Source organism: Arvicola amphibius, chromosome 5 (genome assembly GCF_903992535.2).
Source record: "Arvicola amphibius chromosome 5, mArvAmp1.2, whole genome shotgun sequence".
Taxonomy (NCBI): Eukaryota; Metazoa; Chordata; class Mammalia; order Rodentia; family Cricetidae; genus Arvicola; species Arvicola amphibius.
Window position 1 is genome coordinate 135,254,225 of NC_052051.1, and position 141,721 is coordinate 135,395,945.

At 48.5% G+C, this 141,721-nt stretch overlaps 3 protein-coding genes across 7 annotated transcripts; 2 read left to right on the forward strand and 1 right to left on the reverse strand.

Annotated features, from left to right (window-relative positions):
- Positions 1–27,896: 27,896 nt before the first annotated feature.
- Rps14 (ribosomal protein S14) lies at positions 27,897–32,868 on the forward strand. Of its 2 annotated transcripts, none has more exons than XM_038331855.2 (5): positions 27,897–28,049; positions 29,990–30,140; positions 30,406–30,567; positions 32,118–32,194; positions 32,753–32,868. In XM_038331855.2, exons 2-5 carry the CDS (start codon positions 29,992–29,994, stop codon positions 32,818–32,820), a joined length of 456 nt encoding a protein of 151 aa, XP_038187783.1. In that variant the 5' UTR covers positions 27,897–28,049; positions 29,990–29,991; the 3' UTR covers positions 32,821–32,868. The 2 variants fall into 2 exon arrangements, with proteins under 2 accessions (XP_038187783.1, XP_038187784.1); XM_038331856.2 differs by having other exon boundaries at positions 28,021–28,143.
- A 19,900-nt stretch (positions 32,869–52,768) lies between these two features.
- Positions 52,769–62,928, forward strand: Cd74 (CD74 molecule). 2 transcript variants are annotated; one of them, XM_038331789.1, is made up of 9 exons: positions 52,769–52,927; positions 58,232–58,401; positions 58,543–58,622; positions 59,323–59,385; positions 60,153–60,245; positions 60,522–60,609; positions 61,571–61,768; positions 62,147–62,209; positions 62,423–62,928. In XM_038331789.1, the coding sequence occupies exons 1-9, from the start codon at positions 52,851–52,853 to the stop codon at positions 62,428–62,430; spliced, it is 840 nt and encodes a 279-aa protein (XP_038187717.1). In that variant the 5' UTR covers positions 52,769–52,850; the 3' UTR covers positions 62,431–62,928. The 2 variants fall into 2 exon arrangements, with proteins under 2 accessions (XP_038187717.1, XP_038187718.1); XM_038331790.2 differs by lacking the exon at positions 61,571–61,768 and having other exon boundaries at positions 52,771–52,927.
- A 1,171-nt stretch (positions 62,929–64,099) lies between these two features.
- Tcof1 (treacle ribosome biogenesis factor 1) lies at positions 64,100–95,496 on the reverse strand. Of its 3 annotated transcripts, none has more exons than XM_038331586.1 (26): positions 95,296–95,496; positions 92,680–92,735; positions 90,398–90,540; positions 87,110–87,183; positions 86,309–86,483; positions 85,682–85,755; positions 83,134–83,370; positions 81,175–81,387; positions 80,847–81,068; positions 80,555–80,749; positions 80,283–80,444; positions 79,978–80,124; positions 79,716–79,889; positions 77,688–77,819; positions 77,355–77,546; positions 77,036–77,242; positions 75,911–76,018; positions 71,745–71,931; positions 70,746–70,867; positions 69,569–69,791; positions 69,053–69,135; positions 68,211–68,391; positions 66,192–66,704; positions 65,159–65,250; positions 64,702–64,747; positions 64,100–64,494 (listed from the first exon to the last, which is right to left on the reverse strand). In XM_038331586.1, the coding sequence occupies exons 1-25, from the start codon at positions 95,401–95,403 to the stop codon at positions 64,721–64,723; spliced, it is 4,047 nt and encodes a 1,348-aa protein (XP_038187514.1). In that variant the 5' UTR covers positions 95,404–95,496; the 3' UTR covers positions 64,100–64,494; positions 64,702–64,720. The 3 variants fall into 3 exon arrangements, with proteins under 3 accessions (XP_038187514.1, XP_038187513.1, XP_038187515.1); XM_038331585.1 differs by having other exon boundaries at positions 80,847–81,071; XM_038331587.2 differs by lacking the exons at positions 64,100–64,494; positions 64,702–64,747 and having other exon boundaries at positions 65,169–65,272; positions 80,847–81,071.
- Between the last annotated feature and the right edge of the window lie 46,225 nt (positions 95,497–141,721).

A 141,721-nucleotide genomic window follows, 5' to 3' on the forward strand; every position in this document is an offset into this window, starting at 1 on the left:
AGGCGCCGGGGCGGGACCGGGCGCCGCGAGCCGGGCTGGATTTCTCGCTTCCACCCGGATTCTCCCTCGGCTCTCCCGGCCGATTCGGTGCTGCTCGGAGACCACGTGACGCGGGCTGCCTTTGACCCCGGTCTCGGAGCGAGTAGGGGGCGGGGGCCCGGGCCCGAGGGGTGTCAGACGCGGGATCCGCGAGGGCGGTGCGCCCCGGCCAGTGTCCCGGAGGCGATGACCCCGGGCAAACAAAGCCATGGGGAAACCAACAAGTTATTTGGGGTCAAAGAGGGACTGGCGCTGGGGGTCGGAGAGGCGGCTGAGGGAAGGAGGGGGGCACAAAGACATGCTCTCGCCGCGACTTACAGGCCTGGAATCGCTGGCTGGGCCCCGGGGCTGCGAGTTCTGCCCTGCTGGCCTGTGACAACCCTCCAGGGTTCCTCAGACAACAGGTACCTGTCAATGTGACCCCTCCAGGGCAGGACTTCACACCCACACCCACACTCCCTGCGCTCTGCTCTTGAAACGTACTTGTATTCCCTTTACCATGGAGGATCTGATTCACGTACTGATTTCATTGTTTACTAGGATGTCATCTCCCTCAACAAGTTGTTCCCAGCTTAATCAGTGCTCTCTGTGGCACATAGAGTTTCTCCCACCTGGCCTGTTCTCCACCCTCAGCAATCCCCACCTGTCTCAAAGACCCTGCAAGTTGGACGAGGTTCCTCCCATTAAACAGACGGAAACACTGAGTCTCCTGTGGAGTGCTGAGAGTCCTTAACAGTCGGTGCTAGAATTTATTCTCAGCCCAGGGAGATCTGCCATCCCTCAGCCAGCCACTAAACCTGCAAGGGAGAGGAAGGTGGGGTCCGGTGGAAGAATAGGTATTTATTGACAGCCTTTGAAAGGTCCATGCAGGGAGCCGGGTGGTGGATGTCTGTGAGTTTGAGACCAGCCTGGTGTACAGAACGAGTCTGAGGACAGGCTCCAAAGCTACAGAGAGAAACCCAGTCTCGAAAAACAAAAGGAACAAAACTAAAAAACAGTCCTTACAGATTGCAGATTACCAGGCAGACAGACTGAGGCCACTGCAAACACAGGAAACATCCTGGTCTCTCAAGCACCATCAGAGGTAGGAACAGAATTGGGGGAAAAAAAAGCATGCAAGCAATCAGAGCAGAGAGGAGAGTTCAAAGAAGGCAGCTGGCGCTGGGAGGCAGAACAGGCCCACAAGATCTCCCCAGTGAGATCAGGTGTCCTTGTTGGTCAGCCTGCTGTGTCTCCCAGGAGAGCAGGGATATTGAGGCCTAAATACAGATGCTGGTGTGGGAACTGAGAAGCTACCAGGCGTCTGCTTCCTATATGTGCCCATGCTACACCTCTGGAAGGAGCGTAGCCAAAGGCCACAACTGCAGGCCACATGTGGACAGGATGTGACTTCCAAGCACATACAGCAACCACCGCCAGTTTGGCCGGGGAAAACAGCATAGACCAGCAAATTCTTGACAATCTGAGTTTCCACACCGGGCAGTGTAAAGTCCTTGAAAAATGGGCTGAGGCTTGAGCAGGTCAAGCCCATGGAAGGCAGTTCTCAGAAGGTCCATTCTGTCAGGATACAGCCCAGTGAACCTGATCTGTGTATTCTAGACACCGCGTGGGAGGGGCAGAGCTGGGAGTTCATGCTCAAGCTATGAGCTGAGAATGTAGCTCAATTGGTAGAGTGCTTGCCTGGCATGCAGGATGCCCTGGGTTCAATTCCAGCACTGCATACATGGTACATGCCTATAATTCCATGCAGGAGGTTGAGGCAGTAGGAGCAAGGTGTTCAAAGAGTTCAAATGGGCATGAGCCTCCCACCACCCCCTGCCCCTTTGTTCTGGCCAAAGTAAGCCTGGAGGGAGGTAAGGTCCAAGTGCTTTGGCTCTCAAGATGGAAGGAGCAAGGGAGAGAGGAGCTCCAGGGAGTCAGCCTCTCAGAGAGCTGGATCAGAGGAACAGCTAGGGTGGGTTTGAGAAAGGAAGATAGCCTTTCCTGGTACAAGGAACAATCCACCAGGACCACGTGGAAGTGGTTCTGGAAAAGCTGCGTGGAGCATGGCAGAGGAAGCAGGAAGGGAAGGCTGAGTCAGAAGAGACTGAAGGGTGTCAGGCGCTGAGTGCAGCCTTGGGAGCAGCTGGCTCCAGCCTGGACTGAACCTAAAATCCTGAGGGGCCTGCTGGAGAGAGAAAGGTCTTCTCATGGGAGAAGAGATGACGGGGAGCCAGCCAGGTTAATGGCATGTTGAAAGCAGGCTTGGAGGGCTAGCCAGTGAGTTAGGTAACCCCATGTCTCTGACGGCATTTCCTACCTCTGAGTCTTCAAAACCGCTTCATAAGCTGGGCCTTCCAGCTTGCTGGATGTCCTGTGAGGATGTGTGTGGTGGGGAGGCCCAGCCAGGATGTAGATGGGCTGGAAGACCTACATTCTTCTACTTCTCCCTCCCCTCCTGACCCAGGCCCCTCCCTGAGGCCCAGTGACCCTCATCTCGGGCTTGAGCCTTCCTTGCTGTCCTGTCACCTCATCTGCTCCATCTTAGCAAGGTAGAGACAGAACTCATCACTCCTCATTAGGCCCACATCCACTCTCCCCGCCCGCCCCACATGTCATCCCATTGCTCCTGCTTCCAAGCTAGGTTTTTTTTTTCCTCTCTCTCTCCCAATTCCTTTTCTCCTTCATGGGTGCTACCTGATGCATAGCCTTCTTACCTTGTTTTACCCTTCCCTCAGCTTGCTTTTTTGGGGGAGCAGGGGAGAGGCTGGTTTCGAGACAGGGTTTCGCTGTGTAACAGCACTGGCTGCCCTGGAACTCACCAGGCTGGCTTCGAACTCACAGAGATCCACATGCATCTGCTTCCCAGGTGCGGGGATTACCGCCGTCACCACCACCCAGCCCCTCTCATCTTTGTTTGTTTGTTTTCAGAGACAAGGTTTCTCTATATAACAGCCCTGGCTATCCTGGAGCTTGCTCTGTAGATTAGGCTGGCCTCAAACTCACTGAGATCCGCCTGCCTCTGCCTCCTGAGTGCTGGGATCAAAGGTGTGCGCCACCACCACCCAGCCCCTCTCAGCTTTTAATGAAACTTCATCAAGCCCATTTCCTATTGAAAGCCACCAGCAGCTTGGTTTCCCACCCTCCTAGGATCTTTCCTGATGTCTGTCTGTTACCTGGTTGTCCTCAGCTGGCAGAACTTCACCTTCCACTTTGCCTGTCCATTTATTTATTTTGAGACTCAGTCTCACTGCTGTAGCCCTGGCTGGCCTGGAACGCGCTCTGTAGATCAGGCTGCTCTGTGCCTCTGGAATGCTCGGATCAAAGGCACAAGCCGGGAACCTAGCCCCAGGCTGCTGATTTTTGCTAAAAGAATGTACCAAAGTCATTCTTTCTGGGCTCTGCCACATCTAAACTATGTGACCATGGTCGTCACTTTCTCAACCTGTCTGTGCTATTATCTCTGCAGTGTGGGCAATAATTGTGTGTGCTGCTGAGAGCTCTGTGGGAATTAAACATGTGCAGCCCTTCATGCAGTATCTGCCATATGATAAGCACTATATACGTGTTAACTAAATGATAGCGATCCTTGTTTTTTGTTTTTTCTCTGTAGCCCCGTCTGTCCTGGAACTTGCTCTGTAGACCAGGCTGACCTTGAGCTCAGAGATCCTCCTGCCTCTGCCTCCAGAGTGTTGGGATTAAAGGCATACACCACCACTGCCCAGCTATGACAGCATCTTTTAGGCCTCAAGGTTAAAGTTTATTTTCTCTTGGATTTTTCCTGACCTCCTGACATAGCCCGAACCTTCTGGTATGTACTTCCCATTCCCTTCCTCGCTACCTCCTGGTGCCTGCCAGCTGCCCAGCTCTCTTCTCTAGTCCAAGGTCATTGGAGGTCTTTGCCTGGAACCCTGCTGAGCTCCAGTGCCCTGCATATTACTGGGCACATAGCTGGTACCTTGTCTACCGACAAAGTGCCCACCGACTGGCACTTCATTCCTTCATTTATCTATGGGTGCTGCCTCTAGAGTTTTCCTCACACAGTCCTGGCAGGGGAGGAAGGATGAGCAAGAGAGGTAAGACCTCTGGGCAGTATACAGTGTTAACTTCTGCAGAGAGAGGCATGGAACCACACAGGAAGATACAATACGCTGTCTGTGTGTTTTAGTAGTCTGTGGCGAGGGTGGGTCCTTGACATGATGTAAATGAAACAAACTTGCATAAACAAGCAAAGACCTTGGCCTTCTCAGCCAGCTTCACAGCTCCTAAGCTGGATTTCTTTAAAGCAGAAGAGTGGGTCCTCTCCAGAGTAGACTGATCACACTTCTTGCTGTCTGCAAACCTCCTATTCAGCCGTCAAAGCCTACTGTCCACAGCACCCCATCCAGGAAACCTCGCTCCGCCTAGAGGTCTGTGCAGGCCCTGATCACAGTTTTAATGATTCCTATGAAGATAGTGGGATTTGCCAAGGATAATCCAAATTTCACGTCATTTGCCTTTTAAAAAGAAATTTAAGGGGATTTGATGAATGTATAACTACATGCGATTTCATGTCTGTACAGCAGTGGAGGCAGAAAATAGCCTGCGTTGCACCACGTGACCTGATCTGTGGTTTGGAGAACATGGTCACCATAATTACGGCATTGCCCACATGGTGTAACAGTTTCCCCCACCCCCACCCAAGGGGTGGTGGGGAAGGGAGGCCGGCTGTGCAGTGACAAGGACTAGGAAACCTGGTACCTGCTAAGCAAATGGAAAACAGACGTAAAACAAACGCTTTGGGAACTGAAGTTTGTTTTGAGACCGGAAGATGAGTGGGAGGGAGGGGACGAAAACAGGAGCAGCATCCTGCAAGCAAGAAAACATGGCTTCTGTAAATCCGATAATTCCCCCTTTAACAGTGCCATTGTTATGCTGCAATTACAATCTGACAAAGAAAAACATTCTCAGGGGCCAGAGGTTTCTAAGTGAACGTTATCAGCAAGTGGTTTAAGGTTCCCTGAGGACTGTGCCAGGTGGAGGAGCCCAGCCAATAGGCTGTGGACCCTGGGGCAACCAGAGCTGATGACTTTTTTTTTATTTTTTATTTTTTTAAAAGGCAGGGCCTCGTGTAGTTATGGCTGGCTTCGAACTAGCTGTGCGGTCTAGAGTAAATTTGAACTTTTGATTCTCCTTCTTCTACCTCTTAAGTGGTAACGTATAGGCCTATGCCACCACATCCGTTTTCATGTAGTGCTGGGGAACAAAACGCCTTGGAACCCAGGACTTCACAGACACTAGGCAAGCACGCTACCGGCTGAGTTAGCCTTCCACTCTCAGAGCTCGTTTCACGTGTCCTACAGTAGATGTGAGCCATGGAACGCCCGGCCCCACACATCCGACCAGCTCGCTGTCCCTGAGCCACACCCCCAGGCCCCACACATCCGACCAGCTCGCTGTCCCTAAGCCACACCCCCATTCCAGCACTTGTAATTTATTTGCATTATTGCCCTTGACTCTATTGGCATCTGAGTTTCTGACTTCTGAACCACTCCAATTCTCCTTAAAGAAATGGAGAGGCCTGGAGAGATGGCTCTGCTGTTAAGAGCACTTGCTGCTCTTCACAGAAGTGTAGAGTTCAGTGCCCGGCACCCGTGGATCGTACACCCACCCTCTTGTGGTTTCCATGGGCACTAGGCATGCACACTGTGCACACGGATGCATGCAGGAAAAGCATTCATAATACTCATAATGCAAAATAAACATCTCTTTGTGACAGGTGTCACTGTGCAGCCCTGGTTGTCCTGAACTTGCTCTGTATATCAGGCTGACCTTGAACTCAGAGATCCACCAGCCTCTGCCTCCTGAGTGCTAGGATTAAAGGTGTATGCCACCACTGCTTGACAACAATGTTTTTAAGCCAAAGAAACAGATAAACTAAGACCCAGGGAGGATAGGAATCTATCAGAGCACCAATGGCATAATGTAGACCAGAGGAGGGCCTTGGTTGCCAGGTTTTCTGATTACCTGTTCTATGTGAATGGGATGCTGGCACACAGGGGTGCAGGGGTTTGAGACCTACTGAACATAGATTCCCCCAGGATTAAGATATGGAAAGGTACCATATGGGAAGAGGAGCACTGTAGACCCTGATGGGAAGTTGGTTCTGGAACCAGCAATGTGGTTAGCCCTTTGTTTTAGCCTACTGCTTCAAGGTGAGCATTTTTCTCATTCCAAGAGCCTATATGCCCCCCTGTCTGGGTTGGATGTGACCTGGAGTAAGAGCTGGGGACCAGGGAGGGGAAAGTGAAGGACATGACAGGAACGTCCACACAAAGCATTCAAGCACATGCCGTCACACTCGAGCAAACGGCTCTCCAGCTAATGCTCAGCTTTGAAGACCAAATGATTCTCTTTTGGAATCCAGGATGACCTACAGTCCTTTGCCTTGGTTCCAGTTGTTTGTTGAAAGGACAGCATTGGTGGTTTCCTTCTTAGACTCGCTGTGGAGATTGAGATATTAGGAAGCTTCTCAGCATCCTGTCCAGCAGAGCTATCCGTATTGCTGTTATTTTTTACATATCACCTGTCTTCCTGGAGCCAGCAGCCAGTAGGCTCTGGAGATTCCAAAGGACCAGCTGGTTACCCAGGTGAAAAACTGAGGCAATTGATGAGGAGGCCTGTAGGATCCCAACCCCTTCCTGGCATCCCAGGACCGACTCCACTGAGAAAGAAAAGCAGAGAGGGTCATCAGAAGCAGAAGGTTCCAGTGGGAGGGCTGAATCCCACCATTGGGGGCATGTGTTGAGGGGATGCCCTGCAACTTGGAGACCAGTGGCTTCCGTGGGAGAAACAGGCCCGACTCTGTCTTTCCTGGAGAGGAGGCCAGCTGGGCCTATGAGTGACAGGAAAGAAGTGTTTGAGCCTCAGTCTGACGTAAAGATTTGGAAAACTACCTCTAAAATTCTGTCATCTTAAGTTCTAAAGTACCTTGCTTCTTGGCCCTTTGGTTGTGGTCACACGAAGAGTTCTGAAATGCCATGACCTTATGAGTCTTGGGTTCTAACATGGCAGTCTCAGGTTGTAAAACTGCCCTGTCATTAGAAACATAAAGCAACCTGGAATACAGCTCTGTTCTAAGAGTGCTAACCTAGCACTTGTGAGGCCCTAGATTCAATTCTCGGTCATGGGTGATTGGGGGAGAGGCAGGGGAGGAAGGGAATGGAGAAGAAAAGGAGCTGGGTGGGGTGGCTCAGTGGGTAAAGTCCTCGCTCTGCAGGCTTGAGAACCTGTGTTCAGATCCCAGCACCCACCTCAAAAAAGGCCTGGGCCTGGGCCTATAATACCAGTGCAGGTTGGGGTGGGGCTGAGAGGACAGACACAGGACGCTCCTAGAACCAGCCACTCTTAACCAACAGAAAAGTCATGGGTTTAATAAAAGACTTTAGGGTGCTGGAGAGATGGCTCAGTGGTTAAGAGCATTGCCTGCTCTTCCAAAGGTCCTGAGTTCAATTCCCAGCAACCACATGGTGGCTCACAACCATCTGTAATGAGGTCCAGTGCCCTCTTCTGGCCTTCAGGCATACAAACAGACAGAATATTGTATACACAATAAAAATAAATAAATAAATAATAAAAAAAATAAAAGACTTTGTCAAAAAAAGTTTGATATATGTCACACACACACACACATACTCTTAAAAGAATAAATACAGGGCTGGAGAGATGGTTCAGTGGTTAAGAGCATTAACTGATCTTCCAAAGGTCCTGAGTTCAATTCCCAGCAACCACATAATGGTTCACAAGTATCAATAATGAGATCTGATGTCCCCTTCTGTCATATAGGCATCCATGCAGACAGAGAACTCATACCTAAAAAAATACATACATACATAATTTTGAAAAAAGAATATAATGCAGGCAGACCACATATAAACTTTTTTTAATTTATTATGTATACAATAGTCTGTCTGCATGTATGCCTGCAGGTCAGAAGAGGGCACCAGACCTCATTACAGATGGTTGTGAGCTACCATGTGGTTGCTGGGGATTGAACTCAGGACCTTTGGAAAAGCAGGCAATGCTCTTAACCACTGAGCCATCTCTCCAGCCCCAATATATAAACTTTTTTTAATGTTTTTAATGTCATGTGATTTGGTGTTTTGCCTGCATTGTCTGTGTAAGGGTATTGGATTCCTGGAGGTGGAGTTACAGGCACTTGTGAGTTGCCATGTGAGTGCTGGGAATTGAACTCAAGCCCTCTGGAAGACCAGCCAGTGCTCTTAACTGCTGAGCCATCTCTCCAGCCCCCACATATAACCAGTTTGTTTGTTTTTGAGACAAGGTCTCTAGATTTGGGCTGTCCTCGAACTTGCTATGTGGACCAGGCTGTCCTTGAACTCAGAGAGATCTGCCTGTCTCGACCTCCTGTGCCTTGGGATTGAAGACGTGCACCACCACCACCCAGTAACCACAGTTTTAAGCATAAAGAGAAATGGGCAAAATTGATGTTATAAACATGTTGTATTTTACTCAACAGACCAAAATAGCATCATCTTGAAATGTAGTTAATATAAAGAAATTATAAACTGACTGTGATGGCACAGTCCTGTGATCCTGTATGCCAGAGGTGGGAATCTCAGGAGCATCATAAGTTCAAAATCATCACTGGCTAATAGTTTAAGGCCTACATGAGATACTTCTTTTGTTGTATGTTTGTTTTCAAGACAGGGTTTCTCTGTGTAGCCCTGGCTGTCCTGAAACTCTGTAGACCAGGTTGGCCTCAGACTCAGAAATCTGCCTGCCTCTGCATCCCTAGTGTTGAGATGAAAGGCATGTGTCACCACTACCACCAGACAAGATACTTTTTCAAAAACAGAGAAGAGGAAGGGAGGAAGGGGGCAGGGACGGAGAGAGAGAGAACCAAAGAGCTGTTTCAAAGTCTTTCCTTTATATAAAGTCTTGAGAATCCTATGTGTTCAACACTTTCTAAGACATGAGCTAGCCACATTCCAGACGCTCTGAAGCCACATGTGCCTGGTGGCTACAATGCTGGAGAGCATGATATCAAAACCGAAAATCCTGTGACTCACTTCTCTAACATTCCAAGATGCTGGGCCTCTGAGATTCTAGACTCTTGCAGCCTGCTCAAGGCTCGCTAATGCTATGGCTGTGGTTCTATTGGATTAAAACATTTCCTGAGCCCCAGGACTGCTTGTGAGAAAGACTTTCCTCCACACATTTCTCCTGTGGAAATAAATCCCCATTCCCTACAGAGCCAATTGGGAAGGTGGAAGCAAAGAGCCTCCCCTCAGCTGCCAGTACCATCTGGCCCAGCCTGTGGGAGATGGGGGGAGCGTGCCTCTCCACGTGGGGGACCTTGTTCCTCTGCCAATCCTGGAGTTCTTCATCTCCATCCTTGTGCATCAGTCTGCAAGGGAGAGCCTGGCCTTGAGTCTTTGTGGAAGCAGGCCTTCTCCAGCTCCCTCCTTTGGTTTCAGGAGTCAGGACAGCATCTGGGGTCTGTTAAGCCCAGATGGAGTTCCCCAACAGTGAGATAGACTTCCATTTGCTCAAGGCTGGAGTCTGGGGAGGACAGAAGTCAGAGGTCCATGCCTTGGTGCTTGGAGAGTCAGAAGTCACAGGGTCACCGGATCTGTGTCTTTCACTGTGCAGATGGAGAAACATACCCAAGAGCTGAAGGCACAAGGTGAGTGTTGCACTGTGCCCAAAGGAACATCTGCTTAGCAGCAAGTCTCTTCTGCTCCCAGCTCCAGTCCCAATCACCACCTTCCTGTGGGGGAGGACAAGGAGCAAGATGGGCAAGGTTGAATATCAAGGACACTAGGGGAGACTACACACATTGCTGTCTGGTAGTGCCTTCCTGGCTTTGGGGTGTTTCTTAATCTGAACTGCCAGAACAAATCTCATGGATGGACGGGTTTGTAAACTACAGAAATCTGTCTCCCAATTTTAGAGGCTGGGAAACCTAAGAGCAAGGCTCTGGCGGATTCTGAGTCTCAGCAAGGCACTTCCAGCTCATGGATGACTCTCTGCCATGCCCTTGAATAGCAGAAGAAACAAATGAGTTCTTGGGCCTGTCTTACGAGGGCATTAACTCCCATCATGAGGATTCAGTCTTCAAGATATACCCATCTCCTACAAGTATTAGGAGTCACCCAGACATTCAGTCACAGCAGGACGCTCAGGCCAGGTCCAGAAATGTCCTGATGAGAACTGGGTCTACAGGAAGAGAGGAAGTTCAAGGCCTACCTGAACCACATCAAGGCCAAATTGAACAAGTTAGGAAAGTTCTGCCTCAAAAATAAAGTTGTTGGGTTTTTTTTTTTCTTCTTAAGATTGTTTTAAGTCAGGCAATGGTGAGCACTCCTTTAATCCCAGAAGTTGGCAGGCAGAGGCAGATGGATCTTTGAGTTTGAGGCCAGCCTGGTCTACTGAGTAAGTTCCAGGCTAGTCAGGACTACACAGAGAAACCCTATCACAAAACAAAACCAAAAAACAACAACAAAAGGGTTGTTTTACTTTTCTGTGTATGATTGTTTCGTTTTATGTGTATGTCTGTGTGTGACTTGTGTGCCTGGTGCCCATGGAAGCCTCGAATCAGAGTTACAGGTGGTTGTAAGCAGCGATGTGGGTGCTGGGAGTCAAACCTGCTCCCTCTGGAAGAGCAACCAGTGCTCTTAACCACTGAGCCATCTTTCCAACCCCTCCAAGTTTATAAAGGGTTGAGAATGTAGCTCGGTTGGCAGAGTGTTGGCCAAGTATGTGTGATGACCTGGGCTCAATTCCCAACATGGCAAACATTGGATATGGTGGCATGTAACTGTAAACATGGCTCTGGGGAAGTAGAGACAGGAAGATCATGAATTCAAGCTCATCTGTGAGTACACACCAAGTTTAAGGCCAGCCTGGGATACACGAGACTGTTAAAAAGAAGGAGGAGGAGGAAATAAAGTCCTTACCTAATGTTTTGAGGCCCTACACCAAAAAAAGAAGGGATGAGGTATGGTAATTTAGTACATAAAGGTACATAAACTCCAAGCCCAAAGACCTGAGTTCTATTCCCAACACCCTCGTAGTAAGAGATAGCTGACTCCAAGAGTTATCTGTCCTTGGACCTACACACACGTACATGCATACACATACACTAAATAAATACATGTTTGTTTCTAAAGTCTCCCCCCTCCTTTGTTTTGTTTTTCGAGACAGGGTTTCTCTGTGTAACAGCTTTGGCTGTCCTCGAACTAGCTCTGTAGACCAATCTGGCCTCAAACTCACAGAGATCTGCCTGCCCCTGTCTCCTGAGTTCTGACCAAAAAAAAAAAAAAAAAAAAAAAAAAAAAAAAGGCCACCACTGCCCTGTTTTTAAAGTCTTAATCCAGATTCCTGTTGAGTTCAGAGCCCAGTTTCAACATGGCTTGGGCACCAGCCTGGAGGAGGCACAAAACTAGAGCTGACTGCTAAAACAGGAGTGGCCAGCTCCTTCATCTGCCCCCTTACCCAGCTCTGTGGCCCAGGTCCTTTCCTAGCTACTGTCCCATTATATCCATCGATGAGCCCAAGAGGAGAGGCAGGCAGGCCAACTTGTCATCTACAGATAACCTCTCAACCTGAGGACCTGCTCTAGAGTTTTTGTTACTGCCCCGTTCCAGCAGGCAGGGAATCTGAGCCCCACAAAGGGCTTGTCTCAGCCCACAGAACCAGAGGGAAACAGTCTAGGCATCTAGAAGACTTGGCTTGGCACCCATCACAAGCTATGGCCCCTTTACCCCCAGGTACCCTGTGCTCTACTGCTAAAGAGACAAATGCTCTGGGTGGCCCATAGCTGCATTCGCCATGGGTTACCTCCAGGCTGGGCTTCTCCATGCAAGGAAAACCCCAGGATGGTTCTTTGTGCTCAGGAGAATCCGGGAGGAAATGACACAGATCCTGTGGAGGGCAACAGAAAACAGCGCAGCTTAGGGCTTCAGAGGATCTACTTCTGACCAAGTGGAGGTGAGAGAGAGCTGGGGTCCAGCAGGAAAGAATTCTCTAAATCTAGATTTGGAGCACAAACCTGCAGGAAGGGAGACTGCTATCAACGACTCAGACTTGTGTGGTCTGGGGTACATACTCGCCTGGCTCCCTCCCCTAACTGCAGTGTTTGTGTCCTGGTAGCAAGATTCAGAGCACTCAGAACTAGGCCTACAGATATTAAGTAAATGTGACTGACTTGTTCATGATTATATACACAATTAGGGGCAGACGCTAATGCTGGCCAATGGCTCCAGAAACTGGAGGCTAACAAAAGCTATTGTTTTTGTTTGTTTTGTTTTGTTTTGAGATGAGGTCTTGTATAGCCCAAGCTGGCTTTAAACTCAGGCTGCAGTGAAGAACAACCCATAGCTTCTGATGCCCTTCCAGGAACCTTTCAGGGACCATCTGCCACGCTATGCTACCATATACTGCCTACGTGCATGTTAAATAAACAAATGCATACATGGATGCATGAGTGCTGCAAGACAGGACTGTAGGATGGGGGGAGGGGGAGAAAAGGTCTTGACCTGTTACTTAAGATGTGACAGACTCCATCCCAACTTGCTAGACAGCATTGGGTTTTTTTAAACAATTTTTTATGATCTATTTAACTTTATTTTATGTACATTGGTGTGAAGGTCTCAGATCCCCTGGAATTAGAATTACAGACAGTTGTGAGCTGCCATGTGGGTACTGGGAATTGAACCCAGGTCCTCTGGAAGCGTAGTCAGTGCTCTTAACCACCAAGCCATCTCTCCAGCCCCGACAACATCAGTTTTGCAAGAACATGATACAAAGTCACCTTCCCACAGCACTCATTCTGCATCAGGCTTTGCTGAGCCCCGAGGACACCCAGTTCTTCCTCCAGTACTGTGAGAAGGCGTGACTATTATTCCCCATGCTGCAGATGGGAAAACAGAGGCACAGAGAGTAACCTTGAGGTCTTGGACAAGCCTGACCCCAAATGTTTCCCACATTGGGCTGACTCTGAAGAGCCTGTGAGCCCTGCCCAATGAAGTTCATGGTGGGCACTCCTCAGAATTCAAGAGTTTTCGAGGCTGCTGCAGATCCACCTCTGGGGAGCAGATGTGGGAGACTAAGTAGGTCCTTTGTCAGACTAATTCTCTGCAGCTTTCCACTGCTTCCTGCCCCAAAGCAAAGCAGGAAGAAAGCCATGGGGATTTTTGGCTTCAGCTCCTTTGTCCTCTTCTCTTTCATCCTCCCACTGCCCCAACTTCAAGACCTTCCCCTGTCTTGCCCAGCTATGAACTTGGAGCTTGAGGCTCACTCCCAGGCACATTCTTCAGAGGGAGGGACTGAGCTTTAGATGCTGACAGGAAATGCAAGACACTTTTCCTGGAGGTTGGGTCATATGGGAAACTCATATATGTTAACCATCTGTAGACGTTTCATAGTGAGAATGTTGGATCATCCAGCCACCCAGATTAACATGGGTTAGATTGCAATAACTCTGATTTAAAAGAAGAGGAAAGCAAGGACTGAGGATTAAGGAACTTGTTCAGAATTATGCAGATGGTTAACAGTAAATGTTAATGTTTGCCCAGGTCCCCAGAAACTGGAGGCTAACAATAACTGGGTTGTTGTTGTTTCTTTGTTTGTTTGAGGCTTTTGTTTTATTTGTGTTGTTTTATTTTGACCCTGAACTCCTGATCCTCCTGCTGCCTCCTTCCAAGTGCTCAAACCTGTGCCACCACATGCGGGTATGGTTTTTTTTTTTTTTTTGGGTGGGTGTCCTCTAGTCCAGGGCTATTGCATGCTAGAGAAGCTCTCTGTCAACTGAGCCACATTCTGGCAGAATCTTGTACTATCAAATCTTTGCCAGGCTCTCACTGCAAGCCCCTTCTCTTCATTACTTCCCCATTTCACAGATGAGAAACCAAGGCTTAGAGAAGCGACTCACCTATATATAGTGTCTACCTAAGCATCTCTTCATCCACTCAGTGTCAAAGTCAGATTTAAACTCCAGATTGTTTAAGCTCCAAAGTCTCAGACCATCATGGTGAGGGGTTATCCTGTTTCTCAGACAAGAACTAGGGCAAACCTGACCCCTAACTAGTTACCCACTGCACTGCTTCAGGCCGGGTCCACATAGTCCTGGGAGCCCACAGCAGGCCCTGAGAAATGTAACAAGCAGTGCAGACTTTGGGAGCCACTGAGCAGGGGTACTGTCTGTGGGTGAAGGGTCTTGATGGAGTAGCATCCTCTGGTCCACATGGCCTCTGACAGCCTCCATAGATAAGCTTCCCATGTATACTCCTAGATTCATACACCCACTTATTCACTCACTCATTCATCAAACACCAGCCAACTGGCCCACACACTTCTATGCATGGACACCCACTTCTTTTGCCAGCTTTTCTTACTATGGCCAACTACATAATTTGCAGAGCCCAGTTCAAGCCAGGAACTATGATCAGGTCTATAATACCAAGCATGACAAGGCAGGAGGATCACCTCAAGTTCAAGGCTAACCTGGGCTACCTTGAGAGACCCTGACTCAAAATCATCGGTCCTGAAAAACAAATTATAAAGGCCTTTTCTTAGTTAAAAAAAAAATTAAGATGTTTAAAACCAACACAACTGCCTATAACACCAGCTCCAGGGTGATCCAATTGTGTGTAACTTCCACAAATACATAATCTTTATTTAAAAAATCTTAAAAACATAAAAAGATTTTATTTGTGTGGGAGTGTGTGTGTGAGTGTTTGTAGATATGTTCAGGTACCTAATGAGCCAGACGAGGGCATTACATCCTTGGAGTCAAAGTACAGGTGGTCGTGAAATGCCCAGTGTGGGTTCTTGGGAACCAAACTCTGGTCCTCTGCTAGAACAGTGTTGTTCTTCCACACCAGGAGTTCCCAATCTATTCCCAACCCCTTTGTGCTTGAATGACCCTTTTACAGAGGTCACCTGAAACCATCAGAAAACTCAGATATCTACATTACGATTCATAACAGTAGCAAAATTACAGTTACGAAGTGGCAACGAAAATGATTTCATGGTTGGGGTTGACACAACATGAAGAACTGCGTTAAACGATCACAGTGCTGGGGAGGTTGAGAGCCACTGTTTTACAACTCCTGCTGAGCCCTTGCCAACCTCAGGACTTTTGCAAGGGCTCTTCTTCCTGCCTGGAATGTTCTTCCCAATTTTTCCCCATAACTGATCTTTCTTATCATTCAAGGCTTTGTCTAAATGTCACCGACATGGCTCCCTAATTTAAAGTAGCCGCCCACATAGCTAGCTCTCCTCAGAATTTCTATTTAGAGCCTGGAGTTTGGCTCAGTATTAGAGCACTTACCTTACATTCCCTTAAGACCTTGAGTTCAAGTCCCAGCACTGGAAACACACACACACACACACACACACACACACACACACACACACCCTAAATCAAACCAAACCACAAAAGCCCATTCTTTGTTCCTTTCACAAAGTGCATCATGATCTATGACATCATTTGTGTCTGCCAGTTACTGTCTATTGTCCCTCCTCCCCATTGCAATGTAGACTTGCGACAACAGAGCCTATGTCTGTCTCGTTCAGACTGAGTCCCCAGGTGTCCGTCCTAGGACTTGGCACACCACGTGTTTAATGACTTTGTTGCTGAGTCTGTTGGCACACACATGTAATCCCGACACTGAGGAGGCAGAGGCAGGAGGATTGAGCTCGGTTGCACAGTGAGTTGCAGCCAGGCTCACACAGCAAGGCTCTGTCTCTCATGCACTCTGTGTAACAGTGAGAGAAAGAATGCAGCTACTCAGAAACATGCTCCCTTCTGCCCCACGTCTCCTTCCACCTCTTTGTTCTCTCTACCACCCAGACTAGCATAGGGATGCTCTCCATATGTCCTAGCACACCCCAATACTGATGAGACGGAGAGCCGGAGCCCCAGACCTTGAAACAGAAACCGAACAGAGTGACAAATGTCGAGAAAAACAAAAGAGGGAGGGAGGAAGGGAGGGAGTGAGGGAGGGAGGGTAGGGAGGGGCAACAGGAAGGAGAGAAAAGGCAAAGAGAGAAGAAATTGAGTTTGGTGATAATCCCACTTCTTCGCTTTATTAGTGAAACTAATAATTATTATTAATGCCTGGCCTCTGCTTGGCCCTTTCATCCGGCTTGGTGGGGAGGTTTTGAAGATGAAAGACACTGTGTGGGGACTTTCAGATGCAGGTTCCAACACCTCACAACCACTAATTAAACTTGGCAGCCCCCTTCATTACCCCCTGGTCCCTAGGGATGCTGTACCACCTGACTTGATGCCTTTCCAGGTGGGAGTCAGCAGGTGGCACCCGCTGGGCCTGGCCCTCCTTGGAGAGAGGATGAGAAGCTTCTGGGGGTGGGGTGGGGAGTCTCATAGCCCAGATAGTCACATGAGAGATGCTGTGGAGAACACGAAGCAGAAGGCTGAAATGCAGGAGCCTTGCCTCCAGCTGAAATTACAGCCCCATCCCGGAGGCTGCCCCGTCTCCATCTCTCCCCAGAAACTGTGAGCAGCTGGGCCCTGCCATATGGCAATGGGGGAAGGGTACCACTGAGAAAGGAGAATCTAACTAGACAAAGAGATGGAGTTAAGTATGGCCAACCCCTCCACATTGTTCAAGAGTCATGGGGTTACTGACGTCCTTCAGGTGACTTCCTTCTACTTCCAGTCCAGGAAGCCTCTTCTCTCCAGCAGCCTTGACCAACATCAGCCAGCCCCTCCTACTTACTTACAGTAATGGCCCTCAGTGCCTCCTACCCCTTGGCTATCTAGATTATAGGGTGTTTGAAGAGGTCTCCTACACATTCACACACACACAGACACACACACACACGCGCACACACACACACACACACACAAGTGTAAAGTGGAGGCTGCCGATAGGATTTTGACTTTCCGATACCTTCCAACAGCTTGGCCATTGTCTTTCTACTAGAGTGTCACATAGATGACTCCAGGCATGGGCCATCCTAGCTTAATGCACGCCTTCACCCAAGAAGTACCTCCCCCAGGCCTCCTTGCCTTGGCACATGGTCTCAGCTTCACCCGTCACTTAAGCCTGAATCATTCTCAGTCCTGGGCCCAACTAATCTTAAAAGGTCTGCTTCAAAAATGAATCTCAAATTTGGATATTGCCCTGGGGGTGTAGCTTGATGATAGAACACTTGCTTGTGAGGCTCTGGGTTTGCTCCAAGCACTGCATCGCTTCTAACTCCCCCAAAAATCTGTGTGATGTTTCTCTCTCTTCATAGCTGTCATCATGGTCTGAGCCACTATGATCTCTCATCACACAACTGTCTTCTCTTCTTGTTCCCATTCCTGTCCCCTTCAACTGACACTGATTCTCCAAACAAAACCAGGGCTAACTTTATTTTTATCTTTCTTTCTTCCTTCCTTCCTTCCTTTCTTTCTTTCTATCTGTTTTTGAGACAGGGCTTCATGTAGCCCATGCTACCCTCAAATTTACTATGGATATAAGTAGCTAAGGATGTCGCTAAGGATGACCTTGAACTCTAGACCCTTCTTCCCAATGCTGAGATACAGCTCTGCACCAACATGGCTGGATTATGTGCCACTTCAGACTGATCTCAGGGTTTGTATATTCTAGATAGGCACTCTACCGACTGAACTACATATCCAAGCTCCAGAGCCAACTTAAAAGACACCAATTGGAGCTGGAGAGATGCTCAGTGGTTAAGAGCACTTGTTTTTCTCACAGAGGACTTGGGTCTGGTTCCCAGAATTCTCACTACCATCCGTCACACATTTCTGCTCCCCTGATTTACTCTTCCTTCTTGTAGGTTTTGACAAGGCTTTCCTGGCCGTGACAGTCCTTCCCCACTTCTAGCAGAGTGGCCTGCTCCTGTAAGTCATCTTTCTTCCCGGCACTTACCACAATCTGTACGGACACGATAATGGCCAGACTTCTTACACAATGCCCTGTTACCACTCACATTAGATAGCTCTTTCCATGGGGAGAGAGACTTAGGACTTCCTTATCTACTGCTTTGTTACTCATCCCATATAGAGGCTTCCCTGAATGCACGGATTAAATATGTGGCCTAGGTAGGCTATATACTCTAGTACAGACAACCCAATGGGTGTGGTTCTTCCCGTTGAGAGTGCACAGAAGGGTGGGTCCTTGCAAGTTAGCCTGCGACTTGGCAGAGTACACAAAGGCATGGGTGCAGAATTTCTCCACTCGCTCAGCTCTGAAGCAGGCAAACAGCATTGGGTACTGCCCTCATGTTCTCCTGCTTCAGCTTCACTGTAGCCCTGGTCACACCGAAGCGATGTCAGGAGACATCCTGGCTGAAGTGTGTACCATTCTCTGATGGATAAACAAACGCCAGAGCTCATACCAGCACTGGGTCCTTCAGGCAGCATCATGGAGCTAGGCGCCATCTAGCGGGTGCTTGGGCAAGGACAGGCATTTCCTACCTCAATGTCCAAACCGACACAAGCTACTGCCCTCAGTTTCCATGCTCGGAACTCAGAGTTGCAGCTAAGCGCCCTGTAAGAAGCCCTGCTCCTGTGTCTTCCAGGCCCAGCCTCCAGTCTTTGGTCTCACATTCTCAGACACTGAAAGATCTGATCCTGGTGCCCAAGTTACAGTTATTTGTATTTTATTTTGCTTTGTTTTATTATTTATTTATTTATTTATTTTGGTTTTTCGAGACAGGGTTTCCCTGTAGTTTCTAGAGCCTGTCCTGGAACTAGCTCTTGTAGACCAGGCTGGCCTCGAACTCACAGAGATCCACCTGCCTCTACCTCCCAAGTGCTGAGATTAAAAGCGTGCACCGCCACCCGGCTTGCTTTGTTTTTAATGGTGGGGTTATTTTTAATCATCAACTTGACATGACCTAAAGTCACCTGGATGAAGGGCCTCTGAGAGTCTCTGTGGAGGAATATCTTAATTATACTAAATAATATAGGAAGACTCATCTACTATGGGCAGCACCACTCCTTGGACTTGGGGATTCCGGATTGTGTAGGCACTGAGAAGGGGCTGAACATGAGCATGCGCAGATTCATCGTTCTCTGCTTCCTGCTGTAGATTGGATCAACTACTTCAAGCTCCTGCTTCCCTGATGGCCTCGCAACAAGGGACTATGCCTTGAAATGTGGGAAGAAACTAAACCCTCCCTCCCTTAAGGTGCTTTTGCCAGGGTAATAATGACAGCAACAAGAAAATAAACTAAGACAGAAATTGGTACTAGGAGTTTTGGGAAAGAATGAGGAGCAGTGTGGAACACTGGACTAGAAAAGCAATTAATGAGCTGGGCGGTGGTGGCGCACGCCTTTAATCCCAGGACTCGGGAGGCAGAGGCAGGCGGATCTCTGTGAGTTCAAGGCCAGCCTGGTCTACATAGTTCCAAAAACAGTCAGAACTGTTACACAGAGATACCCCATCTGGAAACAAAAATGAAAACAAATAAAAAGAACACTGACAGAGAGCTGGAGAGATGACTCAATGGTTAAAAGTACTGGCTGCTCTTCTGGAGGACCTGAGTTCAAACCCCATCATTCGCATGGCCGCTCACAACTCTCTGTAATGCCAGTTCCAGGGAATCCAACACCCTCATACAGATATCCATGCAGGCAAAACACCAAAGCACATTTAAAAAAAAAAAGAATGCTGACATAAATTTGAATGGTGGGTCCTAGTTCAGTTTCAGAGAACAGGGATGGTATCAGGAACCAAGTGAGAGGCAATTTGTATGATTTAGGAAAGAATCTGATTAATTTTGCCTATGTCCTGAGAAATTGAGTAAAGTTGAGTATAAAGATAATGAATTACCAGGCGGTGGTGGCGCACCCCTTAAATCCCAGCAGGTAGGCAGATCTCGGAGTTCCAGGCCAGCCTGGTCTAGAGCACCAGCTCCAGGACAGCCAGGGCTACACAGAGAAACCCTGTCTCAAAAAAACAAGTAGATATAATGAACTAATCTGTTCAACAAGAGGAGGGTGTAAGCAAATTCAAAGTTTCAGACAAGGAAAATGTAGGCAACAAAACAGCTGTACTGGTAAGCAAGAAATTAGCCCGGCATGGCAATGCACGCCTTTAATCCCAGCACTCAAGAAACAAACAGGTGGATCTCTGTGAGCTAGAGACTGTCCTGATCTACACAGCAAGTTCCAGGACAGCCAGGGAGGCATACGTAGTGAAACAGAGAGGGGTGAGGAGAGGGAGAGGGAGATTAGAACCATTAAAGAGAAACTAGAGCTGGTAGGACAGCTCAGTGGGGTAAAGCCAAAGCCAGATGATCTTAATTAAGATCTTAATTCAGAATGGCAGAGGGTGGCTGAGCAGTAACATGCAAGCCACTGGTTGTGATGAGGGTTCGACAGCCCCCACTGAACACACTCACTAGTCTCATGGTACCTTTACCTTCCCACATACTCGTCTGGCGGGTCGCTGGAGGCCCCTCTGCAGTCTAAACCCCACCCCCACCTCTCTTCAATGGCACAGATGTTAGTCGCTGTGATTTTTCTCCAGAGGCAACAAGGGAACAAAGGTGAGGGTGAAGGAATGGTGACAGTGACTGAGCATGTCCCCGAAGCGGGAAAGCTGGAGGAACATCCAGGGCATGCAGGACAGCATGGAGATGGTGGGCGCAATGGATTAAGTGTTCAAATGGAACACTTTAACCAAGGGATGGTTAAAGTCCACACACTGCCTGTTGGTTTTGATCTGGGCTTAAGGGCTGAAACAGAGATGGTAGCGGGGGAGACTTATAAGTAGTGGTAACAACATGTAAGCAAGAGACCTCAGTAGGGAAGACGGCAAGACAGTCAGGTAAGAAGAGGTTAAGGCCAGGTGGTGGCAGCACATGCCTTTAATCCCAGCACTCAGGAGGCAGAGACAGGTGGATCTCAGTGAGTTCAAGTCCAGCCTGGTCTACAAAGCGAGTTCCAGGATAGCCAGGACTATTACACAGAGAAACCCTGTCTTGAAAAACAAAACAAAACAAAAACACAAGACAACAATAACAACAAAATAGGATAAGGGGGCTGGAGAGATGGCTCAGAGGTTAAGAGCACTGACTGTTCTTCCAGAGGTCCTGAGTTCAATTCCCAGCAACCACATGGTGGGTCACAGCCATTTGTAATGAGATCTGGTGCCCTCTTCTGGCCTGCAGGCAGACATGCAGACAGAACATTACATACATAATAAATAAATAAATCTTTTTTTTTTTTTTTAAAAAAAAAAGAGGTTAAGGAGCAAGGGTAGTGGTGCATGCATGTAATCTCAGCGGTCAGGAAGCTGAGGCATCTTGTTGGAGAGGAAGAGATCAGCTTGGGTGGTAGCATAGCTGCCTTCAGCCCTGCTCCCTCCATGGAGAATTCTGTCCCTGAGGCTTACAGCCTTGTTTCATACAGTTTAGACTCAAAGCAGGAACTCACTTCACAGCTTCATCTCTGCTAATAACTCCCTCTATTGAGCAACACACTACCTGAGATCAAGAACCGTAATCTTTAAAGAATATAAACAGTTCACAGAAGAGATGCAAACAGACACACCAACCCTCAGCTACACAAGGTGGCACATACCTGTAATTACAACTTGGAGCCAGATGAAGGATGAGGAGTTCAGGGCCAGCTTCCCCTACTTATGACCTTGTCTTTTTTTTTTTTTTTTTTTTTTTTTGGTTTTTCGAGACAGGGTTTCTCTGTGGCTTTGGAGCCTGTCCTGGAACTAGCTCTTGTAGACCAGGCTGGTCTCGAACTCACAGAGATCCGCCTGCCTCTGCCTCCCGAGTGCTGGGATTAAAGGCGTGCGCCACCACCGCCCGGCTGACCTTGTCTTAAACAAACAAATGAACAAGCAAAACAAAAGGCTGACTCCGGAGAAGCCCCACCCATCCTTGCTGTGTTCTATTTTCCTGAGCCCTTGTTTTCTATTAACTTCATTTATGTCGATGTTAAAATCCTCAGGCCTGGGGACTGGAGAGATGCTCAGGGGTGAAGAGCACTCACTGCAGTTGCTCTTGCTCCAGCTCTAGCAGAGGAGGCGGATCCTTTCTCGATATCAGATGTTGACCTACAGCCATTCATAACTCCAGTTCCACGGGCTCTGCCACCCTCGCCTGACTTTCACAGGCACACCACTAAGCCTTTAGTCCTTCTTATACGTACATAGACACACACATTTTGAAATTCTTCTTTAGATTTTACTTATTTTTATTTTATGGGTATTTGTCTACAAGTGTACCTGTGCACCAATGCATGCAGTACTCATGGAGGCCTAAAGAGGGCGTCAGATCTCCTGAGAATGCTGTTACAGATAGTTGTGAGCTGCCATGTGGGTGCTGGGAATCAAACCTACATCCTCTGGAAGAAAAGTCGGTACCCTTAACCACTGAGCCCTCTCTCCAGCCCCCTTTTTAATTTTTTATTTTATTTTTTTCCAGTCTGAAGATTTCTTTTTGTTATTTTATTGATATTTATTGAGCTCTACATTTTCTCTGCTCCCCTCACTGCCTCTCCCCTTCCTCCTTCAATCCTCCCCCAAGGTCCCCATGCTCCCAATTTACTCAGGAGATCTTGTCTTTTTCTACTTTCTACTTCCCATGTAGATTATATCTGTGTAAGTCTCTCTTAGTGTCCACATTGTTGTCTAAATTCTACTTTTTTAAAGGCAGGATCTCATTACGTATCTCTATCTGGCCTGGAACTCAGGAATTTGCTGTGTGAACCAGGTTGATCTTGAATTCACAAACCTTCACCTGCCTTAGTCGCCAAACGTTGGGATAAAAGGTGTGCATTACAACTCCCAGCTTCTCTACCTAATTTTTGTTTAGTGTGAATTGTCTACAATAAACAAGGCTTTTTAAAAGTACCCTGCTGGGTGTGGCAACATACACTTATAATGCCTGAATCTGAAATTACAGGCAGGAAGATCAGGAATCTAAGCTACACACCAAGTTCCACACCAGTCTAGACTGTGTGAGATCCTGTCTCAAAAACAAATGAACAACAAAACAAAGGCATAAGCCTTTGGTCCCAGCACTCGGGAGGCAGAGGCAGGTGGACATCTGTGAGTTTAAGACCAGCCTGGTCTACAAGGGCTAGTTCCAGGACAGGCTCCAAAGCTACAGAGAAAGCCTCTCTCGAAAAACAAAACAAAACAAAAACAAAAAACAAAAAACAAAAAAAAAAAAAAAAAAAAGAAAGGAGAAAAAAAGCCTTGCATGATGGTGTGTATCTACAATCCCAGCACTCAGAAAGCAGAGGCGAGAGTCAGGAGTTCAAGGTAATCCTCAGCTATTTACCAGTTCAAGGTTAGCCTGGGCTACAGGAGACCTTGTCTCCTTCCCCCAAAGTTCTTTCCTATATGTAATTCCCTAAGTAATACTGGGAAAGACAACACACTAAACATAAGTTAACAGTAGTGGGTAAGCCCATTTCAAGGTCAGCCTTGAATTCATAGAGATCTGCCTGCCTCTGCCTCTCAAATGCTAGAATTAAAGGCATCATACCTGGCTTCTTCTCATTTTCCTTTCTTGTTCCCTTATCTTAGTCTGTTTTATAGGTTTTCTGCAGCTGTTTTTTATAAAGCAGGAAGAAAATTGTAGTGAGGTGCTGCGGGCAGGCCTGCTTTTCATCTTGCCCGGCTCCCGCATGATTAGTTTTACACCCGAAATAATTACATGGAAACTGTATTCTTTTAAATACTGCCTGGCCCATTATTTTCTGCCTCTTACTCACATCTTGATTAACCCATATCTAATAATAATCTGTGTAGCACCACAAAGTGGTGCCTTACCGGGAAGTTTCTAGCGTACATCCATCTTGGGCTGGAGCTTCATTGCGTCTGGCTCCCTTAGGAGAGGTATGGCAGTCTGTCTAACTTAGGAGAGGCGTAGCATCTGACTGAGCCATCTACCTCACTTCCTTCTTCCTGTTCTGTCTATTCCACCCACCTAAGGGGCGGTTTATCAAATGGGGCAGGCAGTTTCTTTATTAGCCAATGAAATCAACTCAAACAGAAGACTCTCCCACATCATTTCCCCTTTTTCTGTTTAAACAATAAAAGAAAGGCTTTAACTTTAACATAGTAAAATTACATATAACAAAATAGTTATCAAGTAAGAATTAGTTACAATACTTATATCCATTTTATCTTTTATCATAACAAAGGAAAACTTTAACTATCTATCCATTCTTCAACTCCATCAAAGACTCCAGAAGGATATAATATTACCTAAGTAAATAAGAAGTAAGCAACTTACAAAACTCTAGAAATGACAGAGACATCTCGCTGCCTGGACAGTCACCCAAAGTTCCTCTGTACCGTTGGGGCATCCATTTTCAGCCTTCAGGCCCATAGTTTCCAGCAGACATTTCCATAAAGCAAGAAATTTCAAAGACAATTCAATCACTTTCTGCTGTGTCCTGCAGAATGTCTTGCAGACTCTTTCATGAATCAGGAATCCCGAAAGATCATCTCACTTTTAGGCAAGTTCAGCAGTCCTCTCTCTGAGGGTTCTCTATGTCCAGTTTATGCAATAGTCCAGGCAAGAGCAGTTTCTTGCCCAAATGGCTATCAAACTCAATAAGGATCCTCTTTGATGCCCATCTTCCTTTTGAAGTAGATTGGTGCTGCCAGGAGCAGACATGTCTCATTGTCATGAAAAGTCCTAAGTTATTAAAACATTAAATGCCATATTTTGCAGTCTTTGAAAGATATGAAGTATGCCTATCTAACTGAAATATATCTCTATATATCTAGAAAATCTAACTAACATGACTACAAGTTTTACTATTATCAATGATTATTCATTAACAACCTATATTTCCTAATTATACATTACATTTTTAAATGAATTACACAATCACAATACCTTAATCAAGAGCAGAAATAATATACATATAACAAAATTGACCTTAAAATCTATACCAATACAAATTATTCATATCTATATCATATCCCCCTTTAAATGTAAAAGAACATTTATAAACAATATTTGGGAAAATGGGCGCAGTTATTTCTCTCCAAACTGCTTCCTGCTGAATGGGGACGCTGTTCATCAGATCTTTCATGGTGTAACCTGTGTGCTAGGTACAGCTCAGTCGGCAGTTGAGTGAAGTAATTTTTGAGGGTGTTCACAACAACCTTTCAGGAGGGCGTGGTCTATCATACCATATTGGTATAGAAGCAATCCACAGGGTTTCATTTTCTGTAAAAACAAAAGAAGAATCTCTTTTCCAAAGTATCATATCCTTAGATCCAAATTCTGAAGTCAAGGTATTTTCAAAATATCTTTCTTGGATTAGTTCAGCAGCATTTGTAAACAAATATCTTTTAGCAGCTGTTGTTTCTTCCTCGGCATTCAAACAATTCAAAGAGAGCACAATAGCATATAGTATCAAGATTCTCTGTGTATTTTCCATCTTTGTGCAGCTTTATTTTAACCTCTATTTCGTTTATTTTTACTTTTTTTTTTTTTTTGGTTTTTCGAGACAGGGTTTCTCTGTGGCTTTGGAGCCTGTCCTGGAACTAGCTCTTGTAGACCAGGCTGGTCTGGAACTCACAGAGATCCACCTGCCTCTGCCTCCCGAGTGCTGGGATTAAAGGCGCGCGCCACCACCGCCCGGCTATTATTTTTTGAGACAGGTTCTCTTTATATCTTTGTCCTGGAATAACTCTTTGGACCAGGCTGTCCTTGAACTCACAGAGATCCACTGTCTCTGCTTCCCAAGTGCTGGGATTAAAGGTGTGTGCTACAACACCTTGAACTCACAGAGATCTGTCTGTCTCTGCCTCCCAGGCATTCGGATTAAAGGCGTGTGCTACCACACCTTGAAGTCACAGAGGTCAATCCACCTCTGCCCCTTGAAGTCACAGAGGTCAATATACCTTGCCTCCTAAGTGTTGGGATTAAAGGTGTGTACCACCACAACAAACTACTTCCTTTTTTTCTTTTTCTTTTTTACTTTTAAGAACTTTAACCTTTAGCTTGAATGTATTTTTAACACATAGTAAACCATTTAGACATTTTCTTCGACTTTGAATCTTTCTTTTACTGTATATCTCTCTTTTTGTGACCACATGAGACTTTAATTTACGAAACAATATCCGTAGGACTAAAGCCGTGACTTTGGTGGCTGGATCCAGCCTATTCCTTAGCTTTCATGCGATTCCAGCCTTGTGGCTGAGGTACTGACCAGAGCCATGTTTATCACCACAACTCTGTGGTGGTTCAAGGTCCCTGCCAGCAAGCAAGCTGCAACAGTGTTAAACAACGATCAAAAGCTCCATAGTCAGGACCTCCTGCTTGAAAGAGTAAGAGTTTGCCCTGGCAGGACGGCCCAGAAAGCTGGCATTTTAAAACAGCACAGCTTTTTTCCTGCTACGGCTGAAATCCGAAAAACGAATGTTCAGACGCAAGAAATTGCTGCTGCCAAGAAGCCATGCTTTACTCTATTCTTTCCCAAGCTTTCTCAAGCTTTCTGTGGATTCAGTTATCCACGTGGGCGCCATTCTGTAGTGAGGGTCTGCGGGCCGGCTTCCCGCCGCCAGGCTCCCAGCCACCAGCTAGCTTATGCCCCGAAATCACAACTCACAAATTGTATTCTTTTAAACACTGCCTGGCCCATTATTTTCTGCCTCTTACTCACATCTTGATTAACCCATATCTAATAATCTGTGTAGCACCACAAAGTGGTGCCTTACCGGGAAGTTTCTAGCGTACATCCATCTTGGGCTGGAGCTTCATTGCGTCTGGCTCCCTTAGGAGAGGTATGGCAGTCTGTCTAACTTAGGAGAGGCGTAGCATCTGACTGAGCCATCTACCTCACTTCCTTCTTCCTGTTCTGTCTATTCCACCCACCTAAGGGGCGGTTTATCAAATGGGGCAGGCAGTTTCTTTATTAGCCAATGAAATCAACTCAAACAGAAGACTCTCCCACATCAGAAAATAAAGGTTTTTTTTTTTTTTGTTTGTTTAAAGAAAAATTTCCTCCAAGCATGGTGACACACACACCTTTGATCCTAGTGGTGGGGCAGAGGCAGGTGGGATCTCTGTGAGTTCCAGGTCAGCCTGATCTACGTAGAAAGTTCTGGGCCAATCATGGTGACACAGTGAGACCCTGTTCCAAAAGAATAAAAATTTCCCTAAGTGTAAGCTGAAGTCTTTCAGAGTGGTATCAATTCTAGTACACAATAAACTATATGCAATATATACATTTTATTATATAGTTATATGTATATGTGTCTGTGTATATTTGTTCTATTGTTTGCCACGCTCTGTAATATGAATCTATGGATGCATGTACATGCCAGTGTATGTGTGTGTGTTGTACCCGTATTTTTCAGGTTCTACAAAGTACACTTCTCTGTCTTTCTCCTCATTTCTATCTACAACCCTCTCATTTCGTCAAGGTCCTGCAATATGGTTAATATAGGGATACATGAAAATGACTATTAAATATAGGGCTTTTATGTCATAACCCCAAATCAGCCACACAGGTGGTCTCAGTTCATACACCTATCTGTACAATGAAAATCAAAACTAATCTTGTTTATGTCGACAGAATTAGTTAAATATAAAATGCTTAGTGCAAAGTAGCATGTAAGTGTTGAGTAGCTAGCGAGCGTATTATCGTACTGTGCAAAATGGGCAAAAGTTGTTGCTGTTATTCCCCTCCGTACCACAAGATGCGCTGTCGCTTCCAGGCTGCCTGGCCTGAGGTCCTGATGGCGGAAGTTCGTCTAGCTGCGGCCACCGCGCCCAGGGTCATAGCCCACTTCGCCTCCCGAGCGCGTCCGCTCCGTGCGGTCTCGTAGGTAGGTCTTGTCACAGCGACACGCAGCACCCGGCGTCCTTAATAAGCCATCTTCCTCGCCGGCAGTTTTAGTTTCCCTGACAACAGTGATAGAGGCTTCTTCCGGGAGCCGCATCCCTCCGTGACCTCAGAGGTACACTTCCGGGACGCGGAAGTGACCCGTCTGCCCTCCCCTTCCGTCTCTCTCTTTCCGGTGGAGGAGTCTGGAGACGACTTTCAGGTAGGAGGCCCGGTCGCCGAGAATCGTGTGACATCCACTGCTCAGGGACATCGGCGGGGTCGGGGCCGGGGTCTGTGCGCGATATCCGAGGCAGGTGCGTGGTATAGGCGACCGGCCATGCGCTCGGCCGCCCGCCCCACCGGGGCCCAGGGCTGCGCCGTGTCCCGGAGGCGGCCTTCTGGCCTGAGATCGGGAGGTCGGGAGTGGGTTCCTGTCGCAGGTCTGCACCTAACCTCGTTTCTCCTGTGGAAAACGCGAGTAGGCTTCGTGGTGTAAATCGAAGAGTAAAAGGGAGTGTCAGAGAACCCGGTCCCTGTGCCTCCGGAGTGCTTCTAATCCGTGGTGGTTCCCTCCCCCGAGTCGGACACATAGCACATTGTCCGGGTGCTCCCTAGTAGAGTCGGATTGATGGCCATGTGTTTACATTTCTCGGCATAATCGTTCCCTCATCCCCACTGAGGACAAAGCTATATCGAGTAGACGTCATGCCCCAACGGTGTGTACCCCACCGAATCGTGTTGGTTAGCCTAATGTGCGGGGAAGAGCGGGTGACTCTGTACATCCCCGACCTGCCCTTGTGCTGTTGGCAAATAGGCCCCAAATAATGTCTGGGGAAGACGTTGGAGAGATCCCAGATCTGGTTGAAACCTACTTTTAAGGTCTGGGATGGTTTTTGTGGCGTAGGGGCATCCTATTTGCTTGGAGACAGCCTGATTTTTGTGAATGTAGCTCAGCACTAGTTTCTTGCGAAGCTATTGGTAGGTTGTTCTGTAACTTATTCTCAGGTTGGTCAAAGGCCTGCCTGTGTTTTGGCAAAAACAAACAAACAAACAAAAAAAACCTTCCTTTTTTTGTGTCTTTCCCCAGGTCTTACATATATATTACATTATAGGCTAGGGCAGTGCTTATAAATCAGTGGCATGACCCTTTCACGGGTCTTGCTCAGGAGATACATTTACAGTTCCTAACAGTAGCAAGATGAGAGTCACAAAGTAACAACAAAGTGATTATATGGTTGGGGGAGTCATCAGAACTCGAGGAGAGCTGTATTAAAGGGTCACAGCTGTGGGCTGAGAACCACAGGGCTAGAGTTACTTGATCTCCTGAGCACTGGATTTTACATGTGGAGATCTTTCCCATTAGACTTCCCAGAAGGCATACCCTGACTGTCCTGGAACTTGTTCTGTTGACTAGGCTGGCCTGCATAGCAGCTGGAGAGATCCTCCTGCCTCTGACTCCCCAGTGCTGGGGTTAAAGTTATACACCAGCACGCTTTGGTATTGCTGGCTCTTTTACTGTTTGCGGCTAGTAAAAGTTGGAAGGTTGGTTCTAAAGGGTGAGAGGCTGTTGTGGAGTGAAGGGGGCATCTGGTGGGATACTGAAGACTGTTGGCAAGGATGAACTGGAAGGAATCTTCCTGCCATTCACCTGTGATCTTGGCCTTGACTTTTTTTTTTTTTTTTTTTTTTTTTTTTTGTCTTTTAGGCTTCTTGGGCTCTAAACTGTGGTCTCTGGGGTCCTGGAAACTTAGATTTAAGTATTGTGTGTGGGCAGAGAATCCCTAACCTGGTTGTGGTCTCTGCTATTCACTGCCTTGTAGTTGACTTCATTTGTATCACACTGGACAAATAAACATCCAAGCTCAAGGAAAGGGAGTTATAAGTGGAACTTGGGCCCAAGACCTGAGCTCTGTTTATTTTGGATAGCTGCTTATGAACGAGGAGCGTGTGGTAGTTGCTGGAATGATGGGCTCATCCAAAAAATGCTTTGAGCTTTAGTTGAGAAATTGTCTCTTCTCTTGGCACCTCCCTTTTAGTTACGGCTCAGTAACTTCCCCGAGTACAAAGAGGTAGGGTATTAGGGAGCCAGAGGAGCAAAAGCAGAGAAAAAATGCTCTGGACCCTTTTGTCTGTTAACATTCAAGTTCTCCTTCCACTTAGAGATGGCACCTCGCAAGGGGAAGGAAAAGAAGGAAGAACAAGTCATCAGCCTTGGGCCTCAAGTGGCTGAAGGAGAGAATGTATTTGGTGTCTGCCACATTTTTGCGTCCTTCAATGACACCTTTGTCCATGTTACCGATCTTTCTGGCAAGTGAGTACTTTGGCAAAAAGGCATAAAACTAAGCCTCAAAAGGACTGAGGTGGGAGGAATTGTATTAATAAGGAGTTTGTGTATAAAGGGTCTTTGGACACCTGTAAATACAAACAACTCCTGTCTTGTTCAGAACTGGGATGTATGCTCAAATTAAGAAGCCTATCATACCTAAGCTGTTAACACTGTGTGCCCATTGGGGTTCAGTAAGTGTTCCATGCTTCCTTGTTGGAAAATGAAGGCACAGTTCTGCTTTTGTCTCTAGGGAAACCATCTGCCGGGTGACGGGTGGAATGAAGGTCAAGGCTGACAGAGACGAGTCCTCTCCCTATGCAGCCATGTTGGCTGCCCAAGATGTGGCCCAGAGGTGCAAGGAGCTGGGCATCACTGCCTTGCACATCAAACTCCGCGCCACAGGAGGAAACAGGTACAGAAGATGGGTTGGGAAATCCACTGGTGGGGGGGGGGCGTTGAGATTTGATCTCTGTTGTGTCCGAGATCAAACTGTTATAGACATGGTAGCAGATACCTATAACCGCAGCACTCAGGAACCCATGTGAGATCTAGAGTTTGGAATTAGCTTCGGTTACACAGTAAGCTTCTGCCTTAAAAAAAAGATAATTTGTTCCTTTGTGTTTATCCTTACTGTAGAGTGCTTTTGTAGCATATATGAGCCCAGCCCTTTGTTCCACAGCACCGTGTAGACTGGGTATGGTAGTACACACTTGTCTCACAGTGGAAGGGGGGTTAAGGGTTTCAGGTTGGTTATTGGTTGCATAGTGACTTTGAGGCCACCTTGAGCTAAACACTGCTGCTTAGATGATCTGGGGTGCATAGTCCAGATCGGGACAGCTGCAGAGGAGCTGCTTCAGGGGAGAGAGAAGCTGGGCATTAAAGGAATGAATGATTGGTGTGAAGTGTGAGTCAAGAAGCAAGGGATGGAGCCTTGTGTCTTTTTTGTTTGTTTTTCGAGACTGGTTTTTCAAGACAGGGTTTCTCTGTATGGCTTTGGAGCCTGACCTGGAACTAGCTCTTGTAGACCATGCTGGCCTCAAACTCACGAGATCCTCCTTCCTCTGCCTCCCAAGTGTTGGGATTAAAGATGTGTGCCACCACCACCTAGCAGAGTTTTTATTTTTTATGTCTTACGGAGCAGAGCAAAGATGGGCATAGAAACTACACTACGTGGCTACTGAGTGGAAAGATGCTAGACAGGAAGCTGTTGGGTTGGTCCCTGCAGAAGATGCAGGAGTTGGAAAGTAGGGATCAACAGCAAGGGGGAGGACAGCAGAACAGGACAGGTGACTGTGTTGCATGAGGGCATTTTGCATGCCCCTTTTTTCCTTAAGGATTTGCAGTCATGGTGGTACATATCTTTAATCCCAGAATATCTCTGGCCTGCCACCCACAGGCCAGAGACACAGACACGAAAAAGGGTAGGAAATGCCTGGTGGTAGTGGCACACGCCTTTAATCCCAGCACTCGGGAGGAAGGGTGGGTCTCTGATTTGGAGGCCAGCCTGGTCTACAGAACAAGTTCCAGGATAGCTAGGACTGTTAAACCGAAGCCCTGTCTTGGAAAAAAAGACAAAAAGAAAAAAAAAGTGGAAGAAATTACACAAGTGTGTTGTCTGTGTGTATGTGTGCCCTGTGGAGGCCAGAAGAGAACTGTGAATCTTTTGGAACTGGTATTGCAGGTGGTTGTAAGCTGCCTTGTAGGTAGTGGGAACAGAACCAAGAACCAGGCCCTCTGCCATCTCTAGCCCTCATTTAGCAAATTTTAAAGGTTTTTTTTGGGGGGGGGGTCATGTAATATGAAAATAGTGACCACAAAGTCTAACATTTTATGTGGCCCCCTCACAGAGTGTGCATATCTTTAACTATAGGCTCTTCCCCACCCCCCTTCAGAAATGAATTAAAACCATATGGGTTTTAGGAACATTCCCACTGATTTGGCCAACAATCCTTCATTTTCTAGGACCAAGACCCCTGGACCTGGAGCCCAGTCAGCCCTCAGAGCTCTTGCTCGCTCAGGGATGAAGATTGGGCGGATTGGTAAGTGCCCCGTCTAGCTAAGGTTTGGGTTTGTTCTGAAGCATTGACCCCCTTCCAAACCGTGTGATGTGCATAAATGGTTCGGACTTGTCTGGTGCTGGTTACTTTTGTTAGAGGAATCTGTAGAGACATTGTAGAGTTGATCTCCATAAATGCTGCTCTGTTACATCATGTTTTCCCCATCTGTGGTGGGAAAGCATAAACCCCTTCTGAATCTGATTTCAGCAGCCTTTGTCTCTGATTACTAATTAGAGCATGCTCCTTGGGCCAGCCCAAATAAAAGAGCTGCACACACCTTGTCTAAAGAGCAGCCACAGTTGTTCAGTGTAGGTAGGGGCACTTTCTGTTAGTCAGTAGGCTCTGAGTTAGGAACCTGAAGGTGTCCTTCTTACAGCCTGTGTCCCCTTCTAATGTGAGTTGGGATGAGGAAATGGGCAGGTGAGGGGGCCTTGTTTGCTGACCACTGGGGATACATTTGGGGAAGAATAAATTCTGCTAGTTAGTGGCTGGGGAAGCCTGTGTCTTCAGGCAATGACTTTTTTTTCTTCCTTCTCACAGAGGATGTCACCCCCATTCCCTCTGACAGCACCCGAAGGAAGGGGGGTCGTCGTGGTCGCCGTCTGTGAACAGGACTTCTCAAGTTATTTTCTGTTAATAAATTGCTTTGTATCAGCTATTTTGGTCCTTTAGTTTTTCTTAATTTGTTTTGTTTTGAGGCAGGGTCTCCATAGCCCTGGCTTACTGGTATTTGCTATGTAGATGAATCTGGACCCAAACTCAAGAGATCCACCTGTCTCTGCCTCCCAAATGCTGGAATTAAAGGTGTAGACTGCCAGTCCTGGTATTTGTTGTTACTCTAAATTTGAAACCTGCCTCAAAAACCAAGGCAGTGCATTTCGGGAGATGTGAAGGCAGTGTTCAGAGCGAAAGCAGGCCTTTTCACCTTCTCGTGTCTATTGGGCAGGTCTGGGTTTGCAGACTGGTTTTCTGTCTGTCTGTATGCCTGCAGGCCAGAAGAGGGCACCAGACCCCATTACAGATGGTTGTGAGCCACCATGTGGTTGCTGGGAATTGAACTCAGGACCTTTGGAAGAGCAGGCAGCGCTCTTAACCACTGAGCCATCTCTCCAGCCCCATGTTGGATTATCTAAACATGGACAGGTTTTGCTGTACCTCAGGCTGGCCTCAAACTTGTGTCAATTCTCTTGCCTTGGCTTCCTTTAGTTCTGGATTGCAAGTGTGAAATAGCAGTTTGGTTCTTTGTGTTTGTTTGATTTTCAAGACAGGGTTTCACTATCCTGGAGCTAGCTCTAAACCAGGCTGACCTCCAACTCACAACTGCCTGCCTCTGCTCCCTAGTGCTGGGATTAAAGGCCCAATTTAGACCACCTGGCTTCCAGTTTGGGTCTTAAAGGGCCAGAGCAGTGGGCAACTGTTGATCCAAGTGTAGCCTGAGCAGAAGAGCAGCCTTCCAGGCCTGAGCCATATATAGACCTGTGTGGGTGTGTTTCTCCCCTACCCCCCTCACACCGGCTGTGCAAGATGGGTAACTCGCACTTCTGTTCCTTGCTTTGCTTTCCTTAGCACTTCTTGGAGGTTGTTCCACATTGGTACATAAAGTACCTAAGAATCAGTCACCCCACAAATATACACCAAATCCTATTTTCATCAGCAACAAAAAAGATAACGGGTTTTGCTTTCCGGAAGTTTGCATCTAGCTCCAAGAACAGTGGCGTTCAGATGGTACTGAGTGTTCTGGAAGGATTTTTTTATTCCTTTGAGACAGGGTCTCTGCCTGGCTGGACTGGTATTCAGCAGAGATTCCCAATTGCCTCTGCCTTCTAAATTCTGGGATTAAGATTCACACCCTGAATCTTAAAGATTGGTGTTATGCCTTTTAGGTGCTGCTGTTCCTGTAACAGCTAAGAAAGTCAGATTGGAGAGTAATTAGAAGGAGCTGCCTTTGGCAGCTCACTTGTAATCCTAGCGAAGTTAGGGTTACTATGCAATTGGGCTATCCTGGGTTACAATTTGAAACCTGCCTCAAAAAAAAAAAAAAGTATGGGAGCATGTTTTTAACGCGAACACTCGGAGACAGGCAGAGCTATATTATTCAGGCACACATAGACCTTATTTCAAATAAGCTCTTAGAACATTGGCAAAAATGTTTTGTTTACTTGTTCTTAGTTTTAAATTCATGTGTATATGGGTCAATGAACATCTGCCGTGTGTTGGGATGGGGAGGTTGCTAGACTCATGGAGCTAGAGCTATAGGTGGTTATGAGCTAGCTGACCTGGATGCTGGGGACTGAATTCTGGTCCTCTGGAAGACAATAAGCACTTAACTGCTGAGTTCTCAAGCCCATTGCCTGAGTTGTACTGTTTTGATTTGGGGGGACAGGACTCCCTATGTAGCCCAAGCTAGCCTTGATTTTCCTGCTTGGCCCCCTGAGTGCTAGATGCATAAACTCCTACCTAAATAGAGGCTGAAGAGATGACCCGACTGCTCTTCCAGAGGTCCCAGATTCAAACACAACATCCCTATGGTGGCTCAACTGTAGTTGCCAGTTCAAGGGGATCTAATGCCTCTTCTGGCCTCAAAGGGCACTGCACACATGGTGCACAAACAAATTTAGGCAAAACAACTGAGTTTTTACCTACACATAGCTTCTAAAAATAAAGATTGGGGTGCGTGATGTGAGATTCCCAAAAAAACTAAAGAATTACGTTTAAAAAATAGGTAAGGCCAAGAAAAACAATCAAATGGTGTAGAGAAATGGTTCAGGTTAAGAATGTGCTGTTCCTGCAGAGGACCGGCATGCATAGTGCCCATAGGGCATTGGGGACTCAGCTGCCTTTCTGCCTCTAACTCCAGCGCTCGAGTCATGCTTTCCTACACATGTGCATGCGGACACACACAAAATAAAGGCTTTGAAGGTGGGATGTTGGGGTGTTGGGCACTTACTCTTGCAAAGGGCCCAGGTTCCATTCCCAGCACCCACATGACAGTTTGCCATGTCTGTAGCTCCAGTTTCGGGAACTCTTGACACCATCTTCTAGTCTCCATGGACCGTGTACTCATGTGGTACACATACCTAGATAGGCAGGCACATACATGAAAATAAATGAAAGTTTAAAAACGTTAAATTAAGTGTGTGTTGGCAAGATGGCTCAGCAAGTAAAGGCGCTTGATTCCAAGCCTGAGGACTTGAATTCAGTCCCTGGAACTCACAAGGTGGAAAGGGTTATCCTCCGACCTCCAGAAAAGTACTATGTTACACATACACCCCCACTATACATAAATAATGAAATAGCACAGTTAAAAATAACTAATGTGTGGCTAAACCCAGGTCATAAATCCATGCTGAACTTAGTTTTCAAAAGTGGGGGTGGGTGGCCACAAATCTTCCTTAATTAAATAATTATAAGTCATTTAAGATCGGCTTATTGAGTCGACCTCCCTCCCCCTAATAGTAGGTTGTGCTGGGTGACTCATTTCCCAGTGAATAGAATATGGCAGAGGGAAAATAAAAGTAACCAAGAAAGAGCTGGGTGATGGTGGCACATGCCTTTAATCCCAGCAATTGGGAGACAGAGGCAGGAGGATCTCTGTGAGTTCGAGGCCAGCATGATTTACAAAAGCTAGTTCCAGGACAGCTAGGGCTGTTACACAGAGGAAGCCTGTCTCAAAAAATCAAAAAGAAAAGAAAAGTAGCTAAGAAAGCCGATAGCACGTGTGAAATCCATGTCATACATGTGTCATACATGGGCACCTCACCACAGAATTCCTCCAGAAGACTCATAGTCTCAACCTGGACAAGAGAAACCTGTAGCTGAATTAAATCTACAAAAGCACTCCTTACACTGTCATATTCATGCACGTCAAAGACAGACCGGAGGAGACTGAGGATATGCACCAGTGCCATCCCTTCTGACAAATATATCACAGCAGTGGCAGATGGCAAGGGACGCTGGGTATGTAGTATATGAGAACACGTACGTTATCCTTAACTTACTCTCAAAAGAAATTGCTGAAGGGGTGCGAGCTCATCCCGGGGAGCTGGTTTCTAGGTGTACGTGGCACACAGTCAAGAGGTAGCCGTTCCACAGCTTCCGTCTGCAGTGTTGGGACTAAGGACTTCGGCTCAGCCTTTTCATGAAAACCGCTGTGGTGCTGTGCTTCAGAGGGGATCGCAGGATGAAGTGTTTAGCCAGGCAAGCTGCTTGCTATTCTTAAGCCCGTTCAGTTCTTGTGCCAAGCACATAAAAGACAGCTGGCTGGAGTCCTGGTGGAAACATGCTGGCTGTTGCTGGAGCATTCTCCTCATTTCCTGTGATGGAACCATTGCAACTTGTCCTGTTCCCTGGTAACTGGGGATGCAGTCAGCTGGGTCACTCAGAGCCCTTTCAGGGTTGATTGGTTTTGGATTGGTATTGGTGGTTTTTGTTGCTGCAGCTGTTGGTTTTTGGTTTTGTTTTGTTTTTTGACAGCTAAGTTGTGGTCAGCTTGGACTCCAGCAGTCTATGGACCTCTGAGGCAGAGATATAAGCTGTTACCTACCTGACCCCTACAGAGCTTGGGAACCCAACCTCAGCACGTGACACAGCTGGAGTAGGTGAGCCTGAAGCTGGCAGCCCTATCATCTCTCCGGCGATGGCCGCCACCCAGCATGGTGGCTACCTGCTCACTGGACTTCATGGGATGATTTTTCTCCTAATTAGTAGCCACATTCTCCCTATAGCCTGTGGAAACAAAATTGAGGGACCAGGGATGCTCAGAGGAGGTTTTGATATCATAGGCCCAGCCCTTCACAATAAACTGTTTTGTCCCGTTTAGCTATACTCTTTCTCCTTTTCTCCAGGGCAGCATCTAGTCTCTTCAGGGAATTTCCTCAGCCTTTGGGCTAGCACGGTCACACCCTGTGCCCTCTCCTTCTGCCCAAGCCAAGCCTCACACCTTTAGTTTCTAATTTTCCACTCCAGCCTTTTACCCATGCTCCCCACTTGTCCCCTCTGGGCCTCAACTACCATCTGTTAAAGTGTGGTTTTCCTCGTGAAGCTAGCCTCTAGAGAGTTGGTTCTCAACCTGTGGCTCACAGCCCCTTTCACTGTGGTCTCAAATCAGGTATCCTGCATATCAGATGTCTGCATGATGATCCATAATAGTAGCAAAATAACAGTTATGAAGTAGAAACAAAAATAATTTTATGGTTAGGGGTCAGCACAACATGAGGAACTGTATTAAAGGGCCGTGGTGTTAGGAAGGCTGAGAACCATTGTCCTAGAGGTTCCCCATGGTATTTCTCCCCCGAATTCCCATAGCCACCTTTTTGTTCCTGAGTGGTACCGCCGGCCACCTATTTATTGCAATAGCCCACTTCTCTGCCACTGTGTTGTCTCTGACAGGAAATAGGCCCTGCTGGGCAGCTACCACCCATGCTTCCAGCGCAGCCACCCCTGCTTCCAGCCCAGTCTGTAAAAGCGGGGGCTCAACAGAGATTGATATCCAGGGAAACAATAAATGAAGGGACTCCTGCCTCTGTGCTCATCCAAGATCCCGAGTAAAGTGAAAAACAAACCAAAACACAACCAAACGAAAAACAGGCATTCCACAACTCCAGAGAAGTAAAGGAAGTCTTCAAACACTTTGAAGAAATCTAAGAAAAACGGTATCCAAATAAACTGGTTGTAGTGGCGCACACTTTTAATCCCAGCACTCAGGAGGCAGAGGCAGATGAATCACTGAGTTTGAGGCCAGCCTGGTCTACAGAGTGAGTTCCTGAACAGCTAGGGCTACACGGTGAGACCCTGTCTTGAAAAACAAGAGAGAGAGAGAGAGAGAGAGAGAGAGAGAGAGAGAGAGAGAGAGAGAGAGAGAGAGAGAGAGAGAGAGAGAGAGAGAGAGACCAAATGGATTAAGGAAGAGAAAGTGCCAGTCAATAACAGTCTGACAGCAGATTCTAGAGCTAATGGTCAGGGGAGTAAGGCAGGCCATGTCTTCATGTCTTTCCCCAACTCCAAGGTGAGAGAGGTAAACCTGACATTTACATCAAGTCAGAAATAGATTTCTTAGCTAATGTGGCCCAGTTCCCAGCAGAAGAAAAAGCAAACTTTCACCGCTGAAGGCTTACCGCAACTGGGGCCCTCAGTTTGCCACAGACAACATAAAGCCAAATATAGGTTTATACAAAATCAGTGTACCTGGAAGTAAGTCACCAGAAGAGCTAACACAAAGAGGAAACAGATGTAGATACCCCTAAAGACTTCAGATATACTAGAATTGGAAATGACTATACATGAAGTGCTTAAGGAAATACACCATGAAGTGGGGCATGGTGGTGCATGCCTTTAAACCTAATGCTTGTGATGCAGAGGCTTGTGAATCTCTGTGAGTCCCAGGACAGCCAGAGCTACACAGTCAGACCCTGTCTCAAAGAAAAATAAAAAGAAAGGAAGGAAAGAAAGAAGAAAAGAAAAAATGCATAATGGAATAATTAATAATAATAATAACAATAATAATAATAATAATAATGGGACAGGCAAAAGGCATGAATAACATTGGGGTATATTTGAAAAACACCAAAGGAAATTCTCAGAAAAATATACGATTGAAATGAAATACCCGGTGGATGGGTTAAATGGTAGATTAGAGCTGGCTGAAAGAGGAATGGCTTAGCTGAAGATAATTAACAGACGTTTGCAGCAGAATTAGAATAGGTTGCCTTTCTTCATGGCTTGCTGGCTGCGCCTGGCTTCCAGGCAGCTTTCCTTCCAAGGTGCCCAAAGTGGAGGCTCCCTGTAATCCAGAAAGTACCATCAGAGCTGCCTGTCTTCCTACATAAGGATGTATGTGGGATTTAAATAAGTAATGCCTTGAAGAAGGAGGTGGCAGCCTTGCAGGATGTGGCCCTAAAGTGGTAGCAGTCTGCCAGTAGATAGGAGCTTATAGAGAAACAGACTTGAACACCAAATGCTCTTGGAATCAAATCTCTTCATGAGATAGTGGCGTCATTGGAGCAATACAAGGAAAGACCAGGCTACCAAAGGCTAGTGACACCAGAAGCAGTTTGGCAGAGACAATCTCTTTAATCTTCTGTTGTAAATAGGACTATCCATTTCTCTTTCCCTTCCTCTTCCCTCCCTCTCTCCACTCCTCTCTTCCTTCTTTCCCCCTTTAGTTTTTTGAGACAGTGTCTCATTATGTAGTCCTATCTGGCCTAGAACTCACTATGTAGACCAGACTGACTTCAACTCATAGAGATCTACCTACCTCTGTCTCTGTCTCTTGCACCAAGGGAACAAGCACCATGCCTTGTTGTAATGAGGCCTCTTGTTTAGGTTTCCCAGCTGCTTGACAGCTTAGACCCGAAATAGTCACACAGAAACTATGTTATTTAAAATACAGCCTGGCCCATTAGCTCTAGCTTCTTATTTGCTAACTCTTACATCTTAATTTAACCCATTTCTTTTCTTTTTCTTTTTCTTTTTTTTTTTTTTTTTTTTTTTTTTTTTTGGTTTTTCAAGACAGGGTTTCTCTGCAGCTTTTTTTTAGAGCCTGTCCTGGGTCTAAAAAATTAGAGAAATGTTTTCTTGAAAAAAAAAAACAAAATTAAGCCGGGCGGTGGTGGCGCACGCCTTTAATCCCAGCACTCGGGAGGCAGAGGCAGGCGGATCACTGTGAGTTCGAGGCCAGCCTGGTCTACAAGAGCTAGTTCCAGGCCAGGCTCTAAAAAAGCTGCAGAGAAACCCTGTCTCGAAAAACAAAACAAAACAAAACAAACAAAAAACCAAAATTAACAAATATTTAAAAAGGAAAGAAGGAAGGAAGGGAGGGAGGAAGGAAGGAAGGAAGGAAGGAAGGAAGGAAGGAAGGAAGGAAGGAAGGAAGGAAGCAGGGGCAGAACCAGAGCTCAAACCTCTATGTCCATAGACATATACCCTTCATCACATCACACCAGATCATCTCTAGCAGGCTGGAGTTCAGTGAAGGCAGCCTTTCATGGAATTCATGGGAGAGGAAGACTTTTAGTGACTGGGCATGTGCAGGGAGTTTGAGAAGTCGATGGTAGTGAACGGGTTTGAAGGCGCCTCAGTTGCTATGAGCGTGTAGCCGTCTTCTATGGATGACCACCAGGTGGCAGCATTGTCATGACAGGAAGCAGTCATGCCGGCCCCGGAGTTGATTCTGTGACTCACGGCCATTTCTCTGGACGTGAATTTTTCCTCTTTTCAGAGAGGAGGTTGGAGCTGTGTAATATCCAAAGAGCTTCAGTTCAGCTCTAAAAGCAGTAAGGTTTGGAGAGATGCTTCCGTGGTTTGACGCACTTGCTGCTCTTACACAGGACTGAAGTTCCTCTCCTAACACCCACATGGCAATTCACAGCTGTCCCCAACTCTAGTTCCAGGGAATCCAATGTCCTCTTCTGACTTCCACAGTCACCAGGGACGCATGTGGCACACCGACAGACAAGCAGGCAAAACACTCATACACATAATATAAAAATAAAATATTGCCTGGCAGTGGTGGCACATGCCTTTAATGCCAGCACTTGGGAAGCAGATACAAGCAGATCTCTGTGAATTTGAGGCCAGCCTGGTCTACGGAGGGAGTTCTGGGGCAGGCTCCAAAGCTACAGAGAAACTCTGTCTCGAAAAACAAAACAAAACAAAAACAAAAACAAAAGAGAAAGAGAAGGAAAAAAGAAAAACAAAAATAATATTGCATATATTGTAAATATATGTGATACATATTTTATTTATTCTAAGGGGTGCTGGAGAGATGGCACAGTGATCAAGAGCACTTGTTCTTGCAGTGCTTAGTTTGGCTCCCAGCACCCATATGGTGTCTCACAGTCATTTGGGATCCAATCCCATCTCCTGACCTCTGAGGGCACTAGGCACACGTGTGTACAGACATATATGCAGGCAAGACATTTATACACATAAAATAAAATAAGTAAGTCTTAAAATTTTTAAGAGGAAGCTGCAAGGAACAGATGAAGCCAGTGGAATTCAAATCTTACTTCTCTTGGACTGAAAAACAGCAAACCCCAGTAGAATTAGCACGAAAAGGAACATAGTGCAGGGGTAATAAGATGGCTTAGTGGATAAAAACTCTCGCCTCACACCTGACAACCTGGGTTTGGTTTCCAGAACTCACAGGAAAGAACTGACTCCCCAGCACTTACCGTCTGACCCCTTTCTACACATGCGCACAGCACATGTGTACCCCTTTCTACACATGCACACAGCACATGTGTACCACTTTCTACATATGCACACAACACATGTGTGCCCCTTTCTACACAAGCACACAGCACATGTATACCCCTTTCTACACAAGCACACAGCACATGTGTACCCCTTTCTACACATGCACACAGCACATGTGTACCACTTTCTACATATGCACACAACACGTGTGTGCCCCTTTCTACACAAGCACACAGCACATGTATACCCCTTTCTACACAAGCACACAGCACATGTGTATCCCTTTCTATACATGCACATAGCACATGTGTACCGCTTTCTACACAAACACACAGCACATGTGTACCCCTTTCTACACAAGCACACAGCATGTGTACCCCTTTCTACACATGCACACACAGTACTCGTACCTTGCACATATACCTTGCACTCGTACACATGTAATAAAATAAAAATTTAAAAACCACTCAAAACTGCAAATACAAAAGCAAAAAAAGCGTGTGCCTGCAATCCCAGTTCAGTAAGCAGAGGCAGGAGGACAGAAGTCCAGGCTAATCCCAGCTACACAGAATACCCAAGGACAGACCCTGTCTTACAAAGGCCTAAGTAAGGGCTGCAGGGACAGCTCAGTGGGTGAGGGTGTGTCCCACAAGGTCCACAACCCACAGCCTGAGTTCAATTTCAGGGAAACACATGCTGGAGAGAAAGAACCAATTCCCGCAAGCTGTCCTCTGACTTCCACAAGTGCACTGTAGCATCCACACACCCACACACCCACACATGCGTGCGCATACACACACGCGCACACACACACACAATAAATAAATAAGTAAATCAACAAATGTCATAAAACAATTTTAAATCCTAAACAAAGTACAAAAGTGCCATTAATTTTAAAGATACATTTTGTCACTATATAATCAATATAATTTATTATTGTGAATTTAAATGGTGTGTTTTTGAGATGGGGGCTCTCTATTATAGTCCTAGCTGCCCTGGAACTCTCTATGTAGAACTGGCTGGCCTAAAACTCACAGCTATCTTCCTGCCTCCGCCTTCCAAGTGCTGGGATTCAGTGCGTGCGCTACCATGTGAGGCTGAGTTTTGGATTTTTACTTTATTGTCATTCTAGTGACAGTAGGTGCTCAGGATATGCAGTGGAGGGGGGCCCTGCTGGCAGGAATTCCAAGCAGGGATTGCAGGGGCTGGGGACAGGCAGGCTTGTGGGGGCAGGAAGGAGGCCTTGATGCTGCCCTTCTCCCCCTCACATATCTGACAAAGTTGAGCTTGCCTGGCAGAGAACCAGAGACTCGGTAAGGAAGAAATCATGATCTTAGGGAAATCATGTTTGGGCAATAATGAACAGCTTGAGGGCTGGAGGGGAGGGAGAAGAGCTCTCGGTGTGTAAAGTGTTTGCCTTGCAAGCTTGAAGCCGGGTTTTCATCAGAATAGAGATAAGCTGTGCCTCTCACCCGGGCAGCCTCTGTCTCCACTGTGTTCCTCAGGAGCTGGGTGTCCTCTGCTGTGGGGAGTCTGTCTCCACAGAGTGTGCAGCGATGGAGGAGCTGGGAACATAGAGACTGAGAAGAGAGATGACCTGATGATGAGAGTCATTTCAAAGACGCCTGGAACTACTTACTTCATTCTCTTCCCCAAGTCTCGCCCTGACCCTAAATGGGCCTCAGAGAGGGCTGGCTGGAGAGATGGCTCAGTGGGCTAGTTGCTGACTGATCTCCCAGAGGTTCAGTTCTCAGAAACCACATGGCGACTCACAACCATCTGTGACTCCAAATTCCAGGGAATCCGAAGCCCTTTTCTGTCCTCCCTGGACGCTGGGCGCACAGGCGTATACGCAAGCAAAGCATCCATACACACAAAACAAATCAGCTGATCAAAAAATGTCTAAGAAAGACTGAACAGAGAGAATAAGGGGCCTAAGCAAGGCAGTGTGCACGGTTGGTGGCACAGTGAGCTCTACAGACAGACCTGGCCTCCCGTGCTGCTTCTTGCGCTTAGGACCACTGAGAGCCACGGGGTTGTGTTGACAGGAAACAGGAAGTAATTCGCACTCCACCAAAGAGGTGGCATGAGCTCCCCAGGAGAGAACGACAGCCACAGCTGTCCTGTACGAGTCCACAGTTCTGCTTGTCCCTCCAACTCTCTGGGCAGTGTGCGGAATGAGGCACGGAGAGATTCTGACTCCTGGAGCCAGAATGAGGAGGGCAGGCGGCAGACAGCTTGATTGGTTGCTGGGCCTGGGGCCCAACTAGGGCTGTTCCTGTGTCCTCCCAGCTGGGTCTGTGCTCCGTCTGTGAGACCCCCTTTCAGCCCCCATTTCCTCCATCAGGCAAGCATGTGACACATCTGAGTTCCTTATTATGCCGCCGCGCCTCTCATCCCTCACCCCTGTCAATGTCACCCATTCTCTGTGCTTGCTGGCTTGTTCTCTGGGTCGTTTGACATGGGTGACCATTCTCTCTTTGGGCCTCTATGAGGATTCCTGAGTGTGCCCTGTCCCATCCCTCCTCCTTCTGCTCAGGGCTACTCTTCCATCCAGACTCAAAACAGGGGCTCCTTTCTCATGGTTTCAAAGGCTATCTGCCCGGTGACAGCTCCTGGATGACCGGCTCACTCTTTTCAAGTTTCATGGTGTTAACTTTCCTACATTGTCTACTCCATGTTCCAAGCATGCACACAGCTGTCACAGCGGAACCTAGCTGGAAGAAAATTCTGGGTCCCACCTATTCCCATTGTGCCAGTCCTCCCCATCTCAGGAAATGCCATCACTGTGGACCCCCATCCTTGCCTCCCTCACCTTTCCTCTCTTCCATGACACCCCTCCCGCAGATCTCTCCCTCTCCACCTGAACCCAGCACTATCTCCAAACCCTGAGTCCCTCTCTAGCCCTCCTGGGACCTATAGTTCCCGACACATCTACTCCCAACATGAAGCAGATCCAGCACTTCCCTGCCCATACCTCCTCTAGCTAGTATTGTTTTGGAAATCATCTGGCAGGGACTCAAGGCTCATGATTCGGATCTGTAATGTCCAAAACCTCCCTCTACTCCCCCCACCCACGGGGGGGCTCACTGCCCTCAGACACACGGCACTTCTTTCTGTTCCTCAAATATGGCAAGGACATTCTGCTTTTATAAACAACATCACCCTTCTCCATCACTCAAGCGAGAAAACTCAGTGGAGTGTAGATCCCACTTTCTGCCTGTGACTAGATACGAACAATGGCACCCACTTGACCTGGTACTCTCTCTCCCTTCCTTATTCCATCGGAGCCTCTCACCACCAAGGCCCCCCCAGCAGCTTCCTAGCTTCGACGAGCCACAGACTTCTGATCTCCACTTCTGGACCCTGGAACCTGGGCCACAGTCAGTACCCGATTCTTGCAGACTCAACTGCTACCCCACAAGGAATCCTGTGATTCCAAGGGCCTCAGGGGCCTCCTGGTCCATTTCAGTGCTAGTATAGAATTGCTACTTCGCTAGTATTGTTGGATGAATAGATACCAGAGGAGAGATTCGGGAATTGTCCAGAGGATCATGCCTTCTTCCTACCTGCCAGATGGCACCTCCTGCTGAGAAAAGTGGGGAGCCCCAGGTTGTAAACTGCTTGTGGAGTATATAGCTCTGGGAAAATCCTGACTGGGGCCTGAACTCAGGAACCCATTCAGCTGCAGAGGAATGAACAGCTTCTCTCTCCCAGAAACAGTGTGGCTACCGAGAGACTTTTTGCTATACAGGGCCTCACTAGTCAGTCTCCCCTTTGACCATAGCTGTCCCATGAGGCCCTGTGGCTATCTCAGACTCTCAATGGGGCAGCCTCCTACAATACAAGTTTGATGAAGGTCCTCCTCTGCTCAAGACCTCCCCCAGCTGCCTGTAGAGGACAACCAAACACATGTGGATGCCTGGGATAGCCATGCTGGCCTCGTGGCTCTCCTCCAGCCACATCAGACCCTGTATCACCAGGTAGCCTTTGTTCTGACTGCAACATCTACCTAGAGCTTGCTTTCTGCACACAGGTATGTTACCTGTCTTACCTTCTTCAAGCCTGACCTTGATTCGGACCTTGTCAGCCAGGCCCATTCACTTCCCATGAACACAGCAACCTGGCCCAATCCTGCTTCTCCAGCATCCTTCCTTTTTGCTGTAACATGTACCTCTCTGTAGCACACAATATAATTTGCTTGTTTTCCTGTCTCTAAGATATACTTCTGCATGGATGGGGACATTATGTCCCTATGCATCCCAAGCACCTGGATCAGTGCCAGGCCCAAAGTAGACACTTCTGTATGTGAGCAAAGGAAGAGAAGTTCCATTGCCTGGGGCAGACATATCAGATACAGGGCTAGAGCCCAGGCCTGTTCCCTCCCTCAAAAGAACACCTTTCCAGCTGGGCAGTGGTGGAGCATGCCTTTAATCCTAGCAGGTGGGAGGCAGGCAGATTTCTGTAAGTTTGAGGCCATCCTGGTCTACAGAGCTAGTTCCAGACAGTTGGGGCTGTTACACAAAGAAACCCTGTCTCGAGAAACCAAAAAAGAAAAAAGAAAAAACAAAAAAAAAAATCACCTTTCTGGGGCTGGAGAGGTTGCTCCATTAAGAGAACGTGCTGTTCCCAGAGGATCTGAGTTTGGTGTCAGCTAACAGGAAGGGCTCACAAACACCTGTAACTCCAGATTCAGGGATTGACACTCTCTTCTGGCCTCCTTGGCCTACATATGTGTGGTACACACAAACAAAAATAAAAGCAGATCTTTTTCTTTTAGATTTCACCTTTTCAGATCCCTTATCAGGGCCAGACATGTACTGGGCTCTGCTGGGGTCTATATACAGTCACCAGCTTGGGAGGTGGTGTATAAGATCTGAGGATGGGGGAGATGTGGATCATCAGAGACTGAGGGCAAGGAGGCGAGGCTCTGGGACTCTCCACCTGCTTAACCTAGCCAAGGTAAACTTGAAGAAGTCACACTTTGGGGAGTCTAAGTGCCAAGACTAGGGAAAGGCAGGCATCTCAGTAAGTCACTCAAACTATCTCATGGGTGACAGACAGCACAGGACCAGACAGACTCCAATGAAGGTCCAGAGAAGAAAAGGGCAGTCCTCCCTTTCTCTGTTGAACAGTGTCCCACAGTCAGACTGAACACATTTGCTGGAAAAAATTGCAGATTTTTTTTTTTTGGATTTTTCAAGACAGGGTTTCTCTACAGCTTTAGAGCCTGTCCTGGAGCTAGCTCTTGTAGACCAGGCTGGTCTCAGACTCACAGAGATCCGCCTGCCTCTGCCTCCCGAGTGCTGGGATTGAAGGCGTGCGCCACCACCGCCCGGCATGCTGGAAAAAATTGTATCACTGAGCAGCAATTCAGTGAGATAGGTCTTACCATGCCCATCTTATAGGTGGGGAAACCAAGGCTTGGAAGGGTTGACTCATCTATTCCAAATCCCACATCTATAAGTGGTGGGACCGAGGCTGTTTCGCCAAAAGAAAAACTGACAGTTATTGGGAATTTCTTGAGGGATTAAAACATGTGTGTCATGCTGCGGAAGAGTCCCCATCTCACATATCAACATAACAAGGATGTGGGCGTGGTAACACACCTTAAATTTCAGCACTGAGGGGAGAGAGGCCGGCAGATTTCCACGAGTCTAAGGCCAGTCTGGTCAACAGAGAGCTCCAGGCCAGCCACGGCTATGTAGGAAGACCTTGCTAATCAAATAAAATCAAATTGCTATTTAGCTGAGGATGGTTTTGAACGTCTGATCCTCTTGCCTCTCCCCACTGAATGCTGGAATTCCAGGCATGTGCCAGCATTTTGGTTTTATGGGGTGCTGGGGTCAAATATTTCAGAGCTTCGTGTATGCTGGGCAAGGACTTTTCCAGCTGAGCTCCATGCCCAGGCCCCCACATTCTACCTTTCCCTCTGCTTTCTTGTATTAGAAAGAGCTTTCCCTGGTCAACTGAAATGGAGTCATACCTGTCTATGGAGGCAGGCAAATTATTCTGTTGCGGTATGTCTTTGTTCTGAACGTGTCTGGCAGATATCCCTTCGGGCTGGTCCTGGGTCCTTTTGATAAGCCCCAGGAGCTTGAGTATTTGGGGGTTTGTGAGGAAAATAGGTGCCACAGTCACCCACATTTTCTGTTTCCCTGCCAATTCTTACTGACTCAGGCAATCTGCCGGAGCCCCTGTGTTCTTCCCACCAACACACTGTGGGGACCAGTTCCTGCTCTATGGGTCTTGCTGTGTGGAAGGACTCAGTTCCCCTTCCCTTTTTGAGTCAGACTCTTTCCTACAACACTGGAGAACTGGATTCTATCCTCCCCACCTCACCCCCATGAGGGTACAACATCCAAGTCTTCCTGCTTCTGGGAACTGCTTCCCTCCCAGGCAGGCAGGAGCCCTTGAAGCAGGGGACTCTCACTGGGCAGTGGGTCTGCACGACACGTAGTGGGGCTGTGACCTCTGGTTCTTCTAGGTGTCTTACAGGGGACTGTTGTCCAGGCCACCCTGGGTGTTGGGACTGGAATCAAAGAAAGCATGAGCTCGGGGAGAAGAGTCTGGGTTTCATTTTATCACAATCAGCTCAGCATCTATGGACTTTGAAATATTTTTTCTTTATTTTAAAATTTAGTTTTACTTTGTATCAAAGTTACCAATTCAGCTCGTTTAAAGAATCAAACATTTCAGCTGGGCACCTGGGTGGTGCACGCCTTTAATCCCAGCACTCAGGAGGCAGAGGCAGGCGGATCTCAGTGTGTTTGAGGCCAGCCTGGTCTACTGAGTGAGTTCCAAGACAGTCAGGGTTGTTACACAGAGAAACCCTGTCTCGAAAGACAAACAAAAACAAACAAACAAACAAGAACAAAAACAAAACAAAGCAAAAGAACAAGTATTTCCATAAGCCTAAAGTTTCCTGTGAAAACAGCGGGCCCTCGCTGGCTTTCGAGCAGCCTTCACGAGCTCAGCACCTCCTTTGGTTATTTACGCTTGTGGCTCTGAAAACTTTCTGGTACTGTTTCGTCCTGAAGTTTTCACTTTAGGCATTTTCTGGACAGCCTTCTGTTTGCTTGTTTTGTTTTTAGAGACAGGGTTTCTCTGCATAATCCTGGCTGTCCTAGAACTCAATCTGTAGATCAGGCTGGCTTCCAACTCACAGAGCTCCGCCTGCCAGTGCTCTTAACCTCTAGCCCTCTCCCTGGCCCTATTAACATGTTCTTCAGTTCCTCTTATCAGGTATTTTCATCACTACAATGAGAAACTAATATCATCTCTGTGATGATTTGCCTCAGTGAAGACTTTAGGATGGAAATGAGATGAGTTTTCCTATAGGATTCTGAAGGCACCACTCCGTCATCTGTGGTTTCCAGAGGCATAATTAAGAAGCATAAAAGTGTTTTGAGGCCGGGCAGTGGTGGCTCACACCTTTAATCCCAGCTCTTGGGAGGCATAAGCAGGAGGATCTCTGAGTTTGAGGTCAATCTGGTCTACAGAGCTAGTTCCAGGACAGTCAGAGCTATTACAGAGAAACCTGTCTCAGAAAAAAAAAAGGGGGGGGGGTATTTTGATATCAGAATCTTTGAGGATGCCTTATCTTCTCTTTCTGAAAATTTGCAGAATATCCTTAGTGTTTACTTTTCTGAAGCTTTATGGCGATATGCCTTGATGTGAAATTACTTGTTTGTTTGTTTGTTTTTCAAGACAGAGTTTCTCTGTAGCTTTGGAGCCTGTCCTGGAACTAGCTCTTGCAGACCAGGCTGGCCTTGAACTCACAGAGATCTGCCTGCCTCTGCCTCCCAAGTGCTGGGATTAAAGTGTGTGCCACCACTGCCAAGCTTCTATTTTTAATTTTTTAGAGTTCTTTTTAGAGTGCTGGGATTAAAGGCATGCACCACTACTGCCCATCATGAAATTACTTTTTATCTTGTCCTTGGTACTCACTGGGTCCTTTCAGTTTGGAAATTCATGTCCTTGACTTCTGGGAATTGTAGTAAATTACTTCACTGGTAATTTATTCCCCCTCTATTTTTTTTTCTGTTCTCTGTTTCTAGAACTCTGGCATTTGGCTATTGGCCTTCCTAGATTAGTCATTAATTTTGTTTTGTTTTGTTTTTCAAGACAGGGTTTCTCTGTATGTTCCTGTCCCTGGCTGTTGTGGAACTCACTTTGTAGAAAAGGCTGGTCTCAAACTCACAGAGATCCACCTGCCTCTGTGTCCCAAGTGTTGGGATTAAAGTGTGTGCCACCACTGCCAAGCTTCTATTTTTAATTTTTTAGGGTTCTTTTTAATCTCTCCAGGAGCACTCACACTTGTTAGTTGTTTCTTTTTGATTCTAGATGCAGCTCCATCCTTCACCACATTGGAAGGCTGACGAGTTTCTTTCTTCCTTGTGTTTTCCCCATCTGTTGCTTCTACGCTGATGCATTTCTTTCGATGTCTCATGACCCTCCGCTTTCTGAAGTGGAGGCTGTGGCCCACGAGTGGGGGCTTGGCTTATTCAGAGAATGGCCTGCATAAAGTTATCTGACTGGGCTGCGCTATTGGGGACCACTTCCAAACTCTTCAAATGTTCTCCCCTGTGATGGCCCCCAAAGAAGCTTCCTTCAGTCTATGACCTGGAGGAAGAAAGCCTAAATCCTGGCATTCTTGCCACAGGAGAAGACAGATGCTTGGCATCAGAGTGTGCATGTGCCTTGCTGTGTCAGGGGATGAGACTTTCAGTCTGTTTTATGGGAGGAATGAATTAGTCCCTTTTGGGTCACTGTGACCCAGAAACTATCTGTGGAAGGAAAGATTCATTTTGGTCCATGGTCAAAAAGTTGTAGTTCATCGTAACAGGGAAGGTGGAACCCAGTGGCTCAGGCATGACAGTCAGGTGGGGGACAGTGGCTATTCATATTAGATTAGGAAGTGGAGAGAGCAGGCCAAATTAGGAGCATGTAGAACCTTCAAAAGCCACCCTGTAGTGTTCTATTTCTAACAGCTAGGTCCCAATTTCTAAAAGTTCCATAGCCTTCAGAATAGTGTCACAAGCCAGGGACTAAGCACTCAAACAAGAGCCTATGGGGAACAATTTAGATTCAAACTGTGTCTTAATTACTGTTTTATTGCTGTGAAAAACACCTCAAAAGAGGCGACTCTTAAAAAAGAAAGCATTTAATTGGAGGCTAGGTTACAGTTTCAGAGGATTAGTCCGGGATCATCATGGCGGAAAGCAGACAGGCATGGTGCTGAGGCAGTAGCTGAGCGCTTTGTATCCTAATCTGAAGGCAGCAGACAGAGAGAGACTGGACCTGCTGTGGGCTTTTGAGACCTCAAAGTTCACCCTCAGCGAACACTTACTCCAACAAGGTCATACCTCCTAATCCTTCTCTCAAACAGTTCCATTCTCTGGTTACTAAGCATTCAAATCTATGAGCCCATGGGGGCCCTTCTCTCCCATCACTCATTCAAGACATTACAGGTCAAAAAAGGGGGGGGCACCCAGGGAAACACTCTTATTTTCCAGTTTATTCTAGGAGAGCCAGATGAAGAGGAAAGAGTACATGGCACGAGGTATGTGAAATGGGTCCCTGGCACAGGATTGTCTGTTGTAGTGTTGGATGTGCCACTTCTCTTGAAGTATGAAAGCTATTCAGACCCTGTCCACTAGATTTTTATGGAAGTTCTGCTTCTGAAGATATGATGGAGTTCTTTGTCAATGTGATTATGCTCAATCTTTATCCTTCTCCCCTCTGAACAGATTTCAAGCTCTCATCTTCTCATCCAATGTTTGGTTCCTCTGGCAGCAAGCCTTCATCCTAATTAACATATAAAATATACCCTGTCTTGAAAAAACAAAATTGCGCTGCAGATGCAGGTCAGAGTGTTTATCTATCGTGCAAGAAGCCCTGGATTTAATTGTTGCGGGAATCTTTCCAGCATCAGCACTGAAACATGAATGAGAATAGAAGAGAGGGGATAACACAGTAGACCAAAGCCAGGAGAGACAGCTCCTGAAAGCCTTTGATACCGGGTCCAGTTTGTATTCTCGTTTATACTCTAGAACCACAAGGTGGGCTGGGCAAGCAAGCAAATAAGACTTTACAGAATCGTACGTGACAGTCAGCAGGTTGTTAGGGGTAAAGACCCGTTGTTCCAGATATTTCTCCAAGTCTTTCTGTTTCAGGTAGCAAGGGAAGTCACTTTTGGCAAATAGCAGAGCAAGCAGTGCTTTACCTAAATCACTGATAAACCAATAAACTTGCATCTGATAATAATAACTGACTTTTTCTACCCCACTCTGCTCCACAGTCCTCAGCACCCCACAAATGTGGTATGGTGGTGCACATGTGTAACCCCAGTACTCAGGAGGTGGAGGCAGGAGGATCCCAAGTTCAACGTCGTCGTTAGCTACATAGTGAGTTTGATGCCAGTCTGGGCTACATGGGACCCTCTCTAAAACAACAAAAAAAGTCTTTAGCACTCTAGATCCCAAGGCCTTAGTGGTTCTTTTGACAGAGACCAAGAACAGGGCTAAATATCTTGCTTCCTATGTACTTACAGTATGATGTGGTTGCTAAACACTTGCCTGTACAGCTAAATCTCCATGGCACCCCTTTTGAGCCTCCCTTTCCCTGCTCCTTGTCACACTGGCACACATAATCTGAGCCCTGGGAGGCAAAAGAGAGTGGAACAGAATCTGGGCTCCATCCATCCCTGCCTGCATGTATGAGGCTAGGCACGCACAGCCACTCTGCACCGTGGCCTCCACCCAAAACACGGGGGACAGAACACTCCTCTAAGGCACTGCAAAGATCCTATGGCTAGCTATGATTCAATCACTGTGCCTCACAAAGACGGCTGTGATGGCAAGTCTCAGCTGAGAGCCTTCACACCATGGCACGGGGTAGACAGGAGTAGAGGGGACACCAGTCCAACCTCATCTCCACTTTGGGGATGACATGCAGATCAGAGAGAAGGGGACTTGCCTGAGCCCCTTTCTTCCCTCACTTATCATGGATACGGTGGGTAAACAAAGGCACTTTCTGCTTCAAAACGATTTCTTGTCTAGGGAGACTGCCTGTTTCTAGAAGCATCCAAGGAGCCTAATGAATCCAGAGGTCTGCCTAGAAACAAGTGACAAGAGCCCTGGCCAGCCAATAAGATTGCACTGGACTTCTACCTGGTTAGGGAACTCCCCCTCATCCTGCCCAGGGAGGGCAGCTTTGAGTGAGTGGGGTATTTCCAGATTTGTGGCTTTCACTTCCACATCTACCACGTGGGCGGAGTGACCTGCTGTGGACGAATCAGATTCCTCCGAGCACCAGCTTCAAGAGGTGATCCCGAGGCTCAAGGGTCCCAGACGAAGAGGAGGAGTGGCGGCAGCAGCAGCAGCAGCAGCAGCAGCAGCAGCAGCAGCAGCGCCTGTGGGGAAGACTAGAGGCCAGAGACATGGATGACCAGCGCGACCTCATCTCTAACCATGAGCAGCTGCCAATGCTGGGCCAGCGCCCTAGAGCCCCAGAAAGGTATGTGTGAGTACCAGCAGGGAGCCCTCAATTCTGGAGGGCACAGAGTGCGGGCCTGGGAAGGAACATGGCACTGAGTTGCAGGAAGGCTGCCTTAAGCATAGGCTTTTTGACATATAAACATATATGTAAAGCAGGGTCTCTCTCTATATATAGCTCTGGCTTTCTACATAATGAAACTCACTCTGTAGACCAGGCTGGCCTCAAACTCACAGAGATCTACTTGCCTCTGCCTCCCAAGTTCTGGGATTAAAGGAGTGCACCATCACACTTGGCTCTGAGTAATCTTGAACCCCTCCTCCCAACCCCCACTTGCTAAGAGTATTGACTTCCCCATTTGTAAACCGAGGGGCTCCTTGAGGATGTGTAAGTGTTAAGAGAGCCCTGGGTTCACTCCCCAGAGTTTCACAGACTCTATGCAGCTGGGCCATGACTCTAGGCTGAGACTTAAGACCATAGTGTTCCTCCCTCGGATGAGTTCTCGCTTTTCCTCAATAGATCTGTCTGCTTTCGTAGCCTCAGATTTTGGAAAGGTTCCGATGCCAGTGGTGAAAGCATTTCTGAGGATAATAGAAGCAACGCAGTCATTCCTTAAGGGCCAGAGGGCTTGTAGGAGCCTAGATAATCAGTCTGGCCAAATCTGAGTCCATACCTGAAACAGGATTAGACTTTCTTCGTGTGTGGATGCTGGCTGCCATCCCAGCGGCTGCCAAAGAGAAGGAGCACTTGTTACATGAGTGGCAGGGGCTTAGCGCTGTAGTGGGGTCAGACCCATCTGCGAATCTCTTCCTGGTTCTGTAGTAAGAGGCTGCCCCAGCCATCCATGTAGCCCCGGGTTCCTCTCCCAGACCCCAAATGACCTCATCCTTGTGCCCTCCACCCTCCAAAAACCCAAACAGGACTAGAATTCATCTGCCCTCTTGTGCTCCTTCCCCCACCCCAAGCTCTCAAACCTGATTTGCTTGCTGTCTATGGGGGAATCAAAAGCAGAAGTGACGTCAGCTGTTTCCAGGCAGAAGGGGATTTGAGAGAGCCTCTGAGAGACTGTAGGGGAATTGTGTTCTGGAAAGAAGGTAAAGAAGGTAACCAGATATAGAGCAGGAGAGCAGTGGGGACTTCCAAGGCAACTTTCACTGCTGTCGTAGGTGACCACAGAAAGGTCACAGCCTCTTTCTGGGTCCCAGCTTAATGGCAACAGGTACAGTCCACCTACTGTATGCTCTTCAGCAGTCTCGGATGGCGTTGACCACCATTGGAATCATAATCAAGCTACAGACACTGACCACCATCAGAATCATAATCAAGCTACAGACACTACCTTCATTCTTACAGATGCTGTAGCTAGGAGTTGGCCTTTTCTATTATTTCCCCCTGCCCTTGTCTTTTTCTTTTTTCTTCGAGACAGGGCTTCTCTGTAGCTTTGGAGCCTGTCCTGAAACTCACTCTGTAGACCAGGCTAGCCTCGAATTCAGAGATTCACCTGCCTCTGTCTCCTAAGTGCTGGGATTAAAGGTGTCCTGCTCTTTTTTTTCTTTTCCTTCCTTCCTTCCTTCCTTCCTTCCTTCCTTCCTTCCTTCCTTCCTTCCTTCCTTCCTTTCTTTCTTTCTTTCTTTCTTTTTCTTTCTTTCTTTTTAAATACTGGTCTTACTATGTAGTTTTGGCTGGAACTCACAGTGTAGTCCAGGCTGGCCTTAAACTAATAGATATTTGCTTACCTCCCAAGTGTTGGGATTAAAGGTGTGTGCCACCATGGCCAGCATTTTTCCCATTTTTACACAAAAGGAATCTGAATCCATCTTGGTAAGTAACTTACAGGTTGTCTCAGCTAGTGAGTGTTGGAGCATTTGAACCATGACTCATCTGAGTTTGTTCTCCTATGTGGGTCCTTTAGAGGCCTCATTTGTGGAGAGGGGATGTGGGAACCCCCTGACCTCAGGCCACTCAGGGAGGGCTGTGTTCAGAGATGGTCCCTTATGCTCTCAGGCCATTCCAGGCAGGGTTTGACTTGGGGCATTTTCTGTGAACACTTCTGCCTAGCAACATCTGTGTCATGATTCCTGATAATTCTGATTGGCTTCTGACTTTAGTCAGTTACTTTTTTTTTCTTAATTACATAAGAAGGAAGTACAAAGGAGGAAGTAAAACCAGGAGGTGACAGAGTTGGCACTCAATCAAAACCAAGGGCCAGACGATCTAGAGACATAGAGGCTGGGTGTGATTGTGCAAGCCTATAATCTCAGCATTTGAGAAGTGGAGGCAGGAGGATCAGGAGTATAAGGCCAGCCGCATCTACATGAGACCATCTCATAAAAACAAAATAACAGTAAATTCAATAAAAGAGGAAGGAGGGCAGATGCTAGATTTGAAGTATTATTGATGGAGTAAATGTGTTAGGTGTTGGAGCCAAGTGTTTCATCTCTACATTATTTTTATTTATTTAGGTTTTTGTTTTGTTTTGTTTTTTGAGACAGGGTTTCTCTTTGTAGCCCTGACTGCCCTGGAAGTCAGTCTGTAGACCAGGCTGGCCTCGAACTCCGGGATCCTACTTCCTCTGCCTCCCAAGTGCTGGGATTAAAGGCGTGCGCCACTGCTGCCCCCTCCATCTCTGTTATTTAACAACCTCTCATCCCAAGCTTTTACCCATTTCACATGCAGAAGGGTCGGCTTGCTCACTCACCCCCCCCAGAGCTAGGCCAGTGGAAGAGCTGAGAAGCCAGTCTACTAGATCTGAGTACAGGGTAGAAGGGCGGCCCAGGGGTTCCGCGAGTCACCCAAGCAGATAATAAAGCAGAGGACCTTGAGCCCAGGCTGCATCTTCCTTTAGAAGGCCAAGAAGCTGAAAGTACTCCCCTTCCTAGTCTGACCTCCCTTCCCCAACAAAGAGTTTTTGCTTTCTCCTTCCAAAACAACTCTTCCTTGGCTCAGCTGTTGACTTGGGAAATACAGAGGGTCAGCGAGCAGAGAGCTAATGAGAATTAGCTGTGTCTGTGACATCGTAAGTTACTAGACAGACAGGTCTCCTGGCATTTCCTAAATCTCCCTTCCTGGTTGCTGGAGTAGGCAAGACTAAGACTGGTTATGAAAATTTCAAATGGAGTCTGTCTTAGTCTGAGTTACTATAATATACTCTACATACATGTTTTATATATAATATATATACTATATATATATAATTATAAATACTATATTCTATATACAGATTGAGAGATATGTGTCCAGAGATTTATTTCCCACAGGTTAAGAGGCTGAGAAGTCCAAGATCAAGGTGCTGACACCTGATGATGACGGTCTTGCCGTGTTGTAAATGTTTAAATGTTGGAGCCCAAATCCCTTGGTTAAGCCCTTTTTTTTTTTTTTTTTTTTTTTTTTTTTTTTTTTTTTTTTTGGCAGGGTTTCTCTGTAGTTTGGAGCCTGATCTGGAACTCGCTCTGTAGACCAGGTTGGCCTCAAACTCAGAGACATCCACCTGCCTCTGCCTCCCAAGTGCTGCGATTAAAGGCATGCGCCACTCCTGCCTGGCAAAACCCTGTCATTTTAAAGGGGACAAGTTCAAACGACAGCAGAGCACTGATAGTTCTTTCCATCTAAGGGCTAAGTGGGGGAAGAATGGATGGGAACTTTCCAGGTCTGGAGTCATGATCCTTATGTTCCATACTGTAACACGAGCACGCACCCTCTCCACCCGCCACCTCCTCTCCACCCTCACCCAAGACAGTAGTCAAAGCGTCAAACTGTAAGCAATCACTGAGGTCTGAGAGTCTGGCCACCCAAGAGCATGGGACGTTCATCCGGGCCTAGCCATCAATGTTGCTGTTGAATTTCCCCCATCATCACTTGGGTATCACTTCAAGGTGCTTCTATGGCCATAGGAAGATCTGTCTCAAAGAGAACCATGCTGGGGAGACAGCTCAGCTGAGAAAGTTCTTGCTACACAAGCACAACAACCTGAGTTTGAATCTCGAACACCCATTTGAAGAACAAGTGCTAATCCTAGTGTTGGGGAGGCAGAGACAAGAGGGTCCCTGGGCTTGTTGACGAGGCAGTCTAGTGGAATCTTTGTGTTCCAGGTTCAGTGAGAGACCCTGCCTCAAAACATAAGGTGGAGAGCAATTGAGGAAAACATCCGAAGTGAACCTCTGGTCTCTACACATATGTACACATGAGTACCCATATGAACACGGACCTACAGCAAATACCACAACTCCCCTGCCACATACCCCCCCACCACACCGACACACACATCTCACATACCCCCCCACATACCTCCCCACCACATATTACACACACACACCCCCATACACTATATACACATACCACACACACACACTACACACATTCCACACACACTACACACACATACCCCCACCACATATAACACACACACACACCTCGTACACTATACACACATACCACACACATCACACACACTACACACACACACCCCCCACCACATATACCACACACACACACTCCACATAATACATACTCACCACATACACCCACCACACACACATATCCCCACCACAAACACCACACACACATACTACACATACCACACCCACACCCACGGGTTGGGGAAGAACCACGTTTTAGAATTGCTGGGTGAGAACGACTCGTGTGATGCATGACGAAACCTGGGAGACTGGTGGAGATTTGTCCAGAGATTCCCGGGCTGTGTCCAGGGCTGTGTCCCTGGAGCAGGTGGCACCTGGCCCTGTTCCAGCTGGATAATGCTCCTCCCCACTTGTAAGATGTCTAGGTTCCACTTCTCTTTGCTGTCCTTTCCACATTGCCTTCCCCTTTCTCTTTAAGCCTGACGTCACTGCAGGGACTGGGGATAACGCGGGGGATGGAAACCCTTCTTCCTCTTACACAGTAAAAGCACCTATCTTTTTCTGCCAACTAAAATACATAAATAAACAAACAAACAAAACCGAATCCTTTTCCCCTGAGGGTAGCTCTGCTCCTCAGATCTCCAGGGCAGAGGGAACCTGAGTAAAGAGGGAGGACAGGCCATTTTACCTGTCACTGTACAAATGGGACACAAAACCCAGAGTAGGCAAGGAACTTGGCTCCTTTTTTTCCCCATAGAAGTTGGGCCCCAGGTGGATCTAATTTCTTCCCAGGAAGGACAATGGTGGTCGGCTGGGGTGGGGGGCAGGGGAATGTTCTCACACACACCTCTATGACAGGGTAATGGGGAAGGCTTGACAGAAGTCTGAAGGGGCATAGGTGGAGCCATATGTCCCCACTCCCAACCAGCCTCCAACTCTGGATCCTACCTTTACTCCCTCTTCACAACAGGTGCAGCCGTGGGGCCCTGTACACCGGCTTTTCTGTCCTGGTGGCTCTGCTCTTGGCTGGGCAGGCCACCACGGCTTACTTCCTGTACCAGCAGCAGGGCCGTCTAGACAAGCTGACCGTCACCTCCCAGAACCTGCAACTGGAGAGCCTTCGCATGAAGCTTCCTAAATGTGCGTGTCCCTTGCCTCACAAGCCCCACCATTTCTCCATCTAGCCCCTCCCCCGCCCCATTCCCGGGTTCCAGATCTCAACCCCTGGCCCCCTACTCCCTTGGACCTGGACTCATGCTGTCTGTCCTCCCTGCCTCACAGCTGCTAAACCTGTCAGCCAGATGCGGATGGCTACCCCCTTGCTGATGCGGCCACTGCCCATGGAAAACATGCTCCACGGGGTAAGGAAGGTGGCAGGAAGGAAATGGTAGCTGATCTAGGCAGAGAACAGGTGCCAAAGCAGAGGGGCAAAAGGGTAATGACTGGCAAGGAAGCAAGGTCCTAACTGCTGGGGAGGAGCAGGGGCCACTTCAGAGAAGCTTGCCAGGGTGATGGAGGTTACCCTGATGGGGAGAGGTAACTCTTACCCGCCACAGTCCCTCACCTCCTCCAAGCCTCTGACAGCAACGTTACTCATAAAACTATCGGTACCTTCCCCAGGGAAGAGCATGCCAATTGGCTGTCCAGTGCCAAATGGTCAGCCCTGAAAACATACATATAGGTAGCAATACGGACTGGACAGGTTTTAATTAGGAATATATAGCATATACATAAACATATAAGCAAGCAATAACAGTGAATAAAAAAGAGGCCATGAATTTGGAGGAGAGCAGTAGGGGCATATGGAGAGATTGGAGGGAGAAAAGGAAAGGGAGAAACGTGGTAATTAAATTATAATCTTAAAGCTTAGGCTAGCCTGACCAGAGGGGACATGGAGGCAGAAAGGGGGTGAATAGCTGGAGCTCCCATGTTAGGAGGTGACAGAGCTGAGCTGGCGAGTGCATGGACTTGACTCTTTCTAGACTCCAGCTGCTGTGTTCGCCCCTCCCCGTCCTTCCCACTTCTCAGCCAGTGCTGCTAACCCTGTTCCCTCTCCCACAGCCTGTGCAGAATGTTACTAAGTACGGCAACATGACCCAGGACCACGTGATGCACCTGCTCCTGGTGAGTGTCAGAGCCGGTGGATGGTCCCGTTCCTCGTGGGACCCGGACCCTCGTTCACATGCTAGGCTCACTATAAACTCAGCACCGCTCACCCCAAGGAATAGAAGGTGGTTATTAAATACTGCATCCAGTCCAACCTACTTCCTGTCTTCAGATAAGTGTCTGTGTTGCCTGGAACTGGCTGTGCTATGTAGACCAGGTTGGCCTTGCACTCGAAGAGATGTGCCTGCTCTGCCCCCTGAGTTTTGGGTTTAAGGGTGTGTGTCGCTACACCAGGCTCTAGCCTCCTCACTTTTGGGATGGAAAAATTAAGGCCCAAGTCTTGCATGTGACTTGTCATGATATCCTGTTCTCCTTCCAAAATTAATATCTCACATGCCTGCTCTGGACCAGGTACTACATAGTTCTCAGTCTGCAGCAGGAGAGCAACTTTAACACACCAGTGACCAGGTGGTGAGGGACACGCAGCTGGCTGTGAGGACAGGCAGAGGACCTAGTCTAGCTAGGGGTGGTCAGGAGGTCTTTGGAGATAAGACCTTCAAAACAAGCAGGCATCTGAAGGGAGAAAACCAGTGGTGCTCGTAAGGTTGGTTTGGACCCTGACAGGAGCTACACAGCTGGGTGGCCCATACCCCTCCCTGCTCTCTGTCACCAAAGCCAAGGTCCAGGCTTGCTGTGGCGAACATTCCTCAGCACATAGTGTGCACACTTCCCCTTGCTGATCATGGCGTTCTTTGTAACTTTCCGCTTGCCCTGCCAATCTGCAGAGATCTGGACCCCTGGTGTACCCACAGCTGAAGGGGACCTTTCCGGAGAACCTGAAGCATCTTAAGAGCTCCATGGATGGTCTGGACTGGAAGGTGAGCAGCTTCCGTTGACTCACCTCTTCCCACGGCAGTCTCAGGACTAGAGAGTGGCAAGGGGTGTGTGGGCTAGGGGAGCTGGTCTCTGGGCTACAGGGGGCCTTCGAAATCCACAAAACCCTGTGTGTCTTTGAGAGGCACCCAGGCTGCAGCTGGACTCCAGATGTTGGGCCTGTCTGATCCTCCAAGTTTGTGGTCAGGGTAAAGTCCGGTAGGGTGCGGTGTTGATTCCTGACCCTGATGACCCTGATGACCTGCCTCTGTTCCCGTTAGGTCTTTGAGAGCTGGATGAAACAATGGCTCTTGTTTGAAATGAGCAAGAACTCCCTGGAGGAGAAGCCCACCAAGGCTCCGCCTAAAGGTACCAGATGGGAGCCTCCGGGTGCCAGGGCCCCCTGGAGCTGCTGAAGTTAGGGCCTCCAGCACTCTTAAAGGAAACTTGCTGCAGCACCCCTTCCTCTCAGCTCACTGTGTCTTCTTGTCCGTTCCTTCAGCGTTTGGAAACCCTGACATGTTGTCCCCGTTGGTCTGTTCTTTCACACACATACCGAGAATAGAGGCCTCTTGTCTCTCTGTCTTGGAGCAAAACCAACTTGAAACATACCAGGCATGGGGTCCTCGGAAGGACACCTCCCCAGCAGCACACCTCAGCACTTGAGGAGCAGGGGTCATAGAGTCAGTGAATGCCCAGGACCCTAGGCACAGCTCACTTCATCAGCCATGCTAAGCACACAGGAGGCTGGAGACCTAAAGCATGGAGAAAGATTTGTTTTTACCTTGGCGCTGTCTCTAACTTGCTGTGCAGAGCTGGACAGCCGGACAAGCCTGTCCCACTGGGCTTCTGTCCCACAGATGGAAGGCCAATGGCCCATCCTTCTCTAGACCTGTTTCTCTGATGCAGAAGCAAGCTCGCCTGCGATCTCAACCAACTTCTAGCTAATTTTTAAATCCCCTCTCCAGCATCCCCAACAAATGACAACCTCCATTTCTACTTGGGTCATCCAGGTAACAGGAAGGTCAGGTTCCCAAAGGTGTCCCCGTTATTATCCTCCAGGAACCAGAATCACAGGAATAGTTACCAACTGTAATAAAGTCTGAGTGCTGGAAGTAATATTCGGAGGCAAATGACTCCAGCCATGCTTTTCCTTTTTGGAAACCTTCCTGGTTTCAGCCTCCAGCCTCAGTTTCCCCATCTGTGCCATGGGAGGAATAACAAAGCAACTTGGACAGGCGTTAGGCCCATGGCAGTGGTGTGTGGGCCTCTGCTCTGCTGAGATCCTGGCCCAGAGCCCACTCACTCACTGTCTTCATCATGCCTGTAGCTTCAGTGCTGACCAAGTGCCAGGAAGAGGTCAGCCACATCCCTGCTGTCCATCCGGGTGCGTTCCGTCCCAAGTGCGATGAGAACGGTAACTATATGCCGCTCCAGTGCTACGGGAGCACTGGCTACTGCTGGTGTGTGTTCCCCAACGGCACTGAGGTCCCTCACACCAAGAGCCGCGGGCGCCATAACTGCAGTGGTAAGCAGGGGCCGCTATGTCAGTAAGCTAAAGCACCAGGAAGCATTAGGAAGGCTGAGGGTCCAGAGGTCCCTCCTAGTAAACATGGGGTCAGGACATGGGTTGGCTGTGCCCAGAGGACAGCCACTGTTAATCATGCATCTGGCCCTACATCCACCTGGGCACTCCTGTGTGTCCCTTGCTCTCCTCTCATGTTCTCCTACACACACGCTGTCCTACACCCCACCCCTCATCTCACCGTATCCCCTAAACCACACTACATACTGTGGTGCCTCCTTTCCCAGGCTCAGGGCCATACCTGATTGGGAAATATGCCTTTGGGCACAATGGCAGCCAAGTGTGTGGTGGGGTAAGGATAGCATGACGATTCTTTTGCAGAGCCCCTGGACCTGGAAGACCCATCTTCTGGCCTGGGTGTGACCAAGCAGGATCTGGGCCTAGGTAAGGGGACCCGTGGAGGGGGGTCACCCACACTTTAATGTTGCAGCATAATACTGGGCCAGCTTTTACAGAACGGGCTAGTGGTTGGAAACAGAGTATCAGGCCAGCAAGGGGGGAAATGGGGTCCCTTGACTGCTCTGCAGTTCCAAGATGCTGGGAAGAGGCAGGTCCAACAGGAGAGCCAACCATATTAACGTCTGCTTCCCTTCCCAGCCATGTGAAGACAGAGGCTGGCTCTGCACAGCGGCAGCTTTCCTGCTCTCCTGTGGTGCCCCAGCCTTCCTGCCCTCCCTGATGGTCACATCCCACTTCCTGTCTCCCTGCACCTTGGGGCTTAAGGCTGGTTCTGCATCATCATCCCTGGACACGACAAATGAAATCAGAACAGAATGAGGATGCTGGAGGGAGGGCCCTGCTGCCCAGCCCTTATCTAAAGGGACACAAAGCTCAGAGTGGGCAATGTTAGGTAGACCCCATTTCTGACCCATTAGCAGTCTCCAGTGTGGGGCTTTGAGATGTAGGCCCACAGACAGGGATAAGGGGTACTCAACCCTTAACCCACACTGAACACCTCTGCTGTCTTCTCAAGGAAGAACCCAGGCCCTCCTCCCAGCAACCCTTCCTCACTTCCTGCCAAACCCCCAGGTCCCTTGCTCAGCCAAGCTTATCAGCAGCCTGTAGGATCATGGCTCACATGACAATAAAAGGTATAAGTAGAACATTCTTGCTCCTGGCTCTTCTGTTGGGATACAATTAGTTTACCCTAAGAAAGTCAATGGCAACCTTAACCCTAATCACCGAGGTACCCAGGGCCTGGGAGTCCAGGGTGATGGGCCACAGACACTCAGTACCTGTTTAACATTCGGAACAGATTCTTGCCCAGTTTAAAAAGCACAGCTCATCGTGTCCCGGCTTCCATTCCTCATGTCCCCAATTCCATTTCTGTACTAAGAACAGCTAAGTGTGACGACAGATGGCAATGGAAACAGGGGCCTGGGAGTCAGGAATGGACAGCTGGGTGTCTGTGCAGGACCCATGGCTATTCAGCACCAGTCCACTGTCACCGGAAAAGGGAGCAGACCCCTTACCACCCAGGGGTCCAGAATGAACCGTAGTGACAGCATTCCGTTTTTAAGTTTAAATACTTCTGTGAGTGCTCAGCACAGCCGTTGAGAGCCTTCTCTGCAGTCTGATCTGGGCCAACAGTGGGAACAAAGGGAATGGCTGTCCGTGTCGGGCGGTGTGTCCCAAGGCTCTGCACACAGAGTCTCCAGGGCCTCCGGCCTTTAGGTGAATGCTTCGACTTCTGGCGCTCCACAGACTCTAGGCAGAGGCAACCAGACTGACTGCCACTCTCCTCCCTCAGTCTACCCCAGTAACTGTCCCTGTCCCAACACGCTGCCGTCAGCTTTGTTCACTTCTTGCCTTCACCAACACAGAACTGTTCCCTGGACAGAGGACAACTCGTGGCCTCGCTTACTGGCTCTTCTACCCTTCCCATGCCAGCCGCCAACATTTTCCTTCCTTCCACATCATCCTAACTCCCAAACTTCCAAAGGCCCAAGCCATCAACTCCGGCATCTGACCCACCTTCAGCTCTCCTCAGGCTCAGAGGCCATCTCCTCCAGGGAGCCCCCCTGACATCAGTGCCGGGGAGCTTCACCGAGGCCTTTTCTTTAGCAAACTGTCCGACTCACAGTACCGTAGGCCTTGGCACACAGGCAGGAAGGAGCCCTGAGTGCTGACCCGTGCTCCTCCAGGGTCACCAGTCTTTCCTAGTCAGTAACAGTTCAGGGACAGATGCACGGGGGAGCTCAAATCTTTACATTTAAAGTCTTTTATTTTGAGTTCTTAAAAAAAAAAACAACAACAACCAAACAAACCCAAAACAGCTGGAAAATGGATAGGACAAGGCCTTGGGATAAGCCTGGAATCCAGGGAACGGGATGAACTACAAGCAGGCCCTCGTGGGTCTCCAGTGCAGACATGGGAGTCCTGAGGCCTTTGGGCATGTTGGACTTGAAGGGAGGGAGGCAGTCACTTAAAAAAATATATATACTGTACACATCTTATGCAGCACTCGGAGGGGGCGGGCGTGTTTCATCCCACTTCCTCCTGGGACTGCCGCCCCCTTGCAGGTTCCCCCTTGCAAGTCCACCGGCTTGGCCGGCAGTACATGCTGGAGCCGGCCATCATCTTCTGTTGAGGGAGGCAGTTAACAAGTCCAGCCCCAGATTACACTGGCCAGAGGTCAGAGGTCTGGGAACAGGCACACTCTGACAAGACTCTAGGAGAAGAAAACCAACCAGGTCAGGAGGCAAAAGTCAAGGGAGAGGCAGCAGATTTGCTCAGGGTGCCCTTTGCATGCTGCTGTTGTACCTGCTACCAGTGTCCCTCAGTCGCACTGACCCCGGGGAAGGGAACTGCTGTCTCTTAGCTCCCTCCATTTGGGCCCACCCAGCTATCCAGAAAGGCGAGAAAGAGTCAGGTACCTGTTCTATGTGCTGGCCCTCACACGGCAGGCTCGGCTGTCTTCTTCTGTGAGGAGAGAAGGGCAACAAGGTCTCAGTGCTGTGGGTCCTCACTTCATGGATTGTCTCAGGAGGCACATTCCTATAGCTCCCACTGCTAGGCTTTCCTGTGCTACCAGCCCTGGGCCAAACAGCCTTTGCCTCATGAAGCGGATGGCTGTTTCTTCAGTGAGCACCCCTTCCTGGCCAGGCCATGCAGGCCAGGCACTTGCTTATTTATATCCCTTCTTCTCCCCTGGAAGCTGGACAGAGCCTACCCGGTTTCCTGTCCATGGTGGTCTCTCCTATCACCCCTCCCCTGCTCTTCCTCACAAGGTCCATTAAAACTTAGACTGGAAGGTGGCATGGCCAGGTCTGGGTGTTGGAATGTGAAATGTTTGAATTTCTGGCCCAGGAGCTCCCAGGAACTCACTCTTACCTTTTTTTTCTTTTTCTTCTGTATTGACTCAGGGTCTTTGGCTGAGCTCTTTTTGCCTTTCTTCTTTTCCTTTTTTTCTTTGTCTTTTTTTTCTGAGGGAAGAAAGTCACCTTCCTGAGCAATAGATATTGACACCGAATGGGTCGATGTCAGGAGGCCAGAAACTTCCAGCTCTTACACCATGGGGAAACAGGCCCTGGTGGGGCCAGGGCTCCATTCTTCCTGCTTGTGGACCACATAATCTAGGGCCTCAATACTAGTTATGCAAGTTCTTTATCACTGAGTTATATATCCAGTCTTGAATTAATTCACTTTAAGAACCTCTTCCCCCTTCATTTATTTTAAAATAAAAAGACAGGAGTCCTATAGGTTCTGGACATCAAGGGGCAGCAGACCCTCACACAGGGCTGGGTATCTCTTTTCCCCCTCCTGTCATGGATGGGCAGGCAGTGCTCAGGAGGATTTCCATGCTGGGTGTGGTGGTGCCCAGGAGGCAGAGGCAGGTGGATCTCCGTGAGTTCGAGGTCAGTCTGCAAAAGTGGCCTTTCCTTCTCAGGGCCTGTTTTTCACTTAGAAAACAAAATACTCCCACTGCCCAGGGTTGGCAAGACAACTCGAAAGGCCCACTGGGTGCAGGCTCCAGCATGGAGGGCAATAAATGGCCGCTTTCCCTGAGGAACTGCATTCTAGTGGAAAGACAGCTCCGGATGAGGACAGAGGCACGTTCTGTACCTCAGGAGCCGGCAGTGGACCTCTTGTGTAACTTAGGTTGCAGAGGAGTGCTCCTGTTCTCCATCCTCGTGAAGTGGAGTTGAGCTTGTGCTTTCTAAAAGCCTGAGGCTGACGTGGGTGTAAATGCCGGGCCCTGTAAGGGGCCTCCCGAGCTGTGGGAGGGCTGGAGCACCGGCCAAAGTGCTCTGCCACCAGACGAAAGCCACTTCCCAGGTTCTTACTCTTTATGGAGAGTGAGATAAAGAGGCCCGCCACCCCCGCCCTGCACCCACAGTGTATGCCCAGGAAGGTAGTCACTTACTCTTACTGGATTTCTTCTTGTCCTTCTTGCTCTTTGAGTCACTCTGCTCTTGGCTCTCAACCTTTAACCCCAGCTCACTTTTGGGCTTCTCCTTGGCCCCTCGGGAGCCAGGTGACCCCTTCCCCTTGCCATCAGCATTTGCTTTGCCTAGCTTGGATTTTGCCTTGGAAGTCTTTACTGGGGTGATGGCACCAGCTCCATCCACCAGATGCTTCTTCTTGCTCTTTGGGGCCCCAGCTGTTAACTGGTCCTCTGAAAGCTTCCGCTTCCGGCCCTTCTTCTTACTCTCCTTGACGATCTCTGTGGTCTTCTGCCTTTCCTGCTCCAGCAGTTCTGTCAGGACCTTCACCACAGAGGCCTGCACCTGTGCCTCGCTCAGGGGCCAGGGCTGCTCCCGGAGGCGCTGGGTGATGCTGTCCTGTAAGGCCTGTGTGGGTGTTGCTGGGGTCCAGGAGCCTTTCTTGGCCTTTTTGGGCTTCTGAGGTGTGGAGCCTGAGGCAGCCTCTTTCCTACCTGTGGATCACAGGTCTCGGAGGTCACAGGTCTGGAAAGCTGAGGGACAGATCTTATACAATATATGAGAACTGGGGGGGGGGGGGGGGGGTGTACCTCCTTACAACTAGACAGATGGGAAACTGAGGCCCAGGGGTCACTCTGCCCCATCTACCTCCAATGCTTATACCTTAAACAGGGATCTCACCTCTAACTTCCAGCCCTGCTCTATGTCCTCACACAAAAAAACTCCACTCAGTTATAGTTGGGGATGGGCAGTGTCCCCAGAATGTTAATGAGATGGAGGGGACAACAGGAGAGACGTGAGTCACTCAGGTTCTAGGTCTGCCTTTACCAGTTTACTGTAAGGCTTTGGCCAGGCCACAGTCCCGCAAGGCCTGTATCCCACTGTAGAACAAGCTAGGAAAGCAATGGTGTCCTCTGCCATGGACCTGTGGATTTACAACACGAGAGAAGGTCCTACGGGCTGCTGTTCAGCTCCTGTGTGTGGACATACAGTGGATCCCTGGCCCATCAAGGCTGGGGCAAGAGGCAGAACTCTGGGTATGCTGTGTATACATGTGGCGGCTGACTAAGCAGGTTTACTGCCTGCCAGAGTGACTTCTGGTGCAGCCTTTGTTTAGAATTTTCCACGCCTCTGCTTGCCTTTGATAATTGTGTGCTGACTACAAGTGTAAAAAAATCCTTCCACAGCCCCCTCGAAAATGTCTCCTTATCGCACCCGCCTCTCACATAGACAAGAACACTGGGGAAGAAAGTGAGCAACAACCCCGCCTCTGGCCCAGCGCAGGAAAGCTCAAGTCACAGACCAGAGTTCTCGGTCCCATCACCACTTCTAGCCTCCCGGGTCACTTGGGCAGGTCTCCACCATTCTGACACTGTGGGCTCAGGGGCTGGACCCTAGCAGCGTTTACCTCAAGGAAAAGCTGCCCAGGAACTCGCTCTGTAGACCAGGCTGGCCTCAAACTCAGAGATCTGCCTGCCTCTGCCTCCTGAGAGCTGGGATTCTTTAATCCATGTGCCACCACCACCTGGTGACAATTTTCTACATGATATACTTTTGACAGTACACGGTGGCACTACTCTTGCCTTGCCTGGTTAAGACATAAGGTCCCAGGAGCTTTTGCTACAGAGTAAGTCAGAGCGGCCCCAGAGACCAATCCATCACCTAGGGTCTCCTCTATATACTGAATCCTCCAAACAGGACTGCTGGCCAAGTCCGAGTCATTCTGAGTCCCTATACCCAATGCCCTGACCCACTAACTAAGAAAAGTCAGTAGGGACAGCTGGGGGGCCAAGGCCTCCTCCACAAGCCAAAGAGGCTGCTGTAGATTCACTAGCTCCTAAGGGGTGGACACCCTCTCCCAGGGTGACCAGAGCCGTGTCTGAGGGGACCTCCAGTCCCCACAGAGGTGACACAGGCAAACACTGGTGAAGCTGTTGCTGCCGATGGCGAGCAGGGACCAGCAGCCTTGCCCCTCCATGTCCTGCTGTCCCCCGACTCACCGGTTTTGGGGAACGTGGAGTCTGCTGCATTCTGGGATTTTCCTTTCTGCTTGCCATCTGGGTTATCTTTGGTGACCGGAGCAGAGGAAACCAAGGGGTTGGAGTCTGACCTAGGAGTGGCTTTTGAAGTCTGGGAATCGGTCACAGTCACCCCAGGAGTCACATAACCTGAGAGGAGAGACTGAAGAAGCCCAGTGTGAAAGATGCAGCGAGCCCCTACCCTTATCCCTAGAGGCAAGGCCTGATCTGAGGAAATCAGTTCAGTGACCCAAGATCAGGCCAAGCCAGTCAAGCATTTCTGTGGCACCGAGCCCACAGAGCCCAAAGACCCTTGGTGCATACCTTCTAAATTCATGTACTTAGAATTAAAGTATATTTAAGGCACATTAAAAGGGGGAATTTCTTATTGCCAATGGACCATTACCATAATGGAAAAGCATTAGCATTTTGGACTGGGAAGATGGCTCCGAGGGTAAAGGCGCTTGCCATGAGCCCAACAGCCTGGGTCCCACCCAGTAGACCACATAAAGGAGGAAGAAGACAATAATGGACTCCACAAAGTTGTTCTGATCCCCACAAATGAGAAAATCGTCACTGCCTGTCCTTACAGAGATGAGCCTTAAGACAGATCTAAGGGGTAGTTTTATCTGGGTGTGTCTTAGACTCCATCTGCATCTCTTCTCTAGACCCCAGGGCAGGAGCTGAGGCTCCATTCTGCTAAGGACATCCCTGAGACAGGACCCTGCCCAGAGCCCTGGGAATGGGATTTCAGACACTCGACCCAAGGAGTAGCTGAAATCTAAAGCTGCAGCTACAAGTTCTAGTCCTACCCTGGCAGTTACCTGTGAGGGGGCCACCAACTCATCTTCGCTGGATTCAGCTGGGGTCTCCTCCACCACAGTCTCCTTCTGGGAAAGGCCTGGATCTAGTGCAGAAGCAAAGGTCTGTTGGGTGTGGGTCCCTAGTGGCCCTGTTAATCAGGCTAGGCAGAGCTCCTCAGGAAGGCTGCAAAGCCTGGGTCTTCCTATGTTCTTCATCCTCCCGCACAAGCCTCCCATTTTCCACCCATTGATGCTATCCAAAGCGCTTTGCCCGGCGCATCTGAATGCCACGGTCTTCCTTTCTGGTTCCTGAGGCTCCCATTTCTCTGCTTTCCACTGTTAGGGAAAGCAGAGTCCCGAGGCTTTCAATAACGGGAGCCTGATACCAAGAAGCTGCTGAAGGTCAAACAGCAGTCAGGTCTTTAGTTGTGGAGTTATACCAGTGGGTAAACAGGCCCAGGCTGGGCCGAGAAGGCCAGAGCCTGCAGCTCTACCAGGCTGTGTCTCACCCCCTACCCACTCTCCTAGAATCCTCACCCAGTCTGGGGGCTGACTTGGCCATCTGGGGTCTCTTGGCATCCTCCTCGCTCCCTGAAGAGATGTCACTGCTGTCACTTGAACTTCTGGAGGGCCTGGGATAGCCTGAGGGAGGCTGCTGCTTCTCAGGAAGTTTGGGTTTTCTGAGCTTATTGGTTGCTTTGGACTGGACAGGTTTGCTCTGGGGAGGTGTCACAGGGAGTGTTTCCAAGGCACTGCTGATCTAGTTTGGTACAGAAAGAGTACAATGGAAGTCACAGCAAGAGGGACATAACACGGCCAGGCCCTATGTGGGAAGCACCACACGTGGCTCCCATGACTTTCCCCACAGGTCTCTGGTGGGCACTGTAGTTTCTTATCATGTGCCAGGACATTAAGGCCTGGAGACACAGAGTAAGGGCTGGTGGTAGGACACATAATCATGCTGGGCTCTCACTGACACACAGCAGAGAGAACCCAGTCACATGTGTGGGAGGAGAGCAGGGTCAATATGGTCCACACAGCTCCCCAAACACAAAGCACTTGAAGGCTAGGTCCTGGCTGGGTCTCACTGGCTGTGTGTGCATAGAGCATGTACACACATACACACACACACACGCTTTAAGCGCACACACGCTCATGTTGAAACTGTAAGTAAAATTCAGGAGTCGTTCTCAGGAAGCTATCCACCTTCTCCATGTGACCTAGGGCTCCTCACCAATTAACACTAGGCTGCCTGGCTAGTGTGCCCCCAGGGACTGACACATTTTAGTCACTCAGTATTGGGATTACAAACCCCTGCCACCATGCCTGGCTCTTTCTTGTACTAGACTGATCCTGGTGGGATGCACCCTCAGTTTTATTTAAACAGTGTCCACTAACCTTGCCCTACTAATTAGCAATGCACTGAAATGGGCAATGCTAGGAGAAAATGCTAAGGAAGGCAAGCAACTCATATTCACAGCATTCAAAACCAGGAGCTAGAAAACAAATTCAGAGTCCATCAAGCTGGGGAGAGAAGGGATTCCACTTGCCTTTGGACTCCCAACCTGCTCTTCCTGACAATGCCGTGGGGATTTGGGAGCTTGGCTCCAGGACTAAATGACAATACTAGGGTGCTGGGAGCAAGCCACTGACTGCCAAACAACACCAAGGTAGCAGAGTGACCCTACCACAGCCCTCTCTTACCCGACAGTACCTGAGTGGACGCTGCCTTTGGTTTCTTGCCTTTTGGTGCCCGACTAGACTGCTCACTATTGCTGGGCTGGGGGGCTGTCTGTGGGAGGGATGTGGGCACAGTCACCACATTGGCTCTAATGGCTGAAATGAGAAGAGAGGGCAGAAATGTCAGGGTACAGAAGCCCTGTAACTCCCCAGCAAGGTATTCCCCAATCACCAGTTCTTCCCATGGACCTGGTGCTCGGCTTAGAGATCATAAAGCAGATGCTGGCTTGCTTTCCTCCCCAAGCCTGCCAGGCAGCAGCTCTCATGTCATTTGACAAGGCTCAGGGCCTTCAAATGGCTACCGTGGCAGTGACTCCAAGCCATTTCCTTTTGAGCAGGCTGCTACTCCTAAACAACAAGCTAGACCATGGTGCCAGAGACTCCTCAGTCAGGAATCAGTGGGACAGCCACTGGATGCTGAGGAAGATATGCTTATCATAGCCCAACAAGGTCACATGTCCCCATTATGTACTAGTCAAATACACAGTACTGTTTTACTGCCAGTAGGAATCTTGCTGTCTCTACTTAATGAGAGAATCTATGTCACCGTGTCCTGATACACAACTGAAGATGTCTGAGCTTCCAGAGGGCAAGCCACATACAAATACACTAATCTACCTTAGGTTTGGGGACGAGACCAAGTATAAAATGTTACCTGTCTTCTTTTTCTATGCTACAAGGGATGGAAACTCACTGCCGGCCTGAAAGCCTACTGTAAGCCAGATGGTTACAGCAGGAAGACTAGCCTGGTCCCCGAAAGCTTGGGCTCTCAGGCTTGGAGACGACACACAGAAGCCTTGAATGTAATTCCTTCAAAACAAGGTAGTAACGCAGGGTCCAAGGCTGAGCTCCTAGCCTTCCTGGTCAACAACTCTGCTAGGCCACTTGGCTAGCGCCTGTCCCTTCTGGTCTCAAGGGGGAAGGGCACGCATGGCAGCAGCCCCCCTAGCTGAGCAGCTCAAGCAGGACTCACCGGGAATGGAGGGTTGTGTGGCAGGAATCATGTCCTCATCCTCACTTTCTGAGGAGGAGCTCTGGGCTGTGGAGTCTGAGGCCTGGGCTCTCTTTGAGGTGTTCACAGCCTGGATTTGTGTGGGGGTAGCAGCTGGACCAGCTGGACTACGATTAGGGTTGACAGAAATCAGAGGGGATTTAATTGCCTTGAAAAACAAAAACAAAACACACACACACTCAGTGATTAAAGGCTTGGCCAGGGGGAGGGAAAGGGAAATAGGTGAGGGAGGGTTTTATAATAAAGCAAGAAGTTCAAGGCACTTGGGCACTGGTAGCCCATTCCCACCTATACCAGCTAACACCCAGCACAGCAATTCATAGGGGCCCAGCCGACCTTCACAGTGACCCCAAAGTGTAAGCAGTATCCACACCACTGGACAAATGAGAAAGTCTTAAGTCCACAGAGGAAAAGACACACAGCAAGGCGAGAGTTGGAATGTCTAATTTAGCCTCTTTCTTCTGATGACATCAGATGGCCACCTGCTAAGTGGGGAGTTCTAAAAAGCACTTCCTAAAGCAGTCTGGCTATAAGATATGATTTTCCTGAAGTCTCACTGTCCCCTCCCCCAGAGACCCTGATACAGACTCCCTGAGGTGTGGCCCAGCATGCAGCTCCCAGTGATACCGATCCAGTTTCCTTAGTACCTAAACTGCCCAGGGGTAACAGGGTGAGTGGGCAGCAGAAAAACCAACAGATTAAGGAAGGGTTCAAGAATTTAATGTGTGTGTGTGTGTGTGTGTGTGTGTGTGTGTGTGAGAGAGAGAGAGAGAGAGAGAGAGAGAGAGGCCCTTACTTGTTTTGAGACAGTCTGGCCTTGAATGAAGAGCTCTACCTGCCTCTGCACCACTACACACTAACCTTATTTGGACTCTAAAACAGGAGGACAAGCATAAAAAATGTTACTCATCAGATACTTTGGAAAACAAGCACACTGCCTGCTGGTCAGCTTTCTAGCTGTCACACTGTCTTGTGGTTATGCTTAAGAGGAAAAGGAAAACCCCTATCATTTTAAGCTGCATACTGAAATCCTGGTGGATGAGATGACATGCTTGAGGCCAGCAGGTGTTGGAAAGCAAGCAGAGTGTGCACAAAGCCAATCTGCTCGGGACTGAGACTGCTGAGGGTTGGGACTGTATGTAGGGTGCATCATTTTACTTTACGTAGTTTAAAATCCGGAGACAGGGTCCTACTGTGTAGCCCACCAGGCTGGCCTCCGACTCTTGACCCTCCTGCTTTGTCTCCTAAATGCTGAGATTACAGACATGTTCTTGCATGTCCTGACTCATCATTTTACCTTTGGGTCTGTTTTGCAGGTCACTGAGATGGTAAAGCAACGGCAGACTCTAGACAGGGAAGGCTAGCTGAGCAGTGAACCACAGGGTCCCAAATGTGTCATTGCACCACGGGACTCTAGGTCTATTTCCTTCCAAAGCCCCAGCTGACGAAGGCTGAGTCAGGAGCCAGGGGACTGGAATTTACTTTCTACTCTCCACACGCCTGGGCTGGTTCAAGGCTGCTTGTGCGCTCTGGCCAGCAGAGGGCTGCCTGAGACCCACGGAGGGACAGACAGACAGACAGGTCCACTGCAACACCCTGCCCACCCGCTGCGCTTCCTCGGGCTCCCACCACCCCAGGGGCTGTGGGACAGAAGGAGAGCAATAAGCTCAGCACTATGGTACCCATGAGTGTGGCAGCACTGCTGCACCCAGGCCCTTCCCACCCTGCCAAACAGCCTCCCCCGCGGCCGCTATGATCTGCCACTTCCAGAGCCTTCCTTCCCACGTGATGAAAAGGAGAGGGATGGAAAGTGGGAGAAGGCTTGTGGTGGAGGGAGGGGGATCTATATATATGTGAGAAGACAGAAGAACAGATTGTTGGGGACCAAGAGAGGCAGCAAACCCACTGAGGCAAACAATAGCGTCTTGGGATGTTAAATGCAGCTCCGCAGCACAGCCTCCTCCAGTTCCACCTGCCCACACCACCCCAACCCAGTGCAGGGAGGGCAGGAGAGGGAGGTGGCAGTGGCCTGGTTGCTGAGGGCAAGCTAAGTACAGGGAGCAGTGCTTAGGCCTGAAGCATTTGTTCCCCACCCTGTTATCATGCCCTGTGTGGTCAAGTCCAGCTGCCCAGCTGCTGAAAGGTGTGCCCACCTTGAGGAATACACAAAGCCCAGCACATGTGGAATGTGCTTTGATCAAAGAACTCGACAGAGGCAAAACAGCAGAAGAGGACAACACCTTCACCAAAGCACCTCACCATTCCCTGTGGGTGCTGAGAGCACAGCGTAAGGTATGGGGATGCCCTTCCCATTTGCAGGAATGATGCTTACAGAAGCAAACTTGGGGTGCTTTGGGTAGTGCCTACGACCTGTTGTCTCAGCTGGGCTCATACCTACTGTAAATCTGGGGCAAAGTGGGGATGCGGGGCTGGCTGAAGGGACAGTCACTAGGAGCTGTTCTCAAAGCTGCTTTGTGGGGCTAGAAACAGTTCAGCAGCAGGGGTGCCCTCAGCACTCATGAGGTCCTGGGTTCCACCCCAGAACCACCAAAAAAAGAGGGAAAAAAAAAAGATTATCATCATCACCTGGGGGACAGCTAACAGACCCTCGGGGCCAAGGACTTGGAAATAATACTTTTGGGGGTACAGCTAGGAGATTTGAGGTTTATTCTCCTCCCCCTCCCCAAGAGCTGAGGCTGATGCTCAGAAAAAGCAAGCATCTCACCCAGGAAGACCAGCAAACTGTTTTCAGATCTAGGATTGGAAGACAGCTCTCCAGGGACCAGGCAGGAGTTCCCTCTAGACATAATCATGCAAGCCCTAATACCACAATTTAGATTTTTACAAGTTCCTTGTTCTCTGACTCAGGACAGGGCCCATGCCTTTGTTTTGGCAAGAAGACAGATGAAGTAGCCTTTAAAATAATTAAGGGGGCTGGAGAGATGACTCAGGTTAGAGGACTTGGGTTTGATTCCTCATCTTCAAACAGTGGTTCACAACTATCTGTAACTGCTGCGTCCACTCCCCTGAACCCTTCTGAGAATCTAGAAACTACAGGCTCTGCTTTTTCCAAATAGAGACCCCAGATCTTTAAGCGTAATGTACCAATTTAAGAGTAGTTTCAGCAGTGTTTGCTTTAACTGTGCGAGTCCACTCACACAGACAATCAAGGCAGCCTTCCCTCCGCGCTGTGTGCCTGCTAGGAGGGAGCTGACTCAGAAAGGCTGCACAGCAGCACACTGACATCCTGACAGATGAGACACTGGGCCCGAGACCAGCAGGCGTTAGGACTGAGCCAACCTGCTCAGATCTGGGACCGCTGAGGTTGGGAGAGTGTGAAAGTGGAGCGTAGGGCAGGAGACCGTGCAGACCACCAGGATTTAAACACCATTCCCAGAGCTCTTTCTGAGCCACAGTCCCCTCTCCTTCAAAAAGAAAAGAGGGCAGTGCTGTCTCTAAAAGGCCTGGCTTCATGGGAACATGTACCATCTTGCTGGATAGAGTGGGGAAGCCAGAGAAGGTGCCCTGGGCCTCATGCTTGGGGACAGAGCCAGGTAGAAGCAGGGAATAGCAGAAAATGAGGTGCAATACGTTGCCCAGGCTTGATCTGGGGTGAGGCCCATAGATTCCAGCTAGGCTTGCAGGGGAGGCTCTAGATTTCAAACAGTACACGGACCAAAGGGCTATGGAGCAGTGCTACGTTCAAGCCCCTTTATGAGAAGGTAAGGAAGGGGGTCTTAATCCCTGGCCTGCCAAACAGGGAGCTGGGACAACCTGCCCTCCCAACAGTGATCAGGCATTCCTACTCAGGAAGAGAACTCAGCCAAGGAGCTGGGCCACCTGTATTGGTATACAGTCACCATTACCAACTCCATTTTACACGGAATACCTGAATCATAAGAGGACCCTGGCCAGCACGGTGGGGCTGGGGGTGTGAAGCCTGCACCCTACCATGTTCTGTGGACTATCCACGTCAGAGGAGTGTATCAGAAGACAGACAAAAGCTCAGAGGCTGAGAAATGCTGTCTCTATGTGGTGAGACATTCCCTACAGGGAAGATGTACTCTCTTTCCGAAGAGTGACGTCCTGGCTCAGCCAGTGGAGGCTTTAGAAAAGGCACGACCTACCTGGGCGGACGGCAGCTCCCCATCACTGCTCTCGGAGGACTCTTCTATGCTCTTCTCTGGGGGTGCTGGTGCTGCGGCCCTGCTCCGGGCAGGTTGGGAGGTAGCATCCTTTGGAGGGGACAGGACTTGAATGAACATGTGACAGGGAGGAGAGCCCAGTGGAGGAGGAAACATGGCACCTCTTGTGCTGAGGACAGTGTGGCCTATCTTTTTTTTTTTTTTTTTTTTTTTGAGACAGGTTTCTCTGTGTAGCCCAGGCTGTCCAAGAACTAGCTCTGTACACCAGACTGGCCTCAAACTCACAGAGATCTGCTGGCCTCTGTCTTCAGTGGCAGATAGTGTGACATTTCTGCATGAGCCTTTTAGGAGTGAGTAGGCTTCATGGACCATGTGGTCTAAAACCATAGAACTTGTCAATCAGTTAGGAAAAGCTGGTGGTGACGCCAACTCAGAGGGGCCTAGGGAGGGCTCTATGCCTCTCAGCATGGGTAGGACTGTCCTCACTCAGCAAGTAGGATCTAGGTTGCCAGTTTCTCAAGAGAAGCTAGAATATCTCAACTTATATGTGACACTTCCTACTTTCTATAAAGTCATGACTGGCCAAAACTGACAGGGACCATTTTTTCTGATGATCTCAGCTGCCACCTTCCTAAGGTGTCACCTCAGATGCCATCACCTATCAATTCTACCAGGCTGCATCAACAATGTCTGAGCTCAAACCAGACCTGTCACCAGGTCTCTCTGTGTAGCCCTGGCTGTCCAAGAACTCTTTCCCACTTCCTGGGCCCAGGCTTCACTGAACCAGACAGGCCCTCCTTAGACAAGACTGGCAACACAGCACAAGCTCCCTGTGGCTCTCTGATAGGGGTATCTTTGTAGGCTGGATTCATACACCTTGGCAGAACCTGCCTCGGTTTGCACGGGAGTGCTGTGCCCAGTGCTGTGAGCTACAGGAGTACCTACGATGGCCCTGGTTTGAGACTTACAGCACATTTCATCCAGGGAACATGGGGGGCCCGGGGTAAGGGATCCTGGAGTTAGAACTTCTATCTGCTCTTCTTTTTCACCAGACCAAGATCAGTTTATGACTAAGGAGTTGGTGACAGTGGCTCTCAGGCCACTCACCTTGGCTGGGGTAACGGCTGACGGCATCTCCCCGTCACTGTCGGATTCCTCACTACTGCTCTCTGAGTCCTCCATCTTCCCCGTCTGGGCCTGGGTAGCTGTAGGTCCTGTCTTCTTGGCAGTTCTCGGTTGGGCTCCTTTCCTAGGAGACTCCTTGGCAGGGGCTGCGGCAGCTCTGACCTGAGAGGTCTTCCCCACAGGTTTTATCTGGAGAAACAGCAGGGGAGAGAGCGAGGACCCAGGTAGATTCTGAGGCACACCGAGCTGTGCTGAGAGGCCTGGGCCCAAACACACCGCCATAACTCCAGCTCCGCCTCACCTGGGTTGGCGCCTCTTCCTCACTGCCCGACTCTTCACTGCTGCTCTCTGAGCTCTTCCCCGCTCCCGTGACAGCCACTGGCCCTTTCTGTGCTTGGGTTGCTGGAGCCCCTGCTTTTCCTGCAGCTGGAGCTGATCGCTGGCCCTTTGCAGAGACAGCATTGTTCTGAACAGTACTAGCAGGTGGTTTCCCCTGGATTGAGAAGCGGCAATGGCATTAGAAGAGGCTATAATAGGGGTACCCTGCTTCTGCAGCGTGTCATCAATGTTGGATCACTGCTGGACCCCCGTTAGACTTATCCCATCTTGTTTTGTGGCTCCTGGTCGCACTTGCCTTGGATGGCACCTCCTGCTTTGCTGCAGCACCTACAGTGGTCACTTTCCCAGAGGCAGGCACTGGTCCTTTGGCTGGAGATGTCTTAGGGGGGTTGGCTTTGGCCTGAGGAGGTTTCCCCAAGGGCTTGGCCTGGAAGGAAGTAGGGGAATTATTAAGGTGGAAGGTGACCTGAAACAGCAATAATCAACGAACTCTGGCACTGCAGACACTGCACTGATACTCTTCCCAACGAACAGCAATGTGAACTTAAGAAGTCACTTGAGCCAGGAGGTGGTGGCGCACACCTTTAATCCCAGCACTCAGGAGGCAGAGGCAGCAGATCTCTGTGAGTCTAAGGCCATCCTGGTCTACAGAGCTAGTTCTAGGACAGCCAGGGCTACACAGTGAGAGACCTGTCTACAAAAACAAAACAAAACTGCAAACCACAGAAGCCACTTAAGTTTAGTAGGTCTCACTTCCCCTGTATAAAAGGAGTTATAATAAAATGCATCTATGAAATTTTTGCAAAAATCAAACAGGAGATTGAACGTTTAACACACTGCCTGTCACTAACAAATACTCAAATTCTATACTGTAAAACCAGTAGGTATCATCCTACCCAGACAAAACTGTTTTTAGGCTCCCGTTCCGCTAATGTGCCATGTCATTAAACTCTACTTTTCAGAACGGAAGCTGAGCACTATATCAACTCTTCTCCCTGGAATGCCGGGGGAGCTCAAGCAGCCACCTCAGTCCATGAAGTAGAACTGAGTAGGAGGCAACAGAACAAGATAGAAACTTCATTTCGGGTTTTTGTTTTGTTTTCTGTTTAACTTCATCCTTTTTCCTTTCAAAGATTTTTTTTTTTTTAATGTAGATGCAAGTTTGCCTGGGCATCTATCTCTGTGTCACCTCACGCCTGGTGCATGTGGAGGGCAGAAGGAGTCAAATTCCCTGGAATAGGAGTTTCAGACCATTATAACCACCACGTGAGAACCAAACCCAGGTTTTCTGCAAAAACAACATCTCTTCAGATGCTAATTAACTTCATCTAACTACTATCTAGAGACGTCCTAAAATGTTTGTTAGGGTGTCTACCTTGTACAAATCCACAGGGGCCAGAGGAAAAATGAGAAATCATTCTAGAGCATGTGCTGTGCTGGGGATGGAACCCAGGGCTCTGTGGACAGCAGCTAAGCACTCTACCACTAAGCTATGGAAGGCCCCAGCCAGCGTGAGACAACTGACAAAGACTTTCAGAGCAACCCCTTCACTGTACAACAGTAAGGCATCCAGCAGCACTTCAGGCCGTGACTTATCCAGAGGTCATCCGGTCAGGGTCAAAGTAGCTCCAACCCCCAATGCCCCTTATGAGTATAACAGAGTCAGGACTTATAGGGAAGGTCCCCACAGTGCAGACTGTGACAAGGTCATCCTCATTTCCTGTTTTCCTGGGCCAGGTGATATGGCTCTCAATTCTGCCACCAGCAGCCCAGCCCACCGCTAGTAAGGCAGGTTCCTGGGCAGTAGGTGGGCAGGTGAGGTCCTACCCACACCCATCACAAGGGTGGATTTCTGACAGGTAGCCAAGGTCCCAGGGAAGAGCACCACCATTCATGAGGATGGACCTGCCCCTGGCCACTGCCACTTACCCTGCTTGTGGTGCTACAAAAGCCAGCTTGCTTTGCTTTTGTGCCGCTGCCTCTCTGTCTGAAGCCTACCTTCTACCTCACCAGGTGACTTCCAGTTCCTCACTGATCCAGCATTCCTCTTAAATATTTGAGGTGCCATGCTTGGCCAGCCCTACTGCTAAACACCCCAGAACAGCCCCACCTCATCCTACTGGGACAGTGTGCACGCTACCACACCCGTCCAGGTGGGAACCTCTGAAGGCCAGAGCCACAAAACTCCTGCCCAGAACAGCAGTGGGCAGAGGAACTTGAGGCCCAGTCAAGTCTGAGCCCCAGGATTCTGTGCTCCCAGGGCCCAGAACTATCAGCTGAGCTATCCTCTGTCTCAGTCCAGGCTGGCTCCTCATTACCTCACCTGTGCTGGGGTCTCATCTTCTTCACTGCTGGATTCTTCCTCGCTGTCCTCTGAGTCTTCCTGAGTTATAGCCCTGACCTGGGCAACCACAGACTCCGTCCTCCCAGGGTGCACTGGGGCCACCCCTTGTCCCAAGGCAGCTTTCCCCAGGAGGCCCTTTGCCACAGACTTCCCCTAGAACGACAAGAGGATAAAAGGAGCCTGAACTGCCCCATAGGGGGCAGCAGGGAGCCACCTGGGCAAACGCAGGCCTCACCCGTACCTTCACGGTTCCAGGAGCAGCTCCCGACTCTTCCTCACTAGAGGATGAGGTGCTCACTTGCACAGGGGCGACCATGGCAGATGCAGGGGTGGCGGGGGTGCCCTTCCTAGGGGAAGCCTTTGTCTGTTTCTCCAGAGCTGGTTTGGCCTGTGGAGAAAGTGCAGGCGGAGGCTGGAGGAGACCCCTGAGTCACAGGACACGTGTGTTCTGAGATGCAGCTCCTTCTGGCCTCCCTACCAACAGAAAGGAGGGCGTCGACGAGGGCGGGAGCGGCAGCGAGGCTCCTTCCCCTCTCTGGTCCCCACCTGAGCCGGGGCCGGAGCCGCTGGTGCTGTTTCCTCCTCACTGCCACTCGACTCCTCACTGCTCTCCGAGTCTTCTGTGCGCCTTTCAGTCTTGACCTGGGTGGTCACAGACCCCACCTTCTGGGGGAGTGCAGGGGTGACCCTTGTCCCCAAAGCCTTTGCCTGGAACGAGACACGTGAGGTCAGTGGGGAGCCTCAGGGAACCTGGAGTGAAGGGGCCGGGGCTGGCAGGGCCGTGTAGACCCCCGTGCTGAGGCCATGCAAGGGCTTACCCTGGCTGCGGCCACAGCCCCGTCGTCAGACTCCTCAGTGCTGCTGTCTGAGTCCTCGTCTACCTTTCCCATCTGGACCCTGACTGCTGCCGAGCCTGCCTTCCCAGGGCAGGGTGGATGGGCGCCTTTTCCTGAGGACCCCAGGCTGACAGCGGAAGCAGGTCTGGCCTGGGGGGTTTTTCCCAAAGGTTTCATCTGTGAGTGACAAAGGGCAAGGTCAGTGGAAGACACACTGGTTTTGAAGAGAGGATCACAGCCCCGTCTAGGCAGAGCATAAGGCTCCTGGCCTCACCTGGGCAGGATTTGTGCTTAAGGCCACAGCCACTGGTGTCTTCACACTGTCGCCCTCTGACTCCTCACTGCTGCTGTCCGAGTCCTCCGGCTTTGCTGCCCAGGCCTGGGCTGCTGCAGGCCCTGCCTTCCCAGGGGTGACTGGAGGAGCCCCTTTCTGGGAGGACCCCTTGGCAGGAACTGAGGTACCCCTGACCTGAGGGCTCTTCCCGGAAGGCCTCGCCTGCTGTGAGACAGTGAGGAGGGAATCAGAAGAAAGGATGGGAGCCAGAAGAGTGCAAAGCTCTGACGGAGCAGCCAAGCCCGGCAGGTCTAGGTCTAGGCTTCACCTGAGGAGTGGTCACAGCGACTGGCTCCTCATCCTCACTGTCAGAATCGTCCTCGCTGCTGCTCTCTATATCCTTCTCTGCTCTTCCTGCCTTGGCTTGAGTGACTATGGGCGCAGGCTTCTCTTTCTCTGCTGAGATGGGCCCTTTCCCAGAGATCCCCTTGGCAGCAACTGAGGCAGCTCCGGCATGAAGAACTTTTCCAGAGGTCTTCACCTGGTGAAAGAGAAAGAAAAATTCATTCTTCTAAGTTCCTCTGGTGGTGACACCAGGAGAAAGGCCAGAGGCTCCCTGAAACCAGTTTCCCGTCTCCCCTTCAGTGGTGCCCTAGCTGCCCCAGCCCTCGGGTTCCTTGGCAACGACCAGCTCCATATCCTCTTAGCACAGAGACCTTCCCATTTCACCTCACCACCACCCTCAGCCCCCAGTGATACCAGTATGGTGGCTCTCATTCTGGCCATGGACAGTCTCAGTGTGTAAGAGGTTAAGTCCTTAGCAGGAAAAGTCCACTCTATGGGTACAGGCACCGGCCTTTGCCTGGCCAGTCCACTAAACAGCTGGCAGGGCTCAGGGCAGTGAAGGGATATGCAAAGGCAGTTGGTAAGGTCCAGCCTGAACATAGAAAAGAAGTAATGCTTCCCTAGGCTTCCTAGTGTAGACAGCAACAGGAGCCCAGAGAGACTCTCCTCCATCTCCTAGATCCAGTTCCCACACTAGCTTCCTCTGTCCATTCTCCCTACTGTTCTCAAAGGCTCACCGTTGCCTCTCAGGTTTGGCAGGGTGGCCATAGGCCTTGTCTTCTCATGACGGGCTTGTTCACCTAGCCCTAAATTTCCTGGAAAATAAGTGGCTCTGGACCTTCCAAGACCTCCTGTGAGGGGCAGTGACTCCCATGAGCTGCATGCATCACATCTCCACAGATGTGAACCAGTGCTGATGGCGCAACCCTGAGTAGGCAGGGTCTGCACACTGTAATTTACCTCAGAGCCGCAACACCCAACTCTGCTCCCTGCCCCCTTCAACTTCAGGTCTTTGGTCATATCTCCTTTGGGGTCCTTCCCTGGCCACTTCAGGATGTTAACCACTTCTTCTTTAACATCTTAATAATGGCCACACACACTTCACCCCACCCCGAGCCCTGGATATGGACTGTTCCTGCTCGCTCTAACTCTAAGGGCTTTCAAGCCCCTTCTGCATGTCCCAGACTGTGCTCAGGGCTATGAGATTGCTAGCTGAACTACACTCCAAGGGAAAGGCCCCCAAACAGGAACAGAATGTTCTCTCTAGCGTTTGATTGCTCAGGGTCTGGTACAGCTAGAAAAGCTAAGGCGAGAACAAGAACTTAGAACTTCTCAGGACTCACCAGGACCTGTGTGGTGGTTTCTATGAGAACAGCTCCCAGACTCATAAGTTTGAATACCTGGACAGTACTGTTTGGAAGGATTAGAAGGCCTTGTTTGAGAAGGTGTCACCAGCTTTGAGGTTTCAAAAGCCATGCCATTCCCGGTTAGCTTTCTCTCCAGCACCATGCCTGCCTGCCACCCTGCTCTCTCCCTTGATGGTCGAACTGTGGGCACCCAATTAAATTTTCTAAGTTGCCTTGGTGATGGAGTCTCTTCACAGCAATGGAAAAGCAACTGAAGACAGTATGATAGTACACAGCCTGTAACCCCAGAATTTGGGAGGCTAACATGAGTTAGAGGCTGGGCTGGACTACAAGGAGAGACTAAGGTGAAGAAACCACGGTTCTCTTCCTAGCATGGCCACCTATGCTGAGGACAGTAGTATACTCACCACTATGGAAACCAGAGCAGGTGTAGGACCTGCCCCCCAGGAATCTGCCATTCTGGGGCAGTGCGGGTCCAAAGGGCCATTTCCAAGTACTAGAGCCCCTTCTTCTCCCTCACCATGAACTCTATGTGGGTCCTCTCACACAGACAGCATCCGGAGCCCTAGGCTAACCTGGCTGGGCATCCCAGCAGGGGGCTCGTCCTCACTCTCAGAGTCCTCCTCACTGCTCTCGGACGTTTCTGCGGACGTTTCTGCGCCTGCGCTCCTTGCCGGTGCAGCTGGTATGCTTTCCTGGAGCCGCGGAGTCACACTCCCTAACTTGGTAGGGCCTAGGGCCGTTTTTGCTGGAGACTCCTTGGCAGGAGCTGAGGAAACTTTGGTCTGGGCTGGTTTTACTGAAGGCTTCACCTAGAAGCAGGAAACAGAAACAGCAAATGAAGAACCATTTCCGCTTTGCTATTAAAGGGTATCAAGCTCATCAAGCAATGTGAATGAGAATGGCACCCTTGGGCTCGTGTTCGAATACTTGGTTCCCAAGTGGTAGAACTGCTTGAGAAGGGTTGAGGTAGGCTTAGGTTTCTAAAGACTCATGCTGTTCCCAGAGTTCTCTCTCCGTCTTGCTTGTGAGCCCCCAGTTCCTGCTGCCATGCCTTTGCTCCACCATCATGGACTCCTAAGTCCAATTAGACTCTTAAAACTTGCCTTGGTGTCTCAGTCAGTGTTCTATTGCTGTGAAGACAGCATGACCAAGGTAACACTTGTAAGAGAAAGCATTTAAATAGGGGCTTGCTTACAGTTTCAGAGTGTGGTAGTTTGGGTGTAATTGGTCCCCATAAGTTCATAGGGAGTGGCACTATTAGGAGGTGTGGCCTCGTTGGAAGAAATGGGGTGGGTCACCCTGGTGGCAGGCTTTGAGGTCCCATATATGCTCAAGCCACACCCAGTGTCTCAGACCACTTCCTGTTGCCTGCAAGTCAAGATGTAGACACTCAACTACTTCTCCAGCACCACATCTGCCTGCATGCCACCATGTCCCACCATGATTACAAACCAACCCTCTGAAGCTGTAAGCCACCCCAGTTAAATGTTTTCCTTTATAAGCGTTACCGTGGTAATGGTGTCCCTTCACAGCAGTAGAAACCCTAAGACAAAGGGGTTTAGTCCATTATCATCAAGGCAGGGAGCATGGATGCACGCAGGCAGGCATGGTACTGGAGCAGTTGAGAGCTACATCCTGATCCACAGGGATTTCTGAAATTTCTGAAACCTCAAAGCCCACCCTTAGCGGTGACACAATTCCTCAAACAAGGGCACACCTAATCCTTATAATCCTTTCGAACAGTTCCACTCCCTGGTGACAAGCATTCAAATGGATGAGCCTATGGGACCATTCTCCGCAAAAGTAATTAATACAAGCCTCTTGCTAAACACACATGCTCACCCAAAGGCAGGCAGAATCTTACACCCTTTTTCCCAAAAGGCACAGATGTTCAAGGGCAGCACAAAGGCTTATAGGACCGTTAGCTACCTTTGGGGCAGAACTTGGCCACCATGCCTATCTATCCACTGACACACAATAAGGCCCATCCTGAACTAAAAACTAAAAAGCATTTGCCTGTGGTAGCTATCCTGGGAGAGGTGCCTGGTATCTGCACTGGCATGAGCTTCTTCTTGGAAATTCTTTATTATTCCAAAATCCTGACACAACTAAAGAAGGTCAGTCAGCCTCTGCTCTACTTCTGCATCTCATGCCCAACACGACCCTTCAGTACCAGGTTCTTCTCAAACACCTCACTGCCGCCAGAGCTCCACACTGGCTTCTGGCCCACCAATGCAGTATATTTAGGTGGCAGATGTCCAGGAGCAAGGCCTGGAGTGAAGGGATCCAGGTGTCCTTATATATTATTATACTCGGGGTCCAGCAGCAAGGAAGAAGGTAAGGGGCAGCTGTGGTCACGTCCTGGCTAGACAGGGTTGGTGGGGCAGCACCCTAGGCACTGTATCAGCCTATCCCTGGCTCCTGCTGTGGCTCCCTCTCAACTGTCCAACCTTTTGACATTAGGTGACAACACTGTAGTTTACAAAGTTCATGCCCAGGATCCAACAACTGAAATAAATAAAACACCCTCATGTTTTACATAAGCTTATGGCTTTGTTGAGCTGGGCTTGGCTGTACCTGCTAACCACACTTCTAAATGGGACGCCTTGGTTCCTGCCATTGGCACCTTGTCACTATTATCATAGCCCTCTAGTGGGCTCTGCTCACCAGGTTTTCCTGTTTTCCTTCCCCGCTGCAGTTAAATATTCAACGGTCCCCACGAAGCCAGGAGCTCTGCCTACCTGGCTCACTTTGTATTCTCAAGGTCTGGTGTTAAGTGCTCAAAATTCAGAGACAAGGCTGCAGACCAAGGGTCCTGCCCCATCTGAGTCCAGCACCTCCATTCGTCATTAGGCTGAGAGTCCTCTGGGAAGCCTCAGCACTGACCACGCCACAGTTACACTCCTACTCAGGGTCTCTGCTCCTTTGTCTTCCTCTCCCACCCAGGAAGGGGTCTCCCCCTCCTAACGCTGGACCCCGATGCTCTGCACGTCCTGAGTAGCACAGTGCTCTTCATTCCACAGCTACCAAGCCTTGGCCATCACCGTTCCAGCTGCTGAGGACCCAGATACTAGCAAGGCTTCTGGGAGGGCCAGAGGCCTGGGGACGGGTGGCCGTTACCTCTACATCTGTCTCATCGCTGGAGCTCGAGGTGTCTTCACTGGAGCTGCTGACTTGGACGGCTGACAACATTCCTGAGGGTGGACACAAGGGACTGAGTACCCTTTCCTCATCACCTCCCTTCCCAGAGCCCCCATGCCAGTTGCTAGTCAAATTGAGGTGCCGAGAACTCCTTCTCAAACCTGTACAGGATTAGGTGTCTGCCCTGATCCAAAGCCCCCCAGCTGGGGTGGGGGCCCTCGCTACCCATTTCTGTGTATCTCTGAGCAAGGCCTTGGTAAGGCTAGCAGCACCTGAAGATTAAGCAAGTCACTCTTTGCCATCACACATGGGGGACAGGCTGGGCGTCTATTCTACCTAAGAAATGAAGACAGACCTATGCCTTTCCATTTAGTTTCCAAGGGGACACATTGGTCCCATAACCCACCCAAGAGAGAAGCCAGGAAATGCTGCCCTCTGAAAAGCCCAAGTCTTGTCTGGACAGCTGACCCAGGAGGTCAGGGAAGGGGGAAATGGCTGTTTGTGCAGGATCCTGACTGTCAAGAGACAAACCTGTGTTGAGCATGTCTCAAATAGCATAGCAGTGCTTAGGCCTGCCTCCCTGTCTCTGGCTCTGGGGCCTCTTACCAGGCTTGGTAGTGGCTCCGTGGACTTTGACACTGCCTTCCTCCTCAGTTTCCGAGGCCAAGACAGTGTTTACCAAGGGCTTTGCTGACTTCTTGGGTGACTTCCCAGACAGCAGGTGGACCACCGCCTTTCCTGATGCAGGGTGCAGCACAGAGTTCACCATCTTGGTCTTTGCCTACAGAGTTCAAGAGATAAGCTCTGTTACAAGAGGACGCGAGAGAAACAAGACCCCCCAACCGTGGGCCCAACACAGCCACTTCCTACCTCCCTCCCTAGCCTCAGGGCAGTCACCTCTGGCCTGCAACAGCTAACTGGCATGACACCTCATCTTTACAGAGGATGAAGACACCTTTCTCAGGCACTGAGTGCATTACCGTTCCTGGGTCACAGTGGCTCCTGCTCTGCATTAACCAACAGTTCATCGTGGTTATCATTATTTCATCGTTGCTTTTAGATATTACTGCTATGTTCTGGTTTGGGTGACAACCATTTATGAATCTGTAATGGGGTTTACAGATTACCGACAAATGACATTTTCTAAGTACCTTCTGATTCAGAGACTCTGCAGAGTGCATAAACACAGGGGTACTTAGTGAGCAGGTGAGTGTGGGGGAAGAGGAAGGGAACTACCCACGTGCCGTGGAGCTTGAGGTAATGAGTGTCACTTCTATTTCACAGAAAAAGCACCTGAGGCCCAGGTAGATGAAGACACAGACGGAGCCTTACAACTGTATTCCAACACAGGAGACTACGCTCAGTGGATATAACTCCCACAGTAATAAGTAACTCGGAAATACTCACCTGGACCTTTTCCTTCATGCTTGATGGTAACTCTGCAGCCGCGGCTGAGGAATTGACAGATGTCGGTCTTGGGGCTGGAAGACACAAACACCATGCAGAAGGCAGGCTCCTCTCATCTGAGAATGGTGGGCAGAGTTCACCCGGTCTCACAGTCCTACTGGTACTGGCCGCTTGGTGCTAGTGTGAGGACCTGAGGCCTAGCCCAGAGCCACGGGGAAGAGCTTTGTGTGGCATCAGTTTGCTGATCACATCTGCATCCCTGAGGGACTCGGAGGCCCCCAGAGTGTAAGGACAGGCTTACATTCCTACCACCTATTTCCACAAAACATGCCTGACTCTGGCCAGTGCTCTTCGCCTAGGGTGCGAACCCTCAGTTCTGACAGTTACCAGCAGGCAGGACGGTGATCAGGAGGCTGGCCTCAGGCGACAGAGAAAGCTATGTGGAAGTCAAGTGGTTTCCTGGTGGAAATGGTGCTGGGCCTAGTTGGAGAGGTTGGGAGTCAGACTATCATGGATTGTTTTAGGGACTGGTCACTGAAGATCTTGGTATTCAGGGAAAGTTATCATTAAATGGACAATTGCTGAAACAAACAGCAGGACTGAATTCTTTCCTGGCACTTCAGAGCTCCCTTTCTGCACTTGTGCCAAGTTTTCAGCAAACCCAGCAGCACAGTACACTAGAAACACCTAGCTCCCACCTTTACTGTAAGTTCACATCAACTCGCGGCCCCTTCCACATCACATGCTATTCTGAAGAAAACGCTTGACATCCTGTCATGCTACCCACAAATACTTCAAAGAGGACTCTGGTGATGGACCTGTAATTAACTTTTTACATTTTGGGTTTTTGTTGTTATTTTTCCTTAGTTCTTCTTGAGACAAGGACTTGCTATATAGTCCAGACTGACCCCTAAGGAACACCCTGCCTCAGCTTTCTGAGTACTAGCATTATAGCCATGTGCCACCGCATCTGGCTTAAATTCAGAGTTCTAAAAATTGATTACTGGCTCAAGAGATTGTAGCGTGGGGGTGGGAGTGGCACACATGGGACAGGACCCACTACTGTTGATGTCAAATTGCTCCTGTGTGTGTACGTATACACCTTTCTGCAGCGGGGAGCAATGCAGAGGCCCATAACCTGTCAAGGTCGAGAAAGTACCCACTGAGCCTCTGTCCTAAATGGGACACCAATCAAGCCTACGAGGCCCAGGGAACACTACAGAAGAGCAGGTAGAAAGAATGCAAGCGCTGGTGAAACGCTGTCTTAAGAACACGACAAGGCCATTCTCACGAACTCACCGTAGCCACAGCTAACTACACGAAACTGGTCAACATTCTAGCAGGCAGCACTAACTGGACTCAGTGGATTGATTACAACAGAAAACAAACGTGAAAAAGAGGATATCAAGGTGGGAGGAAACACTAGGGCCATCCTGGGGGAGTTATACTGTACACATTTGATGTGGGATTCCGCTCTGTATGCTGTGAATACCCTTGGTTAATAAAGAAACTGTTTTGGGCCTGCACAGGGAATAGAGGTAGGCGGGGAAAACTAAACCTAATGCTGGGAGGAAGAAGAGGGAGTCAGAGAGAAGTCATGAAGCCCTGCCAGAGACAGACACTGTAACTTTAACTGGTAAGCCACAGCCATGTGGCGATACACAGATTAATAGAAATGGGTTAAATTAAGGTGTAAGAATTAGCCAATAAGAAGCTAAAGCTTAAATCACTGGACCAAGCAGTGATTTAAATAATATAGTTTTTGTGGGATTCAAGTGGTCTCCCCCAGCACATTTATAAAATTGTCAAAGAATAAATAAAAGATATTTTTAAAAATTGACTACTATCAAATACCTTGTCAGTACAAACATTTGAAGCAGCATGTAGGTCTGTCTACAAGCACATAGGTGGACACATGTTTGACTGGAAGACGCAGGACAGGCTTACAGGCTGCCTGCCCATCAAGAGACATGGGTAGGACATGATGGGGATGAGAACAGGAACTCCTGTGCTTTTCTTCTGTATGCTTTTTATATACAAATTGGACCTGCTTTGTATTTATAATTTAAGATTAAGATATAAAATATATATTCAACATCCTCTCAAACATCTGGCACAGTATACACAGGAAAAATAAACAAAGACAAGATTGCAAAATAGTAGGTGGCAAGAATGTGGGCGATTTCTCTCCTGCCTTCGCTTGAAGCAAATTTTCAAATGTTCTGTAATGAACGTTTTATAATGAACCCTGTATTTCTTTTATAATCAGAAAACCTACTTAAAAATCAAGAAACCGTTTTCTATGTAAGCAATATGATGCCTTCGAGACATGGAGACACCGCAACAGCTGCTGCCAGGAGAGAAGAGGCCAAAGAGACTGCACTAGGCCACTCTGCTATGAGACCTATCACACACTGCCGAATGGGGGAGATCAGCGAGGGCTGAATGGAAATCTAACCGAATGTCTGGTTCCCCACTGGTGGATTGTTTGGAAAAGGAGGTGTGGCTGTATTGGAGGTGTGTCACATGGGTGAGCTTTGAGGTTTCAAAAGCCCACACCAACCCCGATCTCTGGCTCTCTGCCTGCAGAGCAAGATGTAAAGCTCTCAGGTAAAGCCCCGGTGTCATGCCTGCCCGCCACCACGATGATAATGGACTACCCTCTGAAATTGTAAGGCAAGTCCCCTAATGAAATGTTTCCTTTTATATAAACTGCCTTGCTCATGGTGTCTCTTCACAGCAACAGAACAGTAACTAAAACAACCAACAACTCTTGAGGCAGCCCCAAGGCCACTCACAAGTGGGACCGCCAACACCTTCTGAAGTGGTCCCAACACTTGCACAAATGTGGTCTCCTTCCTGTCTTTAGCAGTAGCATCAAAAACAGCCCCTGGGGAGTAACCTGAACAGCTGTGTGGGCCCTCATTTTTTTTTTTTTAAGACAGGGTCATAGTTCTTGTTAGACTGGAATTTACTATGTAGACCAGGCTGACCTCACACTCACAGAGATTCATTTATCTCTGTGCTGGAGATGAATGTGTGTACCACAACACCCAGCCTTCTGGGATCTTACGATTCTCCTTAAACCCTCAGAGTTTGGGGTCTGCTACACAGGAAGGGCTCTCTGGTACTTCCTAACTAACCTCCCTCTGAAGAGCCCCACCTCTTCTGGCTTACATGAAAGGATGATTCAGAGGGGGACCCTGCTGTGGAGCAGACTGACATCCCACAGCTGTCCCTGGCGCAGGCCCCAACTTCACACGCCCGCCCAGCAAGGGGAGTTCTTACTGGCATTGACAGTTTTGGTTTCTGCCTCCTCTCCTTCCTCCTCCGAGCTCTCTGAGCTGCTAATGGGGTCTGACACCCGGGACTTCTTGGCTTGCAGCGCAGCATCATCCTTTGTCTTCTGCTTCTGGCCAAGCTCTGAGGTCCTGCAGGACAGGGGAGACGGCATATCCATGAGATCTGGGAGATCAGACTGCTCATCTCCTCAGCCTTCACAGGACATGTGCACACAGTGGAGTTTAAATAGTGACCTCCAACACAGTGTGGACTTCCCTGTGCTCCGCATCTGCACCCATTCTCAGTGTCACCAACAGCCAACGTGACCGTGGGGCACTGGACAGAACCGTGCAGGCTCTCATCACCCTAGAATTGTGTCCTCCTCTTGTGCTGGGGTCCTTGTTCTCCCCTTCCTGAACTTGAATTTGGTGTAAAGTATCTTTGCTGACACCCCTCCCCCACCCTGCCCTGCCATTCAGTTTCATTTCCTTCTCGGTCTTTGCCAACTGCTTTCTGGATGAGTCCCCTACACTGCACAAACAGGTCCCAGAGAGGAGGACAGCAACTCACTATAGTCCCCCAGTGCCTGACATATACCCGGAGAAAGGATTTATGATGGAACTGGGCTGGGGCAAGGAGGAAGTGGGGGTGAGGTGGGGAGTGTGTGTGTAAGATGTAAATCTTTACTCAGGCAGCTTAATCCCCCACTTTGACCTCACTCTCCCATCTGCAGGAAGCCAGTCTAAGCCATTTTCTTCCCAGCTGGGTTTGACGCTGCTCTGTCAGTTTGAGATATGCTGCCAAAGTCCCTTCTTCCTAGAAGGACACTCATCAGGAAGCTGCTTTTATTACATGTATCAGTTTGCTTCACTCTTCTCTTTCCAACAGAATGCGAGTTTCACAAGGATGGAGCTTTTTCCTTCTTCTTGGTTGTTTTCTGCTGTACCGAGAATAGTACCTGAGGAGAATACTGGGGCAGGGTTTTTCCTGGCCGGTTTCAGGATTTTATTAACAGACCACTATGGTGGAGTTTCCCAATGCGATGAGATAACGTTCACTTCACAGATGAAGATATTCTAGGAGGTCCCAAGGCTGCTCAAGGCCATTCATTTGAGCTAATTTCTAGGTCTGATTTTATAGCCTAACCACCGGTTGAGGCTGGCTTGGTGGGTGAGATCTCTGGTCCACTCTGTACCCCTTACCCACAGACGGAGCCAGAGGCAGGAAATAAGAGCGTGGCACAGCTCAGACATAGCTTGCTGGGGAAGGAAGTAAAGTAAGCAACACCCACACACCTGGGCAAGACGGAGAGGGCAAGGGCGCATGCCCCGCGCTCACCAAGCAGCAGAGGAGTATTAAGCATGGAGGGGAGGGTGACCTTAGCTCTCCCCCAGGGCCTGGCATCCCCTACCAACTTCACCTTTCAGTAGCTTGGAAAAGTGCTGGTGTCCAGTGCCAGGCTCCTGCCTTCCCTCGCCCTTATTAACACGAGTGCCGCCTTTGACCTGTGCCCGCCTGCCTCTTTGATCACAGTATGAGTGACAGGAAAGAAACCAGCCAGGGGGCGGTGGCCCAGGTCTTTAATCCCAGCCCTCGGGTGGCAGAGGCAGGTGGATCTCTGAGCTTGAGGCCAGCCTGGTCTACAGATCGAATTCTAGGACATTCAGGGTGACAGAGAAGCCCTGTCTCAAAAAACAAACAAACAAACAAAAATAAAGCAAAACAAAGAAAAAAAAAAAAGAAACCAGCTGTATTAATTCTTTTTTGTTTTTTGTGACAGGATCTCAGTCAGTAGACCAGGCTGGCCTTGAACCCAGAGATCCTCTTGCCTCTGCCTCCCGAGCATGCTGAGATTAAAGGTGTGGGCCACCACGAACTTTTATTTTTAAGAGATTCAGCTGTCACTGAGTGTGATCAGGCATTCCTTTAGTCCCAGAACTGGAGGTCAGCCTAGTCTACAGAGTGAGCTACTGTCTCAAAAACAAAGCAATAAAAAAAAAAAAAAAACAAAAAACAAAAAAAACAAAACAAAAAAAACCAAAAAAAAAAAAAAAAAAGGAAAAAAGAAAAAAAAAGAAAAAAAGGGGAGAACCAGCTCTGATTGTTTCCCCCTGTGATAAGCTACACACAGAAAAACACCCATACACGTAACCTGCCTTCTGAAAGTGACAAGTATGTCCACAGTGGGCTATCAGGCCATATGTTAGGCCATATTAGTATATTAGCTGGCTGCAAAGATGATTGGTTCGGGTAACCCTGTTCCATCCCTTCCATTCCACCAAACTTACTGCTGCCAGTGTGTATAGATGTCCAGAAGAGTGATGGGCTGAGTCAGGAAACTCTTCTGTAGAGAAACAGTAAGTAGAGAGTTTCAGTAAGTACCCAGCCCAATAGAAATGTCTCTTCCCTGGGCCTGCAACAGATGCTTCAGAAAATACTCTGTTTGCTCTTGGGTGTCCACTTGGCATTACCAGCACCATTCAAACCCTTGAAGAGTCAAGAAGGACAATCAGTTCCAGCTACAAACCTTTCAATATAATACATTAGTAAGAGGTACCTTTGAGAGGTGGGCACGTGAACAGTCCAAACTAGCATGACCTAGCACAGCCAGGGATGGAAACCATATGGCAGAGCTTTCCTTACCTAACCTCTTAGATGATTTTCTAAGGCCTGGCTAGTCAGTCTCCCCCAAACACAAGATAACCCAAATCCTGAAGGCGTCCAGGTGACATACTGGAGCCTACTAGATGTATGGAAAGACACTGAGCCCAAAGAGTGAAAGGACCATTTTTCTTTTTCTTTCTTTCTTTTTCTTTAAGTCAGGGTTTCTCCGTGTAACTGCCCTGGATGTCCTGGAACTCGCTCTATAGGCTATGCTGGTCTTGAATTTACAGAGATCTGCCTGCCTCTGCCTCCTGAGTGCTGGGATTAAAGGCGTGCACCATCTGGCAGGTGCAAAGGCCTTAGTTAAAACAGAGAAAACAATTACCGGGCCTAGGCAGAAAACACTATGTGACCATCAAGGAGGGACAGCCAAAGTGCTCCAATGGGAGTCAAAAGAGCCACACGCAGGGGGAAAAAAACAAGCCAGCACCAAATAGATTGGCCCGGGGGTCAGGAAGAGCTCCTACTCACTGGCTGACCTCATCCTTGCTAACTCCAGGATCCTTCTCTGCAGCTTAGTAAATGTAAGACAGAAAGGGCTGTTGTCAGTCTGAAGGGGACCATCTAGTCAGCCAGCTTCATTCTGCCCCACCCCAGTCACATGAAGTGTCAAAATAAAGTAAGTCGGGCCACCAGTTCCTAACAGGGCTTTGCCATTCTTGTTACTAAAATGCGCTCTCTCTCTCTCTCTCTCTCTCTCTCTCTCTCTCTCTCTCTCTCTCTCTCTCTCTCTCTCTCTCTCTCTCGTCAACCACAAAGCTCAACTTTTCATTTCCTTCTAGACTCCAAGGTCACCTTCTCCATAAGATTTCTCTGAGCACCTTAGCTGTAACTGGAGTCTGACATTCCATAGCCTCCTTGCTTGCCTGTTTGTGGCCAGCACCTGCCACACTCTAGCTAGGCTGGCCCACAAGCTGATTTTTATGTGTCGGCTCTGTGAGAGCAGGACACACCTTTGCTTGTGCACACAAACCACGAGGATGGGCACCATGCCCCGATTCCCCTATCTGTTAAGTTATATCGTTGGAGTACAGATGGGAAGGGAACCGAGGTACAGGAAGGTTAGGAAAGCCACAGATAACATCTTAGGGCCCAACAACCTTCAGCTTTGAGTTGTTTGTTTCTGAGATGGGGGGGGGGTCTAACAATGTGGCCCTTGGTTGGCCTTGAACTCACTACGCACACCAGGCTAGCCTTGAATTCACAACAGATCCACTTGCCTCTGCCTCTAGAGTGCTGAGATTAAAGGCATGCACCACCACACCCAGTGGCCCTTAAGTTTTCACTATAGCCAAAGTGGTATTGACTAACTCGGTCAATATACATCTCACCACTGATCACCACTGTTCTTCGATTAGCCATGGATCATTCCAGCCTGTCTGCTTTGCCTCCATCTTTCTGAGAGACTCCACAGTTGTGTATTTCAAGCTTCATACACAGCAAACTCTCTGGAGGCTATCACATTCAGAAGTTCCACTCCAGCCTTCAGACATCAGCACCTCTAACTACCCAACTCCCTGGAGCTTTCAAATCAACTACTACATCCTCAGGGAAGCAGTCCTGGATAGTCCCCACCCAGATTTCAGAGATCTGAGGTGCCAGATGTTTTAGCATCTCAAATCTCCCATTCTACAGCTTAAGACAATATTAACTGTACTCTTTTAACTGTACTGTATCCACTACTAGGCTGTGAAATAGGCAGAGGGGGCCTGAGACTGGCGCTACCCATTTCATTATCTGCACCTCAGAGCCAAATTAAAAGTTGCCAAGTGAAAGAACTTTGAAATCACTGCACCACGAGTTCGAGTCTTGTCATCATCGACAACAGTCAAGGGGCCTGAACGAACTGCAGAATTCAGATCGTCAACTAAGGGGGCCTTCCTCTCGGTGTTCCCAACAAGAGTGGTTACAATCCACCCCGAGACCAGCTGCTAGTTGGGTGCCCTAGGAGAACTGCATAGAGCCACGTGGCCTGAGACTAGGGAAACAAACTTGCGGCTACCGGGAACCAGGGCGGGAATTACAAAGCGGCAAGACTCGGATCAGAGGTTCCGGCCCGCCCACTGCACCGACGAGAAAACTGAGCCCCAGGAGGAGGCTGGAAAACGCTGGGGGTAGGGCAGAGCTTAAAGCTCCTCCTGTACCCCTGGCCCGTATTTCAGACCAGCGCTGGCCGAGCCTCCAGGGAACGGCGCGGGCTACTGTTCTCTAGGTCTTGCACTCGGCCCTCCAACGCTTACCTGGCCGCTCTGCTCCTTCACTTCCCGCGCCGCGCGGACGTAACCAGCCTGTAGCAGATGATGGTAGATGAGGGGAAGCAGCTCCCGCCGCTTCCTGGCCTCGGCCATGCCAGAGATCCGGCCAGCCTATTCACGTGCACGCCCCCTCGCCCCCCGCCAGCCTCTTCCCTCGCGCCCTAGGACCTCATGTTCCTCACTTCCGGTTTTGCGTCACCCAGCCGGGAGGCGCGCTGGGAAGTGTAGTCTTGCAGCTGGAGTGGGCCATCCCGTTATAGAGGGCGGAGCCACGAAGGCAAATCAGCTCTGCCATTGGCTAGGAGGCGTGGCCTTATCTGAGCCCGCCCTCGGGACGGCCATGATAAAGAGGGCTCCTTCACCTTATCTCTGGTTTACCCCTTGAAGGGGTTTGTGACCTGGTCTTATGTTACCTGCGCTTTTTTTCCTTTCTTTTCTTTTCTTTTCTTTTCTTTTCTTTTCTTTTCTTTTCTTTTCTTTTCTTTTCTTTTCTTTCCTTTCCTTTTCTTTCTTTTCCTTTCCTTTCCTTTCCTTTCCCTTTCTTTCTTTCTTTCTTTCTTTCTTTCTTTCTTTCTTTCTTTCTTTCTTTCTTTTTTAAGACATGGCTTCTCTGTAGCTTCTTGGAGTCTGTCCTGCAACTCTTTCTGTAAACCAGGCTGGCCTTGAACTCACAGAAATCCTCCTGCTTCTGCTTTCTGAATGCTGGTATTAAAGGCGCGTTCCATCGCCGCTTGGCGAACCTGTGACATCTTTATTCATCCTAGAGCTTCCTGATCACGGACTGGCCCCAGCTTCCAATTACTAATTCATTTCACACAGTGTTTAGACCCATGAAGCCGGCATCAGCTGTCATTAGTGTATTGAATCAGTAAGTAAATCCTTACCTCACCCCCATATGCTAGGCTAGGAGCCAGCATAAAGAGAAACAAAACAAGCAGTTGACCACAAAGATCACCCAGTCAGAAGATACAGTGAATCACCAGACAATTACGGTTCCTATGTCTGGTGCACCTTGTGGAAAGAAGGCTGAGTCCATGAAAGCTTGGAAGAGGGGCACCTAACCCCAAAGAGACTATGAGTTTAGACTCAAAGAAACTTTTGTTGTTGTGGGTTTTTTTTGTTGTTTTGTTTTGTTTTGTTATTTTGAAAAAGGGTTTCTCTGTAGCTTTAGTGCCTGTCCTGGAACTTGCTCTATAGACAGGCTGGCTTTGAACTCACAGAAATCCACCTGCCTCTGCCTGCCTGGTGCTGGGATTAAAGGAGAGTGCCACCACTACCCAGCGACAGCAGAAACTTTTGCACACTGAGGAGAGGATAAACTGGAGTTACTGCCTGAATCAGAACGTGGGAATCTACCTTTGGTGTTTGGTAAGGGAACCCCAAGCAGAGCTCTGTACTGCGAGGGTCCAGAGGATGGAGAAGCAGGCTTATATAAGTACCATTCTCCCCACAGAGTTCTGACATGCTCCAAGGAGAATATAAAACCAGGTGTGGTGCCCATGCCTTTAATCCCAGCACTTGGGAGGCAGAGACAGGCAGATCTCTGTGAGTTTGAGGTCAGTCTGGTCTACAAAGTGAGTTCCAGGACAGTCTCCAAAGCCACAGAGAAAACCTGTCTACAAAACACAAAACACAAAACAAAACAAAAACACAAAAAACAGGGCTAGTAGGTGAACCATGCCTTTAATCTTACCACTCAGGAGGCAGATTTCTGAATTTGAGGCCAGCCTGGTCTACATAGCCAGTTCCAGGACAGCCAGGGTTACATGGAGATACCTTGTCTCAAACAAACAAACAAAGAGCCCCAATGAGGGCTACTGTGTTTGATGAGGGGACATTGACAACATTGACAAGGAGAGAATGGGAGTGTCTTGGGCATAGTTGAGACATCCGTTCTTAATTTTATGGACGGGCTGTACATCTGCTGATAGCTTTTACTCTAGGAATGTTATATGTGTAGACATCCATTTCCACTCAAATTTAGGACCCACATAAGCACGTTTGATGATTAATCGTCAGTGGTGACTGGACTTTAGAATTGCCTAAGAGATACTCCCTTGGGCGTGTCTGGTAAGGCATGTCTGGGTAGGGCATCCAGCATGAAAGCCTAACAAAGGCCCACCTGCATTTGTCTTTCTCTGCTTCCTGGCCTGCTGACACGTAGCTGAAGTTCCCACCGCCTTACTATTTCCTGCCGTGATGAGTGGAGTCCTGTGAACTGTGAGCCAGACTAAAGCTTTCCAATTTAAGTTACTTCTTGCCAGAGATTTGGTCGTAGGAACAAGAAAAGTGCCAAAGGCACATTCTAGGGAGAAACACAGAGGACCAGGTGACCCGAGTGAATGCTGTACATGAGGAAGCAGACTAATCTATTCAGACACTGAGCAAATGTTTATTGAAAACCTGCTATTGGAGACAGTAATTGCTGAGGTACTCCTGCAGAGCTTGCAAGGCTAATGAGGCCGACACATGCTAAACAAATAGCCATCGCATACACTGAAGGGCAGGATAGCCTCTTCTTGGCTAAATGGTAAAGTATTTGAAAGACACACTGAAGTCACCCTACCTAGGTTTAAATTTTGGCTTTGTTTCTTAAGTGATCTTGACAAGTTCTATAACTTCTCTGTACCACCAAGAAGGGGAGACAATTACCCTATCTACCTCATGAGGGGGGATAGAGTTCTAAGGAGAAATATTTAGAAAGCCCCTTAATGATAGAATGGAGTACCTCAGCAATTACTGTAAAATAACAGGAAGGAGAGATGCCTCTCTTCTTAGGGGAGGTAGGAAGAGTCCCAGAGAAAGTGGTTGTAGCGAATATTTCCGCTGCGGGTGTGTGGCTTCACGCGGGTCCGAGAAATGAAGACTCAGAGACACACAAGAATGAACATAGCCTCCGTGGCTGCAGGGGGTGCTGTCTCCGTGAACTGAAGCCTTGCCTCGCCTCCCAGCATCTTTATTTTTGCTTATATTTACACTTTAGCTAGAAGATTTCCATATCTCAAAACAAACTGATAGAAGTTTCTGACAATACAATACCAGGTGCAAATACCTGATTCGTGAGGTACTACAGTTTTCCAGGTTTCCCCAGAACCAAGTTTTGCATAGGCTTTGTATCCATGGGAAACTCTCAGTCAAGATTCACATAGGACAACAAAAGTAACTCAAAATAAGGCCTAGGGGCTATGTGAAAACTCTGGAGCCAGGCCACTTATAACCCAGCTGGGTTTCATGACTAGTGAGGGCTACTTGCTATCCCTTTGGTGTCAGGCCATTGGGTTATTCTGCCACAGATCCCCTTTTTCTATACAAAATTTAATTTTTTTGAAGGTTATGTAGTCTCACAGTACATACAGCCTTTTTCAATCTATCTGACTTATAATCTTACATAAGTAGGCCAAAACACATTTTAAAAAGTAAGGCAAGACCAAGAACAAGAGCAACACCTGCTACAATAAGAATTCTATTAAAATGATTCATAGGGTTGAATGAAGCTATGGTATCTGCAAGACTTTCCATAATATCCATTTCCATCATATCAGGTAACTTTTTTAAAGAGAAAGAAGGTGGTACTAGAGGTGGTTTTGAGGCATGTCCACAGGCTGGAGCTGTTCAAAAGACAAGCCTGCTGAAGCTGAAGAAACAAGCCAGGGGGTGGGCTCCTGGGAGGGAGCTGAGCGAGGAGTTTGAACGTCGTTTGGTGGGAAGTGCTCTGAGATGCCAGAGGAGAAGGACAGGACTCCCACTTGGTTAGATTACCATCATGGAAGATTGACTCTGGAGTGCTTTATGCAGAGCAGGGAGGATGGTGGAGCTGCTTGGCTCTTGGGAAGTTTCTTGTGGAGTGGAGAAAAGAAGTGTGTGTGTGTGTGTGTGTGTGTGTGTGTGTGTGTGTGTGATTTGAGGAGGTGTGTTTTGAGTTGGGAGAGACCTAAGTTGGTTTAAAAACTGATGCAGACTCAGGGGAGAGAGAGCTGCGGGAGGCGTTTTAGGTGGAAAAGCTGGGGAAGGAACTGGGAAGTGATGTTCAAGGGCAGGTGGGAGGGAGGGATGGGGTGTGGGTGGAGGGCTGGTCTGAGAGAAGGGGAGGGAGGACGTCAATAGAGCCCCAAAGCCGGAGCCTGGATAGAATGGGTGCACATGTGGATGTAGGTTTGCAGTGGGATGCTAAGGGAGATTTCATCTTGAATTTCTATTTTTCTCTTCGAAGTGGGAGGCGAGGTCTGCTGAGAGTGAAGAAGAGGGGGTGAGGAGTTGGAAGGAGGGAGAACAACCATTCAGAGCGTCAAGCAACTGGCCCACAAGATCCTTGCTAGCCTGCTGGATCTGATGACCTAATAGGGCCCGAGAGTGGCCAGTGTGCTGTGTCCTAGCCTGTCTTGCTGAACGATGTCTGTGGCCAGGGCTCACCTGCCCAGATGCAGGCGAGGAAAGCACTCAGAGGGTTTATCCAGGGCCGGGGTTTTGTCAAATGGCCAGGAAACAAAAGCATGTGGGAGGGTCTAAAGTGGTCCCAAAAAGACCATAGTACCCCACCCCTAGAGCCTAGGAACTAAGCCAACAGGGGAGAGATGCGAAGGGATTCAGCCTTAAGTTTGGGGAACTAGAGACCAGGATCTAAGAAAGCAGGCAGTGGGTGAATGACAAGCCTGAAATTCTGCTTGCTTGCACAGCTGGTTGTGTGATGGGCATGAAGAACGAGCAGACAAGATTCAAAGACCTGTACTATTTCTTACTACCCCCTCCTCCCATGTTTCTCCTCCTCCAGGGCATTCTCACCCCAAATGATAACGAAAAGGTGATGTGGGGTTCCCCTCTGTATGCTGCAAATATTATTGTTAAATAAAGGAACTGCTTTGGGCCTATAGCAGAGCTATAGGGGATCAGAGCTGGGGGAGGGGACTAAACTGAATACTGGGCGTAAAGAAGGGCGGAGTCAAGGAGAAGCCTTGTAGCCCCACTGGACACCAATACTGGAACTTTACACAGTAAGCCACAGCTTTGTGACACAGATTACTAGAAGTAAGAGTTAGCCAATATGAACCTAGAGCTAATGGGCCAAGCAGTAATTTAAATAATATACTTTCTGTGCAATTATTTTAGGTATGAGCTACCGAGCTGTGGGGAACCAACAAGCGGCCTCCCTCCAACAAAACACCCTTAAAAGGGCCTTGTGATGTTGTCTGACCATAAGGGCCTGCCCCCAGCTGGGTGGCTGTGCATAGTAAGCTCTGGTCAGTAGTGGCAAGCGCCTTGAGAAGAGGTCAGGATGCCTTCCAGCAGCAGGAGTGTGAGCAGAGAAGGAGCCGGGCGTGTATCCCCAACTGACCCTGGAAGGAATGGAGAGCTAGTATTAAATTAAAAAACCAAACCTACCCTAAACCAGAGTGCTCTAATACCTCAGTCTGGCGGCGTTGTTTTGTTTTGTCCCTAATAAAATTCATTGTCAGATGCCTCTTTAGTGGACAATTTCTTTATTTCCTGGGTTTTCTAAATCATATCCTTCAGTGAATCGCCTGAGGACCCAAGCACAAAATTAAGACCCATAATATATACCATGGCAACAGTTAAGGTGGAAGCAAACAGTGACGTGCATTAGAAACATTAGCCTTGGAGCGTTTCTCTACCAGTTAGGAAACGTTGACTTTGTTCATGGAAGAAGCTAGAAGCTTCCAGAGCACTCAACTTAAGTATCCTTGGGCAAAGCAGCCTGCCTTAGTCACCTCAGGTTCCCAGGCAGGACAGGAAAAGAAGGGAAAAACCAGGCTGGTGGGATGGCTCAGTGGGTAAGAGAATTCCCTGCTCTTACAGAGGACCAGTGCTTGGGTCATAGCACCTACATTAGGCAGCTCATAACTGCCTGCAAATTCAGCTCCAGGGAATCCAATAGCCTCTTCTGGCCTCCTTGGGTACCTCTGCTTATGGGCACATACCCACATACATACATATGTCATTTAAAATAATATTAATCATTTAATCTATAATTATTAATTTGAGACAAGGTCTCACTGTGCAGCACTGGCTGTCCTGGAACTCACTATGTACACCAGGCTGACCTCAAGCTCACAGTGATCTGTCTGACTCTGCATCCAAGTGCCGGAATTAAAGGAGTCCGCTCTGCTCAGCATAACACTATGTTTTAAGAAGAAAGTTCGTTCAGCAGATGGGTCTCTCTACACTCTTCCCAGAAGAAATGGTTCTGCTGCACAGGGGTTAGGTAGCAGGGACCACTGAAAAGCTTTTATGAGCCAGTTCTGCCGTATGGCCTTAGGCCAGTGTGTCCTGTCCTCTCTGCTCTGAGAGCCGCCCATCTGGGAAGGTTGCTTCTGTCATTACGCCCACTCAAAAGATAGCCCTGTTTCTCTCAGCCGCAAGTAGCTTTGGCTGCAGTTTTCCCAGCTCCTTCTCTCACAGGGCGATTTCTGTTTGTTGCTCTTCAATCAAAAGTTTTTGAAGGTCATTAAGTTGTTACTAAAGTAGCAGGTTAAGCAACTCCAAGATGTAACTAGACAGTTAACTCCTCTCCCAACACCCCCACCCTCTGAGGCTGCCTTCTGGCTATAGCCCTTCCAGCCCTGCACACCTCTGCCCTGTTCCCACAAACAGCCTCCCTCTGGCTTGAGTACTGTTCTTTCTCACCTACCCCCTCGTTTCCTTCTTTTATTCCTTAGGGTGTTCGCAATATACACAGAACCCTGTGACCCTATCTTTCCCTTACCAGTAACATGTTAGATCCATTTCTCCTGACACTGAGGTCTGCCTAGGCTCAGCAGTGGACTCAAAGTGGGCTTATTTTTGTGAAGCATACGCGCTGAGCCGAAGTTAGCCCTCCAGGCTGATAAGCACGCTCAGCACCACAGAAAACATCTGAGCTAGTTACTGGCCCTGCTAGTGGATGAGGAAATGAATGCTTTGAGAGGTGGAGGCCTGGGCCACTGCTGGTGGTGTATGGCAGGATTTGGGCAGCTACCAGCTGCCATGGCCTCTTAACCCGACCCAGGCTGGACCATAGGCATTAACCTGACCCAGACTGGACCATAGGCATAGATGACGGAAGTAGGACATAGGCCACATGATTAGCCTAAAAACCAAGTGCAAGAAATACATACTTGCCGGGCGGCGGTGGCGCACGCCTTTAATCCCAGCACTCGGGAGGCAGAGGCAGGCGGATCTCTGTGAGTTCGAGACCAGCCTGGTCTACAAGAGCTAGTTCCAGGACAGGCTCCAAAGCTACAGAGAAACCCTGTCTCGAAAAAAAAAAAAAAAAAAACCAAAAAAAAAAAGAAAAACAAAACAAAACAAAACAAAACAAAAACAAAAAAAAAAAACAAAAAAAAAAGAAATACATACTTATGAACTGGTTTCTCTCTCTCTCTCTCTCTCTCTCTCTCTCTCTCTCTCTCTCTCCCGCCCTCCCTCCCTTCCTTCCTTCCTTTCTTTCTTTTTTTCTGAGACAGGGTATCTCCGTGTAGCTCTGGCTGTCCTGGAACTCATTCTGTAGATCAGGCTGGCCTTGAACTTATAATGATCCACCTGCCTCTGCCTCCCGAATGCTGAGATTAAAAGCATGCACCACCACTGCCAGGCTTGGACTGAAGTTTTAATTCTACAAGATGTAATCAGTGGGCAACAGGGAGATACACATTCTATTTTAATAGGTAGAGCCAATTTAATTGCCCAAAGCAAGTTCTCCTCAGCATAATTTCTTGCTTTTTTTCTTTTTCTTTCTTCTTCTTCTTCTTCTTCTTCTTCTTCTTCTTCTTCTTCTTCTTCTTCTTCTTCTTCTTTTTTGGTGTGTTGTGTGTGTGTGTAGTTTTTCTTTTGAAGATCATCAGAGAGGGTCTATGGAGAGCATCTAAGCTAGCTCCATTATTTCATGGTTAAGGAATGATGCCTGGGGCAAGGTCCTTGGCAGGTAAGGAGCAGAGGCAAACCAGTTGGCCTATCCCCCTGGGCTGCTGTCCTCTGTTTTTTTTATTCTTGGTGCTTTTCCTCCTCTTCCATTCTCTCCTTCACATAAGTGACCTCACCGCGTATCTTTGCTTATCAGACTTCCCTAGCAGACCCATTGACCACAGGCTCAGGACCTAGCTGCTGTTTCTTTTTAGAGACAGGGTCTCATGTAGCCAAAACTTGATGCATAGCCAGGGATAATCTTGGGCTTCTGTTTTTCCTGCCTCTACCTCCTAAGTGCCAGGATTAGAGGCATGTGCTAATTGTGTGTGTGTGTGTGTGAGAGAGAGAGAGAGAGAGAGAGAAAGAGAGAGAGAGAGAGAGAGCGCCTCATATGCATGTTAGAGGATAACTACTTTCTTGTTGATGCTCTCCCTCCACCATGTAGGTTCTGGCACTAAACTCAGGGTCCTCAAGCTTGGCAGTAAATGCCCTTACCTGCTGAGCTATCTTGTCAGCCCCAAATCCCAGCTGCTGCTGCTGTTGTTGCTGCTGCTTCTTCTCTTCCTTCCCCTCTCCTCCTTCCTTCTCTCTGCTACCTCCTCCCCTTTCTCGTCTTCCCTCCTCCCCCTTCTCTTCCTCCTCCTTCTGATTTTTGATTATGTGCATATGTGTGTGTAGTCTGTTTGTTCACATGGGTGCAGTGCCCAAGAAGGCCAGAAGAGGGCGTCAGATCCTCTAGAGCTGGAGTTACAGGCAGTTGGAACTGATGATGTGGGTGCAGGGAGCTAAACTCAGGGCATCTGTAAGAGCAATACATGCTCTTAACCACCAAGTCATCTCTCCAGCTGGGTCCCAGCTTCTTAACAGTCACTCTCTGTGTTCCCGCCTGAGCCAGAACTCAAATCCTGAGAACATGGGAAGGTGTTGTTCTCAGAACATCTCACTCCCTTCACCCCATTTGGGTAGAATTGCCATTTTCCTTTCTGAAGCTGCACTGTTTCTTCTTTCTGCTTCGAAGCCAAATGTAAATGTCACTTCTTCCACAGTGTTTTCTCTGAGGCCCCCAAGCTTCCCACCATGGCCATCATCTCTGCTTGGTCTGGAGAAGGAGGCCCCTTCCTCCGGGAACCCCTTTCCAGACACGTGCTACCAAAGGACTAGCCAGGAGGGGGCAGTACATAACCAAAGAAAGGTCTTTGAAAGGTCAAGGTCACTAGGGTCTGTCTGGTCAACTGCCCAGTAGGGAGTGCTGTGGGCTTCTGGGTTCAGCCCCAAGACCAATACCTCTGGTAAGGTGGGTCTCCTCCCTTGGATCTTGATTTGTTTGCATCTCTGTGCAGTGGCTGGGTTGGGCTAGTTCAGTGTTTCTGAAAGCTTAGTAACACACAATGTAACTTCAGGAGAGAAATAGATGGACATATTTAAATGGAAGTCATTATGTATTTATTTTAATGCGTATTAGACAAAAAAGAACCAGCACATCAAACCTGTTATTTTGCAGATATTATTGCTTAGGATGGTGCTAAATAGACATTCAAGTAAAAAAAAAAAATCCAGTGATTCAGTGTAAAAGAAAGTACCAATTAAATAATAGTGCACACAGAAAGCCAGCAGTGAATGGCTGTGATCATCACGGGTCTACCTTCAGCTTCTGGATGCTGTGATCTGCAGGGACTGATCTGCAGGGATGTCTGTTTTTGGTGGGGGTGGAACGGGAGAAGGAGTTGCCTGAGTAGCTAGAAATGGTGTAGAAGGGCAGGAGCTTAGCAGCTGTACCTGCTGTGTCCCCACCCCAGACCCTCCTCCACCTGTGTGTGGAGGGGTGAACGCTTGCTCCCCTCCGCCTCCTTTCTTGGCTTCCCTGCGGTTACCAGGGAGTGGGAGGCTCAAAGGGGCTGCATTCTGGAAGCTCATCTGCTCCCTCATTCTCACTCAGCACCCTGCTTGGCATAAGCTATTCAGGGCGATGATTAGCAGAGCTGCGGAGAAGCACTGGGGCTGAGGGGAGGGAAGAGGTAGACAGTGTTTTCCTGAATGCATGCACACCCAACCTGGAATGACTGTCTAATGATTCCCAAGCTTGGCTGTTGGGTGGAATCTCCAAGCTACCCAGTGGAAATGCAGTTTCAAAGTACCACAGCTGCGGTTCTGATCCCGGGTCCCTTGCATCTGCATTTTTAGCAGCTCCCTAGGCAATTTGGAGGCTTCTGGATTTGGAACCACTACAATCATCAGCATATCTCCTTCGTGCACGAGAGGAGGATCAGAGAGGTTGTGCCATCGATTGAACTCAGCAAGTCAGTAGCAATTACCCAGACACAGGGCGCTCCACTGGCACATGGAATTTATTCCCATTTTCCTGGCATCTGGCCTGGTCAAGGACTGTCCCAGCCACCTGCTGAAGAGGCCCGAGGGGTAGTGAGAAATGGTGATGGGGAAAGGTGTTTGTGGGGGTGCCAGTAGAGGTGGTGGCTAAGAGGTATAGCTTCCTTGTAGTGGCTGCCAGGCTACCAAAGGCAAGAGTCAGTGTATCAGTGTGTGTGTGCTACTCAGGACTGGGTTTCACTTGGGATTTTTACAGTGCAGAATTCAGACTAATAAGTAGGTGGCAAATTCTAGGAGGAAGGCTCTCTTCCTTTCTTCCTTTCTCATTCTTTTTTGTTTGTTTGTTGTTTTTATTATGCTTTGTTTGTTTGAGACAGGGTCTCACTATGTAGCTCTGTTTGTCCTGGAACTCACTATATAGACCAGGCTGGCCTGATCCACCCACCTCTGCCTCCTGAGTGCTGGGATAAAAGGTGTGAACCACCACTGCCAGCGCTAGGGGAACTTTCTAACAATGATCAGCAGCCGAGAAGACCGTTAACCCAGGACAACTGACCTGCTCCCTACTACATATTAAATCATGAGATATTTGACATATTTTGAACCAAACAATAGTAACAAGGAGGCCGCTGACAGATCCCCATGGCCCAGATTATGAAGAAAGATGTTAAAGATAACAAGGACCTTCTTTTTTTTTTTTTTTATTTTTTTTATTTTTTTTCGAGACAGGGTTTCTCTGCAGCTTTTTTAGAGCCTGTCCTGGAACTAGCTCTTGTAGACCAGGCTGGCCTCGAACTCACAGAGATCCGCCTGCCTCTGCCTCCCGAGTGCTGGGATTAAAGGCGTGCGCCACCACCGCCCGGCAACAAGGACCTTCTTTCTCATTCCCTTCTCTGCTGTCCAGAGAGGAGCACAGACTCCTTTCTCTGAGGGTGAAGGAACCATTTCTATGGGTGGACTCACACTTCTGCGGCTTATGGGTGTGCTCATGAAACAGAGACAGTATTGCTTTCAGATTCTTTTCTGCTTCTTTGTACATGACATAATGCATAACGAGCCTTCTCATTTTCACCCCACATTATGTTTGAAATTCATCTGTGATGATGTATGGAGCTCCAGCAAATAATTTATCCCCAGTATCCAGTTGATTGTGTGTGAGCCACAGTTTATTAATCCGTCCTTCTGTGGGTGAGCATTGAAGGCATTTTTTTTGTTTGTTTGTTTTGTTTTGTTTTGTTTTTCGAGACAGGGTTTCTCTGCAGCTTTAGAGCCTGTCCTGGAGCTAGCTCTTGTAGACCAGGCTGGTCTCGAACTCACAGAGATCCGCCTGCCTCTGCCTCCCGAGTGCTGGGATTAAAGGCGTGTGCCACCACCACCCGGCTTGAAGGCGTTTTTAATTCCCCACAATAAGAACCACCCTACTGTGACTACTCCCTACGTGTGTCCTGCATAGGCCCGGAGAGGACTTATGTGAATGTCTTGGGTTCATCCATGTGGCCCAGCTGCTTCTGCTGGCGTGTGACAGGTTTCAAACTGCTTGGCACCCTGATGAGTCAAGTGATTGTGATTCTTGTGGGTTTTATTTTTTTTTTGAAGCAGGGTTTCAGGCTGGCCTTTGAAATCCCTACTTGCACCTCCCGAGTGCTGAGAGGACAGATGTGGCTCTCATTCATTCACTCATTCATTCATTCATTCATTCAAGTTTTCATTGTTGTTTGAGACAGGGTTTCTCTATGTAACAACATTGGCTGTCCTAGAACTCACTCCATAGACCAGGCTGGCCTCAAACTCACAGAGATCCACCTGTCTCTGTCTTCCAAGTGCCGGGATTAAAGGTGTGCACCACAACATCTGTCTGTGCCTTTCTTATTGTCTTTTTGACAAGTAGGAGATCTTATCTTGGCTACTGTTGCCAGGGTATTCTGCCAGTTTGTGGCTTGATGTTTCTCTTTTTCTTTCCTTTTAAAAATAAAGACAACTCTTATGAACTGGGTGTGGTGGTGCACACCTTTAATCCTAGTACTCGGGAGGAAGAGGCAGGTGGATTTCTGTGAGTTCAAGGTTGGCCTGATCTACTTTGGGCATTTCAGGGTAACCAGGGCTATGTACAGAGACCATGTCTCTCAATAAATAAATGTGTGAAAGAGAGAGAGAGAGAGAGAGAGAGAGAGAGAGAGAGAAAGGAAAATGAAGTCTTATGTATCCCAGTCTGGCCTTGAAATTCTAATTATAAGACTGTATCCACACGCCTGTTTGTTACTTTCTTTCTTTCTTTTTTCCCTCCTTCTTTCCTTTCTTTCCCCCCTTTTTCTTTTGGTTTTTTAAGACACAGTTTCTCTGTTTCTCAGTTTCTCTGTGCAGCCCCGGCTGTTCTAAAACTTGCTCTGTAGGCCAGACTGTCCTCAAACTCAGAGATCCTGTCTGCCTCTCCCTCCTGAGCCTTCACTGCCCAGCTACTGCTTTTTTTATACACAAAGCATTAGTGTCTTCATATATATATATATATATATATATATATATATATATATATATATGGGTGTTTTGTCTGCATGTTTATCTGTACACCACATATATGCCTGGTACCTCAGAGGCCAGCAGAAGAGGGTGTCAGATCTCCTGGAACTGGAGTTATAGATTGTTGTGAATTGCTATGTGACTTCTGGGAATTGAACTTAGGTCCTCTGGGAGAGCAGCCATCTCTTCAACCCCATGAATGTCGTCTGTTGTGGTGTGAGACATTGTGATCCTCACGAAGCTGGGGCTATTTGACCGTGTGGTATAATAGTCAGGAGTGGAGCTGAGTTACAGGCAAGTGAGCTTGGGTGAGCTGGTTTTCCTCTGGGCTTTAGCTTCCTGACTAATGAACCAGGGACAGGAACAACACCCAGCTCCCAAAGATGCTAAGAGGCTGTAAAGGGAAGGTCGGGGGAGCACTGACACCTCCACAGAAAGCGGGGTTCACACAAAGCCTTGAGAGAAGTTGCCGCCTGAGAGCCACCCACGGCAACATCCCCATCTTGATTTGCCCTATGGGTTCAAGGGTTCCCTTCTGAACTCAGCTTAGGAGACACAGACCCATTTGGACAGGCAATGGTGACCTCTCTGGAAAGCAAGGTAGGAGGAAGGTGCGCTCATGACCTCTACATAACCCACTTGCTCAAGCTCCTTGGTCACCTGTGGTGGCATGCTTGAGAGAGTATCAGGTGGCTCCAAGGAAAATATCTGGGGAAAGAAAAGGACACATATGCGGGGTCACGTCCATCCTATGCATGCTAGCCCTCACTCACCCTTGTCACTTCTGGGCACAGCACACGCCGTATTGGGGCAGGAACAAGCTGGGGATAGGGTAAACAGAAGGTTCTGGGTCAATAGCCTCTCGGACAATGTTGCAGAACCTATAGTCAATAGGTTTCCTAGACCCAGATTAGACTGCTGCCACCGCCTCTGGGTGGTCAGCCTACTCCAAGGGAGGAGAATGCTGCACTTGGTTAGCATTAGCGAGGAAAGTTGTTTCAAATGGAATCTATGCACAAACAGGCGCAGAGATAAGTGACCTCCCGTCTCTCACGCCGTCCCCTAGCCTCCCAGCAGGAAAGCCGTGCTGCCAGAGATTGTATATATGTGCTATATAGCATCCGTGGGGTGTGTTATAGATTCACAGTAAACCTTGCTTATTTTTACCCTCTTGTCTTTTCTCTTCTGAATTTAGCAACTGGAATACAATAGGCATCAGAAAATGAAGCACAGATGAGTGGGATGAGTGGTGGATGGGACCCCTGATGCCCATCCAGGTTTAAGCTCTTATACCCTGCATTTCTAGACTCATCCCTGCCCTCCAGAGTATCTTTCTCTTTCAGCATGTCACTAGAGATGGATAAATCTAGGCCTTCTTGACCCTGGCGTGGAGCCATAATGGGGGAACTAAGAGAACCAGGCAGCTGAACAGCCTAATTGTCATTTCCACCAGCGATGTTACCAGGGAAACTTGAAAACTGTTAGATTGAGGAGGGGCCCCTGGGCAATGTGAAGCTGCAAGACAGAATCTCAGAATGGGGAGGGGGAGCTTCCAACAAGTTCTTCAAGACTTTAATTTTTGAATTTCCTTCAGTGATAATCTGAAACAATTAGGTATTATTTTTGGATCACTTTGACAATCTACCTTATATATAAAACATCCCTTGGTCATATGATGTGGAAATCATGTTGCTGTTTGTATTACAATCATATTAGCACCAGAATCTGCAAATGGATAAATTCCCTGCCACAGTAAACTGAGATTTTGATGCTAATCAAATCGAGCAAGTTTGTGTGTATGTGTGTGTGTGCATGTGTGTGTATGTGTGTGAGTGTATATATGAGTGTATGTATGAGTATATGTGTGTTTGAGTGTATGTGTGTATGTGAGTATATGTAAGTTTGTGTGTGTGTGTGCGCGTGTGTGTAGAGTGTATGTGCATATGTGTATGCACCTCTGCTAACGTATGCAGGGGTCAGAGGTTATCACTCTTTACCTTTTTTGAGGGAGTGTCTCTCCCTGAACCTGGGGCTGCCTCTTTGTTTTGTTTTTGTCCCCAGATAGGTTTGTAGGCAGCAAGCTCCACTGATTGTTCAGTCTCTGCTCCTCACAGTGATGCTAGAACCTGCCAGGTTTGCTCCCTGGGTGCTGGAGTCCAAGCTCAGGATGACTTACAAGACACCACAGTGCTACCCCTCTAGCCACGCTCTTTTTTTTTTTCTAATTTTATTTATTTATTATTTTATGTGCATTGGTGTTTCGCAGTGGGTGTCAGGTCCTCTAGAACTGGAATTATAGACAGTTGTGTGTCATATAGGTCCCGGGAATTGAACCCAGGTTCTCTGGAAGAGCAGCCAGTGCTCTTAACCGCTGAGCCATCTCTCCAGTCCCATTCTTCTTTCTTTTAATGGATACATAACAATGTACAGTTATGCATACTAGTGGGTGTTATGTTACATTGAGTAGGTATTCAGATTTGGGTTCAAGATCTTTAAGATTCCTGAACATACTCTGAAAGAATTCTTCAAAGAGAGTTTTTCTAAGGCTCCTCTAAATTATTCAAGTTGAGAAATCCCAGAGAAGACGAGAGGCCCCCATGTGAAGGCAGGGGCCTCCACTGTAGTTGCTGGATGGCACATACCTTTAACCCCATCACTTGTGAGGCAGAGGTAGGCAGATTTCTGTGAGTTTTGGGACATCCTGATCCACATAGTGAGACGCTGTCTGGTGTTTTGAATAAGAATGGCCCCTGTAGGCTCATATGTTTGAAAGCATAGTTACCAGGGAATGGAAGTGTTTGGAAGGCTTAGGAGATGTGGGCTTGTTGGAGGAAGTGTATCATTTAGGGGTGAGCTTTGAGGTTTTAAAAACCCATGCCAGACCCAGGCTTTCTCTCTGCCTGTGGATCAGGATGTAGCTTTCAGCTACTTCTCCAGCATCATGAATGCTGCTATGCTCCACATCATATTAACTGGCAAACCTCTGAAACTGCAAGCAAGTCCCCAATTAAATGTTTTCTTTTATAAGAGTTGCCTCCGTCATGGTGTCTCTTCACAACAATAGAACAGTGACTTAGACACCCTGTTTCAGCAAAACAAAACAAAAAACAAACAAGAAGAAAAACAAACAAACAAAAAACCCCAGGGCTCCAGTTGCCTTTAGTCCAGAATACCATGAGTGTAAAATGGGACTCGTGTGTGTGTGTGTGTGTGTGTGTGTGTGTGTGTGTGTGTGTGTGTGTGTGTGAAAGTTCTCTTTATCAGCATGTTTAGTTCCATTTTCCAAATGTGGATAAGGAGCCTTGAGGAGGGGAACTGACGTCTCCACCACCATCACCCAGGCTTCTTGTCCTCTGCTGCCAGGGGCAGTGGGTCACTAGCAGTAATGCTGGATTCTATTTCTGGAAAATTAAGAATAACAACCCAGGAAGAGCCTGTCAGCATTTGGGCAAACATATTACATTTTTATTTGTTAAAGAGATTAAATTAGCAAAACCAAACAAATAAATGAGCACCCTGCATTCCCCACGGTCATACCTCTCTTCTTGAGCAAAAATAAATTCCTTCTTAGGTGAAGGGTCAAGGAAGAGGCACACGGTGTCAAGACACCCAAGTCCTTCAGGGCTGAGTACCTGGGCTACATTTTGCTACGTGGAAGTTGCCACTTTATTGCTGCGTACAGTTACTTGGAATGGGGCTTCATGGTGGGGTCACCTAGGGTATGGTGAGGGCTCCAGAAAGCAGGGGCTGTGTCTGGTCACTGCCATTTCTCACAAGCTCATCTCTGGCTTTGCAAATACATCTGAACCAAGAACGAAAGGGCAAATTAATGAAGTCACATTCTTTGCATTTAAATATTTGGAATAGTGAAGACATTCAAGTGACCAAGGCAGGAGGATCGAGAGTTTGAGGCCAGAGAAGTCTATATAGTAAGTCCTAGATTATCCTGGGTAATAGCATGACCCTGTTACAAAACAACAAACAGATGGGAGGGATCTCAATGAAGGTGCATTTCTCACATCCAGGTTTATGTCAGGGAACAAGGGAACTCCAAAGTGATTCCTGGTCCAGACTTCAGGGATCAGGGAGGGGCCACCTGGAAGCCACAGTTGGCCTCAAGAGACTGGTGGCCTGATTTGTTAGATCTTCCATAGGTCAGACTCTGTGCTACTTCCTGGGGGTCCCAAGCAAAAACAGTCCTGATCCCCAAGAACTCACAGTGGTGGAGGACTTAGGCTCTAGAGTCACCAGATCAAGTGTCAGCTCCAAACAACACGTGACCTTGGGGGTGTCCTGTCTTCTCTTTGAAGTAATACCAGGAGTAGTTAACTGCTAACCCAAGTGAGAAATAAGTTGTAACCCTAAGGCACAAAGCACCAGCCCAGAGAGCCTGGGACTGGACCCCCTGAAAGACAGACTGCACTCTTCCATCTGCCCTGAATCCCCAAAGGGGCACGTGTAAGCTGGCAGCACGAAACAGCTGGGGCCCATGCCTCCCATCGGAAGAAGCCAGGTTATTTATAATGGTTTAGCTACTGCGGTTGTTGGAGTTTCTCCTGTGAAAAACACTGAGGCTATGACTAACCTTGTGCACTCCTCTTGTGCATGTGAGTCAGGGTTCCTCCAGGGTGAACACAACAATAAACAGCAGGAAGTAAGGGGATCCAGGGAACCAGGTAATAGCTAGAGCCTGTGTGTGTGTGTGTGGTGTGTGGACATGCACACCTGTGCACACATGCTTTCTGTGGTCATGTTAATCTTACAGAGAATCAAGGGGACCTTGGGAGGATCCCCAGAGCAGCGGCTGAGTGAAGGAGACTGAAGGGAACAGTTCTTTGGCAAGTGACATGGAAGCATTTCGAAGTAGAAAACTTTAATGTTGTTAAAATCACGAGCACTAATGAGATGGTATGTGTGGATATTATCTGGGAAAGGAGTTACTATGTGTTAGGAAAGGGCCACCGATCTACAAGATAATAGTGAATTGTTTTCCAAGTTACTTGCTCCTTTCCATATTCCTCCCAGCTCTGGATAAGCATCTGCTGAGCTACAAACCCTGCCAGCACTTGGTATTATCTGGTTCCCTCACTTTCTTGCCAACCTAGTGGGTGTAAAATGATATTTCATAATTATCTTAATCTTCATCTCCCTGAATCTTAATAGCATGGAACATCTTGAGCCAGGCTTGCTAGCACAGGCTCCTGGAACCCTAACATTTGGAAGGTGGAGGCAGGAGGAGCAACAGTTGGAGGCCAGCTTGGGCTATGTTAAGGGGGAAACAAGGAGTCTGGAGAGATGGATGACTCAGTGGTTAAGAGCACTTGCTGCTCTTACAGAAGACCCAGGTTTGATTCCCAGCACCCACATTGCAGCTCACAGTCGTTTATATTGTAATTCCAGTTCTAGGGGATCTGACATCCTCTTCTGCATTCCAAGGGCATTGCATGCATGCAGATGTGGTACACATACATATATGTTGGGTACTGCACATAGGTTGTACACATACATGCCAGCAAAGCACTTGTCTTAGTTCGGTTTTTTTTTTTAATTGCTTTGAAGAGGCATCATGACCACAACAACTCTTATAGAGAAACATTTTATTGTGTGTGTGGGGCTCACTTACAGTTTCAGAGGTTCAGTCCATTATCATTATGACAGGGGCACGTGGTGGCATGCATACAGATACGGTGCTGGAGCTGAGAGCTCTACATCTTGTCTCAGAGGCAACAGGAAGTCAAATGACTGTCACACTTAAGGAAGCTTGAGCGAAAGAGATCTCAAAGCCCGCCTCCATGGTGACACACTTCCCCCAACAAAGCCGCACCTCCTGATAGCGCCACTCCTTCTGGGGACCCAAACCACCACAGCACTCCTATACATAAAATAAAAATAAAACACTGAAAAAGCTCAAGTCAGCTGGGTGGAGGTGGCACACACCTTTAATCCCAGCACTGGAAGGCAGAGGGAGGTGAATCGCTAAATCTGAGGCCAGATCTATAGAGTGAGTTCCAGGACAGCCAGGGCTACACAGAGAAAGCTTGTCAAAACAAAACAACCCAAACCTACAGAAGCTCAAGTCTCTCGCTCTGCAGAATATTCTGCTGCGTGCTATAGACCTGTAACGCCACAGAACACAAGGTGAGGAGAAAAGAAACAGGGTTTTAGTCACAGCAGAGTCAGACCTCACTCTGGCCTTACTCAAGCAGGTGTCCTTTTAAAGCTTCAGTCTACCATTGAGGATCTAAGTTGAGTGCAGTGTTAATCCATTCATAGGAGGGTGTCTAAGGTATCATGTGATATAACAGGAGTCAAGAATAAAGACTTTTTTTTTTGAAGACATTTTTAGCTGGGTATGAAGACTCATACCGTAAACCAGGGCTCAGAAGGCTGTGGCAAGAGGATTGTCATGAGTTCGAGGTCAGCCTTGACAACACAGTGGGACCCAGAATACCCAAGGCTACAGAGTGGGACCCTGTCTCAAGTAAATAAAAAAAATTAAGTTAAATAAATGAATGGGGCTGAAGAGATGGTTCAGGGGGTAAAGGGCCTGCTGGGCAACCATAAGGACCTAAGTTAGTATCCTAGGTGTTCATGTAAAAGCTAGGCATTGTGGTGTAGACTTATAGGCCCAACACTGAGGACGGGGCAGAGATAGATCCTGGGAGTTCACTGGCCAGCCAGTCTAACCAAAACAGTGAACTCCAGATTCAGTCACAGACGCTGCTTCAAAGAATAAGGTGGGGAGTAATAGATAAAGAGAACAGATGTCAATTTCTGGCTTCTACATGTACACTCAAGTGAGTACACCCACACACACATATGCGCACAGCGCATATATATATATATATATATATATATATATATATATATCTCACATAAACGAATAAAAAGATAGGTAGGACCAGTGAACTAGATGGCTTATTGGGTGAAGGCACGTGCCACCATGTCTAATGACTTGAATTGAGGACCCATGTGATAGATGAATAGAATTGATTCCTGTAAGCTGTCCTCTGGCAGGCAAGCTATGACATGAGTGTGCCTTCCCCCTATATACAAACAATAAATAAATGTAAATAGTAAATAAACAGGAAACTGAGAGATGGTTCATCAACTAAGAGCACCTGTTATGCTTACGGAGGACCGGGGTTTGGTTCCTAGTACCTACAAGGTGGCTCACAACCATCCGGAACTCCAGTTCTAGGGGATCTGATTTCTTTTGACCTCGGAGGGCATCATTTCCTCACATGGTACGCATGCATACGTGCAAGCAGTCACACTTAAAACATATAAATCCTTCAAAAATTAAACAAACAAAGACCATTAAAGAAGGCTCTGGTGAGTAGGAACAGCCAGCTGACATCCTGGAGGCAGAGAGCATCAGTTCCTGGCTAGGGTGAATGCTTTCTTCCTTCATCATCTCCCCTCCACTCCTCAGCTTCTTCCTGATGTATGTATGCCTCAGACCATCCCAGTAGGTACTAGAAATCCAAATTCATGCCCTTTCAGCTCACAGGGGAAGATGGCGAGTACTCTAGTTTGGGGCTTTGCCTAGAAGGCCTATCATTGAGACTGCGGGACCAGCAAGTGACTGTGGGCTGGGCTGTCCTGGTCCAGCCATAGTGCCTAATGCTTAGGTTCTCAATTCTTCTCCCTGAACCTCTAGCGTCACATTCTGCTCCTGCTCCAAGGTAAAAGAAGGTCAGCCTGCACAGGATTTCCCTAAGCGGGTGCTATGAGACATTTGCCACATGATAGTGGTTGAGTAGAATCTTGGGGGAGGTGCTTGTCAGGTCTGGAAGTGTCAGGCACTGGGCCAGGTGTTTTACAAACAGGATCCGTTGGCTTCCTGTAGTAGCTGTGAAACCGGAGCTGACCGCTACTCACAGGTAAGGAAACTAAGGCTTTGTGAGCTTAGGTCTGTCACCCAAGATCCCTTAACGGGCAAGTGGCAGATCTATCTTCAAATCCAGGCAACATGTCTACAGAGCCATGTTTGTTGTCAGCTGCAGGAACACTCCTGGTGATGTTTGTGTCATGGGGTCTGGGAAAAAAGAAAGAAGCAGTCTGACTCTTCTTTTCTTTCTCCTTCTTTCCTTCTTTCCTTCCTTCCTTCCTTCCTTCCTTCCTTCCTTCCTTCCTTCCTCCTCCCTCTCTTCCCCCTCTTTCTTTCTTTCTTTCTTTCTTTCTCTCTCTCTCTCTCTCTCTCTCTCTCTCTCTCTCTCTCTCTCTCTCTTTCTTTCTTTCTTTCTTTCTTTGAGACAGGGTCCTTACTTTGTAGTCAGGAATGCTTAGAACTCACCATGTAAATAAGGCTGGCCTTGAACTCTCAGAGATCAGCCTGCTTCTACCTTGTACAAGTTAGAATTGAAGGCATGTGTCACCACACCTAGCCAGTCCTACTCCATGATTCAGATAAGTGCCATCTTGTGTCCTGACAGCTGTTGGGAGGTTAGAACGAAGTGAAAGAACCGCTACCCTTCTGGAAGGAACTTTAGAGGGTAATTCACTATGGTTTAGTAGTTGATGCGTGCCAAGATGGGGCTAGTGAGACTAGGCTTTCTAGAATGTTCTTCAAGAGAAGCCTTAGGCACCTGGAGACAAGGCATAAAGCAGAGGCAGTAGTGAGGTAGCACACAAGCCGCAGTCACAGGGAATGGAGAGGTCAGAACACAGGAAATGGGACCAGACGTGAGTAGCGTCAGTTACCCAAGTCTTCACATTTAGGTTTCTGGGTGAGTGGGGCAAAAGGGCGTTGTCAAGAAAATAAATACCAAGAGCTTGGTGGAGTCGTGCACACTTTTAATCCCAGCACTTGGAAGGCAGAGGTAAGCAATCTCTCTGAGTTCCTGGCCAGCCTGGTCTGCATAGCGAATTCCGGATCAACCAGAACTACCATAGTGGGGACACTGGCTGAAAATGGATGGGAGAAGAGATGGGGCAGATGTGTGAAAGCAGGGGCTGGTCAAGATGAGCTTGTCTTTGGTCTCTCTGGAATTGGGGGTGCTGCTGAGCGCTGACCTTCTCAACTTCCCTGGAAGGAAGGCATATCTTGCTGCTGCAGTCCCTCCGCCCCAAAATAATCCTGGGCAGGATGGAGCAGGATCTGTTTTGTCAACGCAGCTTGCAATAAAGAGTCTCATCCAGAGAAGCAAGCAGCTGCTTGACTATTAATAGGCAAGGGCCTGAGCTGACGCCTGCTGGGAGGGCTTCCTGCAGCTCTACAAAGGTGAATCTCTCCTTCTGCCTGGCTGAGTCTTACTCCCTGCCGTGGGACAACTGGCCTGATGCTTATTTCTCAGAAGGCCAGTAGTCACCTCAGGTTTTTCACAGGACAGCTACATGACCTTGCCCTGCTAGAGTGTTACTTTCTCCCTGGTGCTAAGCGTAGCTGAAAAGTGAAGGGAGCATCTCCCTAGTCCTGACCAGAGACACAGGTGCTCCTGACCAGAATGGGGATGCCTGGTTGGGGTTACCACAGCTGTGCTGAGTGACAGATCAGGCATTGCCTCATTGGAGATCAGAACTGTTGCAAGGTCTAGGAATGGGATGGCTGGACTTGGTGTACCATGCCTTTAATCCCAGCTCTCAGGGGGCAGAGGCAGGTGGATCTCTGAGTTTGAGGCCAGACTGGTCTATATAGTGAGTTCCAGCACAGCCAGAACCACATAGAGAGTCCCTGTCTAAAAAACAAACAACAACAACAAACCAAAAAACAACAAAACAGACTGGGGCAGGGATTATTGCAGAAACAGGACAGTCTATCATCAGGGTAAGACAAGAGAAATGGGGCAGTCTTGTTCCAGAATAGGGCTGTAGAGGGCCTGGTAGACCAGACCTGAGACTGAGGTGTAGGGAGGTCCACCGTCTCCTGTCGCTACTGCCATCAGAACACATGGCCTCACTGGTCAATCTGATGTCCCCTCTGAAGGAGCCTGTGGAGAGAGGGAGCAAGTTAATGGAAACCCACTGGGTGCCCTGAGCCACACCCAGGCCAACTCCTGCTGTGCTGAGAGCCCATGGCTCCTGCCCAGGCAGTTTCCAAGATTACAGGCTGACATTGTTACCTGCTTTCTCAGGTGGTGGCTTTGGATGGTGACCACTTCAAAGAAGCCCCATTTAAAGCAGGGCCTCCCTCAAGTTTCCTAAGGGCCTTGTCCTGGCTAATGAGATCATTTAGAGCCTCCTCGTTAAGTGGGTTTAAATAGAGTTTGCCTGTAAGGCTCGTGGTTGGGCCTTGGCTCTGGCTGCTCTGTATTTAATGTGTGCTGTGTGCTTTTGTACTTCGTAGGCACTCAGAAGGCTGGAGAGCACAGGCTCTGGCTCACACTGCCCAAGGTTCCAGCCCCACGTACCCTAGGGTTTGCCTTCACAACTGTTTCCTAACTGTGCCTCTGTGCCTCAGTTTCCAAACCTGTAAAAGCAGGGTCATTACTGCTGAATTCTGCTGGAGAGCCCATCCACATCTTCCAGATGTGGTCAGAAAAGTGCTGGAGTTTCCTAGAACACAGGCTGCGGTGGCCTGCTCAAGAAGGCTCATAGCCACATTTCTCACACCCATCTCTCAGCATATGAACTCATCCTCTTGACTACCTTTTAATTTTCCGTTTCCCCAGACAGGGTTTCCCTGTGTAGCCTCTGGCTGTCCTGGGACTCGCTCTGTAGACCAGGCTGGCCTCAGACTCAGAGATCCGCCTGCCTCTGCCTCCATAGTGCTGGGATTAAAGGTGTGCTCCACCATGCTCAGCTATGTCCGCTTGACTATCACACCTGCATCTTATCTGTCTCAATGCTTCACCCTGGGCTCTCACCCCTCCTAACCTCTCTTCTCCTTCGGGCCTCAGACACATCCTTCCTTGCTATGCTTCATTCCGGGTCTGGTCTGTCAGAACAGTAGAACAACGTGATAGTGCCTAGCACACACATGGCAATGCTGGGCCAACTTGTCAGTGTTCTAGGCCAGACTGTAAATCGCATGAGGCCAGGGATTATGTCAGCTTCTCACTGCATCCCTAATGCTGCTTGGCAAAGTTTCTTTGTAAATCCGGCGGCTGGCTTGCAGTGAATTTAAGGTGGAGGCTGCCTCTGTGTCTCCTTCCATGTGCTTTTCCTTACAGCGTTCTTTACCACCTCTCGGTCCTTGACACAGAATCCTGCCCTCTCAAATGCTGTCCTAAGGGCAGGGCAGAGGCGGCCCAGCTCCAGATGCTCTGAGCTTACTGATGGGACCTTTCCCTAGGAGAAGATATAGATTTACAGCTGTCCACATTTGTGATATATTCTCCAGGTTTCCAGGCCCTGAATGTTTCATGTCTCTCGATGTTGGACTGATGGTGTTAAATGGGCCTGGTGGACAGACATGCAGGGAGGTCTAGAGGTAGCGCAGAGCTCCATGGTGGGGAGAGGGGGATGATTTGCAGGCTTCCTGGCCAGCAGGAGTTGAGCCAGAGCATTTCCCAGTAGAACTATAGGGAAAGGGAAGGAGGAATGAGAGGCACAGTGGGAAAGTCAACCTGGAAGCAGGGCCATTGGGAGAGGATCACCACCATGGAGGCCAGCAGTTCAGGATCAACGCTGTAAGCAGCGTGAACAATCTGCCTACCCTGTGCTACTTGGGGATAGCCTGGTGGCTCAGAGGGGCCATTTGGGATAAATACATACCTCTTTCCTGGGAGTGATGGATATATACTCTTCATGTCTGTATCCTCTGGATTGAAGAATGAATCCCAAAGTCTTCCAGCAGTCAGTCCTCAGCGGGAGGGTTCCTTCCCCTGGGTGCTTTGCAACTGACGATGCTTTGCTACCGCTAATAAAAATAGATATCATTTGTGGGGCAATTCCGTGTACCAGGCACCGTGCTAAACACTTCACATCCATCATTTCAAAGACTGTCAGATCCACGGGAGCAGGAACGGGGCCTGTTCTGTCTCGCTGCTACATCCCTAGGGCCTAGCACAAGGCTGACACAGTAGATACCTAATGCATATTTATTGCCTAAACAAACAATCCTGCCTATTATCCATGTTTTATAGACTAGGAGCTGAGTCTAAGACAGCTAAGTGACTTAGGTTACTAAGCCATTGGGACAGGAAAGCAGGATTTAGACCCAGGCCTGATTCCAAAGCCTTTAAATGTAGTTATCTGTTCTGTCTCCACCCTTGCTGTTTGGTCTGGTAAGCGGCATTATTAACATCACCTGGGACATGCAGGCTCTCAGATCTGTTGAATCTGCGTCTACACAGCAAAAAGGTGACTCAGATATAAAGTGTGAGAAGCACTGACTCCTGGGCTATTCCACCCCCACAGGCTCCCAGGGAGTCTGTCCTTGGCAGTCAGGTAGCCTCAATGCCTCAATCAAACTGCACTTGACAGTTGAGGCCTTTGTCCTTTGCCACAGACCGCAGAGTGGAGTTGGAGGGCTGATAGCTTTGATTTCAACCGTTAAAATGATTACACTTAAAGATCAATAGTGTATTTCTTCTTCCTTCCTTCCCCCCCCTTTTTTTCTTGAGTTTCTCTGTGTAGCCCTCCCTGACTGTCCTAGAACTCACTTTGAGATCTACCTGCCTCTGCCTCCCAAATGCTGGAATTAAAGCTGTGAGCTACCACCACCCAGTTTATTTTCTCTTTTTCAATCATGCGTGTCTATTAGGCTTCTACCACACACAGGCACATATTCCTAGGAATTGAAGCAGGGTTTTCTAGCTGGTGGCCTTGTCTCTGAACAGAAACACCTTAGTGTGAGATCCTGTGGGGGAGATGTTTTGCCTCTCCCTTCTTCTGCATCCAATTACCAAAGGTGTGGGGTTTCAATCTACACTCTGTTTATTGTAAACAGATTATTTAATCCAGTGATTATATTCAGAAACAATTCCCACGATGACTTAAGAGGCTTTGCCTGCTTGTGTTTTACAGCTTATGGGTTTTAATCTTTCAAAACATTGTAAAAACTGCTTATCCAGCAAAAGAAGTCGAGAAAGCGGTTTATTTCACCCAAGTTCCCTTCGGCTTCCTCTGTCCCTGATCAGCTCCCCAGGCTGCTGACCTCATTGTGTCACCGTGGTCACCGCATCTCTAGTCTCTTGCTGGAGAATTCAAGTCCCAGTCTGCTCCAGCTGTGCTGGACTTCTGCGTATGAGTTTACCCTAAGCCAGCTGCCAGCTCCCCGTCAATACACTGAGGTTGTGCATCAGACGTGGTCCGTTTTGTGTGGAGGGATGAAAGTAATTTGTGTAGACTCTCATGAGGTCTCTGCTTGCCTTAGTCGCTCCTGCCTCAGAGCTTCCACGGTTGCCCTGTCTCTCTTGCCGGATCTGAGTTTACTTGGATTTATGTTCTCCGCCAGACAGTGGCCTGTGTTCGAGTCAGGAAGGACAACCAGCGGTGCTCACGACAGACATTCTGCTGTTTGGAGTGTGAGGTCCCTTTGCAAATAGCATGGCAAAGAGTGTCTTCGTGCCAGCAGACTCAATGTTATTGTCATTTTGCAGACTGTGCTTGATGCCTGCACTATTTTCTAGACCTCTGAAGATGCTCACGCCCTGCCTGTTTATTCTACCGGATCTGCAACTCACGGGTCAGACAAGATCATAAGATAGAGACCCCAGATAACAAGAGAAAAGATAGAGCCCAGATAACAAGAGAAGATGCGCCCTTGGAGATGATTAAGTCTCTGCTCTCCGTTTCCTAGGCTTACAGAAGAGACGTGACTAGCCCAAGGAGCTCCTGTCAGCGCTGGGACTGTGCAGCAAGGGCTCTGATTCCACACCTGCCTGTCACAGTCTCTCTGTAGCCTCAGCTTTGCAGACATTTCAAGAAGTGTTTGCGAAGCCAGAGATCAGGCAAGGCAAACAGCTGAGAAGATGCAAGGAGGCTTTGGATCTGAAACTTGCTTTATTTACCAAAATACAATAATAAAACCCTGTCCTCTCTCTTATGTTTATGTTTCTCTGTCTCTGTCTTCCCCCAAGCTCAGTTTTCAACCACGATGACGTTAGAGTTTGAGCCTGAAAAGACAGAGGACTTTTATTCTTGGAGCATAAGGCTAAAGAGCATTGATTTGATTGCATTTGACCACAATCTCAAACAGTAATAAGGGAATTTCTCACCCCATCGCTGAAGTATGCATGAATTCATTGGTCATTTATTTGCTTACTAAGATTTATTTATTTTTATAGTATTTGTATGGGTGTTTTGTCTGCACGTATGTTTTGTGCCATATGCATGGAAGCCAGAAGAGGGCTGAATTACAGGCAAGTGTTGGCCACTGTATGGGTGCTAGGAATTGAACCTGAGTCCTCTGGATGAACATTCAGTGTTTTTAGCCCTGAGCCAGCCCTCCAGCACACTGGCAGTGATTCAGTGAGCTGTGTTTCTGTGTCAGCACTAAGCTGGGCTGAGGAGTGACAGTCAGTATGTATAGGGATGAGTCTGTTCTCTGGCTACCCACAGTCTATGAGGCGAAGGCTTCACCTGCCCCAGGTGGTAGAGCCACCTGCCTCTACTCTCCCAGTGGCAAATCTGGCAGGGTCTTCGCTGAACCAAAGCAGCCAGCATGGCGCCCCTCTATATGATCACCTCAGCAGTGGTGGGCATGAGCGCACTCACAGTTCCCAGTGCCAGTACCGAAAGGAATTTAGAAGTCATGCTCTTCATTCGATTTATTCCGTGTGTGTACATATGAAGTATGTAAGTGTTTCAAGGCCCAAAGAAGCCAAGGGAATGACCCAAACTATTCAGTGTATCAAGCACCCAAGTAGGACCTTCATCTGCATCTCATGCTGCCCTTGAGAACCGCATCAGAAAGGGAAGGAGTGGGCAGAATGAAAGATTGGAGGATGTGGGCAGGGTGCAAGGCAGCCCTGGTTTCTATGGCAGCAAAGAGAGGCTACCTTGGTGGTGGCTGAGGTTACTGTCATGGAGAGGTCGTGAAGCTAGGTCCTAAAACTGAGCCATGGCCATGCCTGATGCCTGGTCTGATTTCTTGCAGAGAAATGAAAAAGAAACATGGGTTGACGAATTTATGGAGTGCTTGTGTGTCTCTCTCAGCCGTCACCAGGTGTCCCGCCTTCTGTGGGAAAATGGTTGCACATCCTGCCCTTCCTTTCAGAATCACCAGGTTAAACGGTGACTGATGTTGTCGTAGCAATCACACAGATGCCATCTGAGAAACATGCTAAATAGAGCTAGGCACCAGACTCAGCTCTTGCTGGGGTCACAGCACACAGCACACAGCACAGTGTGTGTCCTTGAAGAGACCTTAAGGAGACTGAGCCACACAGGAGTCACTTGCCCGAGGTCATGTAAAGAGCAAGGGCTAGGTGGGATTAGAACCTGGGTCGTCCTGCCTAGAAAGCAGGGTCTGTTCTGATACTATCTTCACTCTGGCTCTGCAGCCAGCTCTGTGAGACCATATGCACAGTCTGGAATCTCTAACCTTGTACTGAGTAAGCGTGTGCTGTTTCTATAACATTCCATACTTGGCTTGGGGGGTCAAGAGTCAGCACTCCAGAGCTCTTTCCTCACAGGCAAAAGTGTCAACCACAGGCCCAGTTGTCTCCTAACCTCGCGCAAACACAGGTGCATTCTTCTATCTGAGTCCCAGGGTATCTTTAGGGCCACTGCAGTCTCCAGGGTCTTGGTCTTGAAGGTTTGTAGCTTCCTAATGCAGAAGGAGATGAGCAGGGAGAACCCCGAGTTAACCCCAAATCAACAGACGGGTTTTGCCATCGTGCAAAGAAGAAGAGGAACCAGCTTCACTCTTAGGAGGATGTTTGAGAGTTCAAGTTCCTTTGCCTAGTCAGCTGAGAGGCACTTTTTGCCTGGTGGAGGGATACACTGTGTGGTGAACATGAACTTGAGCATGCCGGGATGGCACTGAGAAACATAAAATCACTTCTTGAGAGAGATGCAAAGTTTAGTTCTGTTTTCTGGTCTTTTTTTTTTTTTTTAATAATGTTTCCATTTGACTGAATGTGTATAGACATACACACATATATGCACACATATACATACTTTTTTTAAAGAGCAAGCCTTGGGCTTGGAGTCTTTGGCAAGCCACAGTATCTAGTTAGAATTTAATGGCATTGTTTTATTGTATTTATTTTTACCTTTACCTCTATTTATGGTAGGTGAGACTGGTTTTCCATTTGCAACACTGACATAAAGTTTCCATTTTAAAGACATTTACTTAAGTTAAAAAGCGTCTATTTAAAGGAAAACCCTAAACGAATAATAATACAGGTGCCATACCTACAAGGTACAGAAATGAGCAGAATTTGGGAAACACAGACACAGGCAATAATGGAACAAAAAAGTCATATATTCTCTGAATCAAAGACCACTGAGTTTTAGAAGCCCAGGATTCTAGAACCCCAGGACACAAAATCTTAGCACCATAAACCCTAAAATAAACCAAACAATATGTGAGATACTATAAAACAGTCTCGCGCAAAATGCTGGCATGTGGGGGAGAGAGCCTTGACACCATCTGTCAATTCAATGCCCACATCCTGAAGTGGGGAAACCGAGGCCCTAAGAGGCTAAGAATAGAATGAATTAGCACATGGAAAAGGGCCTGTGAAACAAGCCATATTCTTCCAATACTGGATAATTTGTAAACCCATCCCCCAAATCACAGTTTCCATCGGAGAATTGTGACCGAAACAAAAACTCCTTGACCTCTGTCCTGTCCTTGTAAACTCCTCAGGCTCCCTGAGTGGGACGGTTTTTGAAGCTCTTGCGTCCTTGGCCTGGCCTTTGCTAGGACAAGTGCTAATCTGTGGAGTGTTCGCCTGCTGAGTTCCCTCCAGAGGTGGCTGCAGAGGGAGGAGAGGCCTTGCCTGGGGGTCCTGGGCTGAGGGACTTGGAGTGGTATATGGTGGGCACTGAGGGCTCGTTTACTCTCTGAGTTTAGAACACTGAGTTCTTTTGTAGAACCAGTGTATGCCAGGAAGTTTCCAGGGAAATCCAGTATGCGACTTGAACTCGACATTTTTGGGACCCCAGATTCTCCTGTACAATCGGTGGACACATAAACAAGTCTTTTTTTTTTTTTTTTTTTTTTTTTCTGCCCTGTGGAGCTGCAAGCTGGCTTCCAGGGTCTCTTCTATAAAGGGGTGGTGGGGGGGGCTTCATTTCACTGGAATCCTAGTCTGTCTCAGGACCATGAGGCAAGGCAAAGATCTGAGAAGGAAAACACATCACATCTTGTTGGCAAAGCATCACCTCGCTCCTTCAGGAGTGAATTTCACTTCTCCACAGACCTGGAACATAAGGCTATTCTTGGTCAGCAACACACGGCCCAGAAAACTGGGTCTTCAGGGTAGGCACCCAGCTGGGCCGTGCGGCTGTTCTGTTTTGGTACTTCTACGTATTCAACTTTTAGAACTACTGGTCTATCTACAGGCACAAACAGGGCCCCCTATGGGGCTCAGGCCTCATGACACTGTAGGGTCAAAGGCAGGCTGGGCCAACAATTGCCATTACCCTCACTCCCCATAGGCTCTTTCTCCCAATGACCATACTTGGCCCTCATCAAGATCTACAGGAGGTCCGAGGCCCTGGTGTTGCCCCTTCTCATGGTCTGCGTCTTGTCTGCCAGGCCCAAGTTTTCACACTCACTTCTGCCGTGTGTGCACCCTCCCTCTCCCCCACCAGCCATTTCATGTGGCTCTGGGAAGGGAAATACTGCGGGCAGTTGCTTCTCCTTAGTTGCCCAGCTGAGGGTACAGCAGGCCTCTCTTCCTGAGGTTGCCCGCAGCCTGTCTCCACGGCTTCCAAGGGCCCCGGCCGTCTGCAATGTGGATTCCTGCACAGGTTCCAGGTGGCCTGCCGACATGCTGACCTTTCCCTGCCCACTGGCCCCCAGACAGGCGCCTGGGGAGGAGAAAAGAAAGGACCACTTCTCCTCTACCAGGCCTCTAAAGCATCTCAACCATTCTCTCTGCATTAATCATGGAAAAGACAGCATTCCCTAGCCAGGGAGGGAAAAAGCACCCTTTTCATCTTCCCTGCTCCACATTCCCAAAATACAAGCTCAGCCCCCATCAAGCTCTGAGCTTACCAGTTATCCCACCATCTCAGACCCTGATAGACTCTGGTCTTTTTCCCCTGTGGGACTAAGGACTAAGATGATGCCACTTTTCTGAGAAAACGGTCCATGGCCCATCTTGTTCCTGGTACTTCATAGATGCCAGTTAGTGCCTCCTTGGCACAGCACCCAACTTCCCACCCACCCTACCTGGCATCACCCTGGAGTAGACTAGAACTGTTAAGTATTTCCTCATTAAAGCCCTGGCAGCTGGACACAGGCCTGCCAGCCAACATCAATATTTCCCACCGCCCAGGAATGTTTGGACAGATTTCTGCTGTTACGAGTTATGAAGTTGAAAGAATTTTACGGCAAGGGGACCGTGTTGGTGTTAGGGAACCCATTTCTCTGGGGGCTCGATTCTGCCTTAAGATCCTGGCAGCAGGAAGTGGAAGGGAAAGGCCCAGAAAGGGAAGCTGGAGGCCAACCAAGAAGCAAAACTAATCAAGTTCACCCCAGCTGCTTGCTCGGCTGTGGTAGGGGCTGAGCTGTGTAAGGGAAGGGATACTGAGCGGGCAGTTGAGGCCCAGGTGAGAAAACACAAACTTCACAAACAGTAACACCAAATTCGGAGAACCCGTTAGAGTCAAAGGAGCAGCTATTTGATCTCCCTTGTTCTCTGTTTTCCAAGCCGTCAAGCTCAGAGCAAGATCAAGGGCTCCGGAGCAGGCTTCAGGAAACGGAGATTTTTGTCTAAATGATGCAAAATGTGACATCTGTGCTTCACTACACAGATGGCTCCTAAGTTGCAGTCAAGTTTAGAGGCATTTGTGCCCAGCAGTACTGAAATTATTAGTCTCTGTGCATATCGATAGGCAAACGGAGGCCCATTCGTTCATTCACTCACGTTCTCGTTCATCAAACAGATGAGCTGTGTATGAAGTAAGGACCTTCTGGGGAGTCAGACATGAGGCTCCATTGCACAGTGCTGATGACTACGGGGCTGGGGAGTAAACATGGTAATAAGTAAAGAGGAACTGAGCTGAAGGCAAGGGGTTCTGGGCAGGCGCTGGCACACGCTGGTGGGCAGAGATTGTGGCGTTTCATTTGTGACATCTCACAACTCAAGCAGGCAGCCAGTAGAGGGTCCGGGGAAGAAAGTTCTCCGCAAAGTCTCAGCCAGGGCAAAGATCCCACTGACAGCAACCTTGCAGGCCAGGCAGGGAGACCGGATGACAGATGGAGTATGAACAAGATGCAGAGACAGGAGCAGGTGAGGCCAACAGGTAAATCATATCTGGCCATGGGGATGGAACAGGGAATCTAGTCTGGGTCAGCTGGGAGCAAGGGAGAGTGTGACGCTGATGTAAGAGGTCCTGAGAGGACCAGATAGGGTTCACTAGTATCTCTTCCCACTATACTGAACTGCATCTTTCCTGTCTGTGTGCCTTCACCCCATCTCTGTTATTTGTCAAAATAAAGGAAAAAGAATGGGGGTGAATAGAGTTACCTACCTCCTTGGCTGTGGAATTAACGGGGTTATAGATTGATTGCAGTGGACAACAGGACTTTACGAGGCATCAGACCCAGAGAGGGAAGGGCCCGCCCAAGGTCACAGAGCACATATATTCAAGGTGGAACAGGGACCAGTCTCAATTCTCCTCCAGGCTGTTGTCATCTGGCTGGTTCGCATAATCTGATTGCTCATCACACACGATGACCTTAACCAAAGCCCGCCTGGAACCCAGAGCAGAGTGAGCAGGGGTACAGGGTAGAGGAGATGATGAACAAAGAACTAAATGGTGTTGCTATGGAAACCAGGAGAATGGCCAGGAGTTCCAGAAGTTGTTCACTATCAGACAGATAGCAACGGGTACCAGCTTTTATTTCAGAGAAATCTGCGCTTGGCTGGGCATAGTGGCCTATGTCAATAATCCTAGCACTTGGGAGGTTGAGGCAGGGAGACTGTTATGAGTTAGAAGACCATCCTGGGCTACAGAGTAAGACTCTGTCTGAGGGGGGGGGAGAGGGAGTGAGGGGGGGGTGGGGGTGCCGTTGTCTATATTCAAAATTGTTTTATAGAGAAGTTGAAAACAACCCAACTATGTCTCACCTTCCCAAACTTAGTCATTGATGAGTGTTTGGTGTAGCTTAGTTCTAACAGACCAAAAGTGAGCACAGCAAAGCTTCCACTAAAACCATTGTTTTAGGTTTGCTTTCTCTCTAAGGAGAAACAGACTCAGATAAAGGAGGTGTTGGCCTTGCGGGCTAGCAGCAAGTCTAAGTCCTAGTAAGTGACGAGCAGTTGCACGAGACGCCATGCTTAGAAAGGCTTAAATTTCTTTATAATTTGTAAACAAGCGTGTGCTTTCCTTTTGCACCGGCTCTACGAATTAGGTAACTGGCCTTCCCAGTAGCATGTATGAGGACCCCTATACTGCGAGCTCTTGCATGCAACTTTATCTCTCTGTGCCTCAGTTTCTTGGGGTGTCAGGTGGGATAACTAGAGCATGCTCCTTGCAGGACAAGCAGATGAGATCGGCTTCTCAGGAGCCCTCAGATAAGCATGGGTCCTCTTGGGTCATTGCATCATCTTCTTCACCTGCTTGACTTGCTCTCCTCCGACCAAGCTCTCCTTCCTGCTGGCTAGAAGAGCCCCCAGTGCCAACTTCCCTGTGTACTTTCTCCTGCACCCTAGCACATTTACAAGGCCCTGGTTCCACTTTAGCTTGTGGTATGAAGGTTTACCTCTTCCTTCTGTGCTGTCACCTCAGTGAGATTTCATAGGCCAGACACTTTTAAAAAAAAAAGTGGGGTTTTTTTTTGTTTGTTTGTTTTAAATAAAGAGCCAAGAGACTGAAATCGGAATGATCACTATTGTTTTTGGGTATAGACACATTTTAAAAGTTCTTGCAGCCGGGCGATGGTGGCGCACGCCTTTAATCCCAGCACTCGGGAGGCAGAGGCAGGTGGATCTCTGTGAGTTCGAGACCAGCCTGGTCTACAAGAGCTAGTTCCAGGACAGGCTCCAAAGCCACAGAGAAACCCTGTCTCGAAAAACCAAAAAAAAAAAAAAAAAAAAAAAAAAAAAAAAAAAAAAAAAAGTTCTTGCAGCAGTGGAAGAAGGACCTGCTTCACAATCATGAGTCCCTGAGCTCAGGTCTTTAGCACTCACAAAGCTAAGTACATCAGTATGTTGCTGTACGCGAGACACTGGGGAGAGACAAGAGGACCCGTGGGGCTTCCTGACCTGCCATTCTATCTGAATCAAGGTGTCCCAGGGCCAGGGAGAAACCATGTTTCTTCAAAAAGGTGGGGAGTGATTGAGGAAGGAACTCAATCAACCTCTGGCCTCGACACTCATGTGCACCCCTACATGCACACAGAGCTATTATAGCTGGGCAAGGAGGTGCATGTCTGTCACCCCAGCACTTGGAAGGCGGATCAGGTGCTCAAAGCTAGCTTTGACTGTATAGCGACTTTGAGGCCAACTTGGGCTACATGAGACCCTACCACAAATATACAGCAGTTGCCACCCCCAAACTCAAAATGCTCCTCTTAACTAGGAAGAGTGATACAGGCTGATAATCTCAACCATTCAGGAGGCCGGGGCAGGAGGATCATCTCCTGTTGTCTGGGTTTGAGTGGCCAATGCATGCACCACCTAAAGAAACCTTGCTCAGCTCCCTGCCCTGGTAGGACCCCCCCCCCCCCCGCCGCCGCCAACAACTATGATTTTCAGGTTGATTTTTTTTTAATTTTTAATTTAATTTTTTTATTTCACCTTGAAAGAACAGCAGTGTCCACGGGTTCCAAAAACTTGTTAATCCTCACAAAACTTCTATGTTCCAACCAACATGTGGCCTGCTTCTCGATGTTTGTAATGCTGCCCTGTCCCTCACGGAGAACTTCAAAGGCTGTTTCTTTGCTGAAATAAACACAGACTGGATGGAGGAGAGAGCAGTGGGGACCTATGGAATGGAAACAAAAAATCACGATTTTCTTCACAAATGGCTTCTATCTGAATTACAAACGTTTCAAAGGTTGAGGATAACAACTGGGGGTGTATATGGGCGGTGTTGACTGGTCCCTGCACCCCCATGTATTCCAGGGCTGGCATCTGGATGGCTGTGTGTACAGGTATGTTTTAGTGGGTAGGAAAGACTGTGTCCCTTTGCCTGAGCTGGGCTCAGAGGCTGGCTAGGTCCAACTGCAGCTTCCTCACAAAGCAGCTGTGTAGACCAGGTTCTCTTTCCCATGCCTCAGTCTCCTTGCCTGTAAATTGGGAGAATAGTTTTGGTGAGGAGTAAAGCAGTTAACACAGGCTCAGCTGCTCAGACCGGCCGCCGACACATGCGGAAGCCATGCATGTGACAGCTATAATAGTCACTTATGAAAACACATGAAGGACAGCCCCTCACCCCCCTCAAATTCCCTTCCCCAAGGTCTCATCAAGCTAGACAAGTTCTACATTCTGGGCCTTCCATTTGGGAAAACAGATTCACTGGAAAGAAAGGAGGCCCTTGGTCCAGGCAAGACCCTCAGGAGGGAAGAGCAGATGGGCTCCGTGTGGCCTTCTCCTCAGGACAGAAGATGTGGGTGAAGAGTTACAGCATCTTGGGGTTTCTGGTGCTGTGATAAAAGGCCATGGCCAAATACAACTTGGGGAGAAGAGTGTTTATTTCATTTTTCACTTCCAGGTAACAGTCTGTCACTGAGGGAGGGCAGGGCAGGAACTTAAGCAGGCAGGAACTGAAGTAGAGGCTGTGGAAGGACCCAGCTCACTGTGGATGGGTGCTCCTCCCGGGCTGGGTCCTTCCCCCGCAATTACCCAAGAAAATGCACCACAGGCCTGTTACGGGCTAATCTGGCAGAGACATTTTCTCAATTGAGATTCCCTCCTTTCACATGACTCGAGTTTGTGTCAAGTTGACATGAAACTAGCCAGCACGCACAGAAAACTCCACACCTCCCTCCTCCAGTGTGGAACTCCTGATTAGCCTCTAATTAGATAAGTATCCTGGGCCTTCATGCATAAAATGGGAAAAAAGGAGTCTTCAGGAGGAATCTAATTTGTACGAAGTAAGATCTTCCTGAAAATGGCCCCCTTAGATGTCCTGCAACACCTCCTGGCAGGGTTATGCCAGAGGCTCAAGGAAAAGGTGGGTGAGGAGAGAGAGAGAGAGAGAGAGAGAGAGTGTCCAAGGTCAGGTGGGGGTGACCCTGGGTTGTTGAGGGGAAGTTGAGGTTGTTGAGATAGGGCAGAGCAGAGGTTAGGAAGGACTCCAGAGCAGAGCACATGGTTGGGAGGAAAAGGGAAGAGACTCGCCAGGGAAGGGCAAGGCAGCCAGGAATCAGCAGGAAGGCAGGGAAAGGACAACTCCCAGAACAAATCTGTGCAGACATGCGCAATATGCAGACACGAGGTGGTCCTGCTTTCGTTGTTGTGGTCCACTGGCAACCAGCAGAGGAGCATTTTTGTGGAAACAGGCAGAGAAGACCAGGTTGAGGAGGCCCAGCCCTGTTCCCTGGACCTCACCAAAACAACTCCGGACCCTGTATGGCGCTTCCCAGCCCCTCCTTGCCCTACCTATCTCCTGATCTTCTTTTGCTGGCTGCTGACTGCAGAGCAGAGCTTGCTCACTATGTGAGCTGCCTGTTAACTCTGGTCTTCCTTAGGAGAAGTAACATCTGGGGAAGAAGCCTGAGGCATCAGGATCACATGCACAGCACCGTGCCTCAGTAGAACTTGCCTCAACAATGATTGTACAGATAGATACAAGAAAAAAAAAACAAAACAAAAACAAACAAAACAGCCCCCGCCTCAATGGAGACAGTGAACGTGAGGAGAAAAGAGGTGTTTTGGTGACTTCTGGCTCAATTAGTGCATGTGGACACAGTTTCCCTACCCTCTTCTAAAATACGCCAAACACAAAAGCATGGAATCCAGGCATAGTGGTACATGTGTGTAATCTGTGAACTCAGGAAGTAGAAGCAGGAAAATCAAGAGTTCAAGATCTTCCTTGGTGTATCGCAAGTTTGAGGTTGATCTGGACTATATGAGACTCTGTCTCAAAAACAAAAATGAATATAAATAAGCAAAATTTAAAAGACACACCCCAAAACCCAAGCCAAAGAAAACGCGCCAAGTGCTTGATCAGTGCCTGTCCTACCTCAGGCCCAGGGGCTGCATCCTGAACAAGGCAGAGAAGGCATCTGACTTTCTGGGTTTGCATTCTACTGAGGGAGCCTGGTAAACAGCTAAACTATAAATGAATATTTATCATGGCTGTTCAGGGGAAAGAAAGCACCAGGGTTGTCTATCCACAAATGGTGTCAGGTGGGTGGAAAGGGATGGCCTGGCTGAGTGCTGAGGACCTGAGTAGGCTGGGAAACGCATCCTCTGGGCTCTGAGAGTCAAGTTCCTGCTAGAGAACCCAATGTGTTCTTGGGTCAGCTGGGAACCTTGACTAGGGTAGGTGAAGGGTTACCTCGACATGTTCCGAAGGAGCTGGCCGTGGAGAAGTAAGTTGGAAGGATGTGCATCCCAGCCAGGCTTTGCCTTCCATCAGAAGCCCAGAGTCTGGGAAGGGAGGAAATTGTCCAGCTTGTTAAAAGGCAGAGCAGGAGACAGACCCAGGGTCCTGGCACTTGTCCAACTCCCGTCACGAGCTGTGTCTAGTCAAAAGTCAAAAACATCCTAAAAGGCAGCCCCTCAGAGAGATTGTGCAGACTAGAGGCCCCTTGCAAGGTAAAGGACGAAACCAAAAGTGGTGGCAGGGCGGGTACTGAATAGCAGTGATTCAGGGGTGCTGGCTAATGCACACAGGAGAACCAGGAATGAGGAATGGGAAGTGAGATAGTAGCCTTGAGGTACCACTGCTGTCTGACTCCTTAGGGACATCACTTGCTTTCCTACCAAATCAAGATTGATGAAGACTTAATCAAGCTTGCCATGTGTCAGCCACATAATGAATTAACGTGCTGCTTTGAAGTTTCATCTTTGCAGGAGAGGGAGATGGCTCAGTGGATAAAATGCTCGCGGCATAACCGTCAATACCGGAGCTCGGGTCTTTAGCACCCACCTCAAAGCTATGTGCCCTGTGCATCTGTGACCCCAGTGCTGCTGGTGGGGGTTGGGAGGGGGAGGACGGACACCTAACTTAGCTGAATTGATGAACCGCAGGTCCAGTGAGACACCCTGTCTCAAAAAAACAAGGTGGAGGGTGGTTGAGGAAGAGATCTGATATTGACTCAGGCTTCCACACAAATTGCACGTGCTTTCATGAACGTCACACACACACACACACACACACACACACACACACACACACACACTCACACACGTCAAAGAACAAATCATCCTTACAACAACCACATGGAGTGGCAATCACTGTGCTGCTTTATAGAGGAGGAAACTTAGACTTGGGCCACTAAATAACCCCATTAAGGGAGGTTAGGAGAAGGGGTGAGTTTATAGAGAAATTCAGGCCCACCTGGGAGGGCTGAGGGTACAGTCTGTGTGAGTTTAAGTCGTATATCTGCGCAGAGCCAGACAGCATGGGCAGTGGCTACGCCCATCTCACTCAGAAGCATGAGAAGCATGAGGGATGGGCGGTTGGTCTGCAGGCAAGAGTACCTGTGTCTGGCCTTCCACTGCAAAGCCCCTTCATGGTCCCTGGCTCACACGGGTCTCCCAGGAATATAGCTGTTACTGTTAAAGTGTGTGTGTGTGTGTGTGTGTGTGCGCGCGCACACACACACACACACACACACACACACACACACACACACACTTCTCATTTCATCAGTAGAAAGAGTAAGGCTTAGGAGAAGGGAAGTCCCCATGATCATGGTGGAAGCTGAAGGCTAAGTGGCCTCGTTCCTGGGCTGCTGCTTCTTCCCATTCCTGAAGCTTCCATGGAGAAAGTCTGAAGTCAGTGGCCTATGTCTTCTGACTCCTGGTGCTATGGGTTACATTTAGTGTCCCGTTGCCAGAATTTCTCCCTGGGGAGATGTAAACAGCATCTACCCCCTCTTCAAAAGGTCCTGACAGGGGCTGGAGAGATGACTCAGCGGTTAAGAGCACTGATTGATCTTCCAGAAGACCCGGTTAAATTCCCAGCATCCACATGGCAGCTAACGACTGTCTGTAACTCCAAGATCTCACACCCTCACACATACATGCAGACAAAATACCAATGCAAATAAAATAGAAAAATAAATTTAAAAAAAGTCCCAACCCCCCCAAAAATTGTAAGAATCTTCCAAGTTCTCCCTTGGGAACTAAGGAGTTTATTGGGTTTATTCACATGAGTGAGAATTACTTCCCAGAGCATGGGGAACCCCAAAACAGTTGCACTGGAGAGTCTTGACCCAAGATAGACGATAGCTTCCCCATAGATGGAGTTCCCCTTGGTTAACCTTCCCCAGCCTATATACTTTTAAACCTCCAGATGCCCCAAGGCCATGCATAATTAGGACAGAATTGCATGCAAATAACTAGGAGAAATGGATGAATCTCAGGTGAGGGTACTTCTCTGAGGGAATGACAGGCCCATGGGTGAGGTTCTCTTGCAAGTACGCACAGCTGCACAGCTGGTCTGACAAAGATGGCGGCTGCTTTGCTTAGAGGACTGCATCCCATCCGTCTCTCTCCCAAGCATCTCTCATAGCGCCAATTCTAGCAGTGTCTGTAATCCTAAGATTATCTGGAAATGATGGAGTCTGGCCTATGAAATGAAAACACTGTTTTATTGGATTGGTGGCTGCAGGGGCTAATCCAGCGTAACTAGTGTGATTATGATCTTTACAGAAGAGTAAAGCTGTATACTAGGTCACGGTCCCACAGCAAGGACAGGGCACAGTAGCAGAGGCAGACGGAGGAGAGGCAAAGCCAAGGCCTGGATTCCTCATTCCTTATTGAGTCCCACTGTGTGCAAGCCCCCCACCCCTAACCCCCGGAGCATGCCCAGTGGGAGGCAGGAGATTAGTGAAGACCAGAGAAGATAGGTGCACTGTGTAACTTACCCAGACAGGAAGCAGAAAGCAGAAAGCACTGCTATTGGGGAGGGGGGAGCTGTGGAAGGCCTCATGGAAATATGAACAGAGCCCCAAAAGATGGGCAGGGATTTGCTAAGCAAAGATAACGCAGGCAGTTAAATCGATAATATCTCACTGCGTGTTCTTATTTGCCGCTTGTTGTATCCTTGTCATAGATCCGTGTGCAATAGAATCACACTTCTGCTTCCATTCTATGGCTGAGGAAACAAGCCCAGAGAGGTTAAGGTCTGGCCCCAGAAAACAGGACTGGCAAGGCTCTCATCCAACACAGGAAGTCTTCTGATTATAACCCTGGGTCGGGCAGAGAGGGAAGTGTGTGTGGTTCCTGGCAGGTGGGAGTGAGTGCTGAAGCAGAACCCTAGGGGAGGAGTTATCAAGGGCATTTGGGGGAGGTGGGTAGTTTTCCAAGGCAGTGGGTTTGGGGGAAGGAGACAAAGGAGAAGCCAGCATTCTCCAAGGAGCCGGAAGGCACTGCTGCAGTCTTGGCTTGGCGGGTGATTCGTGTTCTAGCACAGTACGGTAATTAAGGCTGTGGGTTGTACTGGGGGGGGGGGGCTGTATCTTCAGTGTGATTCTGGATGGCATGCTGCATTCAGCAGAAGAGCTTCCATTATGCTGCAGTAAATAAACATCTGAACTTCTTAACGGCCCTAACATCCAGGCTTATGCCTCTCTGGGGTTACATAACCAGCGCAGCTCAGCTGAGGGCTCTTTCTCATCTGCACTGGCCTCACTGGGACCCTTCGCCCTGGAAGGAGAGTGAGGGACAATCTCACACTATGAATTACATGTTCTAACCCAGAATCAATGTGCGGTTGAGGAAGGGCTGAACCTCATCATGTGACCTCACCAGTCACAAAAAAAGCCAGAGATGGTATCCTTCCAGGTGCCACGGAGGCAGAGAGAGCCGGAAGAGTCCATTGAATAGCACTAATGACGCCCATGTGGTCCAGCTACAGTAACAAAGAATCATACAGTAAAACCTCACCTTACCCGGGCTGATTTTGGGGAGGACTTAGTTCATTGCCCCTGGACCACCAACACCCCTCTCCAACCCATGCGTGCATGAATGCAAATGGGGCTGGAGCTCCACAGGGGACAGCTGCTTTGTGCTTTGAGACAGGGTCTCTCACCGGCCTGGAGGTCACCCTGTGAAGCTAAACTGGCTGTCTGTCTTTCCCCAGTGCTGGGATCACAATCAGATGGAACTTAGGTCCTTGTACTTACAAAGCAAACCATCTCCCCAGATCCCCTTTGTCTCTTTCCCCACAGTGGTGAAAGAGCAGCTTGCAGCTCAGTTCTCAGGATAGCAGCAGTTGCTAGCCAGTAGTTACTGGCATAATTAGGTTCTTGTTGTTTTTACTGTCAAACTCCATCTGATAAGGAGTTGTGTTTGCAATAATAATAAGCAACTTCTTTTGACCAAGGGGATTTAATGTAGCCAGGCACAGGGGCAGGTGGATCTCTGAGTTGAAGGCCAGCATGGTCTACAGAGCGAATTCCAGGATAACCAAGGTTACACAGAGAAACCCTGTCTTGAAAACCCCAAAACAAACAAAGAAATAAATAAAAATAAAATGGGCTTTAGTTAGAAGGCCCAGGGCTTAAATCCTGAACTCTGACCTCGGGCATAAAATTGAAATTCTTGAATCATCAGTTTTCTATTTGTAAAAATGGTAGTCACCAGAGTAACCATGCCACAGGGTGGGTTGGGAAATGCTGGCTGACCTTTTACCAGATAGCTTGACCCATTAAATTCTCAGGTGGGAGGACCCACCCCTCCTTGGCCTCAGTTTCTCAGGTCCTAGGCAGGGTTCATAGACACAGTAGATTCAGACCCTCAAAGACTGGGACAATTAGACTCCATAGGTAGAAAGGGGGTCCCAGAGAGCCTGGGAATTCCTCCCTCCCTTTCCCTGTGCTCCGTGCAGGTGCTGTGCTTGGCTCTGGCTTGCAGCTGTGTTTGCTCTGTCAAGCAAAAGCCTTAATCATAAACAGGAGAAAGGGGGTGACCCACCCCCTTAGCTCCTGAAAGCCTTGTCCTAGAGGTCTAAGCAAGAAAAGGCTCCTTGTGTTTGGGTGGGGTGAGCTATGCATTCCTTCAGTCCATCTGCTTGACAGATTGGCTCCTGGCACGCAGCTCAGGGTCCTTATGAAACAGCAAGGCACAGGGCAGCCTTGGCATGGTCTCTGTTTCTCTAACGCCTTGCTGGAGCTGTGAGGTCTGGGGGACACAGCTGCCTGTGCAGGACATGGGGTTCCACCTTGGGAGGTAGCTAAGCCCTGTCCAGCTTAGTCCTGCTTCTGGCGTTTAGGAGCTTGCTCCGGCAGCTCTGGCACCTCAAGCTACAGAGGCATGGCGTTACATTTAGGAAGAAGCATCAAGCACCTTGCCCTCCTTGACTTTATTCCTCTCATCCTCCGCTCCCATGAGCCTCTGACCCTCTAGGGCAGTGGTTCTCAACCTTCCTAATGCTGAGATCTTTTAATATGGTCCCTCAAGTTGTGGTGACCCCAAACTGTACATTTATTTTTGTTGCCACCTCATAACTGCAATTTTGCTACTGGTATGAATCGTAATGTAAATATCTGATATCCAACCCCCAAAGGGGTCAAGATCCATAGGTTGAGAACCGCTCCTCTAGCGGGCTGGTCTACACCCAGCCTCCTCCTGTTTGTCTTCCTGCCTTGCCATTGCTCCATCTGAAATGCTGCTGCCTCTCCCTAAGGCTGGCTACTTCATGTCCACCTTCCTGTCTCGGCAGAGCTGCCACCGCCTGGCCTCCTAGTTGTTCCGGGTACGGCATTTTCCACCATCTCTAACATTTCTTCTTATGATCTTTTGATCTGTCCCCCATTTCCTCCTCTGACAAAGTCCACTCTGATGGTTCAGATCACGTCTGTGGGTGTCTATTAACAACAGCAATTGTTGAATCCTTAGTTTCTGGAGAGCCTACTCCTGAGCTCTGTGCTCATTGGCAAGCACTTAATAAACACACATTAAATGAAGGAGCAAATGACTGAACTCAGAGAATTACAAGAAGAGACCCTGGGCAGCGTGTTCTACCATCTTAATCATAACCACCAATTCCCCAACACTTTCTCAGGGCCCTGTGCTGTGCGCATGGCATATAAAGCTTCCAACTGGTTCTGCAGTTCTGAAGAGGTGACTCTGGCCACACTCAGCAAGAGGCAGAGTTGAGGCTGCAAGTCCACCAACCACTTTGTCTGTGGCAGCCTGCATTTTTATTCCCTGCTCTTGACACCCAGAGGTAGGAAACAATTTGTCTAAAGAGGGGTGGTGGGGTGCTAGGGAGGCTTTTTACTGCCTCGCACTGTCCTCTCCAGTCCGCACAGTGGCTGGAAATGTTAGCTTTGTACGCCCTCACAGAGAGCGTGCAAGGTTAACAACAGCAGTGCAGACAGTAGAGGTTACTGGGGTCTCTGAGTCATGGAATCCTTAAGACCTCGTAGGTCAGCTCCCAGGCCTTCAGGCCATGGCCTGAATCTACTCGTCAGGCTAGGACTTTCATCCCAGCTAACCAGAGGACACCCCAGGCTCACCAAGACTTACAGGAAGAGCCTGTGGCTGAGCTGTCAGGCTCCAGGCTACCAGGAATGCTGCTGACTCATGGAACAGGACCTCTGTGACTCAGAGGCTGCATAGGCTCAGCCCCCTGGAAGGGGCATGTGAGGGTCTCAGTCCAGTACTAGACATGCTCAATGGAATATACACATCAGCAGTATGGTATTGCCTAGCTCAGAGACAGCAGGCACCTTGGGCTTCATTTCTCTGTCTGTGCACAGAGCATATGCGTATTCAGAAAGTGAGCCCTGGAGTGCTGGTATCCCTGATGAAGGTACTAGAATTGGTGATAGACAGGTGAGGCAGGGCCTCAAAAACCAGAGTCAAGTCTGGACCTTATGGGTACCAAATCTCTGAGCTGACAGCCGCAGGTTCTAGCTCCATACCCGACAGCCATTCACTGTGAGACCTTGTGTATGGGTGGAGCGAGCTATGCATTCCTCGGGTCTGCCTGCTTGACAGATTGGGTGCTAGAGTGTAGCTGGGGGTCCTTATGTAACAGTGAGACAGACACGGGGCAGCCTTGGCGTGGGGCTGTGAGGGCTGGGGGACACAGCAGCCTGGGCAAGACTGTGATATGATGTCATCTTTAGCGCACCTACCCCTCACCTCATTCCTGCATCTACGAAGGCCAGCTCCTAGTGGACAGAATGTCCTGTCACCACTTGGACTCTTACCACATTCTATTCTCTGCTGAGCAGGCCCTGGCCCCCATCCCTGTCTCCGGATTCTTCAAGGGCCTGTGCAATGCCACACATCACTTTCAAGCCTTTCTGAAGCTTCCGTTCAGCATTCATCTCCCACAGATATTAAAATGATGGCAAGCATCTACAGCTGATGACATAAGAAATGTCTGAAATACATTGTAAAAAAAAATCAGGAGACAGAATAAAATGCATTTCTCTCCATATATACCTCTCTATAAGTAGAAGCGCACAGGGAACAAAGTCTAGTGGGGTATGTATATATACATGCATGTTAATTATGATAATCTCTGAGTCATGAAAATCATGTTGATCTTTACTTTTTTTGAGGTTTGAAAATTTGTGTGCAACAGGAACACTGCTTATATAAACAAATAATCAAGCTTCTTTCAATTAAGAATTCCACTTGTCCTTCTCTGACACAGATCTGAGCTGGTCTGGTTGCCCCTAAATTCTTGCCTGTGTTTAGTCAGATTAAGTCCCTCCTTCTCACTTCATGGCTCTGACAAAATACCAGAGGTCATTGACTTGAAGGACAGATTTGCTTTAGATCAGAGTTTCAAAGGTCTCAGTCCACTGTCACCTGACTCTATTGCTCCTGGGCCTCAGTGAGGCAGTCCATCATGGCAGAGCAGAGCTACCCACTTCCTGGTGGCCAGGAGGAAGAGAGAAAGATGGGTCAGAGAATAAGCCGTGTCCGTCAAAGGCAAGTCCCTCAGAGACCCACTTCCTCCCACCAGGCCACGCCACCAAATAGGCCATTCAACATGAACTCCAGTCACCCCTCAGTCACACCCTCAGCTGGAGATCAGAGCTTTATATGCAAACCATTAATGCGAGGTAGGCATCATTATCTATAGAAGGAAGGAGCTGAGTTAACGCTCTTCCTGATGGGAATTTTACAGTTTGGGGGCTGGCGAGATAGCTCAGTGGGTAAAGATGCTTGTCGCTGCCAAGTCTGACAACCTTAGTTTTAACCCCAGGACCTACAAGGTGGAATGAGAGAACCAAACTCCCGAGACCTCCACATACGTACCATGGCATTTTTACACCTGAACATAAATACACAATAACTTTTTTTTTTTTTTTGAGACAGGGATTCTCTGTGGAACTTTGGAGCCTGTCCTGAAACTCTCTGGCCTCAAACACAAAGAGATCCAGCTGCCTCTGCCTCCTAAGTGCTGGGATTAAAGGTGTGTACCACCACTGAGCGGCCACAGTGAAATTTTTAAATGAGTGAATAAATGTTTTAAAAGCTAAAAGCAGAGTTATACATCTTTGGTGCCTGGTAAGGTAGCACCAGTTCTTACAAGTGCATCAGCACCATTTATGAGCGAAGTGATCTAAATCTAAATAGCCCCAGGTAACCAGACCTGCCACGCTGATGGAGTACCGCTAGGCTTCCTATACTCTGATAGTTCAGGAGCCATCTTATTTATAGAGCTCAGGTTCCAGTCTCTTTGGGCGTGTGATTCCCCTGAGCCATCTGCTTTCAATGGGAACTGCCATCTCTAAATCCCACCCCTAGGCTGTGTCCATTGGTCAGGATGGACACTTGACCCAAATTTGGCCAATCAGAGTTCCTCTCTGGTGAATTTAAATTTTCACGTGGTAAAATTGATAGAACCTAAAACTCAACATTCTAAGGCAAGTGAGTCAAGAGCATTTAGTGCGTTTATAACATATAGCTTTCACATTGACCTAATTCCAAAACCCTTTCTGCCATCTCAGAGAGAAGCCCTGCCTAGCCCTGCTTCCTCCCTGATCTCTGTGCAATCCCTGATCCACTCTATAGCTCTACGGATTTACAGATCCTGTGTCGTTCACACACTATGCGAACTTTTGTTGTGGCTTCTCTTACTCAGTGTAGCATTTTGGACATTTATCTGTGTTGTAGGTGCAACAAGACTATATTTCTTTTTATAGCCAAGTAATATTCCATGATATGTATTTACTAATTTGTATATTCACCCACAGAAAGGACATTTGTGCTCTTTTCACCTTTGGGTTATTATAAATAGCTCTGCTATGAATATTCATATAAATGTATCTATTTAAGTCCCTGTTTTCAATTAAATTTTGGGTGTTTACCCAGGAAGGGTGTTGCAGGGTCCTATCTTACCTTTGGTAAGTACCTATGCTCACTGTCAATCTGTTAAGCACAGTGGCTGCCCTATTTTAGGGTACTCACCGGCAGTGGGACATTTGAACTTGGGCTTTCCCAGCACTCTTGAGGGCAATTTACATGCAAGAGTGGAAATTATTCCCAGAGCTGCAAAGACAAAAGATGAGCAA

Bases quoted from the DNA above. Each gene is read 5' to 3' on its own strand.
- Rps14 (XM_038331855.2), top strand. From the start codon at position 29,992: ATGGCACCTCGCAAGGGGAAGGAAAAGAAGGAAGAACAAGTCATCAGC. The intron at 30,141-30,405 runs GTGAGTACTTTG...TTTTGTCTCTAG, and splicing joins GTTACCGATCTTTCTGGCAA to GGAAACCATCTGCCGGGTGA. The intron at 30,568-32,117 runs GTACAGAAGATG...TTCATTTTCTAG, and splicing joins CGCGCCACAGGAGGAAACAG to GACCAAGACCCCTGGACCTG.
- Tcof1 (XM_038331585.1), bottom strand. From the start codon at position 95,403: ATGGCCGAGGCCAGGAAGCGGCGGGAGCTGCTTCCCCTCATCTACCAT. The intron at 90,541-92,679 runs GTAAGTTTGGTG...CCTGTCCTGCAG, and splicing joins ATCTATACACACTGGCAGCA to GACCTCAGAGCTTGGCCAGA. The intron at 77,243-77,354 runs GTGAGGCGGAGC...CTGTTTCTCCAG, and splicing joins AGGAAGAGGCGCCAACCCAG to ATAAAACCTGTGGGGAAGAC.
- Cd74 (XM_038331789.1), top strand. From the start codon at position 52,851: ATGGATGACCAGCGCGACCTCATCTCTAACCATGAGCAGCTGCCAATG. The intron at 60,246-60,521 runs GTGAGCAGCTTC...TGTTCCCGTTAG, and splicing joins TGGATGGTCTGGACTGGAAG to GTCTTTGAGAGCTGGATGAA. The intron at 60,610-61,570 runs GTACCAGATGGG...TCATGCCTGTAG, and splicing joins CACCAAGGCTCCGCCTAAAG to CTTCAGTGCTGACCAAGTGC.